Below are 139984 nucleotides of genomic sequence, written 5' to 3'. Positions count from 1 at the left end.
GAACAGAAAATCATTGGAGATGTTCTAATAAGTTATAATCCCTTATATTCTTGTACTATCTCTAACTGTTGTATTATTTTAGCTTAGCTTGTATAGTTATTGTTTATATATCTTCTGTAATAACACCTTCTATATGTAATGTTTTACCAATCAATGCAAAGTGAGTTCTTTTGCTAATTCTTACTGTTCCATTATCTTATAATCTTTATGGTGTCAGAGCATTAATACTCCAGCGAGTTGTTTTTTTTTTTTTTTTTTTTTTTTTTCCTCCTCTGTTTTTCCCTCATGGCTCAGAAACATTCTGATGACTCTTCCTCTGTCATTAAGTCTCATCTCATTCCTACTATTATGGTTCAGAATGAACCATCTGGTTATGGACAAACTCTTGTTGTTCTTAATGATACCTATTTTCCCTGGAGAGCTCAATTTGATTCTCTCCTAACTGCATATGATTTATATGGCTTCATCAATGGTACGAATCCGTGTCCATTGCCGACTATCACCGAAGTTTCTGATTCTAACACCATTGTCAAACCCAATCCACAATACTCCTTTTAGACACGGCAAGATAATTCTTTCTCAATGCTAATCAAGCCTCTCTCACGCGGGAAGTCGTAGTTAGTCTCTGGTGCTGAAACTTCTTATGAGGAGTGGATGAAATTAGCGACTCATTTTGCCAAGCCTTCTAGATCTCATATCATGCGACTAAGGGGATGCCTCATCAAAGCTCAAGGGAATCTGTCAATAATTGAATATATCTTGATATTAGAATAGCTGCTAATGAATTAGCATTATTATGGCTGCCTGTTACAGATAAGGACCTTTGGTTTATCATATGAATTTAAAGATATATTTCCTGCCTCTCCTTACGTACAAGGGATTCCACTATTTCGTTTGATGACCTTCATGACTCTGATCTAAAACGGCTTGCACTCCTGTCCGAAACTTCCTCCATCATGCACATGTGGCAAGTTGTTTCTCCAATGGGACAAATTTGTCATGGAAAGGGCCAAAAACGTCATCTAGTTCTGCTTATAGGCTTCGTTTAATAAGCCTTATAACCATGGACATCCAAGTAATTACAAAGGCAAATGCCAATTATGTGACCAGTTTGGTCACTTTGCAAAATTTTGTGCCTCTCTCAAGCAACAGTGGACATATTCTCCCTCTCGCTCTACTTTACCAGGTTTCCATCCACATCCACCACCTCATGCCTATCATATTAATCCCACTGATCAAGGAGTTCTTAGGCATCGACCAGCTTCTCCTTATCCGTCCAATCCAACCTGGCTTTTTGATTCTGGTGCTTTTCATCATATGGCAACAGACTTACAAAACTTGGTAATTCATTCAGAATAATATGCAACTATGAAATTTAGGTTGGTAATGGTAACAAACTCTCTATAACTCACATTGGTTCCACTTTTCTCAAAACTTCACAATAATCCTTTGTGTTTGATGTTCTATGTGTTCCTAAAATTAAAGGCAATCTTTTATCGGTTTCTAAATTTTGTCAAACAGATAATGCTTCTTTGACTTTATGCCAAACTGTTTCTTATCAAGGATACGCAAACGGGGTCAGTTTTGCTTGGGGGACCATACTGTAATGGTGTCTATAAATGGCCTTTCATTTCTCTCCATTTTTTTGCATTTTTAGCCAATAAAGTCTCTCTTCATGACTGGCACTCTTGCTTAGGACATCCTTCCTCCAGGGTCCTTCGGCATATGGTGTCTCTGTTTTCCCTTCTTGTGTCAAGTTCTAAGATTTTTAATTGTAATGCATGTGACTGTAATAAAGCATACAAATTACCATTTGGCATGTCTTCTATATCTAGTTGTAAACCTATTCAATTAATTTATTTTGATGCTTGGGGCCTTCTAAAATAAAATCTCATGATGATTATCATTATAATGTCATCTTTGTTGATCACTTTATTAAGTACATATGGTTGTTCCTTATAAAGCATAAGTTAGATGTTTTTCAAGTTTTTATTAATTTGAAAAGGTTGTGGAAAATTATTTTCAAACAAAAATAATTTCTTTTTATTCTGACAATAAAGGTTAAATTAAAAACTTTTTTTGCTAATCATGGGATTTCATATTTTTAATAAAATGGATATGTAGAAAGACGTCACAGGCACATTCATGAAACAGGCCTGACCTTATATCACATCCCAACTTACCTTTAAAAGTTTGGACTTATGCTATCACAACTGTCGTTTTTCTCAATAATAGGTTAATATCTCCAACATTACAAAATCTATCTCCTTTCCAAAAATTATTTAATAAACCACCCAATTACAATTTTCTAAGAACTCGTGGCTGTCTGTGTTTCCAAAAATTATAATTTTCATGAATTAGAGTCCTCCTCAAAACCTTGCATCTTTTAGGATATCTACCATCACAAAGTGGGTATCTTTGCTTTTCTCCAAACTCAAGGTGTTATCTATATCTCTAGGCATGTTAAACTTGTAGAAAATCAGAAATCTGTCTCAAGATCATCTACCAAGGCGGAATATAGGGCCATTGCTAATGTCTCGGGTGAATTATGCTAGCTTCAATCTCTGTTAACGGAACATGGCATCCACATCAAGGATCCACCTGTTGTATTGTGATAATCTTGGTGCAACTTATTTATGTTCAAATCCTTTATTCCACCCCAAAATGAAGCACGTTGGAGCTGACTTTCATCTTGTCCGTGAACAGGTCGCTGCTAGCTCATTACGTGTTGTTCATGTTGCAAGTGGTGATTAGTTAGATGATGTGCTTACTAAACCCTTGTCTAGACAGCCTTTTCTTTCTAATTGGTCCAAGATTAGTGTTCGAAAACGACCTCTAATCTTGAGCGGGCGTTATAAGTCATAATCCCATATATTATTACACTCATCTCTAAGTGTTGTATTATATTAGATAAGAGTTTGTATAGTTATTGTTTAGTATATCATCTGTAACAATATCTTCTATATATACCATTTTACCAATCAATGCAAAGTGAGTTCTTTTGCTAATTCTTACTGTTCCATTTTCTTATACTCTTTAGTTGCAGCCTGGATTGGAATAAAAATTGCTATGAAAATTCTAGAAGAAAGCGGCTGCTCTCTGGACTAAAGTGTTGTCTGGTGGAAGATATATCAAGAATATGCTTGTGGCATTTGGTTCTTTTAAATGCGTTTTTTCCAATCGAGTAGCTCACAAGCTTACTTGCTATGCTTTAACATTAGAATTTTATGAATCTTGGATGGAGTAAAGACCTGCATGGTTAATTCCTTCTATCCTCCGAGACATGTATATTTTGATATTAATTAATAAATTTCTTTTTCTTCTATTATATAAAATAAAAAAATTAAAATAAAAAATAAAAAAATAAAATAAAAAATAAAAAAGAAAAAAGAAAAGAAAGAAAGAAAGAAAAACCCACAATTCGAATTTCAAAGTGCTTTTCCGAGCATTTATCTCAACCTTTATGTCAAGCATCATGTTATTAAACAAAGCCCAAATGAGATGGCATGTTTCGTATGAACTTGGGCTTGTCATTTTTATAAGGAACTATAGTTTAACAAAATATGTACATCAATTCAAATGGATCGTGTGGCAGCAACCTCATTGCCTACCAAGTATGACCACTAAAACAAAGTAAAGAAAGAAAAAAGAAAAGGAAAAAAGAAAAAAAAATAGTGAAAAGAAAAAAAAAAATTTGGCTTATTATGGAAATTGTTCTAAAGCTGAATCAACTCAGGAATGAGCTTCAACAAAAAGGCAAGCTCTTGCTGAGAGAACCGTGGTTTTGATTTCACTTCCACCTTTTCATCACACAAACTCTCCTCCTTTGATGGCTTAATGATCATATCAGATACTGCCTCTGTAATCTCTTGGACCAGATCCATTATCACTCCTTCAATCCCCATCAAGTATTGCAAGTAAACAGCTTCAGGGACATTACTGTAAAAAGACATACGATCTCCATGAGTCAAATTTAACACTAAAAAGTCAACTTGGTACTCTACGAATTACAACATAATTACAATTTAGACCCTTTAATTTGACCATTCCAGCTTATGTTGGCCGGCTAGCTGTCTAAAATTTAACTCTTTTTCTAACCAAACAAGCTCAGACTTAGAAACTTCCATAACAAGAAAATACAGAACCACTCAGCATATTTTGGATTGAGAGACTTACTTCAATTTTCCGTAGGTTATAAGTGAAAGATTGGATTCTTTGATCTTGGAAACTGCCCCTGGATTTCTGAAAACACCTTTAACTTCAGATACAATTCCTTGCAGACCTCCCTCCAAGCACACCTTTATGGCCTCCTCTAATGAATTCCTTCTAACATCATCGTAAATCTCAGTCCCACCATTTGTCAAGAAATATACCTGTCCATCATTCCAACAAAAGTGAAATTATCAGTACTAATAAAACAAAATAACAAAACCCCATTATCAGATTGCTTAAAAACTTAGAAAACCAAATAAAATTTTCAGATTGCTTACAGGATAAGTGTCCTGCAATTTTCTAACAACAAGGGCCGCATCTGGTTGGAAGCTTGAGAAGATGATGGGCCTCTCTTTGGCACACCCAACAATCACCTATTATTACCCACAAAATTCTATCACAATCAATAACCCTTTGACAAAAAGAATCAAAGAAGCTAAAGAAGAAACTAAAACTAAATTCAATTCATAATTTTCTATATACCTGCAAGACTGCTTGGAGTACACGGATGAGATAGTCTTGGTGGTAAACAATATGGTCATCGAATTTCAATTCGATGTTGAATCCCATAGTGGGTTCGACTTTCTCGAACGCTTCTCGGAGAGTACATAGGGAATCATCAGTTTCAACATCCCACCCAAGAATTTTCCCATCTTTGGTTTTTCTGAGCAAGGTTTTCCCTTGCTTCCCTGGTTCTCTTTGTGGACCATAGCTGAGGAACTCTGTGAGGCTCAGCTCGGTTATTCTCTTCTCAACTACAGTATCCTGATTTCCAAAATTCAGAAACCAATTCACGATTTCAGTAAAGAAATTAACTTTTTTTCAGTATTAAAAGGACTATGAAAATATATGAGAAATAATAGAGATAGAAAAAGAAAAAGCTTACGTTTTCTCCGGAGACGATGAAGTCGTCGTGGAAAATGACAGGGCAGTAATCTTTCGTCACCTACAAAAAACCATCATATTTGGTTTCACTTTTCCCGTTCATGCTTTTTGTTTTTGTTTTTCTTTTTTTTTCATTCACAGCTATTGTTCTAAATTTTTAAAAGCAAAAACAAAATCCGCCATCGAGTAAAAAAGAAAAAAAAAATAAAATCAGTATGGCTTCAAAGGAAAATTAATGTTAAAAATGAAAATAGACGAAGAAGATGATCATGTTCGCTGAATATTAAGGTGGAGTTGGATCAAAAATGCAAAGCCGAGGAGCTACTCAAAACCAATCGATAACAGAGTAAATTTACTGAAATACCCCAAAACAAAAAGAGGAGATCAAGGGGCTGAAAATTGATGGGTATTTCCGACTTTCCAAAGAAGCAGGAAAAAGACCCCAAAAAAAGAATAATTATAATAAAATGCAAGAGTACGTACGCGGCGGTCGTACATAAAAGCCGACATTAAATTAAACCACATGCACTCAATCAATCAAAGTTCTGAGAAGAAATCAAAAAAAGCAGAAAGATTTGGATGAACGGACCTGAACGTCGAATTCGATGAAATCAAGAGGGAAGTTGGCGGCAGAGTTGAAGGAGGCGATGGAGTTCTCTTTGATGGCTCTCATCCTTCTATCACTCGACTGCAACTGGTTCATCCCTTTCCCTCTGTGCCCTATCATTAAAAACTTTGGCCTCCTCGATGCTTTTGGTGAGCATTTGGAACTGAACGTCAGAGACGCATTTTCAGTTACTTGATCGAGGTTAGGAACATCGGAGACATGGACGGCTTTCAGAGCCATATATATATATATATTTTTTTTGAATTTGAAGAAATTAAAGAAGAAAGGGATACGGGGAGGTAATATGAGAGATTTATTGGAGGTATGTGGAATGCAAACAAGCAGAGGGTTTGTATTTAAACGCAAAAACCAAACGCGAACTGGATCTACCTCAGAATATTCCCTTCTTCTCCTTTCTTCTGGGCTTCCAGTCATAATATACTCTTGGATATTCTTCGTTTCTTCACGCCGTCATTGATTCCTTTCGTAATAAATTCCTGTTCCGTCCCAAAAAAAAAAAAAAAACGTGTTTTAACGGTGCTCGTTGCTATTTCTTGTTGGCGTGTGCGATGATGATGTTGATCCGATGCTTCCAGGACTAGATAGAATAATTGCTTTTGTTTGTACAGATTGGAAACTTCATCTTACACGTGGCCCTTGCTGACTTTTTCCCCAAGTCTTACCGTTGATGTTTCCTCCTCTTATCTTGCTTGCTTCTTATCAGATTTTTATCTCTTGGTAAAAAAAAGGAAATAGTTGCTTCTCAAAAAAACACAAGAAGTAAATATTGGTCTGGCAAATGAATCCGTGACCAACGCGCTAATGGAGATGTGGATGACACGGACGGCTAGCAGTTGAATGGGAAAGAGGTATGGGGGCAAATGAGCTGGCGCTTGGGTAGACGTGCTGAGTGTGAAAGCGTGGGGGTGGTCTTGGGAATACTTTGAATTGAAGAAGGAGGGAATATCCGAAGGAATATGTGTGAAAAAGTTTGATTTACCGAAAGAAAAAAGAAAAAAAAATGTGTGAAAAGGAAGAAGAAGATGGAATTTAACAACTGTAGTCAACGCGGGGTAAAGGAAAGCCACCTCGTGCCTGTCGCGAATTTGTCGGGTACGTCACAGTTCGAGCACGTGAGGCAGCTTTTTCGTATTTGACAAAATAAATTTAATTAATTATGACAAGCTGGCACGGCAAAGCCATTTATTTATTTTTCCGCCACTGATAAATCGATTTTTATTTAAAAAAGATAAAAAAAAAAAAAAAAAAGATAAAGTCATTTACTGGCACTCATGTTATACGGTGATTATCAGTAAATTTATGTTTATATTTGCATTATTTTAAAAGTTTATTTTTTTCAAATAAAAATTCAATTTTTTAAAAAATTAAAATTAATTTAAATATAATTAATTATTAATTAAAATACAAACAACGATTCTATTAAAATATCATTAATGGTGATAAATAATAATAGGAATTTGAACATTTATTTTATTGTATTACTTTTGAATTTTTTTAATCATTATCTTTGAATATATGTGTATATGTTTATTACGTTGTGGGGAAGGAAGATTTATTTTTTTATTTTTTTAACTCAAATCAAAAATTGAACTTTAGATTGGGAGATAGACCGTCAATGATAAAACCATTAACCAAGTACTTATTTTTGGATACTTAAAAAGGCCATGGTTTATCATCCAAAATTTTTGTAAAACAATAAAAATGCCATAATAACATTTTCTATTTGCCTCTATGAGCAGCAGCATGTAAAGATTTTCTTGTTTAATTGTTTTTTTTTTTGCCAATGATCCCCTTTTAAACTATTCTTACTTTTTAGAATTAATTTTAATTAACTTCATAAGTAATAAAAATATTGTCCTCTTATCAAATAATAATAATAATAATAATAATAATACAAATATAGTCTCTAACATTTATTTAAAAAAAAAAAAAGTTATTTTTGTAATCTCAATTAGTACATGATTTGAGTTGTGTTTACTGTTTTAGTAAACGGACAACTAGAAACAAATTTTCGATATTATCCTAGTGACAGTGTATATGTGTAATTTCTGATAATAAATAACATATTTATCTTTTTGTTTTTGGCTGGAAAAACAAAAAGATAGAATTGGTTGATAACAAATTAGAAAGTAAAATTAAAAGCAAACGTCATGTTACAAAATTAGAAAGCAAATTATAGATGTGGGAATGGAAAAATGGACCCGTATATTGATGATATATGTATTATATTAGGGGAAGCAGTAGTTGGAGATGAGCCAAGAAGGATGTGCCAGCAGAAGAAGCACCGAAAATCAATAAATTAAAATGTGCAAATAAAAAAATTAAAAAAAAAAAGAGAAAATATGGGAATGGAGTGTGTGTGTGGATCTAAAAAGGGGGATTGGTTGTGGGTGGAGATGAAGATGTGTAACCACGGCAGACTTACGTGTCTCCAAGTCTAAATCTGGTGGGGTTTGACCATTCATTATCTACTTTTTAAAGTTTTATTTTAATTATTGGATCAGTAGTCAGATGCGTTTTCAGACGATCTCACTTGGATCCACCCACTCTGTGCCTGGATAGATACTTTTCGATCACCAATTTGCTTACATGCCTGCCAACTTCTTCCAAAATAATAAATAAATAAGACACAGCATATTTAGATGGAACATGGAAGGTATTGGATGTTAATCCGGCTGTATCTCTATAATTTATATGTATATATGTGGAGAGAGAGAGAGATAGAGAGATTGATTGCTGGGATTGTCATTACCTAGCCTCATTTTACCATAAGGTTCAACATTTTTCTTTTCTGTTTTTGTTTGCTGGGTTAGCAAATTCATTATTTGATCAACATGTGTAATATGTTTTTAACATTTTTGATGTTGAAGAATAAGTTAGGCCATCTGTGTCACTGACATATTACTTTTACATAACAAAAAAAAAAAAAAAAAATGAGAGAGAGAGAGAGAGATTTCTTAAGCTAAGAAGCAATCTCAGAGATGCAGAGTGGTGGAGGAATAGGAATGGTGCAAATACACTTAAAAGGGAATGATTTGTAAACTAAAATAATAATTCTCATGACATGTCATGCTGTTCTTATGACACAATCACATGGCCATTTTATCATGATTATATATATCTATTCTCAGATTATGTTTGATATGATTCATTCAAGACGTGTGTCTTCAACAATTTGTTTACGAAAATGGAAATTTTCATTTTAGAACAAAAGCTTGGATCCAAATATAACTATAACAAAATCAAAAAGATTCAAATGAAATTTGCCATTATTAAAAAAATAATATTAATTAATTAATTAATAAATAATTTTGAAACTCGCAACTTGTATGTCATGCCTACATCAGCATTCCATATGAAGCTAAATAATTTTCATCAACAAAATTAATTAAAAAACCTTTAATTCATTTGATTTTTATATTGAAAATGAAAGATTTAAACTTGGACTTCTGTTCAAAAAAGTAGACTGTCATTGGGCCATTTCCAAACAAACAAAGGCCTTAATTATTTGATCTCTTTATTCTAAACATCAAACCTTTGTGTCACTTATCCAACACGATAGAAGGTTAATGATCCAAAAGTCTTGTCCAAATAAATTTCTCAGCAACCTTACTCGATATGTTGGCCAGATTAAGGAGTAAATTATCAATTTATTAATTAAAATTATTATGAAGCTAATTCTTTGCTTTATTTTAAAGCTTAATTCCAAATTATGTTGTGGGGACGGGAGTGGGGACTAAGGGGTCACTCTCAGGAGTTTGTCCATTAAACAAAAGCACAAAGCTACCAAAAAAATTCTTGGGAGAGAGCATTTGAGAAGAACAAAGACAAATATGAAACCAGAATAGACCAGGTGTAGAAAAAGACTCTTAACTCTAGGTAGAGAAAGAAATTTAGAAAGAGAACAAAAACGAAGAAGATGATGAAAAGAATTTGGAATAAGATATTGTGGCCAATAAGAGTTTGTTAGCAAAGTGTCATCATTTAACTCAGTGTCAACACTACCAAACATTCAGCAAAACTCACTAAACCAAACACAGAATCCAGCGCCACTTGTAAGCGAGAAGAATGCTTTCTTGTATACGACAATTTACTTTTTCTTAATTCAGACTTTTCTCTTTTTCTTTTTTTATTTTTATGTCAATACACAAAGAGAAAAAAAATAGTTACACCAGCAATGCAATAAGGCACAAATAGAGTTACCCTGAAGAGTGTCTTGTGTTTTTATGTAAAGCCTCACTTAAAACAGATGCTCTGATCCTCTTTTTTTTTTTTTTAATTTTGATTTTGGAAATCTAATTTCACTCTTTTATCTTAATGTAATTAATTGTCTTACTTTTCCTTTTTTTTTTTTTTTTTCTCCCCTCTTTTTTCAAAACGAGAGAGATGGTCAATTTGCAATACAATTAGATGCTAACTAATTCCACAAGAAGCAAATAAAAAAATCAAAGGCCAGAAGAAAGCTCATTCATACAACAAACACCATTCCACATTCCATCCTAAAAAGCAGTGGCCAAATCCAGGCTTACACACACGCTGCCAAATCAAAGCTAACCACCCCATATTGCACAGAAACATATTCGTGTGGGAATTGAACGACCAAGCACAAATAATGGCCAACCCCAAAACCACTCCACAGCCGCCTACGTAAATGCTTTTTTCCATCACATCAGCCACTCTTCGTCATCTTGGTTATGAATTTCGATTCTCATTCGTCAAACTGCCACTGGTGCTCCCGCCCACACGGTTTGGTTCTCCCACCCTAGCTGCCAAAGCAAGTACTTCCGGCGACATTTCCCAGCTTCCACTTTTTCTTCCCCAGCTGGATCGCCTAGGATGCATTCCAGCACGGTCCCCTATCTCATCAACTGTAGTCCTTATATCCGGGGACACCTCACCCAGTTCACCATCCTTAATGTTCAAACGATCATTGTTGTTCAGTTGCCCTTCAAAATTATCAACCCCAGCACCCATGTCTCCCCATACTGTTTTCCTCCCCATTTCTATGTCCTCCACAGCTTTTCCCATATTCGGACTCATAAAACCTCCACCCCCCGATCGTGCAGGAGCCATTCCAGGTTCCCTTGGAACCATAGCCCTGAAATTGTTTTTGGATGGAGGAATGCTTGTGCAAAATATTTCTTTGAAGTTCTGAAGCACTCCTTTGTTATAGGGGTTGGCTCGCCCGTCATATCGATATCGGAAATTCTCATATGTCGTCTGCAAAAGCAATGCATATAAGTAGAAATTTTGAACTGCTTCTAATAAAAAAGATTCACTCAGATAAAACACCGTGATCCAGAGTTGAACATGGTGATAATTGGTCTCTTACCTGATTTGTGCCAATTAGATATAAATGGAAAGCAGTGAGGCCACCAACAAACCACATTGCTATGAAGGTGTACACTATCAGCACAATGGAGGCTGGAGTTTTAATCATTGCTTTCCAAATATTTATATGCTCTGATCCCATTATCCTCCTTATGTAAACCCAGCAGAATGCAAAAACATATATACAGAGAAGGGTTGTTGAGAACACGAACATGAAGAAGAATCTATAATTTCGCTGCAACAACATTAGTTCATATTCAGATACATGACCATAAATCCAGGAATTTGTATGTCAGAACATTCTATTAATGTAAGCAACAGCTGATAACAGGAAAATTCAATGCCCACTATATATTAAATGAAGCCAACATGTAGGATTTATGCATTTCAATTATAATGGCTTTAAAATTCTAGTTTTATAATATTTTTTTACTTTACAATTATGCTTAATCTTTAGTTCAGAATGGTGACTAGGACAATAGATTACATGACCCCCTGCATAACCATGGCGTACACCCTATAGGACAAATGGAATATGCAAATAAATTTTGAAAAAATCTTTAAAAATAAGCAAATCCAAGACCTGTATACAGTTACATATCAATATTCCGACCTAAGTCCATGTAACATATGAGCCTTGTCTCCTCGGTGACAGTGAGCATACTGCTCTAAATTGCAGTTTACTATGAAATCTACTAATTAGGAAGGTAACCACTTATGAATATTTCTTTCAAGCTCATCAAGCTTGAGCCAGCCAATATAATTATCTTCCAAATGAAAACAAATGATGGTTATACAAGAAAATGACCAGAACCAGCCATTTGCCAGAATATTGAATCCATCCACCCATGAATATATATTAAATATGCCACTGTTGAACATCTCTCTATTACTACAAGTACATGGATACAGACATACTCTGTATGTATATATAAGATACTCAAAACATAAATACATACAGTATGGATGTGTAATACAGAAAACATATGACATCATTCTATAGAAAGGATCACTTACCAGCCCAATACACTGCCCAACCCACGGGCAGTGGTGGTCAAATCGTTCTACACAGTTATTGCATATTGAACAGTGGGAGCAGCGAGGAGGTCTATATAGCATACAAGTGTCACAATACTTGATCTTGACAATGATTCCATTGACCTCTACTTCCTTGATACGAGGCAAGCGCTGTTGAGGAGTTTGTCTATCCCCTACATCTATACTCCCATCATAGCCTTCTGGCTCTGGAGGGTGTGCATTGCGAGGAATTATACCAGGATCTCTTCCAGAGGTTAGAAGGAGAAGAACTAAATCCTGAAAAGTAACATTAAGGACCAAATTATAAAAGTTGTTATGACATTGATTTCAAGCATTCATTTGTGTTCAGAAGGCAGCTAAAGTCCAAAACAATAAATCGACAATGTGCAAGTGAGAGATGGCAACATATATAACAAACATCTCCTCTAAGAAAAATTTGGCATGGTTCATTGCCATTGCCACCCATATGGAGTTACCATATAATTCCTTCTAGAGCAAAATTTGCATCACTAAAGCTAATAATATGGTGAGCACAATGATGTTACTATCATCCACACATAAATATTGATGAAAGGCGCTGATGTATAGATTCCATAAATTTATTGATTTAAGAAAAGTCAATAACTACCATTCGGCAAAGTATGGCAGCAATATCCTTACTCTGCAATCTTATTATGCAAGCATGCCAAACAGTCTTAGATCCTTTCACTCTTCATCTTCGATGATATAAATTATTAGAAAAATGGAATTTAGAATACAAACTAATTTCTCCATGAAGCATCATAATAACAAAGAACAATGTAGCCAAGGCAATTCAAAAATTTATGAGGTAGGAAAATATACAAGAGGAATAAGCAATCGGAAAACAATGGAAAAGGCTTACATAAATTGTGAATACAACTACAGCAACCATTATTGATATTCCCCAATGATGAGAAAAATCATCCATTAGTTTTCTGGCTACAAAGATGCAGAAGACTGTGACAGGAGCAACAATAAGGAATATCGTCAGGCCCAGCGATCTCACATCTGGGCCAAATATAAACATTCCATCAAAGAAAAATATCTGCAAAAGAGAAACAAGACATATAAGAGTTCCGAAAAATCACAAGAGTGTCATATGTACAATCTTTGAAGAAGTATAATTAAAGTCTATGGTTCCACATTTCAACAAATGTTTGAGAGAGAGAAAGAGTCTGACAGAGACAGAGAGAGAAGAGAAATAAGAAGAAGAAAATCAACAAGTGAAGAAAAGTAAGTGACATGTGAGGTTGGGCGGTTGTAGATGAAGTTAGTTTGATATATGGCATCCACAAAATCACTTCCTTTATTTTTTTTCATTTTTTTATTTACGTATTATTATTATTATTATTATTATTATTATTATTTTATTGGTTTGTTTTATATCATGACAGAGGGGTTGAAATTCAATACATCCACTGGGACAATTTTCAACAATCTTCCTTATAAGAAAGCACTTGTAACTTTTATTTGGTGGTTGGCTTAAACACGTACAAGGAAACATTCCAACATACATATGGATAGTACAAGCGGTTCAACAAAATAAAAGATTAATTCTTGCGCAACCAGACGCAGAACACACACACACACACACATAAACTTGTCAATGCTTGGTAAAAGATACCGATTTGCCAAAAATCTAACAAATTCCTTCATACGGGATGAAATAAGAACCACCAATACGTGGATTCCTAATACTTTTCATTAATTGAACATACTCTCATACATATCATATTCAAAACTTTCTACAGGAGCTAAATAAATCTCAATGATTTGACTATGACTAAAGTTTCACAGAGTCTGAATAATTCAAATCATAGGCAACTACATTAACCAGAATGGGAGCTCAGCTATTCAAATTCTTCGTAAATACTAATCAAAACAACAACAACAACCAAAAAAAAAAAAAAAAAATCGTAATTATGGCATGGAAACCTTAAACCCTGAATACATCCAAAAAAGTTTCAAAATTTACATAACAATGCCAAAATGACACCAAAAATGTTTCAAACTTTTAAACATGATGCGCTCAAATATTTAACTAATTACGGGGAAAAAAGCCAAAAAAACCCAAGAAGTGAAAAATCCAGACTCACATTGCTTCCTTTCCATGCTTGGTAAACCCGCAAATCCTTAGAACCGGCACCGGATCCCGAAGCCGGATCGGATCGCTGAGGTGGAGGAACCACATACATCTCTTATCCGTGTATTTCTCTCTCAGAAACACAAAAACCCCTCCGAATCTACCACTCCAAGCTCAAATTTAAACCCTTAGATTCAAAGAAATTCTAAAAATGACCCCTAATCATATCTGGGGGTGAAAAAACATTAAAAGAAAATTAAGAAACAAAAAGTACGAGCTGAAACTCAAAGCCACTCTCTTTTTTCTCTGTTCTTCTGGTTTCTCAGCTAGGGTTTGGTGTTTGGAACCCGAGAAGAATATTGGGTCGGAATCGGATAACCCAACTGGTTCGGCGGTGGTTGGGGCGGAGGGCAAAAGGGTTTTCTTCTTTGAAGCTTTGGCTTTGGCTTTGGCTTTGGCTTTGGTTTTTTGAGAAAGAGATACAAAGGTGTTACTGTTTGGTGTCTGTGCTTTACAGGGAGGATGAGGTGATGTGGCAGAATTTGATTGGATATATAGAGTGAGACGGACCGGTTAGTGTGGGGATGAGCTCACAGAGTAGCCCAACAGATGGATGTGTAAGTCTGTATTTGTCTACGTGGCCCACCACATCCCAGTCCTCGAGTCCATCTCTTCATTCTTCATTTCATTCTTCAAAATTACCACAATATCCTCCTCTTCTATTTATCTCATGCTTCAAAATGTTTTCTTCTTTTCTTGCATCATAAATCACTTTCTGATACTTTTCTGCAGATTGAAAATTGTGAAAAATAAATAAATAAATGAGGGAAATCGTTGAACTTTAATTTATGATTCTTCATCAAAACATCCAAAACAAACAAATTCCAAACTTTCCAAGTTCTAACTAAATCTTGTAGCACTATAGAATATCTGGCCATATATGGGATTTTTTTTTTTATGGTTTTGTTGAATTATGTTAGAAAAGATATGGGTATATGATATTTTGTTACAACATTTCTTTGCGCATATTTAGAAAATTTTCTCTTTCCTTTATATAGAGAATGTTAAGTTAGGCAGATGTACCACAACAACAAATGAAAATATAGCAAGGAATTAAATGGCATCCAATAAAAAAGTTGTGTAAGTTAATTAGATTGGTTAAGGAATTTTCCTTTTTTTTTTTTTTTTTTTTTTTTTTAGGGGTGTTGAAAAAGGATTAGTAAAAATAAACAATCCCAATATTCCAAAATGTGAGAGCCAAAAGCATACAAAAGTGAACAGCTATGATGACGCCCTCTACCTTATACTTTTTATTTTTTTACAAGAAAACTCCCATGATGCCATATACTTTTTTTTTAACAGAAAACTCCCATGATGCCATCTATATAACTTAATACATTTTTTGGACATTGGGCTTTGTGGTGTCCATGTGTATGTATGCCCACCTATCCTTTTTTTTTTTTTTTTTTTTTTTCACTAAAGTTGGTAACCAATTTACGGACAAAATCCGAGACAGGTAAATCAGATTATTCTATCGTATTTGTAGAACTTTGTAAAACAATTTATTAGTATATAACCTCAGATTATAAAGAATTTATAGAATCCAGCACAGGGTTCCATGGTGTAGTGGTTAGCACTCTGGACTTTGAATCCAGCGACCTGGGTTCGACTCCCGGTGGGACCTTTTAAAATATGTTTTTCATATTACATTTCTATTTTTCGAAAAAACGAACTTTCCATTGCCGGGAATCGAACCCGGGTCTCCTGGGTGAAAGCCAGACATCCTAACCGCTGGACGACAATGGATGATTTTGTTAGGTTTTTGACACAGCATTATGTTTTAAGTTATACAGATTCGAGAGGCTCAATCTCCCACTCACGTGGATCTCTCTAAGTAATTCTCCCCCCGAGACCATTTGTTAAATCATCCATATGTGGCTAGAAAAAAGGGCCAATTGGCTTTGGTACTCCCAAAATTACAATCATCATAAAGGGGGTATCTCTTGGCTTCGTATACACAAGAAGTAACACAACTCACATATATGCAATAAAGAAATGGTACTTAAAAAATCCTTTCAACTATTTGTTATTGTTTTGGGTATAAGATGGTTGAGGGTTCAGTGAATTTTACCATATACTTTGGAGTTGGGATGGTGAGTTTAATCTTGTAGAACCATGTGCATTTGTGAGAAGAACAAGAGCATTGCTTTAAGGCTACATTCATCTTTGCCAATTTTTCTTAATTTTGGTATAAAATTGAAATTTATCTGTTACATAGATGAATTGCTTCAAATCAATTTCAATTGTGACTTTCATTTCTTCAAGATGCTTCCCTGCCATTTCCATAAAACAATCATTTCATGTAATTCTTTCATCAAAACTATACATCCACAATGAATGAATCTATGCTCAAAACCATTTATCCACAATGAATGAACCTGCCATTGGCGGACAATATTTACAATATGAGCTAAACCCAATTGCCATTTGTTCTTCTAAAGGCAAAGGACAGGATTCCATGGACGGACTATACAGCTCTCTCTTATCCCCCTAAGGAACAAAAAAGTGTTAACACATCAAAAACTATATATCCACAATGAATGAACCTGCTATTGGAGCACAATATCTACAATATGGCTAAGCCCATTTGCCATTTGTTCTTCTTAAGGCAAAGGATAGGATTCCATGGACGAGACAACTTTCTGTTATCCCCCTTAGGAACTAAAGTGTTACAAATCATTTTTAACTGCAAAATTTTCTGTACATTGACAATATCAACATGGTGTAAAGAAACAAGTCAGGCATTGTTCTGCTGTACTGTTAGTCATCTATTCATTCAAGTCATCTAAATTCAGGGAGTATCATCTGCAGTCTGTTTACGTTTTTCTCTCCAACTCTCTCCCCACTTCATTGCCTCAGCCACAGCTCGCTCTCTGTTTAAGTCCTTGTTTAACATCCTTGTCGTCTCTTTCGGGGAGTTATCTGCTGAATCTCTTGTATCTTCCATTTTGGCTTCATCATGGTTGTATGGACGAGATGTGATGAAATCCATAGCAGGAATCACTTCGAGCATAGTAGGACGGGATTTGGCATCTTCTCGAAGGCACATGAAAGCCAATTCTATGACCTTCTTCAACATAGATTTTGGGAACTGACCTCTCAAATGTGGATCAGCCATCTGCACCCATCTCTTTCGGTCTTTTACAAAGGAAATTGCCTACAAAGACAGGCAATAAAGATATAATCAGATTAACTTCAATTCAGAAAAAGAACAATGGTCGATGTCAAAATTTTTAGCTAAATCCCTTCCCATGTTAAGCTATACATATGGACAACCTCCAAGGTAGTTTCTGTCAAAACCATTTTTTTTACACATTTTTTCATTTAATTTGATAAAGTTCTCTATGACATACTAGGTACAATGATGCAGGAAGATCATAAAACAGTTCCTCAAAGTACAAAGATCAACTAGCAACTGAATATGATGGTCACAGCCAAAAATTGACAAAACTAGAAGCTTATTCATCATATGCCGGATAGATTCTACCAAGATATTTACTTAAAAAAAAAAAAAAAAATCTTACTTTGGAAAAAGACATTTTCTTTGAGAACCTATTTAGAAATAACATACTGGCACACTAATGAGAGAACTAAGATGGTGTGAAGAGAATTACCCACTCAACAAGCCGCCTTTCTTGACCATCAATATCATCGATTGCTCTGCGTCCAGTAACCAACTCCAGCAAGACTACTCCATAACTGTAAATGTCAGACTTTATTGTCAATCTTCCACTTATAGCATATTCAGGTGCACAGTAACCGTAGGTACCCATGACCCTGGTTGTGACATGCGAACTATCTCCTGTAGGACCAAATTTAGCAAGCCCAAAGTCAGAAAGTTTTGGGTGGAAACCATCACCCAATAGTATGTTTGATGATTTCAAATCTCTGTATATGACAGCCGGTTCTGCTTCGTGGTGGAGATATGCCAATCCTCTGGCTGCACCTGCTGCTATCTTCATCCTAGTGTTCCAATCAAGTGGCTCCATATCACGTTTACGCTCTGCACAACAAAACGACAAAGATAAGATCATCACTAGGAACTTATTTATGGTTAAGAAGATCAGCAACCAAATACACATAATGGAATACAAATTATATAACGGTTGGGCTAGCTTCATCATAGCTTAAGTTTTTGGCATTTATGGTAACTTAAAATGGTAACAAAGCTTAGGTTGCATCTTTGTGTGCTTTAGGTATATCTTATCCACTAAGTGAAACAATATTCTTATCTTTGCTTAGACAATGATACAAATGTAAAACATTCCATGCAGAGCTAAAGTTAGCAAATTCAACTTTTCCAGACATTTAGAAGGTAGATTTACTACACATAGTGGAGCCAAGTCCCAGTAATTATATTCTTTTGAGTCACTAGAACAGCCAAGAAAATAATGTACACTACCAAACAAATTTGAACTTCATTCTGGTCAATCATCTCTGACTTAGAAAACTCGTACCTTTCCTAATTAAAATCTCATGAGAAGATTATCCGCTGCAAAATAACCAAGCCAAAAAAAAAAAAAATTGCAATCCATTTTCACTACAAGAATAGGCTAAGTTCCTCTCCCTTAACCATAACTTCCCTTGGCGCATGGTAAACAAAAACAATACTATGGACTTTGAAAGTTCTAAATGAGAAATTCCATTTTCTTGTTATGATTATAACCAAAAGGCACAATAAAGTTCTTGAAAACTCTGTTTTAAAATTTTATGGCTAACTTTGTAGTGATCAAAAGGAATTATATGTCTGAAAAAAGTAAACAAAGGATACATATGAAGAAACAAGTCATGTGAGGAATTATATATCAAAAAAAAAGAAAAAAGAAAAAAGAAAAAGAGTTAATGCAATTAAGAATATTACGATGGAGACGATCTGACAAGGAGCCGAGGGACATGTATTCATAAACAAGAAGACGTTGATCCCCTTCAGCACAGTAACCAATCAATTGGACAAGGTTAGGATGGTGCAGAAGACAAAGCATGAGAACCTCCACCAGAAACTCCTTTTCTCCTTGGAGTCCTGTCTTATCAAGTTGTTTAACAGCTACTACCTGCTAAGAGGCCACCGTTTTTACTTATGAAAGTAAAATTGATACGAGAAATATGTAGCCAATTTGTTTAAGAATAAGGTGAAAAGAAGTCTGTATTTTATAATTACCTGACCAGTGCTTTCCAATTTCCCTTTGTGTACAACTCCAAATCCACCTTCCCCAATAAAGGAGTCTTGCCTAAAGTTATTGGTTGCAATTGCAAGCTCACGATAAGTGAATGTTTGAGCATTGTTACCAGGCTGAACTTGTGGAGCTGATGATTGAACAAAGTTCATTATCTACTGAAGATTTGATTAAACAAGCCGAAGTATTAAAGTATAGGTAAACAGCTAGCTATATCGTGTCGAGTTGAGTTTACATGTTCAGAACATCTAAATCCAAAAACAATGAAGTGTGTGGTTGTCAAATAAACAGATTCTCATTCAAAATGCCCAGCAAAGAAGAAATTAAAATCCATTGTTTCAAAATTAAATATTTAAGCCATTTGATTTTCACATTTAAGAAACAACTTTAGGCCAAAGTCAAAAGAAATGACCGCTTTTGTAGCTATCTTCATTATAGATATATTTTCCATAATAATATCAACAAATTTTCCATAAACATAAACATATTTGCTGAACAAGTATCACCAATGAAAGGAAATAATTAATCACATGACATTTTCTTTATAAGAAGTTCAATAGACATGCTTCTGAAAAGCCCAATAAGTTCTAGAATTCACCTGATTCTGTAGGCACATGAGCCACAATTCTCTGTGATAAATTTTAATGGATAATGCCTAATCCATGTAATATAGGAGCCAGATGACAGAGCAAATATTCCATTATATTTGAATTAGTTAATATTAGTTCAAGCAGAATATTAAAAAGGATTTTCATATCCATTATGATGGTTTATCTTCCTAACAACAATTGCAACGATTATATAATTGAGCTTTTGATCAACTCGGAGAGAAATATCATAAGAAAAGATATTTCTTAAGTAAAGACGGCCTAATTAAAAATGGAAAACTCAAAAGCGTCAATTTCAAGAATTTACTTTTCACCCAATTATGCCATTCCATTTTTTATGGTGTTCTTAACCGAAACTACAGAGCAGAAGCCAAATTTTTCAAGATTTTCACCCAAAGTGTTTTGTTTTTTGTGGTTTCATGTATAAAACGAGAACACCCTATTTATAGTTATGATCGCTACTGCGAGCTCAATACTCAAAAACTATCAAAACTCCAAAAATAGAAAGAAATTCGTTAAATTATAAGAAACATCCAGTGGCAATACAAAGCGCCAAGAAATAGAATACAATGCAATATTTGAAAGTATATAATCTCAACCGGGAAATTAAAAACGAACATTGAAGAGAATTCATCATAACATTGACAAAAGAAGCAAAACCCCACGTAAAATAAATTCAAGAACCCAACAAAAAATTATACAAGAAATGCAAAAGAAACATAGAGAAGAAGAACATGTACATACATACATATATATTTATATATCAATATCAGGATAGAAAGGAAGAAAGAAAGAAGGAAATGCAATGCAGATTAGACTGACCAGCAGAAGAAGATGATGGAGATGTTGATGGATGATGAGGATGAGCAGGAACAATTGGACGCTGCTGTTGTTGTTGTTGTAATTCCAAAGAAGCCATGCATTTGTTCCGGCTATCTCCTTCTTCATCAGAGTCGCTCTTCAGCTTCTTCTTCTCTTTCCTTGGACCGAAACATGGACAACAAAAGCCCATTTTCTCTTTTTCGGTTTCTTTTTTTTTGCATGCAAAATCAATTTTCAATTTTAACCGAAAAAAAGAAAAGAAAAAAGATACGGTTTATTTATGTAATTTTTTTTTTTCCTAGAAAACTTATTAACAAAGAAAGAGAAAAAGAAAAAAGAAAAAAAAGAAAATTGTTTTCAGTGTGGGGGTTCAGTGGGTACCCACACCAAACACCAGCTCATGAAAAAATGAATTTCAACGCGGAATTTCTCAACAAACAAACAAACAAATTAAAAACATAATGACCCAAACTCACACTGTGAGACTGCTTTATAGTTATACAATTATAACTACTCCAAATATTTTTATTATGACGTCATACGTAAATAATAATTATAATTCTTTATTATTATTATTTTATTTGTATTATTAATAATTAATTTTTTTTATTTCCCAATAAATATATATATTTTTAATTTAACCCACCAGCTCTACTCCGCCTTCAGCGCAGTCCTTCAGGGACGTAAAATATCATAATACTGTGCATTTTTTTTTGAAAAATAAAATAAAAAAATAATAATAATTTTTTATGTTAATTATTTTTCTAAAAAAAATTGCGAAACAAAATGAAAAAAAGTTATAAATGCCAAGATGTAACTAAATTGACTTGACTTGTAAGTAAATAAATAATTATAAGATATTTTAGTCAAACAAATAATTGTTATTAGATGAAGCAGATTAACTATAACATATTACTATGTCCCAAAATAATGATTAAAAAAAATATATTTACAATTTTTTTTCTTTTTTTCTTTTTCTTTTTTTTTTTTGTTTTGTTTTCTTTGCAGCAGAAAAAAGATTTCCAGTCATTATAGACAAAATGTACAAAACTCCTTTGGAATTATACCCTAAAAACTTACGAGGAATTTTATATATCTGTAGCTGCATTAATTAATTAAATTACTAACACGTTGGTCCAAAAGGAAAATTTGGAATAACATATAGTTATTAAATTTTCTAAGCCATTTCTTTTTTATTTAATTTTGTAACTATTTACTAAATACTTTTAATGAACTTTTAATAATTTATTCTTTATATATATATATATATATAGATTCCTCATATAGTGGTATCATTCGTATTTTGTAGATTGGAGGTTACTTAACTCATTGATTTTCTTTGAGGTTATACGTTTTCCCCTACTATGTGACAAATTATTGTAAAATATAACTATTTTCCTTTCAAAAAAGAAAAAAAGAAATGTTTCCCGCATTAACCACATTTTTTTTTTTTTTGATTAACCACATTATTAAAATATGCTCACATTTCATACAAATTATTCATATCAAAAAAGAAATTTTAATAAAAGCAGCTTATTCATGGCTAAGCAAATCTGTGGCGATCGAGAGAAGATAAATTGCACTCTGCTTCAATATCATAATATTAAGCACTTGGATTCGCTGAAGAGGAACAGAGGGAAACTTGACAATTCTATCAAAGCATATACGGTCATTATGGCAACAAAAAATGAATGAAATGCAGTTACTATGCAAAACTGTTATAACTGGTATTCTATGTCCCAAAAAATCAAAGAGAAAACTTATATTATAATGGTATTGGAATAGTTTTCACAATATATTTCCTCGAACTACAGAAAGACTGAAGATGAATTTCATCAGTTGTACCAAAACCAGTTAGTTGAACCCCATACTGTTCCAACCGATTAATGTCGCGTTGAAGCGGAGATTGCCAGAGTCCATCCCACCAAGCTGGAGGTAGAAGTGGTGTGAAGGCACATTGGTTACGTTGGTTATGGCAACTCAAGGGACCTGCAAATCTGTTCCAGACATGTCCCCAACCAATTTGAAATCTTAAACCTTCTCTCAACAAATTATTTTGGAAGCTGCTTAAAAAAGTGAAACTAGAACCAGCTGAATTATCCCCTGAGAGATATAAGAAATTTGTAAGATTCTGTGCAAAATTTTTAACAAGTAATTTGGACTTGATACAAGAATTAAATCCTTAAAATGTCAATATTGGATGGCCCAGAAGTACCTAGATTGCGTGCAGCAGCCAGGGCAGCAATTAACTGAGCATAGGTAGTTCCAACACGTCTATGAGCCCCAGAGACAACAGCATGTTTTGCCCGCGATGCAAGAAAGAAGTCCACGAAGGCAACCCATCTAGGTGCTGGCCCCCAGTCCTTAGCTCTAAATTCTAGACTCTTTAATCCATTAACAGTAGTTATATTTCCTTCAAACATTCCATAATCAAAATGAATAACCTGAAACCAAGCCAATTAGAACCAAAGGTCACACAGTTTAATAGTTGTACAATGCACAGTAGAACTCTACTAGCTCAAATCAACAAAGATCAAAGGAAACATTTAGTCCTAAGAGTATGGAAACAAAAAATAGTTAGTGAGATTATATCAAGTTCTGTGGTAAGCATCCTCTAAAGAGGACATATATTAGGTGTATGACTGTCAAAGAGTGATAATTTCTATTGAGTATTGATTAGCACTTCACTTTGATTTACCTCAGCAAATTTACTGATATTATGTGTAATGCTTTTTACAAGAGAAGGAGTATCCGAAACTAAGACCACCCTAGGTTTAGAGGCTTTGTTAAGATCATGTGTGGCTTTCCTGATACAGCTCAATGCTGCCTGTACAGCTCTCACAGACCTGAAATATAGAAGGCAACAACCTCAATCATTAATTGCTTCAAGTCATACCATTCAAGTAAATACCAGACATTTTGTATTATCTTTCGCACATGTGGCATGTGTTGAAGCTCTATATATACAAGCTCATATTCAAAAATAGGTGTGATTTGTGAATCAACTTTGATGCTTTGCTCTCCATCAATGACCGTGGAAGCATCTGTACTCCTCCCCTAACTTTTTAAGGAAACTACAATATACTCATACCCTTCCTTGAGCATCATAATAGAATATATAACTAAAAAAATATAATTTTATTTCCTTGGACCTCATTGAAAATCAACAGAAGGAAAATTTACCAGAGACTAATAATAATAATAAAAACAATACTTTCACTTCATAAAATATAAGCTACAATTACCTCATAACGTCTCTGCTAAAACATTATATTAATCCCGCTAGTTAAATTAATTGAATGGAATATAATATATTACCATAAAGCAATAAGTCCATTATATCGCCAATCCTAACTGGCCTTAATAAACGTCTTCCTAAGCAAGATTATATGTAACAAAAAAGAAAATAAATATATTTTCACAATACTTGTTCATAAGCATCCGCATATGCAATGTTATATCAGGATCATCTCCACTGCCAAGAACCCAATTAACAGCTTCTTCCACATCTTTTGAAGGAGAAATGAGAACCCTCATCAATTCCCCAAATATATTTGGTCGAGATTTAAGAAACTCTGGCTTTCCAAATAAATCAAAAGCAGCATTCCTCATCTCAGAATGTATATTTTTCAAAAAAAATTGAACCGCCACAGCATCATTCGTACCTTGGAACCTGCAGTAGAGTGGTTATTGCCATGCAATGAAGCTTGTTAATGAGTAAAAGCTTAAATCAAAATTTTCCTTTACCATATAATGGGTTGCTTCCATACTCTCCAGTTGCTACAAAGGACATTTGTTTTGACTGGCTTCTCAAAATCATCAGTCCTTATAAGAAGATGCCTCCCATACATCTTCTCACATTTATTGTGTCTCCATAGATGCTTAATTTCTTTCAAGGTAAATGCCTCATTCGAATAAGAAATATAATCGCCAAAGGGAAATTTGCCTCTGGAATAAGTTAGAAGCAAAAATCAGCACAGGAGAAAAAATCCAACAGTTTGAAAGTTCATGCAATGTTCATGTCTCTAATCTACATGGTTCTATCAGGCTAAACCAAAAAATTTTTAGACAATATATGCAAGTGCCTTTTCAGGCATCCTTGCCTTCCTGTCCATACAAACCACATAAAGTGCAACGTAAACAAGTATCTTAGGTGCTTAGACTGCATTAATGTATATGTCAAAAAACTTTAAAATGAGACATTGTTTAACTTCATTTTCATGGCAGAGCTAATAGTTCGGGTACTTTACTGGATGTAAATAATTATAAACATAAAAGAGAAATGATTGAGAAAGAACCAATATGCCTGGTTTGCCCAATGATCAGGGACCGGTTTAACATTATACTCAATGCTGCAGCACTTAAAATCTTGTACATTTCATTCCCGAAACCTGCCTCTGATGCTTTTCCCAAGACAAAGCCATGCCAACAGAACTGCTCCGGAGGGAGATCTCGGATTCTTGAAGCACCTAAAGAAAAATCAAGAATTATCTAACTGCAAAGGTGCTGCCTAAATGTACAACGTCCAAACATTTATAGATAACAATATAATCAGCTTAATTCCAGCACGACTAGCCATGTTATGAATGCATGGTAACAAACTAAAACACATACATTGAATTAAACACTAAATACGTGTTACTGGGTCAGTAACAATCGGAAGTGTTTTGTATAAAAGCATGCGTACAGAGAAAGACATGAAAATGAGTAGGTGGTTAATCAGTATCAAGGCCTTCTATGTTCTCAACCCAAAGCAATCAACATATCCCTAGAAAGAAATATGTGCCCCCTTATATATGCTGATTGCTAAAGGTTTGAAACCTATATAAGCCCATTAAAAATACATCAACAAGATAATATCAGTTGGTGTAAGAGAAGCAATCTCTGCTTTGAGATACTTGAATTCCCTCTTAGGATATATGAGTTGGTCCTAACACGAAGTTTCAAACAACCCATTAGAAACTCCAACTCATAGACAACTTTTCAAGCTTTACACACTCTAAAGTCTAAAGCAAGATCAAACATTCAGTTACAAGTTTTTGAGAACGCTTCCAATTTTTTCACTTATCAAATTCAAGCTTTACCTAGAATTTTCAGAACTTTCATTGGTAGTACGACTATACCAAAAACACGGACATGTAAATTTGACCAACCTTTGAAAAAGAAAACACTAAACGGCCTACAATTACCAAATGCTTTTATTCTCATCAGAGTTGCATATATTATTCACTACCATTACAGCTAAGAAACATTGTTTTTCTCAAGCAGAAATGGAGAAAAAAAAAAAAATTACCATTCAAAGCGAAATGCTGGCGAATGATCTCTCTCACTCTAAGACTTTCGTTCCAAAACGTTGACTTGAAATCTTCTCCCATCTGCTCCACCGTTGCACACAAACGCGACCCTTTCTTCGTTGTCCCACTTCCACTTCCACTTCCACTTCCACTTCCAGCCTTGGCCTCATTCCTCTTCCCAATCTCAGAGCCGTCATCGAAATTATCGTTTTCAACGCTGGAATCCGATTCTTGTATGTGGATTTGCTTCAGAGGAATAGTAGGAATTGTCGGTGAATCAACATCTCTTACACTGAGAATTAACAATCCCATTGTTCCAAACACCGCGCAACCCACCAAGATCGTCGCGGGTATCGAAATCCGTCTCCGTCTTGATCCGCCATGTTTCATTTTCCTTGGTCTCAGACTCTCCCAGTGCTAAAATACTATCCACCTCTATACTGTATTAGATCCCAACCCAGTACTCCAAACCAGCTCCTCCAAGCTTCAGAGCTCAGACGTAGATACTGACAAAAGAATAAAGCAATACGTGGAGGTGAATTCGGGTTGTCCTTGTTATCCATTTGATCCGACCCGATTTACAAAAACCCGTGCGGTCATGACTCATGGTGGCGCATATTTACAGATGGCACCCCCGACAAAATTGGAAATCAAAGTAAGGTCGTGGAAAGCATACAAGCGACGGTTCTTAAGCCGGTCAACAGTCAACCATTCCAAACCAACAAAATTTATAATTTTAAACAAATTAAAAAAAAAAAAAAATCAACCATGATTTCCTATCCGTACATTCTTAACTCCTCTTTCGCTTGGCGCGCCCTCGCAAGCAGCATAGACCGTTTCAAAACCTCACAAAAATCAAATCTCAAAAAATTTTAAAAAATTAGAACATTTGAAAAAAAATAGAGAAAAAAAAAAAAAAAACAATAACTAACGGATAATTCTCATGCTTCGTTGAATTTGTCTTTCCTTCAAGCTCTCATATTCATTTTGTTAAATTTTTTTTTTTTTTGTTTTTTTGACAATCTCTAAAAGAAGCCTAAAACAGAATAATAATATTTGCAGAACTCCTAAGCTCCAATGGGGAAAGAACTTCCAGTTCCAGAGAAAACTACTAGTTTTATCCGCAGAGAAGAACACCATCCCAACACCGGCGTCGATTCCGCCGATAATCCACAGCCACCGGAACCCATTCCCGAGGACGAGGACGGTCTTGAACCGTCCGATGACAAAAACGACGACGTCAAGGACAAGGAAGATCATGACCATCAGGAGGACGAGAATAAAGAGAAAAATGACGTCGGAGAAGATCATCAGGAAACCAAGAACGATGACGAGGAGAAGGAAGAGAATAAGAACTCTAATGATGAAGAAACCGCTCCTGCTGATGCCGCAGATCAAGTTGTTGTTGATGAAGAAGAAGATCCTCTCATCACTCTCCACAAGGTCAACGAAGAAATCGACCGTTTCGTTTCTTCATCGTCTTCGTCGTCGTTCCACGATGGCCCAGACGACCCCGATGAAAATGCCGTAAAGACGGAGGTCGTTCCTGAATTCGTCGGCATGTTCTTAGATCTCGTCGAGGATAAAGCAGCGAAGCATGATTCAATCGAAGGGAGAGTCAAGTGGAATCAACTCCCCGAGAACGGTTCGCTGTTTTTGCAAACTGTGGATCGGTTATCCAAGCTGAACAAAACTCTCTGTCATATGAAATTGGAGGAAGAAACTCGGAGTTCTTTGATCAATCGCGTTGGAAGCATCCAACAGCGAGCCATGGCGTATCTGGAAGAGGAATTCAGATCGTTAATGGAGGAATCGAAGACAGATCATCACCACCATGATTCAGATCCGAGCGGCGGCGATAATAACAACAATTCGAAAGATCGGTGCCAATTATCGGCATCGGAATCGGAAACCACCGGAGGGGATGAGGAGGAGGATGATAATTTTCCCGGATACTCAAATGACGTCGTATTGAATCTGAATGGGATAGCGAAGGAGATGATTTCTGGAGGATACGAATCGGAGTGCTTGGAGGTTTACATGAACGCGAGGAGGATCGCATTCGAGGAAAGTTTGCACAGACTAGGATTCGAGAAACACAGCATAGACGACGTTCACAAAATGCATTGGGAACATTTGGAGAGAGAGATTTCATCGTGGATCACAACCTTCAAGCACTGCGCCACCGTCCATTTCTCATCCGAACGCAAGCTCGCCGAGGCGGTTTTCGTCGATTTTCCATCAATCTCGGCTCTCATCTTCAGCAATCTGTTTAAGTTAGTGTTCGTCGACCTACTCAGTTTCGCCGAAGGTGTTTCGATGTCGAAGCGATCCACAGAGAAGCTTTTCAAAACGCTCGACATGTACGAGACCTTGCGAGATATGGGCCCCAAAATGTACGAATTGTTTCCCGAAGAATGCGCGAACGAGCTCAAGAAAGAAACCACATCGACTCGTTGCCGAGTCGGCGAGGCGGCGATCTTCCTCTTCTGCGATCTGGAAAACTCGATCAAGTCCGACACCGGAAAAACTCCGGTTCCTGGTGGTGCGGTTCATCCACTGAGCCGGTATACCATGAATTACCTCAAATACACCTGCGAGTACAAAGACACATTGGAACAGGTCTTCAGAGAGCATTCGAAGATCGAACGCCACGATTCCACAAGCAGACCTCACAACTACGAAGGAGGAGAGACGACGAACCAGAACAACGATGGCGACGAAAAGCAATCACCGTTTTCGGCTCAATTGCTGAGGGTTATGGATTTGTTGGACAGCAATCTGGAGGCCAAATCGAAGCTGTACAAAGACGTGGCGTTGAGTTCGATATTCATGATGAACAACGGACGGTATATCCTACAGAAAATCAAAGGCTCAGCTGAGATCCACGAATTGATGGGCGACACGTGGTGCCGGAAGAGGTCATCGGAGCTGAGACAGTACCACAAGAACTATCAGAGAGAGACTTGGAGCAAACTGCTGCAGTGCCTGAACCATGAGGGATTGAACGTGAACGGGAAGGTGGTGAAGCCGGTACTCAAAGAGAGGTTCAAGAGCTTCAACGCGTTGTTTGAAGAGATCCACAAGACGCAGTCCACGTGGATTGTGAGCGACGAGCAGCTTCAGTCGGAGCTTCGGGTTTCGATATCGGCGGTGGTGATTCCGGCCTACAGGTCGTTCTTGGGGAGGTTTTCGCAGTACTTGGATCCAGGGAGACAAACAGAGAAGTATATCAAATTCCAATCTGAAGATATAGAGACTTATATTGATGACCTTTTTGATGGAAACCCAGGCATGTCCATGGCAAGAAGGAAACAATGAGTCCATATGGCTTTTTTTGCATGCATGCAATGTATGCATATTCTTCATCGTGTTTGTTTAGGAGGTGCAGAATTAATCCAGGAGCGAAATTCAATCAATTTTTTTCTGAGGGCTGATTTTGTCATTTTGATTGGTGTCGAGTGGAATGGCCAAAGCACTCTTTCAAAATATAGAGCAATTTAATTTTATACAAGGAGTTCATCGGCTAGAGTGACTTTAATTCATGTATTTTTTGTTTTTTGTATTTTTTTTCTTTTTTAAATATTTATTTTTTATTTTTTAAAATTGTTATAATTGGCACCCTGCATCATCATGTGAAACAGATGTGATTCTAAATGTAAACCTAATTTTTGTGATAAATTAATGATTATTGGTGACATTTTTGGCCACCATAATATGCCATTAAATCATTTTTAAAATTGTAAGTTACTGAATTGTGTATATGATTTATGATTGTCCAGTTGCTCTTGCTAGCTAAAAGTTTTGGTCTTTTATAAACTATTTTCAGCTCAAGTTTAATGTCTTAACAATGAACTTGTTTGATTTGGTGAAAAACTTGATTAAAATAAAATAATGCTTTTGCGACATGATTCAATATGACGAAATAGTTTTCTTTCATCTTTTATATACTGAATTTGCACCCTCATATATATATATATATATATATATATATATATTGATAGGAATTTGTTAATTTGTTTTATTTATTTTAAAATAGCTTTCAATTATTAATATTCCTTGCAGTGATTTATGGGTGAAAGATGGATGGAAAGGTAATGAAAAATTATGTTGGCAAAACCACTGTTCTTCACGACAAAAGTATGAAAAAAGAAAAAGAAAAGGAAAACCAATAAATAAACTTGTGGTTTTGATAAGACCTTTTAAAACTTCAAATTCTAACAATTATGTTAATAATAACGCATGCCTTTTATGGGTCGTTTAAGGATGCAAACTTTAATTAACACAAAAAAATATAATATTCTAAATATACATTGGATATTTGTAAATATAATTTTTTTTTTCTAAAATAAATGAATATAAAAATCGACATTTATAGTCATCGCGGTCAACTACCAAATTTAGTTTTGGAAACTCACTAAATTGGTCAGGGGTACAAGATGTCCAAATTAGAAATAAAAAACGACGACGTAACAAGTCTGGGGGAAGGATATTTCTACAGGGACTCGCTAGATTCTGTCTCTGCCGGGCGGTGTACTTATCTGGCTTAGCCTTTTATGACGAACCCCAGAGGGGTAATTTCGGAAATGTGCATTATCTTCCACCGTACTGTGTAAAATCTAAGCTAAAATTCCCTTTCCCTCTCTGTTTCTCTCTCTCTCTGTGCAAGACCGAGAGAAAGACTTTAAGAGTTGTCAGTCCGGTTCGACGACCTCCGGAGTGTTTTTACCTCCGGTTCCCAAATTCCAGAGCGTACAGTTTGACGTCTTTATCTTCTGTATTTCAACTCCACTAACAAACTCTCTGTTCGTTCAAAAACCCTCCCTCCACCTAATCCCTTCAATTCCCTCCATGGCCGAAAAATCCAAGCTTCACTAGCTTCTGATTCTTTTCTTCCTCCTTCCGCATTCTTCTCAACAGGTTCGTATCCTAAGCCCAGGGCTTCCGATTATTATTTTTCTGGTTTTGAATTTTCTTTATTTTATTTTTCCATTTTTTGGTTTAATTTTAGTTCTTGCTTCTTTTTGGTTATGCTTTATTTATGATTTGTGTTTCTTTTTGCTTAATTCTATGCTTTATGTTGTCGTTGTTTGCACCGGTGTGTTTCGAGCGTGGCGTTTGAAGGTAAAAATTGGGTTTCCAGTTGAATGAAGAGGCAAACGTTGGTAGTGTTTTGTTTGAACTGTGAAGAAGAAAGCTCTTTTAGGGTTTGAATTTAATGCTGTTTTGCTTATTCTGTGGGCTCTGTAATATTGAGAAATTGAATCGGTTTTTTTGGACAGTTTATACTATGTTTAGTGCTAATTCGATGTAAAAAGGAAATTGGATTTTGGATTTTTTTTTTTTTTTTTTGAAAATGTCACCAGCAACTCTTATGAGTAAGAGAGTTGGTTCTTTGATAATATAAAGGCACGGGGTTGTTGTTTGCATGTGTTTCCGAGTTACAAGAGGCTTGTAACTCCACTTTGCCTTTTGGTTACATGAGGGCACTGTTTATCACTTGAAGGGGTTACAGATAAATGATTTTGACAGCCTAGGAAATGGTTCCTTGGATGTTATTTAGTGCATTCATTTTCAATTTGCGATATTGTCTTGTTTTGTGGAACATTTATTTCAGATATGCAAATACTTACACTATCACCTGGCCTCTGATAGGAAGAATGAAGATAAAATTTTTGGGTTGATTAGGCATAAAAAGTTGTGTTATAGTTGTGTTATACTCACTGATAGCTACTTTCTTGTTTCTGCTTAATATCCATTCTGGTATAGAATTTCAAGCTTTAGTCATTACAACATTATTAACAATTCGACACCTTGTTTTGTTTAGCTGTTTCTAATGAGCTTTGTGTTTTCTGCTACATGCCCAGGAAGCATTCTGCCTTCCAATCATGTTCAAGATGAAATCACATTCTTTAGTGTAATTGTGATGTGAGATTCATGCTTATTTTAATCAAGTCATGAGAAGTTAGAGCAGTAAAATCCTTTGTGTTTATGGCATCTCTTGATGCTGCAATGTCTTTTTTACAGTGCTCTAATTTAGGAGTCAAAGAAATTGGCAAATCAAAAATGCAAAGTTTAGGTTGACATCGTTTATCGTACCCTGATTAACGTTATTATTATTGTATTCAACTAAACTATTCTGAACTTTCGGCATTGACACAGAGCTAAGTCTTTTCAATACTAAGATATTCAAATGCTAAACAATTCAAAGTGATAAAGAATGTCATATGATTTTTCATTTTGTACAAACATATACATATATTATATTGCAAACACACAGACATAGGCGCGCGCGCGCGCAGACGCGCACACACACACACACACACACATTTATAAATATATAAATGCACTTTTTTTTTTTTTTCTTTTCTTTCTTTTTCTTTTTTTTTTTTTTTTTTTTTTTTTTTGTGTGTGTCTGGTAGAAAAAGAATGAAAGGAATTACGGATTAACAAAAATTACATAGATAAGCATAGTTGCCAAAATGTGTGTTGAAAATGTATCTTTTTGTAAAAAAAGTTATCATGTATAGTAACATATTGTATATCCTATGATATGCGTATCAACTATAATATGCTATAAGTATATATTTTTGTGTATGTAGTTGTTATGTATAGTTAATTTGTTTACGATATTATTAAAAGATTATTTTCCTAGTCCCTGTATGGTATACCTTTTAAACGTAAATAAAAGGACCAATCTTTTAGGTAAGCTATGAACATCACTGTTAGATCATAGAAGTCTTAAAAACTCCCTAAACAACTAAATGTTCATTTTTCAGTCATTAATTCCATTTTAATGGCAACACAATCTTTCTCCTTTAATGTTAAATTTCATTTAATTCTGTCAAAACAATATAAAATTTCACTATATTTAGTGTGTTTTATACAAACGACGTTGTTTTGATAATTTTTTTGTCTATCATACATATCATTGTGAAACATATCGTGTATTGGATGATTTATTGCAATTTCTGATACAGGTATGATACATAATGTTTTCTTTCTGTAACGAAACATATCATATGTATCTTATCATGTATTATCATATGTTACTAAAAACTATGTGAATGAGAGTGTTCCATTCTGCTATTGGAAAGTAATGTTTACTATGTTACATTATAATATAATCTTGAAGAGGATTTTTTTAAGCATATTTATTATAAGGTATTTGTCTTTTTATTATACAGGTACATCTTTAGGCACCTGCGTGAAAGCACACACATTAAGAAGAAAATTGATTGTCCAGAATAGAGTCATTTAATTCAAGTTTAAAGCCCAAAATCCACGAGGATGTTGAGTCCAATGTTGTGAATTTTGCAGTTGTTTTATATTGGTCGTAAGTGCAATCATAGGGTGCATGTCTTTTTCTGTACTTTGATTGCCTTGTTCCTGGTGCTCTGTGTAGGTCCTGCAATATCCATGACTGGTATTACTCCAAGTATGGAGCATAAACTTCCGGCCTAGATTGATTACAATACAATATTAAGTTGCTTATACTATTTTACTATTTCCTATATTTAGAGTCTTTAATTATTGTCATGTTGTATTACTGCTTTCATTTCATGTTGCCTATTTTTAAGTGTGAAACTATGTAAGGTTTTCTTTATGTTTTGGGTTGGAGCTGGTGTCTTTTTAATGTATCATGTAGTTTTTGGACAGAATAGGTTTGTTTCCCATAAATGCAAAAACTATGATATTTATCACAAAATAAGTCGAAATTAGTTTATAGGTATTCTAGTTCAACGAGATGATACATGGAGAGGGTGATAAGCATGAAGTTCCTCTTAGTAACACTAACATTGAAAAGAAGCTTATATAGTTTTATTCTGTTTATATATTTGCAAAGACAGTGGTTTCTCGCTAAAGGTCCATCAACAATTAATGACCACTAATACTATTATATTTTTTTCTCACATTAAGCACAGTAGTTCTGATGCTTTTCAGAATGACTTTGCCTTTCTTGCCCTTTATGTAATGGAAACTTGTATGAATTATTGAGGTGCCTCTCCTCTTCCTTGATTTGAGTTCCTATTTTATATTTTGCCGGGAGTGGAATCTAATAACTTTTTTGATAAACCTTTTCTTGTCGTGTGAAGGTTTGTTTCTTCTAAAGGTCAGCATTGTTCTTCAATAGTTGGGCCAGCTCCTATAAGAATCATGGGGAGTGCATTCAATCCACAAATTTTGGTGGAAAAGCTGGCCAAGCTCAACAATTCTCAGGCCAGCATAGAAAGTATCCTCATCATATATTGGTTTGGATTGGACTTTTTAGCTGTTTCTTCCTTTTGATGCTTGAATTTTAGACAGCAAATGACTTTTTCCACGTATATCGAGTTCTTTGCTTTCTCTTCTTGTATCTTGATGAGTAATAATGAATGGGTAGCTTCTGGTTGGAATGTTCAATGTAAATTAATACTGTTGGTAAATTCACATTTTAGGTAGTCTATAGTTCAAAAACTCAATAGGTTTAGATAATCCATTGTCAAGCAATACCATAGGTGGGTTCATGAGGTTTTAATGTGAGCTTTTCATTTACTTTGCTTTCTTTGCTCATTTCATATTTGTTGCCAAGAACTGGTGTTTCTTTTCTTGCTTTTGTTTAATTGTCATCCTTAATGTTATTAGCTTTATCACATTGGTGTATTTTCCATATGAATAAAGCAAGACAAGTTGTTGAAACATGGGATAGGCAATTTCATTGCTCAGCGCGTGATCAAAGATTGGCTTTCTTGTATCTTGCAAATGATATTTTGCAGAATAGTAGACGAAAGGGTTCCGAATTTGTTGGTGAATTTTGGAAAGTTCTTCCTGATGCTCTTCGTGATGTCATTGAAAATGGAGATGACTTTGGTAGAAATGCAGCACTCCGACTGGTATGTTTACCTAAATCTGTTTACATGTCTTCTACACAAATAGTTGTCCACATTGAGTGAAATTTATTTTGTTCACCAAGAATTTTGAAAATTTTCACGGTATGAATGCTGTTTGCTTTTTCTTATAGCAACATTTCACCACCATTTGGACTGGACCCTTTTAATTTTTAACATGGAAAAATAAATTTGCACTAACTTCACTATACTTCTTCTATGGGGCGGATATATGCAAGTTATTAACTTCCAAGTTCAGACCTAACCATATGTGATAAGGCATATATACCAATATTGGTGGGGTGTGAATTTGCAAGTTAATAACCTGCAGATATTGACATCTTAGAATTATTAAACTTCCCTAATAGTAAATCTGATGACTTCAAGTTAACAGTTGGGGATGCCATGTACTTCGGAGCAAGCTTGTTAAATCGTGAAACGTGTATTATTTCTTTAAAATATAGAATCCTGTATCATAAGATACATTTAGTTTTTAATTTTTCATTATATATTTTTTAATAAACTACAATATCATTAATATGTTATATTTTTTATATTTATAAAATGTAATTGTATATTGGCACTGGTGCCTCTTATTTTATATATTTTTAAACAACAGTTTTATACTGATTAACTTGTTTAACTAAATGTTAATATAAATAGGAAAAGGAGAAGCAAATAAAAAAATTGATTGTTGATGATTAATACCATTGTTATTTCATTTTAAATCTAGGTCTAAGATTGTAAATGCTCATTCATCTCTAGCCACAAAACATTGCATTTAGTAAAGTCAACAATCTCAAGCACAATCCTTTGAACAGTTTACTACAAAACGCTGCATTTGTGTCCTTTTTTATGCTAAACGGTGCAACTTGGGTTAGGGCTTCCTTAGTTTCAAGTCGCCTGTGTCTCCTCTCTTCTGTGGCCTTTCCCCTTGTCTCTGTCAAGAGTTTCAGCCACCATTTTTTGTGATGAAGAAACTTTAAATCTGGACATGTATAGATCAGTTTCTTCTTTCTTTAAGCTTTAATATCCCTGAAGAATATATTATTTTGATTTTCAGAAGGTGCTTTTTCTATCTCTCTCATTCAGTAGTTTTGATGGAAGTATCGGAGAAACAGTGTTACATTGATATCATCCAATTCTTGCAAGTGTATCACATGATACACTGAACTTTTGATTCAACCATACAAGTTGAATCAATCTTGCACATTCCAATTTGAATTGTGTGATTTGACTTGTTGACGTACGTTTTCAGTAACATTGCTTTGAAGAACTTTTATGCTTTTAGGGATGCTTATTTTTTAGTTGGAAAAATTTTTATTTTAAGTTGTATGATATCTATAAAATTTTGATGCTGGATTCATTTTATAGTTCCAATCAAACCCGATGATGAAGTTGTGACTTATCTTTGGAAATTTTGGGAGTTGACTTTATCATTTCAATGTTATTGCATGCTTTATTAAAGTTCTGTACTATCAATGGAAAACTTATATCTGGTAATTTTGTTCTAGTTTGAACCAGTTCTATATGTTATTGGAAACTTATGATTGGTAAGTTTGGGAAGGATTTCGCTATTATGTATTATAAGTTATCAATTTTTGTGTGTAGGCTTTTGGTCATTGATTATAAAAAGTATTGTGCATTCTCAATTTTTAGAGCTGTTGTTATGCTAAAATGTTTTTGCCAAATGTGCCTTTAAGAGACAATGCTTGCCTTTTTCATCTTTTGTTTTTTAATATTTTTGTTTGGTCATTTCCTTAATTTTTGGCACTTTCTTTGCTTGGTCATTTCCTCCTTTATTACTACTATATCAAACACCCTAAAATTTTATTCTGGAAACTAGAATGAAATGTTACTAATTATTGTTTGATCCTTCTCACGTAGATTGGCATTTGGGAAGAGAGGAAAGTTTTTGGGTCTCGGGGGCAAATTCTTAAGGAAGAGCTTATGGGAAGGCATCTGGAAAACAATAATAGAAACGGAAAGCATTTGAATGTTAAACTGGTAATGCAAATTATATGAGCTGACTGTAACATGAAGATTGTACTTTTGTATAGTATTTGAGACTAATGATATCATTATTTTCATATCTTTGAATAGAAACATTCCTCTGGGGCTATATTGGACAAAATAGTTTCAGGTTACCAGGTTGTTTACAGCCAAATGGATGAAGAAAGTATATTGAGCAAATGTAGAAATGCTATTAGCTGTCTTGAGAAAATGGATAAGGAAGTTGGTAGTGAAATCAATCCAGGTACATTCATATGTTAATATCTTCTTGAAATTGTTTCACAAACATAAATTTGCAAATTATTCTAGTCTGTATGTTGGTATTCATATTTTTACTCCTTTTATTGCTCAACTTATATCTATTGGATGAACACAAGTCCTATTGCAAGGTCATGCTCGTGTGTTAAATGTGAACATAAAATTAAATTAGTTTAATTAAAGTTATCTTCAATAATTTTATTTATTTTTTTTAAGTTTAAAACAAGATTATAACAGTAAGGCCATAAGTTTTACTTCTTCCTCTATATATTTAATTGGTTTCTTGTATCGTTGAATTCTGGTAATTAATTTACTTTTATAAGCCTTCCATATTATTCTTACTTTTGGAATTTGGAATTGATCAGATCTTATGGACGCTTCTTAAATCTTAATTTTAATTTGGGATAGGACAATTTCATGGATCCACATTTGTGGAGGAGGTGCAGGGCCAGCATGCTATACTGAGGGACTGTATTGAACAACTCACAGCAGTTGAAGCGTCAAGGGCTACTCTCGTGTCTCATCTAAGGGAGGCTCTTAGGGAGCAGGTTGGTTGACAGTAGGGCTATTAATAGGCATGATCCACTTTGAATTCGGTTTGAGATCATTTTTTTTTTTTATTTTAATTTTTTGGTTGAACTCGGTTTAGGACATAATCTGTACAATTAATCTTGAACAGTTGAAATCTTTTAAGCTTGGGAAAATTTTCTCTTTTGTGCAAGCATAGATTAAGCTTCAAGCTCAAACTTGAATTCAAGTCAAGTTGAGCTAACCTTGAACTTGATTAATATGCCATGAACCAAGACTGTTTAAAAAGGATCTTTAGTTTTATTCAAAGCTTAAGCAGAGTTTTGTTTCTTAAAAAATCATTTGATTGAGCCTGCGTATCTTCATACTTGGCTCCTTTGTCCCTACTTGGCATGTTACCCCTTTGTTATTTATTGTTATAAGTACAACCTATTGTATAAGAAATGATTGTCTGCATTATCTGATGTGATTTTGTTGTCAGGAATTCAAGCTGGATCAAGTCCGTAACCAACTTCAGGTTTGGTGCTCTAGTAACTCTACTTTGCAAGGATAAGTCACATTCTGGATGTCTTGGTATTTTAATTCATTTATTGAATGATGTTGTTTTGCAAACCAGCTAATGACGTAGATTATCAGGCACACAATCTTACTTTTAGATACCCTTAAAATGGTCACCAGTTTATGCTTTATTAAAGGTCAGTAAATGTTCTCCCATTTTTGTTGGGAAGCAGTTGATGATCTGCTTTGATGAGGGAATATGGTCCTCAAATTCAGCCCACCCCTCTACCTTCCCCGATTCCTTTCAAAGCATAACCGATGGATTTGGCACTTCATTTGCTTGATTTACTGTTTTATCTAAAGTCACTTGGACGGGCCTTCGAAACACCAATCTACCCCCTTGATTTGGCATTTTGTGCATATAAAAGTCCTATGAGAGACTGACAGCTGATGGATAATTCAAGACACCAATTACCTTGTTAAGTCTGTTTTTCTTAAGAAGTTACATATTTTGTTTTTTGTGTTTTTTACCAGCAGAGGTGAAACTAAATGGTGTTGTTTTAATGGTGTACTTAAAAACTTTCTGAGCCAACAACAGAATTTCTTATAAACATAGGACTGTAAAGAACAATTTCTTTTTCTGGAGGTGGGGCCGTGAAAAGTTCACTAGTATAGTTTTTATGTTGCCTTAATTTTCTGTGTTTAAGTTGAAATTATGGCAGTTTTGGTTTGACAGTAAGCTTGAAAAAGCCTTACTTGGGGCTGCATAATATATTTCCCATCTCTAACACTGCACCAAAATGAAAAATGCCTTTTTCACTTACATGTTGTGAACATTGTTTTTTTGCCTTCGGAAATATATTAATCCTGATGCATATTTAGATTTTGCATTGATAAAAAGTCCCATTCCCATAATTGCTGTACTTTTTCGTTTTGCATCTTCATGCTACCCTTAATATGTTTTGTTTTTCAGGCTGCACAATCTCGGTCAGAGCAGTCGGGTAATATCGCCCATCCATTTGTAAATCATGAGAGTCTGCAGTCACGAGCCGACCAGGGTCAGAAGGAAGTTAACACCTCTGTAGCACCACACAGCTTCATGGCAGGAGATAGGGAACAATCAGCACCAGTAATGTATACTAAGACATCATCTTTTTCTGAAAAATCTGGGCATACAGAGGAAGACCCCCGCAAATCAGCAGCTGCAGCAGTGGCAGCAAAGCTAACTGCATCGACATCCTCTGCTCAAATGCTCTCATATGTCCTGTCTTCCCTAGCATCAGAGGGTGTCATAGGCAATCCAATGAAAGAATCTCCCAGTGACTATCAATCTGAAAAGAGGCCTAAGCTTGAGAACGACCAATCATCATACACGCTGCCTCAGAATTCTCAACCGCCTCCGGTTCCTCCTTTTCCTCACCCGGACTCTCTGCCACACAATCTCTCAACCAACCAGCAATTTAATCAAGAAGTGCCACCTCCTCCCCCATCATCATCTCCTCCTCCACTGCCACCACTACCACCAATGCCGCAGTACCCCGTGCCCCAATTTATGCAGACTGCTGGATCAATAACAAATGCGCCATTCAGCTACAGCATGACCCAACAACCACCTGGCTCGATTCCTGGTTACCCAACAGTCGGAGGAGCTTCTTTGAATGGGATTGCGCCTTATGCACCACCGCCGACTTCTTACCAGAGTTTCCAGGGTCCAGATGGTAATTTCTACAGTCAGCCACCATCCATGCCAATGGCACCAATCTCTCGGCAATAAAACTGTGTTTCATCATAGTTTGGAAGAAGATGACTTCCTGCTGGGGCAAAATTAAGTCTTAGGGGATTCAAACAAGATTCTTTCGTTATCTCCCTGCACTGGGTCCTTGATTGCCTATGTACCTTTTCTTAACACCTGATTAGATTTGCACATAGCTAGTGAAAGTTTGTAACTTATAGTTTTTCAACTTTAAAATTTATGAATTCCAAAAATTATTTCATTGTACTGTTAAATCTTTAATTAGGATTTGGCCATCATCTTTTACTTTAGCTGTTAAAATCAATTTTTCTTCTCAAGAAAAATTATCGATTCATGATTTCTTAGCTAATAATGCTCATTTCTCGTGTTCTTAGCATGAGTGCCATCTTGTTATTTCTTCTCGGAACATTTTAAGTTCATATGAAGCTTGAAATGGTCGACTTTATGTGTGTTTTAAGCTCGGAGACCCATATATCACAAATGACGCATAAAAGTTAAGGCGTTTATCATATTTAATCGGAATACAAATTTTGCACATCCTTTTAGTTTTGTTAAAGCACCAATTTTCTTGATAAGCTCAAACTTACAGGATTTGACCTTTTATATACTCCGATAGGTTTATCACTTATTGTTTGTCATCGGTTTTAGATTATTCTTATAAGCATTTTTTTCACAACAGAATATCTCATGTGGATCATCAAGTGGTCAAAGCATTAATTACAATAAAAAAGGGATTTTGGGAAAAATAAAAATGGTGCAAATGGAGAAGTATATAGAGCTAGTGGTAATTAGAGGAAGGGAAAAGCTCTTCCTTTCTCACAAAAACAGAGTAAAAAAAAAAAAAAAAGAAACGAAAATAGAGGTGGACGGTGGAGATGAAACGGTCACGTGCGTATTAATAGGTGTGCGAGTGAGGAAGTGCTCTAAAAAACATAAAAAAGAGTATATTTGGTTCCACGCTTCCAAAGTGCAACTCAAAAATAAAAAATAAAAAATAAAAATAATTTCTAGTTCAAAACAGAGAGAATAGTGGGGAATTGGTGCACAACTTTTATCTCCGTGTCTAGAGACTCGAGAGAGTTATAGCATGGGCAGCACAAACCTCATCATTCATGCCTATTTTGACTGCATGTGGAGCTTTCTTCTTCTTCTTTTGGTTTTGTTTTCCCTAGTCAAAGAGGAGTTTCCCTGGTTTTGGGATTATAAACCCAATTCTGATTCATCAAAATCCCAATATTTCATCAATCTTACAACTTTAGTGTGGTCTTTTTCACCTCAGTTAAATTGATGGTCCTATATTTTGCTTTTCAAAAATTTATCAAATAACTAATCTTTACAGACAAATTTGAGTCTCCGACGAATGCCAAATGGCAAAACCATTACTTTTTCAGCAAAGTTCGAATTCTAATTCACTCACCTTGGATATCAATATCAGGGAAAAGAAAATTGAAAAACCATGGGATTGAAAATATGTATATATATATATATATATACATATATTGTAAATAACCAAAGATAAGCTGCCATTATTTGAATAAGCTGGGTTAATTTTTAAATTTTGTGATCTTTACCCTGTAATTATTCTGTACATTTCCCAAAAGATTAAATTACTTGCCAACCAAAAGAAAATAAATAAAAAAAGGGTTGGGAAGACAAAAAGTAGTTTAGACACATAACATATAGCATTTGTCAAGGACACATGGTCATCTTTTGTACCCTCATGAGTCAGCACCCACTAACTGGATCTGTCGCTCTCTTATGTTTGCTTAAATGATGTAAGAATTCTTAACTTATTTGGTAAAGGGGAACCCAAAAGAACATGTTAAAACTTAGAACTTAATTCTTCCTAGTTTGCATCAATTATTAAGCATTATTAATATAAGCATGTTAACACTTATGATATAAGCATTTACTTATTGGGTTCTGTTTAATAAATCATCTTAAACAAATATTCTTTTTCTTCTCTAGAATTCCTTTTTTTCCTAGAAAAACAAATGCTTTTGATTTGTATCTCTTTTGATAGTACTATGTCAACTTTTTTTTTTTTTTTTTTGGGGTGAATTAGTACTATGTGAACTTAAGTCATATTAGAAAAATACTTAAAATTCAATATTCCTAGCAAATTGATGAAAGCATGTAATGTGGACTTGTGTTTCTTTTTTTGGTAATATCGTGTAGACTTTGTGTTATATCATTATAATTATGTTGCATAGCATTGTTGGACATATTGTCATTAGTGTGACATACAATTATTTACAATCAATCAGTTGTTTATCAGGTTAACCATATGGTTTTCAACCTAAGAACTATTAATCACAGTTTTGAGATTTACCTCAAAAAAAAAAAAATCTAAATAGTTGATACAATAATCCTTAGTTTAGAATTGGGTACCAAGTGAAACTAATTAGTAAAACTGTATACATACTATTACATCAGGATATCCATACTGATAATACCAGTTTCTTTATGTCGAAAAATTAGCCAGCTTATTGGTGTAACGTGCATCATGATGTGATGAGGAGTCCATATATATATACACACACATATATATATAAAGATGAATAGTTGTTTATTTTCAAAAGAAAATCCAGGCCAAGTTAAGATTTAATAAGTTAATCGAGGTACCCAATGAGGAACCAAGAAAGAACAAGAGACATTCCTGTTGTGACAGTGTTTGGAACGAAAGGTGAGACAAAAGCACCGACAGATCCCAACACCGATACACTATTTCCTCCCCCAAACAATACTTACCTTCATTTTAACTGGCCTGCACTGCATGCAATTTATACTTTCCTTTTTCTGTTTTTGTTTTTTTCTCAAACCCTGTGCTTAAAATTATTTCCTAAAACTAAGAGGAACATATAGTCCTTGAAAGTTGAAGCCCCCTTTAGGGCTTTAGCCAATTCCATATATACATGTATAACAATTTCATAGATACATATAGATATATAAAAATTTATATAATATAAACTGAGTCTAAAATATATAGATACAACCTAGAAAGCATCGATCTTCTGCTGTTTGGCTGGTTGGGTTTTGAAAGTGAAAGCGACAAACAAAAAAAGTGAAATATTAAAAATGGGAAAAAAAGAAAAAGAAAAAGTAGTCAACCCATGAGAGATAACGTCAGCCAAGCAAGCTTGGGCTGAGAAATTGTGAGGAACAAAAGCTGGGAAAAGCCGTCATGTCGTTTTTTCTTTTAACGGCTTAACACCAAAAAAATAAAAAATAAAAATATAAAAAGTCAGTAACAAAAGCATCAAGTTTTGGTCCTGTTTTCTTTTTAAAAGCAGTGTCATAGCGTCAGACTTTGCTACTAAGAAAAAAATATATATATATATATATATATGTATATTTCATATTTTATACATCATATTCATCGTCATCCATCAATGTTGGTCATCTTCCTTCAGGAATTAGGAGGTCTATTATTATTAGTTATGTGATGCTCTCATTGTCCAAACACCAAAAAAATAATATTAATGGTCTTTTAGCAAAAAATAATAATAATAATATTAATGGTCAAAGTGGGAGACCAAGAGACAGCACTATCCCACTCCTCCTTTGCATGTTATGCTTCACTTGCTGACCTAATTTTTCCCTACTTTTTCATCTCTTCTTATTCTTTCATGCTTCGGACCCACATATATATATATATATATATATTCAAATTTTATTTTATTATTATTATTTTTGTATTATATTGACGCTTGCTAGTCTTTTGTGATTGATAGAGGGAAAATACACTTCATGAAAATAACATGACATTCCTGATGTATGTTGTTAGTTTTGTGACATATAAAATTGGATCCACTATCTTTTTTTTATTTGATCTAATTTCTATATGTAATTTGGGATAAGATATTTAAAAGAAAACTTAATATGGTATGCAAGGTTTTAATGTTCAACTTCCACTTTTTTGTTATATCTTGATATAGATAATTAAAACTATATACTTTCTAACAGCTTAATTTTTTTGGGATTGACATGAATTTGAAACTTCTTTAACTGTGGAGAAAGGAGTGTCATGAAAAAAAATGGAAAAGAAAAAAGAGACAAATTTAATTAGGTGGTGACTATTGTGACTATAAGAATTTACAAGAAATTTCGAAATTTAATGCTATAAATGTTTGTAGAAGCAATCTTCATATAGTATGAGTATAAATATAAAGAATGTAAGACCAAAATTTTCATCCACATGCATATGATTCAAATTAATTATGACATGCATGTCTTATTTATTAGTTGACTAAAACCATTCAAAAATTTGATTGTTAGGTCATGAAATTTAGAAAAAAGAAAAAAATCTCATGAGTACTGGACTTTGATTTGTCTTGTGACTACCAGCAGATCACGAACTAATTATAAGGTGGAAAATTGGAAAAAGTTAAATATACCCATCAAACCTAACTAAATATCTAAATTAATTGAAATAATGAACCATGTAAAAATTATGATTTTCTTGGCATGTCGGCAGACATATTGAAATTCTAAATATCAAACATATATATATATATATATACACACACAATTGATAACAAATTCATTAGTCTTTGCACAACCATAATGTTTTTAAGACATATATATTGGTCTGCCACTATCAAAGTAAAAATATCGGGCAGATATTTTTACCCCAACTTAATTTACTGCAGAACCAAATATTTAACTCAAAACCCATGTCATAAACAAGGATACAAAGCCAAAAAAAAAAAATTTAAATAAATAGAAAAATAAAGTGTCCGACATGCAATGCATCGGCTTATGATTTTATGGGTGTTGAAGATGAGACCATTAGTAACAGTGTCACCGGCTTTTCGCCGCGACATGTCGTTCTGTGCCTTGCTCTTCTCCAACACCATTATCACTAATTCCATTTTCCAATATTCCATACTCATATCCACGTGCTCACTCTTTCAATCTAATCCAATTAAAACCATCTATTTCTTTAATCCTTATTCGTAACTTTACACTACAAATTGTCTCCCTTGTGTCCATACCTGGCCTTTTCTTCATCCATTTCGGACCGTGAAAATTAATTTACAAACTGCAGTTGAATTAGCCGGATATTAACCATATTTTAGCATAGCATGTAAAATTTGGCCATGTGAATGGTTAAACAATTATATATGTTATCTACTATACATCAACCATGAAATTTACAAATCATGAAATTTCACGAAAAGGAGATCGAACCTCTCAATTATACAAAATGAGGAAGTATAAGAGGGTACGATCTTAATGCACTAAAAAAAAAAGAAAAAAAAAAAGAAAAAAGAAAACTATCCCTTTATCACAAAACTGCATCATTTTGCACCCAATTGAGATGTTCATTGTAAAAAGCTACCTCTTTCTTCATATACAAACGCTGTGCTGGTGCATTCTGCAGTACTATTTGCTTTCACCTTGTTTCCTTATACATAGTAAAGAAAACAGAAAATAATAATAGTGAGGAAATAAATTGTGACACATAAAAAAGCTGAGTATATTGGTCATGCTTATGCTAGCCAAAAGTTCCATAAAGAAACGTACCTCGATATTGAAATGCCTCACCACCAACATTAATATTTTAACAATTTTTAACCATTCAAAATGGGGTAAATATTGGGAATACCGAGAATCAAACTAATAATTATAGTAGACTCTCCACCCCCACCGTCTGATTTCATATGGAACTGCAAAACATCTAGCGGTCACGATTCATCCACTTGGACATATTATCATAGGATCTTTGTGGTTTGGTAGCCGTTTGATTTGCTTTTGACCACAAGGGTTAAAGTTCTGATTGGTTAGAAAAATATTGTACTGTTTAGCTACATGCATTTTTTGGCTTTTCAACCCTCTTTTAAGCCTTTCAGACGAAAAAGTGCGCAGTGCAAAATGGTCGTTGCTAAATCCAGTGTGTTTTACAGTCCAGGCTCTGTGATTGTGAACAACTGGAACCAATATTCCCAAAATACCCTTGTTCTGAATCATATTTCACCATACTGGTACCATGAAAATGAAGATCCCCCCGACAAAGCAATATCGAATAATATCGTTTTATTTTCATTTTTTATTTTTATTTTTTGTTTTCTTTTTTACTTTCCCATCACCCAAACATAACATAGCCTTGGCTGTACCATCTCATCCACCTGCAAAAAGCCAGAGGCCCCAAATACCAAAAGCAGCAATCTTCTTTTTCTGTTAAAAGGAACATCCTGAATGTACGGATACATCTTTGGCCATTTTAAGCTCATTTATTTCTTTGGTTATTTTTGTAAATAAATAATATTAGAATTGTATTTTGTTTTATATATATATATATATATATATAAACAAATTAAATAAAAAAGGTATTGTTTTTGAAATGGACATGCTGCATATGCATGTCTAAGCAAAGCAAAGATGAGGCATGCGTGGTGAGAGAGAGCCAAAGCCAAGCAGAGAAGCAGGGTGTGTCCCACAACTCAGTAAAATTCCCCATTTACATATAAAAAGCTATTGGAAGATGATGTTTAAACAGGCCATTTTCCAGGAACCCAAACGCCAATCCCAGTACTAAACCTATGTATATACACACACATATATACTTATAATATATATAACTACCCATGTGAACCAAAAGCTAGCTACACCTCACAAACTTGCTTAATTTTGCTTCAACCTTGACCCACCATCTGAAATTTAATTTCCTTCATATATATATATATATATATATGTATATAAATATTCTCCTTTTTGCACGCCAAGCCAAGGAATTTAACTCTAATGAAAAAAATTGAAGAAAAAAGGTACCCTTTATTCGCATATATATATGTATGTATATATATGGAGATAGATTGAAGATCTGTAGTAAATATTCTAGAGAATGATCAACAGGCATCTGAATATGAATGCATGTCAAAGGGATAAAAATAAATTATTGTGAGAAATCTTATGGGGAAAAAAAAAAAAAATCTTTGTTTTGTTTGCTTGGGAATAACTTGGATTTTATAGAACAATGGAAAAAGAAACCGCCCAAATCCAAAATCTGATAACAAAGGGACATATAGAATGTGGGATGTTGAGAATATTCATTCATTTATTTATCCCCTCCAATCAAACCAGTCCACATGCAAAGGCCAAACATAAAATAATCTATATTAGTATATACGAAATTCGAGCTGATCATCTATTCTAGTTTATCTTACATATATAGAAAAAATAAATAAATAAATAAATAAATAAAAGATTGAATCGAAAAGGAAAAGAAAGAAGCGGGCTGGGTTTGAGAGAGAATATGGAGATGTAGTAATAGTATGGGCAAAGGGAATAGATGAGGGCAAGAGTGGCCAATTCGTGTAAAAGCGCATCAATGTCACATCAAACAAAAGGATATCCAAAGCCAGCCCCCCCCCCTCTTGTGATGCCCTCCACCACCCCTCCTTGATCTCTTCTTGATCCACAAACAATGGCCAACTCATATTCTCATAACCCAACCAATTCACTCTATCTCCTTCCAAAACCCCTCTGCTTTTCCTTCTCATATGATCATTAATTATTTTTCTTAAATTTAAAGTTTTCCCTATAAATTCCACAGTAATCATTTTTTTTAAATTATTTTTTACCCCATTACCTTGTAACGTATCAACCATATTTTTCACAAACTATATGACAACAATTGGTGGTTTATGTATCTATATAGGATCAGAAATTAAAGATGTTAATGTGTCTCTTCTCTCTCTCTCTCTCTCTTTGGTTTCTTTTTTCTCTCTCTTGCATGCGCTGCTGACAACTCAAGCAGACCAACTTTAATATTCCAAGACTACCCTTGGAATAAAATAAATAAAACAAAACACAAAAACATGAACCCCACAAGACATTCCAAACTTGGATTCCCTCGGTCCCTCTCATCTCTCCTCCTTCAATTCAAACCCTCTCTCTATAAATACCATTCCTCGCCAACCTCTTTTCATTCATTCACTCACTCACTCACTCACTTACTCGCTCATTACATTTTCTCAAACACCATTTTCGCATTTCTATCTCTACCTTTGGTTAATAATATTTTGTGAATTAGCTCTGAAAAAGAAAGAGAATGCATTACCAAACAGAGTCATGGGGGTCATACATTCCGGCAACGACAATGACGGTGGGGGGAGACCCACTGGAGAGAATAGAGAGGCTGGCGTCGGAGAGCGCGGTGGTGATATTCAGCATGAGCACGTGCTGCATGTGCCACGCCATAAAGAGGCTGTTCTGTGGGATGGGTGTGAACCCAACAGTCCATGAGCTGGATGAGGACCCAATCAGAGGCAAAGACATGGAAAAGGCTCTTATGAGGCTTTTGGGGAACTCTTCGACCGCTGCTGTTCTCCCTGTTGTGTTCATCGGTGGCAAACTTGTTGGTTCTATGGATAGAGTTATGGCTTCTCATATCAGTGGCACCCTTGTTCCTCTTCTCAAAGATGCTGGTGCTCTCTGGCTCTAAGTGCTCTTTTTCTCTTTCTTTCTTCTTTTTTTTTTTTTTTCCTTGAAAACTGGAAATGGAATAGTTTTCCAAGAAAAAAAATGACTTTTCTTTTCTTCTTTTTTTTCTCTCTTTTTTTTTTTTTTTTGTTTCGGTTTTTATAAATATATATAGCAAAGGAATTGATCTTGAACATGATCATCAGAATGGCAAAGGAAGAGGAGTTTGTTTGTTGTTTTCCCATTGTTATCCTCCATTTTGAACACACTATATAATGCTACTCCTAATATCCCTGTTTTACTGCCTACCTAGTTTATTTCTACTTTCTAGTTGTTTTGTGTTCCCCAACCCCCAACCCCCCCCCCCCCCCCCCCCCCCCCCCCCCCGCGCCCTTTTTTTTTTTTTTTTTTCGGGTGTGGTTGATGCTTTTATTGATATGCTTTATTAGATATATGTCATTGCTCCCTCCTCTGTATAGCAAGGAACAACCAAAAAAAAAAAAAAAAAAAAAAGTGAAAAAAGAGAGGCTCTACATGGTCTCTTTAATTCCTTGGTTATAATTTTTTATTTCATCTCAGCTTAATTTGTCCTACATTTGTTTGGATATGGTTTTAGAGCCTTCAAATTGTCTCTCTCATCCAACTCTCTTTATATTTTGTCTAATATCATATAATATTAATTAAACATTTATCCAACACTTTTTTTATATTATTATTATTGGGTAATTGGTGTATTTTGTACATGTTTTGATATTTTAATTCTTCGTTTTTTTAAACACTTTAAAGATAATATTTAAAAAACAAAATTGACTTCAAAAGTTGAAATGTCAAAAAAATAATTAAGAGATTAAAATGTCCAAAATATATTCGAGAATTAATGCATCGATACCTTTTTATAAAGTAGTCTAATCGAATTAGACATTTTATATGTAAGAAAGAAGAACATTAAACATGACAGTTTTCCAAATAATGAAATAAAGAAACTTTTTTCTTCTAAAAGAGAGAGAGAGAGAGAGAGAAGGTGTGCCAATTTTTTAAAATGGAAAATTGATAAATGAGAAAGACCAACAAGAACGGTGTCTCACTTCTGATAAACATAGTCGTAATTAGTTAATTATATTATATATGCATAGAATCCATTTATGGCGGGGCAGTTCGTATGTTATGGCAGTTAATATGTTATGATTTTTGAAAAAATTATTATTAATAATATTATATAAAAAAAATATAAATAATAATTTTTATAAAAATTATTAATTATATCGTAATCTATATGCAAACGGTGCACAAGGTAAAATTTTATTTTATATATATATATATATATACACATAGACATATAGGGAGTTCAATAGCCTGGGAGGCATTCCTTGAGTTTGACCGTGGGCTGTCAACTTTTGAACACGTTTGATTCTGAATTTTTAATTTTATAAATAATAATAATAATTTTTTTTGTTTTACCCAAACGAAAACACAATCACCACCACATACCATAAATCTGGTGTTGCGCCGGAAAACTTGGCAGTTTAAGGCTACACCACAAGATTAAAAAAAATAATAATAAAAAAACAAAAGGTTGAATATTTGGGTGGGCTCCATCTATACTGTGGTACCTACCTATCATAGACGGTCTATAATAAACTTTGACCGGACATTACGTCGGATTGGATAAAATAGCTTTTGAACGGTGATGGTGGGCTTCTGTCTTTTCAAGTTAACGGTCAGACTTAGTCACCGTATGGTGGGTCCTACTCAAACTTGTTTTTTAGGTTCCCTTATCCCACGTAAGACCACTTTGCACTGGTGTGTCGTCACATCTCTTATCTTAAAAAATAATAAATAAATAAACAGTGAATGACTTGTAATTAATTTACCAATTGATATTGACTAATGCTACCGAATTTGTTCATCAAATTATTGATTAGATTTGTGATATCAGTTCGTATGTATGACTGTATGCTCATATTGTAGCTGATAGGAGGGATATGAAGCTGTATATTGTTAGTTTCGAAAACAAACAAAATTATAAAGACACGTTGATGGTTTGCTGATCTAAATAATCGATTATAACAATCAAAAAAATGCATTTTCTTTCCAAAAAATATATATATATATATATATATGTAAAATAAGTATGTGATATACCAATAAAATAATATAGATAAAGTTGTTTTATGTTTTGGTATCCCTAGCTATGGCTAGTATTTATTTATTACTAACTAAAAATAAAATCCCATTGGAAGTGTTAAACGATTACAAAAATATTATGCATACCAATTTTCTGCTTACCCTTGACCTTCTTCAAAAGGAAGCTTCTAAGCCTTTTGCCAACGAAATTGTTTTCCATATGTATTGCGAAAATAGCAATTTAGCGATATCAAATTTGCGGCATCAAATTTGTGATGTAACAAAAAAACACACGATAAAACGTCGCTTGATAATTCTACGGCATCGCTAAATACAAGAAAATTGAGATCTAGTGACATACAATTAACGACGCTAAGAAACAAAATAAATTGAAGATCGCTAAAAACAAAAATAAAGGATCCTGATTTTCAGCGTTGCTGAATATATGACTCAACAGCTTCGGTTTTTGTTATTTTATTCATTGTTTTTGTTATTTTATTAGTTAATTGATTATGTTTCAATAATAATTTATTTGATATTGCAAGTTGTAATCCTAATAAAGTATTTTTTTCTTTTATTTTGAGGGAACAGGCGATGCATTAATAGAATAAAGAGTCGCTGGATATTTCAGGTGATGCATTTATTGAAAAAGAGTCGTCATATCTTTACTTTACATTACCAATCTCATAAACATTTTTTGTTAACGGCAATGCATTTAATCAAAACAATATCGCTTGTTACATCATTTCCATTTGTCATTTAATTATTTTATATATTTAATTTATTTACAAATAAATACTGAAAATATTTCTTAATATGTGAAAGAATATTATTTTTTCTTAAATAATTTGCAAGTCTTTAAATTGTATTTTTGTTTTTTTCAAAAAAAGGGAATAAATTAAAAAAAAATGGGAATAGGCTACGCAATCACCCCTGATTGTGTCGCCGGTTGACTTTTATAAATATTTTTATTGTTGTTCTCTAATTATTTTGTTTCTTAAGTACAGTTTATTTTCTATTTAAATTTGTAAGTCTTTAAATTGTATTTTTGTTTTTTAAAAAAAGGAAACAAATTAAAAAAAAAAAACGGAACAGGTGACGCAATTACCCTTGATTGTGTCTCATGTTCCCTTTTATAAATTATTTTTATTGTCGCTCTCTAATGTTTTTTGTTTCTAAAGTAAAGTTTATTTTCTTTGTAAATTTGTAAATTTTTAAATTGTATTTTTTTTTTAAAAAAAGGAACAAATTAAAAAAAAATGGGAACAGGCGATGCAATTCCCATTGATTGCGTCGCATATTGCGTTTTATGATTATTTTTATTATTGTTTTCTAATTATTTTGTTTGTCAAGTACAGTTTATTTTCTGTTTAAATTTGCAAGCCTTTAAATTGTATTTTTGTTTTTAAAAAAAAGAGGAACAAATTAAAAAAAAAAAATTGGAACAAGCAATGCCATTCCCCCTGATTGTGTCGCCTGTTGCCTGATATGATTATTTTTATTGTTGTTCTCTAATTATTTTGTTTTTCAAGTACAGTTTATTTTCTATTTAAATTTGCAAATCTTTAAATTGTATTTAAAAAAAAAAAATAGGGGAACAAATTAAAAAAAAATGGAACAGGCGACGCAATTCCTCTTGATTGAGTCGCCTGTTCCCTTTTATAATTATTTTTATTGTCGCTCTCTAATTTTTTTGTTTCCCAAGTAAAGTTTATTTTCTATGTAAATTTGTAAGTCTTTAAATTCTATTTTTTTTTTTGAAAAAGAAAAAAAATTAACAAAAAACTGGAACAGATGAAGCAATTCCCATTGATTACGTCGCCCATTGACTTTTATAATTATTTTTATTGTTATTCCCTATTTTCTCAAGTACATTTTATTTTTTGTTTAAATTTGTATTTGTTAAATTTTATTTTTTTATAAAAAAAGGGAACAAATTAAAAAAAAAATTTGGAACAGGCGACGCCATTTTCTTTGATTGCGTCGCCTATTACTTAATATGATTATTTTTATTGTTGTTCTCTAATTATTTGTTTCTCAAGTGTAGTTTATTTTCTATTTAAATTTTCAATTCTTTAAATTGTAATTTTTTTTAAAAAAAAAAGGGGAACAAATTAAAAAAAAAAAATTAGAACAGATGACGCAATTCCCCTTGATTGCATCTCCTGTTTCCTTATATAATAATTTTATTATTTTAAAATTAATAATTTCATAAATAGTTAATACATATTTAATAGATAGGAAATAAAAATGTGATAAATTTAATTATTTTGAAAATTTTAATAGATAGAAATATGAGACAAAATTATTAAGCAATTCCTTTAATTTATTTGTATTTTTATGATAAGTTACTTATTATACTTCTACGACATAATATATAAATTAATAATATATCAATTATATTTGCTTATAAAAATTATTTTTAAGAGATTTCTTCTCAATAATTATGTCATTCAAGTCTTCAAAAATTATTTAAAAAGCTTTTTTATGTTAAAAAGGTAATGAAAAATTATTTAATTTTTTTTTTTTTTTTGGTTTGAAAACTAATAAGAGACATTTTTAACAATGTGTCGCCTTTTATCGAATTTAGCGACTTTTTTTTCAAAACATATCGACTATTCCTACATTTAGCAACGAATCTGTAAATTATCATCTCAGAAAAGCGTCGCCTATTCTAGCCTTTAGCGACATTTTGTTTTTTTCAATTTTACTTTTTAGTTTTGTCAAATTAGGATTATTTGATAGATAAATTCATATAAAATAATTTACAGACAATAAAATTCAAATAACTATTGGCATAAGAATCTAATATTTCAAGTAAATGAAATATTAACTCATATAATAATTTTATTATTTTAAAATTAATAATTTCATAAATAGTTAATACATATTTAATAGATAGAAAGTAAAAATGTAATAAATTTAATTATTTTGAAAATTTTAATAGATAGAAATATGAGGCAAAATTATTAAGCAATTCCTTTAATTTATTTGTGTTTCTATGATAAGTTACTTGTTATACTTCTATAACATAATGTATAAATTAATAATATATCAATTATTTATGCTTATAAAAATAATTTTACAAATAAAAATTATTTTTAAAAGATTTATTGTCAATAATTATGTCATTCAAGACTTCAAAAAATTATTTAAAAAGCTTTTTTTATGTTAAAAAGGTAATGAAAAATTATTTAAAAAACATTTTTTATGTTTAAAAACTAATAAAAAACTTTTTTTAACAATGCATCGCCTTTTATTGCATTTAGCGACTCTTTCAAGATGCATCATCTATTCTTACATTTAGCGACGCATCTAAAAATTATAACCTCATAAAAGTATCATCTATTCTAGCGTTTAGCGACGTTTTTTTTTTTTTTGGTCAATTTGAAAGTTACTTTTTAATTTTATCAAATTAAAATTATTTGATAGATAAATTCATACAAAATAATTTATAGACAATAAAATTTAAATAAATATTAACATAAGAACCTAATATTTTAAATAAATAAAATATTAACTCATATAATAATTTTATTATTTTAAAATTAATAATTTCATAAATAGTTAATACATATTTAATAGATATGAAATGAAAATATTGTGATAAATTTAATTATTTTGAAAATTTTAATAGAGAGTTAATAAAAATATAAACCAAATATAATAAAATATTAATTAAATATATTAATTATTTTTGTTTAATTTTTTTTTCAAGTACAGATTATTTTCTTATTAAATTTCCAAGTATTTTAAGTAGTATTTTTGTTATTTAAAAAAGAGAACATGAGACGCAATGTTTTACGAATGCGTTGCCTATTCCATTTTTTTTTCTGACTTTTATTCTTTAACTATTTTCAATGTTTATTTGTAGATGAAAAATAAAAAAATAACCGGAGAAAAAAAATGAAATTGAGAGAAAAGGCATCGCTTTTAATTGTAAATGCGTCGCTTGTTCTCTTAATTAAAAAAAAATATATTTTTCTACTTGCAACTTTTAAAAGCAAATAAACTATACTTCAAAAGCAAATTAATAACTATTAAAAAACGAAAAAGTAAAAAGTATCTGGTGACTCTTTTTGCTTTTTATGCATCGACTGTTCTATCAAATGAAGGAACAAAAAATAAAACTTAGAACATGATTTTAAAGTAAACAAACTGTACCTCGAAAACAAAATAATTAAACTACCACTTCGATAATTTTGTTTCACATATATAAGAAATATTTTCAGTTTTTATTTTTAGATAAAGAATAAAAAACTAATTAAAAAAAAAATAATGACATTGATGCAACAAGCAACGCTTTAAGATGTAAATACGTCGCCTATTCTCTTAATTTAAAAAAAAAAAAAAAGCATCTTAAAAAGGGTTTTAAAATTTTACGCGTTTGTTCTGAAAATTTTTGGTGCCTTTTAAAATTTTTATGCGCTCCTTTAAATCTATTTTCTTTTCTAAAACTACATCAAGTACACTACCTAATAGATGTTATATTTGGAAGCAATCTAAGAGAGACATGAAGAGTGGGATATTTCGGGTTTCATTTTTCATTTGCCTACGTTTCCGTCGGGAAGCTGGGTTTCTCTGTGTCACCCTTGTGGTTAGCTGGGCTTCTTGTTTCTTCGTCTCCATCGTTGAGATGAGTTTTTTTTTTTTTTTTTTGTGGTTGGCGGTGACATGTGGTGGGTTGGGTTTTTTTTTTTTTTTTTTTTTTTTTCCTTCATTTTAACCATAGGTTAGGTTCGTTGAGTTTTCTTAATCTTGCTTGTGTAGATATTTTGTTTATGATATTGCTTGACATTGTTTTGTTAAGTTCAACAAATATTTTATGTTGAAGATCTTCAAGATGGTCTGTTGTTTCAACTCCATCACAGCATCATACTTTTGTTGAAGAAGATGTTCTTGACGATACTACAATGACTCACAATTCATTTGTCATACAGTTGCCAAGTGTTGATGAAAATGATAATGAGGATGAATGTAAGAGTGGCTATGTTCGTAACGATTATGAGGGGATATGGATAACAAATACCTTTTAAATAAATTGGTACGTAGATTTATTTATATGTTTTAAGTAATATTTATGACATTTATTATTATCCATTTAATTAATTTTTTTATTTGCTTTCATAAGAACAACGATAATATTTTTTAAATTTTCATCTACTAAATTATTACTTTTTAATAATTAATATATATTTATTTTGCATAAGTGTTTATAAATGTATTAATTTTTTCATATACAGTATGAGGATGTGTAATATCATCAACAAGGGAATGACAACTTTTATCTCAATGAATATGCAATTCATGGAGATTTAGTTAATATTGCTTTTGCTTTTGCATATACAATAGTTTACCGAATTATAAAAATATTTCATGAGATACTATTTAATTTATTTAATAATTATTTTGTTATGAAAATATTTACTTTCAATTTTTGTATTCTAATTACTTTGAATGAAGCTAATTTTAATTTTTTTGTATTTATTATTTTTTAATAAATTTTAACAATTAAAAAAAAGCAACGACAACGTACAAGAAGAAAATTGAAGCTAAAAAGACTTGTAGCGATGCATAATAACAACATGGTCACCATTTTCAACCTTTAGCGACGCTCTAGACTTGCGTCCTTGTTTTTAGTGACGCTTTTATTTAAATATATAGCGACGCAAAACAACGAGTCGCTAAAGGTTAAACATATATGAAATTAGTGACACGTAGCTGTAAGTAAACAGCGACGTATAACTACACAAATCGCTAAAAATTCTACAATTTAGCGACGCATATGTTTACATAAAACAACGACGAATTACAATAAGTCGCTAAAATTTCTAACAATTAGCGACGCATAAAATGTAAAGTCGCTGTTTCTTCCAAATTAGCGACATATGAATTTACATAAAGCAGTAATGCAGTATAATCGTAAAAATTAACGACGTAGAGAGTTAAAGTCGCAGATTCCTCTATGTTTAGTGTCGCAAGTCTCTTTATATTTAGCGACTTGTTTTTGTACTGCGTTGCTGTTTAATCTACATTAGGTGACTTTTATTTCTGCGTCGCTGTTGGTATAATGTTTTTAGCGACTGGACATTTGGCAACTTTGTGAAATGCGTCTGTGTTTATTGCATTTTATGCATTTAATTGCGTCGCTAATTAGCGAATTTCGCGTAGTGCAACAACTAAAACTGACAAAAAAAAAGTATATATTTTAACTCTTGGACTTGCTTTAAAAGCTCTTAATTTGATCAAAACTTAACTAAACTCTAAATTTTCATTTTAGTAATAGTTAGAATTAAAAATTTACGACTCTTATAGAGGACAACTTTAATTGATCATGATATACGAAAGATATATTTAGTTTACTTAAAACCAATTAGCCAATATTACACCACACTAGAAGCACCGATTTTTTACAATTTGTTATGGTGTTGGAAATTGTAATTGACATCTCTTCAAGATAAAGAATTATTTAACAAAACTCTATAAATCTTTGTGATTTCGTGCAACTTAATATATTTAATGAAATTCAAATAAAAAAAAAACAAAAAAATACTGCATTGTTATACCTATATTATATTAATATATAATTTTAATCCAACAAAAACACAGTTTCCATTTTATATTAAAACTTATTTATTAAAAAATTGTTATTTGTCTAACTAAATTTTTACTTTTAAATAATTAACTGAAACACATATTTAGTACTTTTTTTTTTCTAATCATTACAGGAGTCAATAATACTTGATTATATATTTAGTACTTAACATGTTAATATAATATGTATTTTATATGGAAGAGGTGATGAGGATGAGGAGAATGATAACATTAATGGTTGTGACAATGATAAATGTATTACAAGCAATAATATTCCATGTATCTTTAAGCTACGGAGTTCCTCCTCCACATTTACCAAATTCTCCTATTAATTCTCCATAATATTCAGCTGATCCAATGTCATTAGATATAAATTATTTTATGCAGAACCCATGAAATTCAGACAATTCTATTTGGAAAAATGATATTTATCACCGTTCATGAATATTACTAGTGGTGATAAATATAATTTTTCTAAGAGAAAATATTAAACCTTTGTCGGAATGCTTGGAACGTGCTAGCGAAAAATGCATAAAGAAGCTCTTAGCTCTGCTCTATCACTGCACATTGGGTTATACAAACTACAACATTATCTTCAATTTCAAATGATCTGGTATTATACATTCTGATCCCTCATCATCTCTCTATTATCTCTCTCTCTCTCTCTCTCTCTCTCTCTATATATATATATATATATATATATATATATATATATGTATATATATATATACGGAAATTCTATGGTGAAGACGGTCCGCATGAGAACCGCAGTATTAGTGAAAATCGTCACTAATATTATGAAAAATCGTCACCAATACTGTGGTCTGCATGAAGACCGTCCGCACCATAACCAGATCGTATATATATATATATATATATATTATATTTTCCATTGAATTTGAGATTTCTTCTATTTTTGTTTCATTGTTGAACTTTTGTAAATTGATTAAGCTCATGCATATGATGAAGAACGACAACTGTACATATTATTTGTTTCTTCTACATATTTAGAAACTTATTGTTAATCTATTCATTTGTGAATTTATTGTTAATATATTCATTTGTGAATATATATCTATATATATATATATATAAGAAACAAATAATATATTTTTCATTTCTTTAATTCATATATAAATACTGATAATGATTTCCATTAATTTGTAACAGATTTGGATCAAGCAAACGATTATATGGAAGCCTGTTATGAGGGATGCAAGAAAACTATTTATTTATTATTATAATAAAGATAACAATATTACTCATTGAAACAAAATAGGAATTTCTTTTTTGTAGTAATTATAATTTATAAACAGAAAACAAGGTCCATAAATGGAATTGGAATTTCATAGGAAAATAAATCCAATTTTAAAAATTCAATGAAATAAAAGGATATTAATACGTATTCTTTTTCAACATTTAATTTATAAACCAAACATATTATAAAGTTACCACCATTTAATCCATAAACCAAAAATACCATTAAGTTTCTACAAATTAAAGACTCCTCGATAGAAACGTCCATATCTTCCACAATTTATGCACAATTAAATATTATATCTATGTACTATTGACTAACAAAAAAAAAAAAAAATTGATTTGAAAAATTGTTAAAAAATTTGCATATATGACTTCATATATATTGGTGTTAAAAATATTGTAAGGGTTTAATAATAAACTGAGGAAGATGAGGATGATGATGATGATGGTTGGGAAATGGGATGATTGTTTTGCAAGCATCTGCACATAATCTTCCTCCATTTTCATCTTCTTTTGATAGTATTTCTGCTTCTTATTCTTCTGATTTTAGATATATACTTCCAAATCCCATAAAATCCCAAGACTTTTATTTGTGCACGGAATATTATATAAATTATTGTCATTCAAGATACAAGGGAGGCCGTTTTCATACATTCTGATCCTCATCATCCCAATAACACCCCGTTATTAAGGATGCTAAGTGTTTAGAATTGGAGTCGAAGAAATGCACACAAATATTATCAAGTTAAAAACATGATTGAAACATTTTGATTTTGCCAAGTTATACCATCAACCATGATGATCAGCAAAATTATGGGAATTTGGTTGTTAACGTTTGTGTGAGCATTCTTACTTGACGCCTTTTCTTTATTTTCTCACTTTGCATATGTTCCAATAATTCCTACATATATTAAAGCAAATTTAATAAGCTCAACAATCTTTTATAATTTTAATAATCTTTATTCCTAGATTGTGTAACAATTTAATAATGTTTATTCCGAATGTTCATAAGAAAATTTAATTACATAAATGGAAGGATGTTCAATGATATTGATCATCGGTGATAAACTACAAATCTTGGGTTCAAAGTCTAAAATCTCTTCCCTAATTTATCCAATAAAAAAAAAAAGAAAAGAAAAAGAGAAAAGAGAAAGACTATTACAAATATGTCTTTTTCATTAAATCAAAAGGATGCATAAATTACTCTAAATATTATTTTAATTATATAATAATATAATTATGTATATATACCATCTAACCAGGACAAAATTTAAACCGGACGTGATAAGTATTTTTTCAATGATTTCATTATCATTTTTCAGGTTAAATCTTCAAATATATATAAGTAATAGTCCCAATACTAAGATATGTGAGAAATATGTTATCGACTAAAAAAAAAAATATTTGATAAATCATTTTTGCCTTTGTTATACTTATGCTTGTGGGAGGAGTTCATACAATTACAATTGTTAATTTGAATTACGTGCGTATTTTTAGCAAATAAATAAATAAACAAATACCTGTACATTTGTTTATAAGTGCAATAATTTTTTTTTTCTTTATTGAATTCGTTTTTAAAAACTAAATATTTATTACCTTCCCTTTTTTCTTTTTTTTCTTTTTACTCTTTCATCAAAAAACTTTTGCAAAAGGAAAGATTTGCCCTGGATAAATTTTTCTATATGAGATTTAACAGAGATAGGGAAAATATCCATAAATATTTATCAATAATTTAACAAATTTTTAATAGAGACACATAAATTATATGTTTTTTTTTTACGGTTAAAAGACAAAACTTCTCTCTCTCAAAAAAAAAGAAAAAAAAAGAAGACAAAACTTCAAGAAATTTTAACGAAAAGTTCGATTTTTTTTTTATTCTTTACTCCCGACATAAATATATCAAAAGAAAAAAAGAGCTAATTATCGGTTTAATTATGATAATAATAAATTAAGACGCTTTGCATATATAAATATATATATATATATATATATATAGAATTTTGTGAAAATTAGACGGACAGCACCACAAAAGTTATTTCTACTACTATTTCTAGTCCACTGACAAGATTCGAAATCCCATATCTTTCCTACTTTCTTCCCTGTTCTAATTTTTTTTTAAAAATTATTTTCGAACAAAAATTTATATAATCATAAATTTTAAAAAAAACAAGGACAGAAATCTTCAAGATCGGGTCTAGGGTTTCTCTGAGTTTCACATTGTAAACATTCTCTTTCGAATCTCTCAGGTCTTCCTCAAAAACCCTAATAATACACTCTCAGAAAAAGCTCGCAGATTCTTTCCCTCAATCTGTATCTTCTTTCAGGTAGTCTTTTCCTTATTTTCTGTTTTTTTCACTTTTTTTTTTCTTCATCATCTGTTTTTTGGCATAATATTTTTTTGAGCTGTTTATTTGTTAATTATTTAATTTGTTAACCAATTTATTCTTTTATACTTCAACTTTTTTTTTTTTTAGCTTTATAAATCAGTGTGTTTGGTTGCCGAGAAAGTTGAGGAAACAGAAAAATAATAATAATAATAATTTTAATGGTCTTATTTGCTTCTTTTTTTCTTTTTTGTTTTTTTGTTCCTAAGAAATTTAGAGCGAAGTGTTCATTTTACTGAGCCAATTGGTTTAATATTCAGTACTGTTTCTGTTTTAACTAATTTGGGGATAATGGGCTTTGATTTGTATTTTTGTGCTTTAATTTTTCTCGGGAACCAAGCTGAGCAATTGACAAATTTGTTTCGATTGTTTTGTATAGGGATTTTCGTTTAGTGAAGGAAGAAGGTGTTGAAACGTTTTGTTGTCAAGGTTTGAATTGGTGGGGGAGTTCAAATGCCGGAGGAGGACCTTATTGAGCTCAAGTTCCGACTCTATGATGGTTCGGATATTGGTCCATTCCGATACTCACCGGCCGCAACTGTCTCAATGCTCAAAGAGAGAATTGTGGCTGAGTGGCCGAAAGGTGGTCAGACTGTTCAACTCCATGTACCTCACCTTGTTTTCAATTTTGACAATGAAATTAGTTCTTTCATATGCTTTTTTGAATGTTTTTATTTACTTATGAATTTTTGTATGTAACATGGTATGGTGACTTCATCTCTTTTCTTTTTTTTTTTTTTTTTTTTTGGGTCATATGGCATGGCACTGGGTTCCTAATTAGAAATTTCTTATGTTAGTACAGTTTATAATTATTTAAAGATATATGTGATTGATGAGTCTCATTCTCACAATGCATTCCATATTGAGTTAGCAATCTTATGGAATTATGATGCTCTGTTTTATGCGGCTTTCAATGTGTCCATTCCGTCATGATGCTAGGAATCTTATGATCAGTGATGCTATGTTTTGCTGCAAGTTTGTTGAAACTGATTTTTGGTAAAAGGGGTAGGCTTAAGGAATTTTAGATCCATGAAGTGTGCATGTAGGTTCATTCTTTTATTTTGCCATGACTTGTAAAGTTTCTTGAAGAGTTATTTGCTTGTCAGCGAATCATTCATCATCTCTTGTTCTTTCGTGTCAGATAGAGATGTTGAGTTATTTAAACTTTGATGGTCAGTACTTTAGTTTAGCTTATTGACTTACTTGAAGATGCCTTGGCAGACATTTATTGGCTAACCCATATAAAACACCATAGGAAAGAATGCAAAAAAGAACCCAAAAAAAAAAAAAAAAAAAAAAAAAAGAGGGAAAAAATTTATAGATCGAATGGTAAGGATAGTTAAAGCTGAAAAGCCAATGTAGAAGCGATTTCAAGAGTAGGGAATGGCAACTGTGTTGAGGTTCAAAATTTAAAGTGGATTTGGCCCTGTTTCTACTGAAAGGAAAAATACAAGAAAAAGAAATGCAATAAATAATAAATCCAACTTTCTGACACTTGCTAAAGTGCATGCATGCTACTTTCTTTCAGCAAAATCTAGTTTTAATTATCACAAGCATGTCTATCAGTTTCTTTTCTTAGCTTTAATATGCAAAACCTGTGAGGGGAAAGGTGGTTTTATTCAGAGTTTATGTTCCATTGAAAGGATACCACCCTGGGTTCTAATCTATTTCTCAAACTGATCCTATTTTGTGGAGCCTAATGTTGTCCCATGTTGGAGTAGTTCTAATGGGTTCTATGATGGTTTCAGAACATGTGAGTTAAATCGATTTTTTGTTCTGGGATATGATTTTCTCCTGGTAGATATTTGATTTAATATGCCAGAAATGGTTCCTTTTTGTTAAGGGCATTGTGTGTTTTAAAAATTGAGTGTTTTCATAAATTATATTGGCATTTTTGTAGTTGCCAACATGAAGTGAAGATTTCAGTGGAGCTCCCTTTACTATTTTTGTTTGCCACAAAATTTTGTAGCCAATCATTACAGGTGTGTGACAGGTAGAGTTTTTTCTTTTTTCTTTTCTTTTTGTTGGTTCAGAGACATGTAGGAGTTATAATATAGTTCCCCAATAATGGGCCTTTCTAAGCTTTATACCTCCATTTAGTTTGAGAATCTCCTGAAAAAGAGTAATATTGGGCTATCTTTATATTCTTCCTGTTTACATAGGTATTTTGTTTGGAAGTATGGTACTTTGAGCAGTATAGATAGAGCAACTGATAGTTGCATTTGCTGACGAGTGACAATCATTTATGAGAGATTATATTGTATTTTTGTGGTATCCAATCTTTAAATCTGAACCCTATTTTATGGTGGACCTGGACCATGTTGTGATATTCTGTTTCCAGAATTTTTAATGAAAAGGACGCTCAATTAAAGTATGACCATGTAAAAGATTAGTCTTTCTGCATTTGTTTCTCTAGTAATTTCTTTTTCCATTTAAATTTATTGGTTTGGACTCCAACAACTCAATGATCTCTATTTCAAGCGGTTACAGTATGCTGCTGAAAGAGTTTTAATGTAATATGATCTGCTAATATTATCATTGACAACATCGATGAGAATGAATTCACCCAAAAAACCATTGATGAGAATGAATTTCTCTCTGCGTAAATCAATGTTCTTTTTGTTTTTCAGGTCCTAGTTTGAAAAGTATGTTTTGTTACTAATGCTTTGTTCAGTTGTATGTCCTCTTTCTTGTTACTAATGCTTTGTTCAGTTGTATGTCCTCTGCTCTTCTACCTGCTTTTTTTTGCATTTGAATTCATCATGTAATTGGTTTAGAGTGCTGGAGTGCTATGTATTTTGAAGTATAATGAGACCTAGGTCCTTGTTAGTGTTTTGACTTTTAATTAGGATATGGCTAATAAGCTACTCACTCTTTTTCAAGTTTCACTTTATCATATTGGTATTAAGAGGATGGAGTGGCAAGTGGCATTGGATATGAAACACTTAATTTGTGCAATTATCAATGTTTATGGCTATAAGAGGAAAAGGTGGGTTGCTTGGTTTTCAGTCAATGGCTACTTTAAATGTCCGAGGTGGGACCATTGCTAAAATGTGGTGTTATAGATTTCCTACTCTTTGTGCTTCACATCCTTAAACTGATAAAGAGTATGATTTTGTTCTCTGTACTAGTTATCTTGGATCAAAATCAAAGTATGAGAGGGATTCTTTATTTTCTGTTGTCTACAGTAGTTTGTTGCCATGACACCATGAAGTAGCATACTCCTGTTATTCAACAGAAAACCGTAATAGGGTCCTTGGATACTTGTTGTTTCGTTTTTACACTATGTTCGAATTTAATTAACACTCAATTGTATTTCCTGTTTTGTCCTACTACTTTTAAGAAAAGAAAAATAGTAAAAATTAATTGTATGTATGTCAGGGCATTTCTATCTTGCCTTGTTATGGTGCTGACTTGCTGTAGTTTGTCAGTTGAGAAAGAAATGTTGGGGAATTTTTATGTGGTACATGTCCCTTTGTGTTATTGTCTGTACTGCATATTGTACTTAATTATATTTTCCCTCCAACGTTTGACCTGATTGTTCTACCATGTCTCAGATAAAAAGATCGCACCCAAAGTTGCAAATGACATAAAACTGATTAATGCTGGAAAGATTTTGGAAAACAGCAAGACTGTTGGCCAATGTAGAGCACCGTTTGGAGAGCTTCCAAGAGGAGTAATCACCATGCATGTTGTGGTGCAGCCATCTTTGGCAAAAGCAAAAACAGGTAGTTTTAATCCTAGATTGGTTATTTGGCTACATGTTGAACTTTTGTTGTTCGTAAACTTGCCAAAAATAGTTTAAAGTTGCATTGCCTGCTTATCATATATCCTTTATGGACTGGTTTGTTTTAAGACACATTCATTTTCATGTGCCAGCGCCGGTCATATTCCTTTGTTTTTTTTTTTTGGGTTAATTTTTTAACAATGTTCCAAAATAACTTTATTGATGAAGTGATATGCTGACTCCATTTTATTATTCTGGCGTGCTAATTTATGATTGCTTTCTTAACAGAAAAGAAGGTTGATGAAGTCCCAAGGAAAAGCATTTGTTCGTGTACCATATTGTAATTTGGTTAGTGGTGGCGGAGGGTGTTAAGCATGGTTTGGTAAGAAGCTTTGTGAGGCTGCATTGGGGGGTTTCCATGGGCCCATTTGGACCACGAAAAATGAGTATCTGCAGGGAGAAGAAACGAAAAATAATTTGTCAAGAAAACAGTCCCATCCGTCTCCTTGTTACATGTTTTCAAGAGGGCAATCCTGTGTAAAAGTCCATGTTAGTCCTTGATGATATATGTATTACTTTACGTTCTATTAAACAAAAAAAAAAAAAAAAAAAAAAAAAAAAAAAAAAGAAAACGAAAAAAAGGGTCGCTTGATATTATGTATTTTGATTAGCTCCAAATTCAGCATCTATTCCAAAAATTTTATTTATACAACCAATGGTTATGGTGGTCTACTTGCATTGTCTCTTTTTCGAATTGGGGCCTTATTTTGTTTTTGATTCCCAACGGCATTGTTGAGCTTGTTTATTTGTTTTTGGAAGCGTCTCTCAGAACTTTTTTAATATGAATTTTGAATTAGAGAAGGTAGATTACTTACTTTTTTACCTCAACCATACCCCTTCCTTCACTGGAGAGTAAAGAATAAAGATTTTTTACAGTTGTTGTTGGCAAAATGGCGGGCTTTATACCACTTCTTCTTTAGAGTATCAGAAAGAAACCTGCATTAACTTATTAAAAATTTAAGAGGTGGAAGATAAATACTAAACAAACTAAAAACAAACATTATTATCAAACTTTATCCGGCTAATTTATATCGATTATAATTATACATCATTTTGTTATTCTGGATTGAAGATATCCATGTCAAAACTTATCAATAGTCAGTATCACCAATTGAATATCAGCCAAAAAAAAAAAAAAAAAAAGGAGCTTCCTTATATATATCATACTAAATATTGTTTGACTTGCGGGGCCTGTAGGTCCAGTGGTAACGACATGAAAGATGGACGAAAATCAGGAGAGTAATGGGCAACAAGACAATTTCTCAATCATCTCTTCATTGCTGATTCAACACAATCAGTAGAAATATATAAAAATAAATAAATCAAGATATTTAACCTCCAATTTCTGAAAATGTCATTTTCTACAAAAGAAATGGATCATCTATATATGAAAAAATATATCATCCGTATTTTTTCCATAGTTTCTTATTATTTTTCTTCTTCCTCCTTCGCTGTATCCATCTTCTGCGTTTTTCTGCATGGGTTTTCACAACTTTGACAAAAATGATAACAAATTCTGATTGTAAAATATTAAAAAAAAAACGTACATGTTAAAAAAAAAAAAAAAAAAAAAACACAACAAAAAACAAAAAGCATAAACATGGTGATGATCATCATCATCATCATCACGAACATGAACATGAAGTAACTAATTAACATCTCCATGCAGAAGCAGCAATAAGAGGCCTATCTTGCCAACCCAAAAGCAAGCAACCTTTATCCTCCGTCAACCTATAACCTTCACATGAATACAATCCCAACAATATCTTCGACTGTGTCACCGCATTCGCACTCAATGCCACTCCTTTAAAGCCCTTCCCCTCCATCACCTTCCTCCATTTCTCCAACCTCTCATGCCTCTGTATCCTCTCCGCTCCCTCACAAGCCACGATGTTCCGAATCTCCGGCGCGAATATGTACTGCTCCACCTTTGCTCTCTGAGCCGAATCCGGCGGAAACGTCGCGTCCAGCGAGTCGAAAATGGCCGAGTAGTAGTGCAACGCTTCTAGAAACCTACCCAGGAAGTAGGGTCCGTTATGGCTTGCCTCTTGCTCAACTAGGGTTACTATATTAGGGGCTTGGTCCCGAATCATCGTCAGTAAGTTCCCCAGGCAGTTCCCCGGAACACGGTGGAGGCGGTTGACCGAATTCACCGCCAGAGCTTCGCCGACGCGGCGGTAGAACATGTGGGGTTTGAGATCTTCGAGCTCTTCACCAACCGCATGGAATTCGAAGGGGACGTGGAGAGAGTGAGCGAGCTCAGTCAAACACCGGCCAGTCTCTCTCACCGTATCGATGGAGGGACCCACACCGGTTATCCGGAGGAACGGGGCTCCGCTGGGACGGGCGGCCAAGGCCTGCATGAAAGCAGGCCATTGATAGCCTTGGAGGATGTCGAGATCGATGACGTGGACGCGGTCTTCGGCTTCAAAAGCTTCGAAGATGGCTTGGTTAGCAGTGAAATGGGCGAATTTGACATATGGACAAGCTTGGTAGACGATTTGGTAGATTTTGAGGACTTCTAGGGAGGAGCTAGGGAAAGACGGTGTAGAAGCGGTGACTGGGTTGGTGGTGAGTGTGGCGGTGAGACGTGCACTGAGGGCGTCCGCGAAGCAGGCAGCCACCCTTTGCATGGAATCGCCGATGGGTGTGACGACTCGGTTGAGGTGGTGGAGATACCTTCTGGCCAGCATGTAGTCTTCTTTTGCAACAGCTTCCGCACAAGCAAGAAGAAGGTGCACCAGTTGAAGTCCACTGTCTTGTTCCTGCATTATTGCATATATATATATATATATATATGCATGAATGATCACTCTAAGGGCAATTAACATGTATATAAAAAAATATTGGCTGTTTTGATCACAGTGATTTGTAATAAATTAATAGTTATTAAAATTTAATTACAATCTTATTTTTGTGACTAGTTGACTATATTGAATATTGGAGGAAAGGAAATTTTTTTGTTTTCATTTTTCCTATTATCATCCACATTTGATTTGATTGGTGGTGATAGAATTTTATATCTTATTTTAAAAACCAATAATTTTTGTTTTACTTAATTTATCTTATTTCTTTAATAATAATGATTTTAAATAAAGTGATATCATATTAAGTATGGATAAAAAGATGAAAGAAAAAAAAAGAAAAAAAAAAAAGAATAGAAGATCTAATGGTTTCCAATCAAATTTGACAAGGTTCTCTACTAAAATGTTTATTTTTATTTAAAAGGGGAAAGAGTAGGTCAAATGCTTATAAATTTTATACAACAAAATTTTATTCTCTATTATGAAAAAAATTTCTAAATACGTATGTCTATATACGTGTACAAAAAGACCCTTTATGCTATTAAGTTAAAACAGTCACAAAATTAAAAAAAAATACGGTGAAGGAAATAGAGTAATAATTTTTCACCTGGTCAGAGGCAATAGGAAGAGGCGCCATTAAACTATGGTTAAGGTTATGATGGAGCTGTACTGGTGGCTGGGATTGTTGCTGTTGTGGACGATGAATATTAACATTAATATTATTATTATTATTATTATTGCTAATGTTATTGTTATTATTATTATCTTCCCGCCTTTCTTGTCGCAATTGTTCTGATAATGGAGCACCTGGTCCAATAGTCCCCATTTGATAACCACCACTCTCTTGTGTCACCTGAGACCCTCCAGGACCGGAAGATGTTTCACTTGCCGACCCACAAAACCTAGAAGAAGAAGAGGAATTTGGGATCGCCAAGCAATCCAACGTCGGGGGAGTCGGAATATCGTAAGATTGCTCTGATGAAGAATTCCCACCACCACCAGCCATCCCTGTCATCTTGTTAAAACCTCCAACAACGAAGCCATCTCTCTGATAATCATCCAAGAAATCTTCAATTGCCTGCAGGGCAAAAGTGTCTGTATGCTGCATATACTGATTACTACTACTACCATTATTGTTGTTTGGAGAGTTAAAGACCCTGTGAAGTGGACTGAGTCCCTTCCCTCTGCTGCTAAAAGCAGCTCCAACCTGTGAACCAAACCGCGGTGGAGAACATCCCAAGAGACTCTGCCCCTGCATTGACTGAGCATAATTGTAATTGTAATTGTAATTGTAATTCGATGTTTGCCGCGGCGACGGCAAGTTTCTAACCGGAGATAAGATCATGAAGTCGGAATCGAACTGGTCGGAGAACAATGATTCCCAGAGTGATGAATTGTCCGGTGATTGGACTTCCAAATCACCATCCAGATCGAATTTCAGAGTTGGGAAGTTTAGGCTTGGTGGGGTTAAGCTGCTTTGCTGCTGATCCATTATATCAGAGCATTGAGAGGAGGAAAACTTTTTCTTTGGTTCTGAAATTGAATTGGATTCGTTAGTTGAAGTTTCTGGCTGGATTTTGTTAGTGCATGAGCTCTCACTTTTGATTGACATGCTTCCACAAAGTGAGTTAATCATAATTTTCTACAATTTTTCTCCAACCCAAAAAAAATAAAGATAGAGAAAATGATTAAAAAAAAAAAAAAAAAAAAAAAAACCAGAAACTTAAAATCAAAGAATTATCTGTTTATCACTATAGTTTGTAGATAATGGAAATAGGAATTTTTTTTTTTGGTTTTTTGGGGGGTGTGTTTTTTGTGTTTTGAGTAATACTATTATTACTCTCTCATATCAATATCATTGTAAGGCTCAAACCTAGAGTTAGTTTTCTAAAAGTTGGTATTTTGGGTTTGAGAAGGGAACTGAGGACTCTGTTTTGAGGCTTTTTATGAAGTGAGAATTAGAGATGGACAAAATAGAAAATGGAATGAATGTGGTTGGAGTTTTGTGATTGAATTGCCTTCTTTTTTATCACCCAACTACTAAGTTTTGCATAGCTGTTTCCTAGAGGCATAAATTTTGTCATTATTTTTAATATTTTGCTACCTGTTTTAACTGTATTTGCTGCTGAGAGTTTTGGAGGGATTTTGAGAAGTTTGGAAGTTTTTTGGGTCAATAAGACAGTTTTAGTTGTTTTTTTTTTTTTCGGCCCCACATATTCCTTAGGCCGGCCCAGCTGCTGAGAGACAATGTCATTGTAATAGTAGGACATTTTCTTGTTAATTAAGAATAAATATTTGTTATTTTTTTAACTAGATGTGAATCTTAGATTGGTTTTGGTTTCGGTTTAAGGGATCTGGGAATCAGGGGGGAAATCTAAGGAAAATATATATTTTTTAAATTTTGGAAAATAAAAGGGACAGTTTAGCAAATTAAATATTTCAATTGAGAAAAGGACTTAAATTATAGGTAATGGCAAATAGGAGCTAAGTGTTATCTAGGTGATTCTATAACTGATGCCCTGCGCATTGGTTCTATCTGTTAAGCCATACTTTGAAAAAAAGAAAAAAAAAAAAGAAAAAAAAATTACACATATATTTCTATACCTGAAATTGATTATAATTCGTGAGTTTCTTTTTTCTTCTTTTTCTTACTAATGAGAGCTAACAGAGTTCAGCTCAAAAAACAAAAAAAAATTTGTGCTTTTGTGTCAAAATTTACTTAGTTTATTATGAGTTAGTTAAAATGTGGTAATCGTTTACCAAGTTAATTTAATTGATTTATAAAGTAGTAGGATGAAACTTTTTATGTTGAATTAGCAAGGAAGTTGTGAAATGTATAAACTAGCTAATTTTCCATGCATATGTGCATGCAAGATGGACATACTCCCCAGTAATTTATGGTTACCTTCATTTTTTTTTTATCCTTTTCTTTTGTACATGTTTGTAATTACGTGTTCAATATATATACTTTTTTATTACAAAAAAAATTTGGACGGCGTTACTTTATACATACTTTAATAGGTACGTAGTATAAACTAAGGTACATATATATATATATATATATATATATTAATAACTTATAATCTTTATATGGATCAATATATAATAGCAAACTGTGGTAATTAAGAAAATGTAGAAATGATAGGAGTTATTAAGAGAAAAACGGAGAAAAAGAAAAGAGAAAGAAGACAAGAGAAGAAGGCATAGGCACAGTCGTCGGATATGCGGTCGGTGAGGCCGCCTAAGCCTTGGATTTGCCAAAGGACCCAAGTGATTTGTCTCCACCTATTCTCCCTTCCTTTGCCTCTCTCTCTCTCTCTCTCTCTCTCTCTCTCTGTTACCCTTACCCTTAACCTTAGCCCTTAGGCGGCTTTTTCATATTCTTTTTATTTTTTATTTTTTATTACTCACTGCACTCCTATTACTATTATTTATATAGTTTATATAAATATAATATGGTTGCTTTTTGCTGCATGAAATGGCAATCACAAAAGTTTCTTGTATTTATCAGCACCTACCTACGTTAGCCATTAATCTTCTGCTTTCAATTATAACATTAATCATACCAAAATTTAGCGTTTAGTTTGTCAAACTGGCTGGCTACATTATAAAGTCCATTCTATGCGTACAAAAACCCATGGTTTAGAGACAGTTTATATATATATATATATATGGTATTCTACGGCTGATTTATGCATATGTATACGTGTGAGAGCTAGGCTGGACTAGTCTTACAACTAATACTGAAAATATTAATAATGCTAATTGCATTTATTAGCCTTTCGGTATTAATTGGCATTCGATAGCTAACTGGTGTGCCGCAAGCCATTAATTTTTTCTTCATTTTTCGAAGTGTTTATTGCCTATTATCTATCCAGTATACATAATCTCTAATGTAAATTTTCAATAGCAATGTATATATATATATATATTGGGAAAAAAGTATTTTCTATTGCAATATCTTGTCAATTACTTAATATTGTGAATATATTATGCATCGAAGGAAATAATTTAAAGATGGATAAGGTTTTTTTTTTTTTTTTTTTTGGGATGAAAATAAAAGATAGATGAATTGACTTTGTATTTTGTGTTTTTATTTTTATTTTTTTTTACATGTATTATTATTGTGTTAACTTATATATATATATATATATATCTTTCTATCTTTTGTCATTTATATATGTTTTTCATGAGGATGATTCATCTTGAATGAACCATAACACAGGTTTCATGTCCTTACTTCTAAACTTACCAAGAAAAAGAAAACTAAAACAAGTAACAAAGGAATTGATCAGCATATGAGACAGTGGTGGAGTTTACATGGCATTGCTTGTGAAAATCAATTTCTATTTTAAATGACGCTAACTTTGTCTTATTTCTTGTTAATAAACTCCAAAAACAAATCATGCTAGCCAATTAATGGTTGACTTTATTAAGAAATTAGAATCACCATGAAAATGTACTTAAACATTTAATTATATCGGCCAGGTGGAAAAGCACTCTATTTACCAAAAACAATAAATAAATAAATAAATAAATAAAATAATATGTCACGAAGCACTCCATGAAATTAATTGGGGAAAAAAAAAAAAACCATGAATTTTTAGATCTGATATGCATATAACTATTACAACATGTCAAGTTTACTAAAACATGGGCCCGAAGTTATGAGAAAGGCCCATAAAGATGGAATGAAAATGTGGACTTGTATGGACATCCCTTTGGGCTTGATACAAACCCTTGCAACCAGGCTTGGCTCCAAAGCATTTGAAAGTTTGATGTGGATTTTTTTTTCTTCTTTTTTTTTTAGGTGGCAGCGACAAATTTTGTCCTTACAAGTAAAGCACTTAAGAGATCAGATTAGTATTTCGTAATTAAACATTGTATTATGCATTTCATATTGAGACGGGTTCTCATAATTTAGTAGTCACCCTCTCAAATAATGATGTGGGTTTGTGCTTGATAATTTTAAAACCGAGAAATAAGAGCTTTTGTGTGATTTCAAAGGTCTAAAAACCCAAGAAAAAAGGGTTCCTGAAGTTGGGGAAAAGATAAAAAAGAAATCTCTATTATATATATATATATATATGTATATATTACTATTATTGCTTTATTTGTGATGTTTAGCAATGGGAAAACAAATAAGCTGTATACCCGTGACTCCAACGGAATATTTATGATGATACATAAAGTGCACGTCCCACTTCACAGATTCTTTTGTGCACAAAACGTTCAATCATAAGCTTGTGTAAATATAGAGAGGAGATCTTATTTTCTATTCACCTTTTTGGTAACTACATCATGAGCTTAAAAAGCTTCTGATTTCTCAGATAACCTCGTTTAAAAATAATAACAGCCTCGCTTAATTATTGTCAAGTACTAATTTGTTTCTTACTTTTCGATTACCAAGTAATATATATGATATTGACAATGATAATATCAATATAATGTATCTAATAGTTGAAAAAGAAAAATCAGTATTAATGGTAATGAATAGTTTGATAACCAAAATATAATAGTAAAGAAGTTAGCTAAACTAGTCTATTTTATTATTTATCCCCTCACATGGACCTTCTCTCTTTTCCTTATCTCTCTCTCTATATATATAAGAAAATCAAATTGCAATAGGAAAGAGTATATACTTCTTTCTCCATAGCTTAGCTATCAACATGGTGTCTTCTGGTTTTCATCCATAACCAGACCAGAATTGCCTGCTGGTATGGTTTTTTTTTCTGCATTATTTATATTAGCTTGATATGTTTTGTTCTATAGGAGATTTTTTGTTTTCTTGATAATTATTGTTATATAGGTTATGATGCATGAAAAAGAAGCATATACAAACACAGCCTCATTCAGTCTGCAGATTGATCCTTAAAGATGACCTTTTTTCCCCCTCTAGCCAAGAATTGGTGACGGTGTGTCAAAAATTTATGCTCAAGTTGGACAGTTCTTACACTTCCATCTATGCATTGGGGGTGTCCTCCAATGCATGGTTGTCTATCTGCTAGAACAATTAAGTTGCATGACTCGAGACGAACAGTGTTTTCTCTTTTTCTTTTTTCTTTTTTTCCTTTTTTTTCTCTATAAATTTGGTCTGAAATTATTATTATTATTATTTATATGGAAGTCGAGTTAATGGTTTTTGAAAATGCACGTGATCAAACAACTTGACATTCCCTTTTCTTTATCAGTCTATATCCAGAGGGATCCACAAAATGTTTGCAATAAATTTCACCAAACAAAACGTCATAAATTGGATTTAATTCTTTCATGAAAAATTGAATGCCTTTTAGGTAATTTGCCTTGGCTTGCCTCCCCTTGCTATCAAGTTCCTTACATAACACATATATAAAAGCCAGAGTTGAACAAGTCTATCAAACCCACATTTTTGTAAAGAAATGAGTTTCTATTATAGGATCTCTCAGAAAAACCAGTTCTAAACATTAACATCCCTTAGATTTCCCAAAAACAATCTCTTTTTTTCTTTTTTGTTCTTGTTTTTTAAAAAAATATATTTTTTTTCACTCTTCTCTCTCCTAGGCATCAATTTCCACATCTTGACAAAGGAAGTTCACATGTCTTTGTTTGTTTTGTAAGAGATAAGTATCCTCTACTGCATTTTTTTTTTTTTTTTTGGCTTACAGTTGTTTTCTCCACTAGCTACTATACTGCCTTTTGTTATCCACATAGAAAGCTAAAAGCTAATCTTCAAACTATAGAGCTCTGTGATTATAATGCTCTGAAACCTGTTTACAGAAGAAGAAGTATAAGAAGAAACTACTACATTTCAAAGAGAAGGCCTGGGTGGAAGTTAGTTTTCCACTTCTTTCTGAAACTTCTCCATGAATTCACTCATTCTCTTTACTATTTTGTGTTTGGTTTTCAAGTCAGTAGTTTTAGAGGTTTTGGCAGCAAAAAGAATCAGCTCTCAGATCATTGTGATGGGTTTTGTTTATTGTGATATTTGCTCCAACAACACCTTCACTAAGCACAGCTACTTTTTACCAGGTGACACATCTCAAACTCTCAATATACTATTTTCAGCTTGTCTTGGATGTGAAATGGGTGTTCTTCGTCTTCTTTTTCACTTTAATTAATTTTATATTGCCAATTTCTTCACCAGATGCTGAAGTGAAAATAGACTGTAAGTTCAAAGCAGTCTCACCAAGAACCACAGAACAGATATCATTGTCAGTGAATAGAACTACAAACAAATTTGGAGTTTACAAGTTGGAAATACCATCTATTGAGGGAATTAAATGTGCAGAAGATTCAGCAATAGTCTCTTCGTGCCAGGCAAGCTTAATTAGGAGTTCATCTTCTTCTTGCAATATTCCTGGTTACAAAGCCACATCAGATGAAATAGCTATCAAATCAAAAAGAGCCAATCTCTGCTTTTACAGCTTAACCGCTTTGAATTTCAGACCATCAACGAAAAAAAGTAGTTTCTGTGGAAAATAAAAAAGCTAAAACTTCTTAGCTACCATACTGCCCCATTTTCTTCTTCCTGTCAAGTACCATGTTTTTCCACTTCAGTTTCTTTTCCTCTACTCTTCAAGTACCTCCCAACATTCACAATCCCATTTCTTTTCTTTCCATTAGCTTATCCAGACATAATCCAAGAAACCCAATATCTTGGATACCCTATTCCTTCTAGCCCATAAATGGGATTATTGTGATATCTTCTTTGCTGTACTAAGTCTGTGGTTTTTGAGCTATACTAATATTGTTCCAAAATATTTAAACAAATATGTACAGTTTGTGTACAAGAGGATATAATTGATTTACCACTCTACTCAGATTACTTCCTTTATTACAATGCTAATTACCAAATCTATATGCATGTTACTTCCTATGTAGGAAAAACAGCTTAACATTGCAAAGATTTGCACAAATTTCAGATCAATGCACACACTAAGAGGGTAAAAGTAATTCAAAAAATCCAAAATGTTGAAAGATCAACACCACATATAATTTTGATAACAAAGACAATTTGGCTTCAGATATCATCCTCAAGGTAAAATCATAAGCATGTTTTTAAGCTCTCCTCTGCTATCAAACCCACCATTAATAACCCAATAAATGTCAAGAGATTATAGAAAACTATAAGTATTAAAGTCATGAATATCTCAAGAATTTGAGCCCTCTAGAACATGTGCCCCACATAAATTTATTCTCTTATATATAGACCAATCAAGCACAATCAGCAGTAAAATAATTAGCGACTTGAAATTTGACAGCTGACAAAGCAAAAAACAGATTTAGACCAGACACAGATAGACCATCTCAATAGATTTCAAAGCTAAGCAAAGAACCTAGTCCACCTCCAATTCATAGGGCTTAATTTATATATAATGATATATAAATATGCAACGTTCAGCATCCCAATGTCTAATCTATTTGAAATGCCAAGCGCCCATAAGCCATTGGAAAAATAAAAGAATGCTCATACTTTTTGGTAAGAGCAAACTCAACCATGCTTATTTTTTCTTTGATATACTAACCCACAAGGATATCGTACAAGAAATTAATAAGAGCACCACACAATATATTCTCAAGCATTTTAGACAATTTTCATAAGTTCTTGAAAGATGTTCATGGCAGGAGCAGGAAGACCCAAAAGCACATTGATACCCTTCCTCTCTTTCCCATGTAACAAAAACAAGATCACCTCCTTCTCTGGCAATGCCACTGGTCCTGTCAAAACAGGCTCTCCCCATCCAAAATCTGTGCTGTAAAACGACAACCTAGACCAGGTCGTTATCAGAAGCGTGGAAACCAAAGATGGCCTCGCTCTTGTCACTTCGAAGTAATCAATGGCCGATCTCATGTAATCATCGTTCACCATCTTGATTGCCTCCTGAACCTTTCCTGCAGCAAACGACAATGGCTTTTCCAGCAGTTCTTTTGCTTGGCATATGGAATTTGTCAACACAATGCCATTTCCAAAGTACCCTTTTGGCAATGGAGGACTAAACTTGTGTCTCCCATTAACAGCAAAAAGGAGCTTTGTGTCTTGTTCAGGATCCAATCCGAGAGCCTTTGTTCTAGCCCTCCAAACAAACGCAGAGAGAGCTTCAAATGTTGTACAACATTTTCCTAGGCCGGCATTGTTTCCCTTGGCTTTTATCTTTAGCTTCTCGAGCTTTTCTGGGTTGAAACAGAAGGACTCATAGACAAATTTATCATCTTCTTCATAATGGCCAATGTTGGTGGTTATGGAAATGTCTTTGATCTCAGAGAATTCTTGGTGTAGGAATTCTATCTTTGGTGGGTTTCTAGCTTTGAGTATTGTCCTGTCTAGAGATGGAGGGACAGTTAAGGGCAAGCCTCTAGCTGTTTCTCCCCATGAGTTCACAAACTCCATAGCACCAATGCCATCAAACATGCAATGATTCATGCATAGCCCAAGAACAAAGCCTCCGCATTTGAATTTTGTCACCTGGGAAGATTAAAAAAATAAGAAGAAGAAGAAAAGTATAAGCTTTTATAGTGCTTCCTTAAAAAATATCTACTGTTCTAGGGAATCAATCATGTTGAAACTATCTACTATTGGTTAGCTCGATATACCAGATTGTAGGTATAGTGTTAATTTAACATACTTAAAAAGTTAACCTTTTATGTGGTGAATTTACTCTACAATTTTCATTGCTTTTCGAACCTGTGCAACCATAGGAGGCATCTCTAGTATGTTCTTTGCACCAGGAATGTCATAAACCAGCTTCCTAAGGTTGTCCGGATCAGGTTTTGTTATGTCTCCAACCTCTTCAAGTTCACAATATGCTTCAGACTCAACAAAAACAACTCCTTGTAATTGGGAACAGTTTATGACAAGCTTTCCCTCCTCGCTGATTGCTAGCCGCCCAGCGAGCGGATAATAATGAACAAGAACCTTCTTCAATGCATTTCTGATCACTTCACCAGCATTTTCATTTGGTTTCTGATCTTCTGATGATTTGAAGCAGTAAATAGTACGAACAATCACAGCAATGTTCTGGTCCAGATTTGAAAGAAAGTAGAGACCTTTATAATTGTTGTTGCTTTGCTCCTCTGGAAGAACCAGTGTTGGCTCTCCTCTCTTCACTTTAAGCTCAAGCACATTGCAGCCATTTGAGTTCTCCATCATTGCAGACTCTCCCATCTCCAGAACCTGAATCAAATTCAACAAGTTAATAAGTTGGCAAACATGGGTATGTTGAAAATGATTGATAATGGGAAAACAGACCATGTGATCAGTAGTAGATGAATAATTACAAAATTGCTCAGAACACACAGGTTGTTTATGTTTCAAATTTTTGATACTAATATACTATATGATTCTTTTCCTGTGGGAATATCCCTATTTATATGTTGAAAAAGATAAGATTTGGGTCCCAGATTAAAGATCAAAATTACTTGTGAATATAAGAAATTGAAAATTATAGTGAGAAAGGTATAGGTAATTGTAGCTGATTGGAAAAAGGTATTCCCTTTCCCTACTTCTTATGAGAGAGTTATTTTTTGTTTTTATTTATTATTTATTTTTAGTTTTAATATGGACACAGTCTTCTACAGCAGTTAATGTAATAGATGTTCAATGGATTTGGTTAGGCCACAGGACGTGGGACCTAATATAATTTCTAATACCAGACTAAGAAAATTTTATAAGCCAGATACATATATATATATATATATATATAGAGAGAGAGAGAGAGAGAGAGAGGGAGAGAGAGATAATGGGAGTCATTTGGTGAGGTTGGCATCCCAAATTCTCATTTAAAAGGCTGAGTGTAGTGGTTCAGTTCAACAGCTCTAGCAGAGGCTCACAGCAGTGCATGTGGGTCTGTTTGAACCAATATTTTTTAGGCATTCAAGATTAGGAATTATGAAGATTGAAAATAGATTTATCTCACATGGATCAACATCTCTTTACATTAGAATTGTCCTTTTTTTATTTTTTTCTTTTTTTTTTTTAATTTTTTATTTCCTTTATTGTTGTACAACCGGCTTGTGATTTAAATGATATTTAGGTTGAAAAAGCAAAAACACCAAATCAAAGACAATTCCTGATTTTGATATTGCAAAAAATTAACTAAAAATTGAAAGGCAGAAATTAATATTTTTGAAAAAAATTAATTAGTCAAAACAAAACAGGTTTTTGGATATTGGACACTCTTTTCAGTTTTGTTTTTCTTTGGTCAAATTTTTACAATTTTATTTCAGTCAAGAACACCTTCTCTAGAGTTTATTTGGAGAGTAATGAATTCTATTACAGAGTAAACCAAAGTCTCTAAACTTATTTACACATATATATTTTGTTTATAATGAATTCTATTACAGAGTAAACCAAAGCCTCTAAGCTTATTTACATCAACGGAAAACTTTGTAAGAAACCAATTACACTAAGACACATGTAATAATGGTTAGACTAACTACACTGATAATACGGCACCGGACTCAGCTCGGTTGGAATGTTAATTATAGTCAAGACAAGTGAGAAGAGAAACACAGCACATGACCTGACCACTTATTCAGTTCAAGTTACTTACTCTTGTACCTTTGTAAACTTAAATTAGTTTAAATGTCCTGGATTAATTTTATTTTTTTTACTATTTTATAAAAATTTATTTTAAAGATCTTTTGTTGTTTATACCCAATACGATTAGAAATAGGACCCGACCCTTTTGTAGTTGCAATCTTACATTAAAATTCCAAAAAGGGATATACTCTTATGTTCCCATAATGGAAAGAGTGAATGGAAGATATGGTAAAGGTAAAGAATATAATAATTCATAAACATGTTATCCCAATCCATTGGCAATTTTTAGAGAATATATTCTAATGATTACAACTTACAAGAATGACTAATGGAGATAATTAAAAAAAAAAAATCAACAGTGAAAATTTTTATACCATTAATTTGCCTTTTATCTTGTTAAATAATTCAAATCCCTGACACTGTAATTAAATTTAAATGATTGGAAGAGATTAGAAACATGGGTATGTTAAATGATTGATAATGGATTTTATTCTATATATGGGGAAAAACAGACCATGTGATCAATATTTAGCTGAATAGAAATGCTCAAAAGTCAGAACAAACAGATTGTTTTGCAACTTTTGGTATTATATGATTCTTTTTCCAGTCGGACATCCATTTTTATATATTTGAAAGAGAAGAGACCCAGATTGAAAATTATGAAGTGAGAAATGAAAGTGATATCTGGTAGTTGTGGCTGACTGGAAAAGGTGTTCCATAATTTTCATGGCACAGTCTTGCACACTAGTTAATGTAAACAGATGTTGAATGGATATGGTGAGGCCACTGGTCGTGGGACCTAATATAATTTCTAACACCAGACTAACAAGAAAATCTTGAGTCAGATAGAGAGAGAAAGTGGGAGATTATTTTTGTGAGGCTGGCATCCCATACTCTCCATAAGAAGGCTGAGGGGAGAGTTCAGTTCAACAGCTTTAGCAGAGGATCACGCATGGCAGGGCATGTGGGTCCCATGAGCTTCGTTGGTCGAGCTAGCTAGCTACACTCTTTGAGGCAAGGTTCAAAAGCTGTCAAGCTTTTTTCATAATTTTACAACATGATGCTTGGAACAAGTCTCAACAGCATGACGTTGGAAAGAGATACATTTTTTGACTAAATACTTCTGGTGTATCTTAGAGGAGTTCAAAAGTGGTGAGAAAGTCTCAATTAACTTGTAATGATGATTTTCATGGTGGAATTGTTCGTCAATGGAAAACCCCTTTGATTCTTGGTTTTTTGATTATTCTCTGGTTGTTGGAGTTTTCAAAATGATAAACTAGAGAAACAAGATTTGGGTTGCTTTATTTAATTCATTCTGTCACTAGTTGGCACGAAGAACAGTTTGTCTACTCCATTTGTATATTTGAAAAGCAGATCACAAGGAAACAAAAATAATAGTAATTCAAGTTTCAGCACACCAAATCTGTTATTTGTCACCCTTTTATTTGTTCACATTGAATTTCACTCTACGAAATTCGCATAACCATTATAGCTTTAAAACGGAGTTACTAGGAGAAGAAGCCAAACAGCTACGTGTGATAAGGAGCCAGAACAGCTATGTTTGGTTCTACTTTAGGCAAATATGATTCTTTAGGATGTTGCTTAATTTGGTGTCTTCTTGGCCCACAACAAAATAAAAAAATAATAAAAAAATTTTAAAAAAAAATGTGAACCAAACCTAACAGCTTCCTCCAAAATAAAACGGCAAAACAAAACCCTGACAGGAAACAGCTTTCACATATATACGTATTTCAAGATGAATGATATTTTATGTATATATCTATTCATAAGATATAGAGGATATAGAGGGTTTTATAATTTTATAACAGATTTTATAATTTTCTAATGATGGATTGAGATATAAAGGATTTTATAACCATAGGGGTTTCAGTAATTACCGATGAAAACTATGGTAATTTTTCCAGTAACTACAAATTGATTGTCATAGGTTTTATCGGTAATTACCGAAGGTCTTACGGTAATCAAATTTTTATACCCATTTGATAACTTTTTCATAACTTTTGGGATTTTTCCTTTTTAGGATCATTGAAGAAAGTATATTTTGCATATTGTTGCATTTAACACACGTTAAGGGACTTGTGGGCGCTAAAAAATTGGTAAAATGTGATTACCACAGGGATTTCGATAATTACCGATGAAACCTACGGTAATATTTTCAGCAAGAACAAATTGATTACCATAGGTTGTATCGGTAATTACTGAAGATCCTACGGTAATAATTTTTTTTGGGCAATTTGAGAACTTTTTTCGAACTTTTGAAATTTTTTCTCCTTAGGATCATTGAAGAATGTATATTTTGCATGTTGTTGCATTTAACACACATTAGGGGACTTGTGGAGGCAAAAAAATGGGTAAAATATGATTACCACAAGGGTTTCGGTAATTACTGATGAAACCTATGGTAATTTTTCTAGCAAAGACAAATTGATTACCGTAGGTTTCATTGGTAATTACCGAAGACCCTACAATAATCAAATTTTTTTGCCAATTTGATAACGTTTTCAGAATTTTTGGTGATTCCATTCACGGCTTCTCCGGCCTCCTTGACGCTGATTTTTCAAAAGAAACCTTGGCGAGCAACGTTAGAAACTTAAAAACACCCACAAATCCTAGTAGAATAGGAACAAAACCACCATTTGCTAATGATCCAGATTCTTTCGATCCATCATTCAAGTATTTTTGAAGCAGCAGAGAAGAAACAACCACAAGTGAGAAGGTAAAAGCATTTCGATACTTGTAGAAATAAAAGCGGGATTGAAGATGGGCATCGTTGAGCATTAGCCTGAAGATCTGAGCATTGCTTTCTTTGAACTCAAACTTGTTGTCTTTAGATTTGGTCCTCTTTCTAATCTCAGCATTGGTTTTTTATGAGAACCCAGAAGCCAAATCGGAAGAACCATAAAAGGTTTTCTTATATTAAATCTAAAATAAAGGACATACAGGTTTTTTAAATTTTTTTTAAAAATGTAATGGATATTAAAGGGCAAAAAAGAAAAAGTTGAGTTGACTGACGAAGGAGTATATATCATCATAGCCCTTCTAAAAAGGATATTGGGTCAAATTCCCAAAAAAACCTAAGGACACCAAAAGTAGAGATATTGCTAGATCTCCCCATCCACGCCCCGGCCCCTTTCTTGAGGTGCAATTGCATGTTACAAAGGATTTTTCTTCTTTTTTTTTTTTTTTTCAATGGCAATCAGTACAGAGCTATAAATATAATGTGTCCAGATTATGTTCCTAGAGTCCAATCTTATGCCTAATCAAGGGCTCCTAGTACTTTGTTTTGTTTTTGGTGAAGGAAATAGATTATTAAAGCAGTGTTTATTTCCGATTCAAATTGATGTAAAGTAAAAAAATCTGGCAAACCAGTTGTGAAGCTCTAAATCTAACTAAATTAAGGTTCAATCTGCTAATGGAGCCTTAGTCATTTGACAAATAGAAAATAAACCAAAAAAAAATCTATACATATATGTATATATATATATTGCTCTTCTAAAAAAATTGGAGTTCAAAGAAGGAAGAGCATCAATTTTCTTTTGTTAAAAACCAGCAGAAATATGCAGGTAAACGAGGTGATTTGCAAGTAGACCAAAAACAATGTTTGCTAATACCAGACAGGTCACATTGTAGATACAACTCTTTCTCGAATTGTAATAACGTCTAACTTGAACGAACACAAAACCTGTTGAAAGAGAAAGAGAGAGAAATTGGCTTTTGGATTTTGCAGTTCAAATTGGTCCCAAATTAAGGCGTGATATGACGTACGGATTGAAGACGAAGTCAATTTGGATCCATTTGTATATACCATACAAGACCTCCACACCCCAACCATGCATTATTATATGAGAATTAAGGACGTTTAATTTCCTTCGAACCCCACATCATAAAATCAAGCCAAGGGATCGAAGTTATAAATCATGAATCTCTTGACCCAAAAAATATCAAAAATTCATTCTCCATATTATCCTGTTTTCATTGCTTTTAATAATGAAGAGGCCCATTATATATATATATATATATATATATAACATATAATATAAAACTATGCAATCTTCGGCAGCACGCATGCTTGATTGCTTGATACTCAATCGCGATATCACTCGTACATAATATCATAATGTAAAACTCGTACATTTCCCATTTATCCAAACGAAGAGAAGTACATTGCAATTCTTCCAGCAATATATATATATATATATATATTTGTATATTACTATTCATGCATTTGTTCATTATCTATATGATTGGACTCTCTATAGTTTATAGCATGCTTCCGCAATCACATTTTGACTTCTTGTGGTTTTTAAAGGCAAAAAGTAGAGCCTATATGAACCCATCAACCTTGAGGTTTTGCTCTTTCACTGGCCTATAATTACATGTATGCCTGGAAGCCCTGAAACATGAGCATGAGTCCATGACTAATGACTTCCATTGAGGATTTTTTTTTTTTTTTTTTTTTTGATAAAAGACTAATGGCTTCCATGGAAATCTCTGTTTCTGTCCATTTCTCAATTGGTTTTGCTTAATATACTCGCAAACAAGATAATTCATATCATTGTTTGCATGGGGTAAATGTTTTTGTGGGCTGCACCAAAAAAAAAAAAAAAGAAAAAAAAAAGGGCTTTTAAGGTCTAATTCATCATGTAGCTTTCAACTCCTTTAAGGGACTACCTAAATATGCAGGCCAAAATTAGGCAAAAATAAATTCATAATTTAAAAGGAAATCCAGAAAATAAAAAGCCGTACTATGATATGATTTTAGTTAATTAGAATAAAAAACCATGCTACTGCATCTACATGTGCCAAGAAAAAACATAATCAATTGGTAAATGAATGTAGTGAAGGCTGTTATTAAACGTAATTAAGAATTATGATTCCACATGATGCTCGCTTTCCACTGCTGGCTTTACTTTCTAGTCTGGACTCGGTAGGAGTTGGACCCCGTATTCCTTTTCATATGATGCCTGCCGAGCTCGAAATAACTTTGGAATGTTTGTTCCATGGTGTGATAAGCTACCCTAATTTCTATACGTGAAGCCTAGGAGGCGCCTGCTGTTTCACACATTTTAATCATAATAACATGATGATGATCATGATGGTGATGGTGATCAAGTCAGAGTGTGTGTGTGTGTGTGTGTGTTATTGGCAATTTTTTATTTTTTATTTTTTATTTTTAGCTCATTTTATACATGGAGGACTACTTTTGAAATTTTTAGGGAGGTTTTGATGGGGTTCAAACTTTTATGACTTCTAATTCCGCCAATAATAATAATAATCTAAACGAACCAAACTCAACCAAACGTAGAAAAAATTTACATATTGCTTTTTGTACATACATATATATATATATATATATATCTGTATATATGGAGTTCCTGGGTCGATGCAAACGAAAGGTTTTTGAATATATATGTTTTTTAAAATTTTGTAATTATACTTTAGAAAATAAATATATATATATATATATATTGAAATAGGCGGCACTGTAGATATATATTTATATTTTTTAATAAAAAAGACATCTACTATAATATTATAGGCATCAAGTCAAAATTTTATGATAGGCATATTATAAATATAATAGGATTTATCACTTTATTACAACATTTAACCTCACAGATATAATAGTTGAATGAATTTTTTGAGGTTAAAAATTTTGTTTAATGCTAATAGTTACCTAAATATGAGATGACAAAGTGAATGTTAGTTGGGATGTAAGAAGGGAGAAGCAGAAGAATCTCTCAGGGCTGAAGAGACACATTCCCAAAAACCCTCTAAACTGTAATTTTTCAAAGCAGGAGATCCCATGCCATGCCTTGGAGTTGGATCTTTCTACAAATTAACACTTTGTGTTCATTACTCACTCTTCTCATGCCGCAGCCTACTGCCTGCTTAATATTTTATATCCAAAAGGACCACTCTCTTCCTCTCCCAAAAACTCTCCAATATTAATTAATTTATAGGATACATTTTCAGGTCCCCGAAGCTTATATCATGTGTAAAAAATTCTTATACACACTAATAAGTCATTCAATAATCGAATATGTACCATATTTTGTGAGAATCACATTCTATGTTCATATTAATTAAACCTTATGTTGAGTGTACGGCTTCTCTAATTTGAATAGGAGCCAGAACAGCTATGTATATGATTCTTTAGGATGTTGCTTCATTTGGTCTCTTCTTGGCCAACAACAAAATGAAAAAAAATGTCAACCAAACCTAACAGCTTCCTCCAAAATAAAATGGCAAAATAAAGCCCTGACAAGAAAACAGCTTTCATATATATACGTATTTCAATATGAATGACATTTTATGTATATCTATTCATATGTCTATAAATGTGTCAATATAAACACCACTCATAAAATCAAACTGAAAGTTGGAAACCTCACTATGCCCTAATAACATAATTTCAATAAGGAATATATAGTATAATTTCCACTTTTGTCGCATTTTTCAACTAGCATCATAAACATCCACCAGTGTCCTCATAAACTAAAACGATGGTAGATATCTCCGTAACTTTGCCCCTCACGCTTGTGCTTGAAAGTTACAGTTGAAACAACCAAGTGGAAGACAACCTATGTAGAATTTATGCCTGGCCACACTTGCTTAGACAAGCAACTCCTTCTTCTAGATAATCTTCCCTGCTAATCCAGAACTCAGGTGCATCCTGCATGTATAAACCACAATATCAAATTTCTTAAATGATTTCCAAATATAGACATCGGATGTAGGAAGAATATAGAGAGATTAAATGAACATCTCAAGAGTATTAATTGTGTTGAATCCGGTGATATACCATATTCATTATACAGAATATGAGCCTCTAAACTGGAGAGAATTAATAATTACATGTACCTTCATAATTCCAGCAAGTACTGCACCACCTAGATAAACCATGTGCTTTCTACGAGGTGGATCTTCGATGCGCAGTCTCAATTTCTGTTCAGTACAAGAAACATATGTAAAGATTTGAAGACAGACAGATCCCAGTTCTTTTTTATTTGATCAGCAGATTGAGTTCAACCTAAATTGAGATTTCAAACTCAGGATGGCCCTGTTTCCTAACCATCTCCTATTTTCCCGAACAGATTGTCACTAAAGGATTTGGAGAGCTAGATAACTTTCTCTTCGTTTAAAATTAAGGATTAGTCCAACCCCCAATTTTTCAGAAATAGGATGCAAAAAAGAAATATAGTAATTTAGTAATATCCTACAAATAAATATACCAGTCTATAATCTAGACAGATACATGCCTACGTACGTTTATAGTATAATGTTTCATGAACCCACCATATTCAATAATTGTTCATAACCAAAATAGAATTCTGTAAAAATGTTCACAACCTATGACCTAATATTTCATATTTTCCCAAAGCTTTTACTTCTCTTTCCAATCTACGAGACTACAACAAACAAACTAAGATCTTACCTTCAAACCATCTTTGTTGCCCTTCAAAACAACGTCAAGATAGCGATCCAGTATCTCTTTCTCCAATCTGAAGAAACATAGATAATTTTTTATCAGACTTATAAGAGTGCAAGCATAATTACTATAAAACAAGAATAGCCACAAAAAATAACACGCCCATAGGATAACAAGTACTTTATGCCAAGCATAACAGAAACTTGACATACACATCTACAATAAAACTAGATAAAACTACTTCACATAAGAAAAACCCGATCTGATTTTATGCCAATAGAGGTTAAAAAAATTTACCGACTAGGTAGTCCAGGATACATTGTGCTCCCTCCACTTAAAACTATATGCTGGTAAAGCTGTAAAATATCATTTTCATTAAAACTTCGAAACAGATTAATACAAAAACGTATAGTTCCACAGAATACCATATTGATGCATTAGTATAATTGTATAATCAAGTTGCACCTCCTTGCTAGTCTTTTTATACAACATCAATATTACTAAAACAAACACATATAAAATTACCATCATCCGATTGTCAATATCCATTTCTTGAATGCAACGAAACACCATATCAGCCATTCCATCACCTTCAACATCTATGAGTTCCTGTGCAAGGGAAGCAGCAGTGAGTATTAAGAAACTATCAACCATCATTGTTTAAAACTTATATGAAGACCAAAATTTTCTTCAAAACCAGCAATATAGGTCCTCAAATTACTCTTCTAAGATGATAGTTGCATTTCATTAGAGACTTCAACATGAATTCATTTGTTTAAAGGAAAAACCAGAGTCAAATTTACTTGAGATAATGTAATTGGAATTCAACGACAGAGTATAGCTACATGCATAATTAATAGGACAAACCAATGAGTTTACATAAAAGTAACCACTTGCATACCAACCAGTATCTAGATTGTTGCACCGAAAAAACAGAGATTAGGAAACAGAAGGAAAAAAAGAACAGGCTTACTGGAGTAAAAAGAGCCTCAGGAGCCTGGAATCGTTCAGTGCCAACTTTAATGACCCTTCCATCTGGCAGCTGATTAAAAGAACCCATCTTAATGAATTATTTTGCAAGTGTATGGTACTTGATCTAGGAAAATAGTGTGATAAACAGGAACCAAAAGGAAAACAACAGAAATCATATCCTTAACGACAAAAATACCCAACACGTACAATTGGACATGATAAATAGATAATGGCTACCCCTAACTGTGGGGTCTTATTCAGGCAATGTTTAACTGAAAATTGGATACCAAACATTCAGAAATGGCAGAGTGGAAATTAACAAAGAAATTACTTACAGTGTAATTCTTCACAAGGATAGTGGTCTCAAGTCCCAATTGATACTCCCTCTTGTAATCATAACTGCACAAAAATGGACATCATAATCCAAGCAGTGCTACAAGCTCCAGAGCATTTTAATATAGTACAAGATTGTTTGTTTACCTAATATAGCAGAGCTTCTCCTTGATTTCCCTTACAGTCTCAAAATCAGCTGTCCTATTCATTGCATACCTTCAGGAAAAAGAATCATAATTTTTAGTACGAAAGCAGTTTCAGTTAAAAAACCAAACACCGTACCATCACATTTGTTTTACCAATGAGTTTTAGAAATAGTTCCTCACCCTCTCCGAGAAAGCAAATCAACAAGATATGAGGTTATATGCCGACCAGCTACATTCATTCGCTTTGTAAGATGAGGGAATGAGTAGCCATCAACAACTGGAACCTGAAATGTTTGAGTAAATATGTCAGAATTACATAGGTCCTAATTTGTAGCTTCTCAATACTATAACTCTTTTAACTTCAAAATTCTATACTGCATTACTACTAACTGACCATTTTATAAAGCAAATTATAACATAACCAAGCTGTTTACTGTATATCAAAACTTTAAGCAAAAGGCCACATAGAATATACAAAACTCATGCTTAGGGCCACATCTGAAGTTTCTATTTGAAAAAGCTACCTATCATTAAGAGAATGCTACATAAAACAAGTCCTACTTTAAGTTCCTCTAAATAAATAAAAAGATTTAGGAAGACAGAAAGCACAGACGGCGAAATCAACTTTTTCAGTGCCTAAGGAAAATGCACTAGTCAATCGTATAACCAATAATAGTAGTGAAAATTGAAATACTCCTCATCAGTTTCAAGAAGACAGTTCAAGAGGTAGAGAAGAATGAAAAGAAGAGAGATTTTATTCAAAATTCTACATAACTGCACTTAATATGGTGATTTCAATTCAGCACAACATCCAAAGAACAAATTAGCCAGAGTTAATAAATGCAATAATTAGTTTTAATACCATACAAGTTACTGACTCTGCACATTTAAAGTCATATAGAAATAGTTCTAAGAACTTTACCACATGAGTTACACCATCACCAGAGTCGATAACTAATCCAGTCAACAAACCTGTGAGAAGTCGAGAAATGTTAAAGACAGGATACATGTATATGAGAGAGTGTGTTGTGTGATTATCTGCATGTATAAAGGTTATGGTAGCAATAATAATAGTTGTAGCAGGCTCTCTAACGGTATCAATACGTACAGTTACAAACAGGCAAGTTTGGCAAGCCACAACAAGTGGTTTCATTCTTCATTTCTATTATTTTGTGAGACTCAGGAGAGGAAAAGAAGATTGAGGGGGAAGGGTATTTGAATAAGTACAAAAAATACAAGGAGAAAAATATATAATAAATAACCTTTAATCATCTTTTTAAGCACCTTGAGCATACAATGTCAAAACAGCTTGGATTTGTATGAACACACCCGCAAAATTGTATTTCTCAAACATTGTCTCAACCTGCAAAGTCAATCATGGCTAATCATGAGGTTTCAAATATGTTATTATTCAGCACATCAACACCGCACAAAATTAATAATGGTACAAAATTCTAAAAAGCAGAATCACCATTTTTTCTCGGTTCTTTGAAGGATTGAGAGGTGGGTCCGTGAGTAAAATCTTACATTCTGTTGGATCAATCTGATTTAAAAAAAAAAAAAAAAAAAAAAAAAAAAAAAAAAAAACCCATTACCATTATGGTAGAATTATATTGAGAAACAAATAAGATTGAAATTACAGACTGCAATATAATTGGAAGCACTAGAAAGTTTACTTTTAGTTCATTGAAAAATGCATGGTCCCACACATGACCCATGTCATCCCAGTTTTGCACAATACCATTGTTAACAGGATAAGATATATCTAGTTGATGTCGCAGTTCTGCACAACCTTCTCCAACAACAATATCCTAAATGAACCAAAGACCCATTAGAAATCAATAAACAACAGAAAAGGTAATTAATTCATAAATTATATGGTCATGCTAATAACAAGAAGCTTAATATTAAAATTTATACATGTATTAGTAAGAACAAGAATACATTAAAAGACCAAATATTGATCATATTTCAAAAACATGCGTCTTAATTACGACTTAGTTATTGCAATAAACAAAATATGAAACCATAAATTTCACCTTGAGTTCCTGTTCCATGAGTGATTCTTCATACCGCAGCATAGGCCTTCCAACCACACAAGGAAACACTGACGTGGGGAAGTTTTCTCCAGCAAACCCACATTTCACATACTGCATTTCGGTAAATCGCAATTTTACAAAGTCCCAAAATATACCAAACTATTATGAAAAAGAAGAGGCATGGAGAAAATTGGATTTCCTCATGTGGGCTGTGCAAAATTTATGTGGCAAATTCATATAAACCAAGGCTCAGTTTCAACAAAGAGGGGGTGATCATTTGGTGAATCTATTGAACCACCACAAGTAATAACAAGAGGAAAAATGTTTTACACCAAAAAAAAAAAAAAAAAAAATTGAGACTTGAAGAGACAAAAAGAATTACCCCGGTGCCATTATCGCAGACTACAACTTTTCTGTTGTCCATGTTGTGCTTCTACCGTAGCTAACGGTAACTGCTTTATTCTTCCTAATGCTGCTTCATCTACCAGTTCTCATTTCTTTCAACCCCAGAAGTGCGTCCGAATGCAGGAAAATAATGGGCCTTTTTTTTTTTTTGTTGTTTGGTTGCTGCTGAATTTGACCAATTTAGACAGATAATAAGGGGAAAAAAAAAAAATCTCAAAAACCAAAATGGAAAAATCACCCGAAAGCATGTTTTCCAACAGTGCATAGATCCAGATTCAAACAAAAGTAAAATTAAAATAAATAAAATAAAATAAAAAACCTTTCAATAACCCTTCATTCAGAAGCACAACTTAAACACTCATTCACCAGTTTTCCATCGGTTCACATATCCAGATTCAGACCCAAATGAATACCACCCTTCCCTTTCCTGCTAATATGCCTTTATTCACAAGCAAAATCATCACAAAACGATTCAAATTAAACAAATACTAAAATCAAATATATATATATATATATATACGTACCTCAATGCAGTGCGATACTAGGAAAAGAAGAAGACCGGAGTAAGAGCCCAAGAGCAGAGAAAGGGATGACTTATGCTTTCATAAATTGCACTTGCACCATCTTCTTTCGGAAAAGTATTAACAATATTAAAAATAATGTTAAATTAATTAATCATTCCCATTTGATTCAAAAAGTTGATGAAAAATATACATTTTGTTTTTAATGTTATTAGAAGTATTAAAATTTTATTAACTATTTTTATTTTAAATATCTTATAATTTCGTTTTTATATTAAAAAAATACTTTTTATTTTCTTTTTTTTCGGGAGACAACAGAAATACTTTTATTTATTTATTTACGAAAAAAAAAAAAAACACTACTTTTTAGTTGCATAAAAAACCTACTTTTTTGTTATTACATTATTTATTTCTGTTACTTCAATCATAATCCTGGACCTATAATTAATGATTTATTTATTTTATTATATTCCGTTTGGGTAATTAGTAAGCAATATATCTTCTTATGATCAAAAAATAAATAGATATGTACTCCTTACGATTACTAGTCTACTCTATTCTCCTATGAATCCATGAAAATTATTAAAGAAAAAAGAAAAAAATCAAAAAACAAATTGAAATAAAGTAATTCTTAAATGTGAATCAAGTAACCCAAGTGATCATTCACCAAAAGGGGAAAAAAAAAAATGTAACTTAAGTGATCAATTGAACCTTTTTTAGATGAACAAAGAATAGTGCTTATATATATTTATGAATATATGTTTTTCATTTTATTTTATTTCTGGTAATGATCTATGTTTTTCAAATAATTTACTCTCTAGTGTCATGTTAGCAAACCTACTTTTATGTTTTTTATTTTTTTTTTTATTATTTTTTTTGTTTGTAATATTGCTAAAATCACTTTGATCCTGTTGCAAAAGGCAAATTTCTCAATGATAAAATTTTAAAAGTTTTAAATTGTCATTGAAAGTAAAGGTGCTCATGGTAGAAACCAATCTATTTTGTCACTGATTAATCCAATTTAACTACTAATTGATTTAGTAATTTTTAATCAAATTCAAGTTGTTTTCAACATTAAATCTCATCTAATCTAATTTGATAGTATTTGAGTTGGTTTAAATTGAATGGTTAATTTATAATTGTATTTGAACTTGGTTAGTAAACTTTTGGTTTCTGAATTTTAGATATTATATAGTTGAAATTTTAAATTTTGGACATTTTTTTCTTGTACAAAATAGATAAATTTCTTTGTTAAAATCTCTTAACATTTAAAAAAATGAAAAGTATTATTTTTAGAATAAAATAAATAAAACAAAATTGATTAATATGATATATCAATAACAACTAATTTTTTTTAACTGAATAATGAAAATCAATATAAATAACACAAAAAGAACATAATTTATTAATTATTTTTTAAATATATTTTATTAATTGTTTACATTTTAATCGAGTTGGTTTGAATTAATTTAATTGATTATTGTTTTTGAAATCAATCCAAATAGAAATGATTATTGGTTTTCAAATTTTGAAAAAAGAAACTTTAGTTACATTTAAAATTAACTTTATTCAGTTCCTATTAAATTATTTTAACAAAATACTCTTCTTCTTCATAAATTTTATTTTTTTCCAACATTTGGGCAACGATACAATGAAAAAATATACTGAGATACAAGGTTTGTCCTTGGCCTTATGTTGGTGCCTCTAGTGGCTAATTGTTCAACTACTTTATTGATTTTATTTTTTTCTAAGGAAATGGAATTAAAAAAACAAGAACAACAATTGCAAAATTCTACCAGTGGAGGAATGCAGCTGGTGCTAGAGTCACTTGCAGATTCGAGGACTGATTGTGATGATTCTAATCATCGCTCATTGTGATGGAGCAGAGAATTTAGAATAATAATAATAATAATAATAATAATAATATAAAATAAACAAAATGAAGTAAAGAATGAGAGGATATTTTGGTAAATATATTAACAAGGGAACTATGTATGGTTGGTTTGGAATTGTAAAAAGAAATATTTTTTTAAATCAAATAATCCAATTAGCATGAAGTAACCAATTCAAATAAGCTGGATTAAAGTGAACTGGTTAATTTGCTCAGTTTTAATTTTATTTTTTTTTTGCAAACCCATACTTGAAAGATGGGTTAGATGTTGACTTATAATTGTTTTGTCTCCTTGGTTACTAAAAACACAGTTTAAATTCATGGGAGATTAAAACTCCATCAACTTTTAAAAAATATATTAAAAATATATGAATTTGTAGATATATTACATACTTAGCCACAAAAAGTAAATAGATATAACACACAAAATAATGTGTAATTTTTAAATATTTTTTGTAAAAAAAAAAAAAAGTTAAAAATGTTTATGTGAACATTTAGAATCTGGTTCAATAATAGAAATTAGAAAGTCCAAATTTGTAACAATTCTGGCAATTAGGCGGGCCTAATAATTGGGCTCAACAATCAGGCCAATTTCGGGCCCTTGGACTGATCTATCTAACCAATCGGGTCGTCTTATAGATCCAAAACTTCAATGCCTAGGACGAACTATATAACAAGTTTAGGGTTTTTGCCCCTGCCGTTGCTAGGGTTAGAGGGAACTCCATTACAGGTTCAACCACAGTCTGCGAAAAATGGTGAGCTCAGCTCTACGGCTTCTCTTCTTCATCTTCTTAATCAGAGCTTCGTCTTTCATCATTTTGCATGTGCTTCTGTTATGTTGTTCATTTTGTTCTGTTCTCAATCGAATCCACTTAGGGTCTTTTCCATTGTTTATCGTTCGTGATTTCATTGGGTTCTTATTTTTTTTTATGATTTGTTTGAAAACTCTGTAGGCTCCAAAAAGAGGCGTAAAAGCTCCAGTTGCAGCGGCGAAGAAGAAGCCGGTAACTATTTTTTAAAAAAGATTACTCTTTTTTTTTTTTTTGGCCCTTTTATGTTATTTATTTTTACTATATTCGAAATGGTTTGTGATTTGCGTATTTTCGCTGTTTTCTTTCTATCTTTAGGAGAAGGTGGTGAACCCTCTGTTCGAGAAGCGTCCGAAGCAGTTTGGGATTGGAGGTGCATTGCCTCCGAAAAGGGATCTGACCCGATTCGTGAAGTGGCCCAAGACTGTTCAAATTCAGAGGAAGAGGAGGATCCTCAAGCAGAGATTGAAGGTCCCACCGGCTTTGAACCAGTTCACCAAGACCCTTGACAAGAACCTCGGTATGAGACATACTTCTAGGTGGTTTTTTTTTTTTTTTTTTCCCCCTCACTTTACTTTTAATCCTCCTCTATATAGTAAAAATTGGTCCTTGTATTATATATAACCAACATCTTAGCCATTAAAGTTTATTTGGTTATCATGTGGAGCTTATTTTAATGAAAAGTTCACACAACGTTGTTCATGGATATGAAATGATGCTTAGTTTGTATTCTGTCTGAATAAAATTCTAGATGGGGAAGTAAGATTTATGTTCGGACTTATTCTAAGACCATGTTTATATTTCGGTTTGTTTGTTTTATGCACATCTTAATAGAGCGAGTGAGAATCTCGTCTATTGCTTAGAGATAATGGAATGCAATATGATGCGTGATGCAATACCTTCAACTTGATAAATCATTACCAATTAGTTGACAGCATTTTGCTGATGTTATGGTTTCCCTTGTGCTGTCTGTTGCCTGAAGTTGTTCTCTCTTAGGATGTTTGTTACCTATTCAGAGTATTGGAGATGAAGGCTGCCAAAGTTCTTATAGGGTACTTGAACAGAATCCCTGATGTCATTCTTTTGAAGGATAGTACGAAGAAAACCTATGCCAATTAGTTTTCTGCATTTTTGTGATGTGATGGTTTCCCCTGTGCTATCTGTTGCCTGAAGTTGTTCTCTGTTTGGATTTTTTTAGTATATTATGCATAAATGCATCTATTTTCAGTTATTTCTTAAGCTATATTTGTTTCGACTTGTATAAAAATACCTGATTTGTAATGTTCTTTTTTTAAATCCATGCGTAGCAACGAGCCTGTTCAAGATGCTTCTCAAGTACAGGCCTGAGGACAAAGCTGAAAAGAAAGAGCGTCTCCTAAAGAGGGCTCAGGCTGAGGCTGACGGAAAATCTGTTGAAGCTAAGAAGCCCATTGTCGTAAAATATGGTCTCAACCATGTGACTTACCTTATCGAGCAGGTCTTTTAATTGCTTTGTCATGCATTGATGTCCCCTCTGACCTATTTCTCTCAGCAATTGAACATTTTTTTGAGCCTTTTGAAATGCATTTTTTCCCACAGAACAAGGCCCAGCTGGTGGTTATTGCACATGATGTTGACCCAATAGAGCTGGTTGTCTGGCTTCCAACCTTGTGCAGGAAGATGGAAATCCCATACTGCATTGTGAAGGGAAAGTCACGCTTGGGATCGGTAATTACTGAAACACTCTGGATTCATGGGGTCTTTTTCTTCTGTAGTTAGATTTATGGACTGAACACCAAGTAAACATACTTTTTATATTCCCAGATTGTCCATAAGAAAACTGCATCAGTGTTGTGCTTGACAACAGTCAAGAATGAGGATAAGATGGAGTTCAGCAAGATCTTAGAGGCTATTAAGGTGACTAACTGTTTCGTAACAGTTTACTTTGGGTCTGATGTTTCTATTTATACTATTATTGGTAGCTTTATCTCATTTCTAATGTTTCTTTGTGGTGGTTTCAGGCCAACTTCAACGACAAGTATGACGAGTACAGGAAAAAGTGGGGCGGTGGAATCATGGGTTCCAAGTCTCAGGCCAAAAGTAGGGCGAAAGAAAAGGTCCTTGCTAAAGAAGCTGCTCAGAGGATGACTTAAATTTTGGTTGTTTTAAACTTTTTGTTAACTTAGAATGGTACCAGCTGAGCTTTGTTACACATTTATTGTTTTTCGGATAAACAGCGGAAATTTTTTATTTCCTTTCAAATATATCCAGTGTTTGAACTCAAAGCTACCTTGCCGGTCTAGTTGATTTTGTGTTTTTAGACTTCAAATGTTGTGCATTTTTCCTGTAGAAGTTGCATGACCACCATTTTGTAGTTCTTATTGCCCTTTACTTAGCAATTCAGTTTGAGCTTGACCTTCAGATGGAATGTAGCATTCGGTCGGCACATACATTTTTATTTTTTTATTTGGCAATTCTAATGTGCTATGTTTTGCAAAATTTCCACCGTTAAGAGGAAGTGGATACCTTTGGAATGGGTCTCGTATTATGTATTTTTTTAACAAAAGTAATTTTCAGTGAAAAAAAAAAAAAAAGTGAAAGAAGGTACTGACTCATCATCTTGAAAGGCTTTTTAAGTGCAGATGGGTTAATGATTCTCGCACACGTGCCTTTTACAGTTTTCTTTTAGTATTAATATGAATGGAAGAATATATGTATCTTATTGTGAGTGCCAAATACATCAGCAAAGGGATACAGCTTACGTCTTGTTTCAACGTCATCCTGGTTGGGCCATTTGGGTCCCTAATTATTCAGGCAAACTCCACGTTTTAACTACCAAATACCCGGCAATATTACTCATAAAGCCAAGTATCTCGCCCCATTTTCTTACCATCGTTTCCTTTCTCTTTCCTTTTTGGATTTGCTTAAAATATATATATGCCTTATTCTTATACTTTTATAAATACTTTAGATTTCAATTTATTTGGCAATATGTGTATGGTTGGGTAATCAATTGATGGTTTAATCTAAATGTATTGATTAATTATGTCGGATAAATTGGTATCTACAAAATTAATGTAGAACCGTCTCTTTTAGTAGTTGTGTTTGAGCAAAAAGAGAACTTGCTATCTCTCTCTCTCTCTCTCTTCTTTAATTGATTTATTATTTGATGAAATAAAATAAAATAGAATAATAAAATAGAATTTTTAGCATGACAAGCTATCTCAAAAACCAGTTATATTAAATAGGGACTAAGGACTTATTCATAAAATTAAAAAAAAAAAAAAAAGGGACTAAGGACTTTGTTTGTCTTCCATTTATTGAAAATGCTCTACTCAAAAAACCAGTTTTGCAAAATAAACATGAGGACCTCCATGCAATTGAACGAGTCACATGAACATTAGTATCACGACCATTTTTATACTGAAGTCAAGTAGATATTATAATATATATTATCTCCAATACTGCTTATGTTATTTCTTTGACATATTATTACATTTCCCATCACAATCAATATCAATAAACTAATTAACCCCCCCAAAAAAAAAAAAATCATTATCCATAGACTATTAATACTTTATCATTATTATAGTCGGTACAATTCGTCAATATTTCATTTGTTTAACTTTTATCACCGGTTTTTGTTTTTGTTAATTTTACAAATAAATCTGTAATGATTTAACTGCAATAGTAGAACAATATAATTTGGTTTAATTAATTCTATAAATTTGTGTTTGCATATACTAAATTATGGAAAGTTGATTATTATAGTTAAAGGAATAAAATTTATAAGTTACCATAAACTACATTCGATATACAATTTGAAAATTGTTTTTCTGTCTTAAATGTAGCAAATATTTATTAGGTCGGTATAAGAAAAAGAGCTCATAAAGAAAAAGAGCTCATAAATTATGAAATATATTTTTAAACTATATATATATTTCTATATATATTTATATTACTCAATAAAAAAAAAAGAAGGCAAAAATAATTTTATTTTAACAATTCATTCATCCATCCCTTTTTCTATAATTACTATATTTTTTCCCCCCATAAATAAAAAATCCCAATATATATGTATATATATATATTTTCGTGCTTTTAAAGTTAAGGGCCTGGAAAATCATAGCGGAATTCGGTAGAGTTTTTCACAAGCTCTTTAAAAAAAACATTATTTAAAAATAAAAGAAAGAAAATCACACTTCGCTTTGGCTGTTCTGATCAATACACAACCCAAACCCTCACCCTCTCTCTCTCTCTCTCTCTGTTTTCTCTTCCCTCTCCTTTTCCAACGCTTGCATTCCCTTGAAAACCTAGAAATCTCTTTCTCTCTCTCTCTCTCTCTCTCTCTTGCTCGTTCGCTCTCTCGCTCATCAATCGCGCAATCCAATTTCTCTCTCTAGCTATTTTCGCTGATTCCGAAGCTCAATCGGCTTCGTTTCCGTTTCTCCGATCTCTCTTTGGTCACGAAATCCCTTTGCAAGTTGAAGCCTTTTTGACGACCACCATGGCCGATAGGAAACTCAGTCTGCCCGACGATCCCCTTCTCTCCAAGATGGCTGATGGACACTACTCTGTCAAAAGTACGACCTTTTTAGGGCTTTCCTTTTCTTTTCTTTTTTTTTTTTTGAATTAATTTTTTAAGTTTAGTTATTGGCATTTTTAATCGTTTATATATATGTGTGTGTGTGTGTGTGTATATATATATACACTTTTTTTCTCTCCCTGTTTTTTTTTTTATCTGTTTACATTTTTTTCCCTTTTCGATCTGTTCTTATTTTCAATCTGTTGTGCTTGAGTGATTGTAACGTTATGTATGTATTTGTGTGTTTGGTCATGCTTATTAGGGTTTTGAAGATCATTCTCTATTCTTGTTGATTTTCTAATTCGACTAATTATTTTGGATTTGTTTTTGTTTTTAATTATTATTATTATCATTATTATTTTCTTAGCTATCTTTTTTTCTTGATACGTGAGATCAAGAGGGTTAGTAGGACGTTCATAATGCTTTTAATGTTTTACTTGGGATTCAAATTTGATGGCAAATTAAGGATTATACTTTCAAGCGTTAGTTTTTAATCCGTTATGGGTTGTACTTGAGCATTTCATATGTTATCTTGTACACAATGAAATACTCTCTTACCTCATTTTTGGATAGAAATGTGCTTATATTTGATTTCTGGGATTAATGCCATCCTTCATTTACCAATGAATGAAGAGATTTTTCTCCTTTACTTGTTGTCCCTGCGGATATTAATGGTGTGATAGAGAGTTAGGATTACAATGATATTTAGATCAATTGATCTGATTGTTTGTTATTTAAAATAGTCAAACTAGTGCAACTTGTGAAGAGTCGAATACTAAATTTCCTTCTATTTATGTATTTATTTTTTAAGAAACTAATATTTTTCTTGAGTGGGGTGATAGGGATGTGGACATGTTCTTAGATCCTGTTTTCTTTCCAACCAAATTGTTGTAGCGTTATTATTATTCCTTTACTTCGTACTTGTTTGTTTTTGTGTGTTCATAGCATATTTTACTTTTATTGATTGTTGGATTTTTGTGCCTTGTTAGATGAAGCCATGGAAGGGAATGGCGAGGAAAAGGTGCAAACGGGGTTACTTGATGAGGCAAAAGGTGGTCGTGCTTCATTTTATAAGATTTTGTCTGGACTATGCAAAGCTTTTTGTTTTCTCCTGTATCTCTTATTGCATTTCACTTTCCTGTCTTGTTTTCCTTGCTCAATTCAGTAGTCATTTATAATTATATTTTTGTTGTAAATGCAGATCAAGTGGCATCCGAAAGCAGCATTCCTCTTTCTCCTCAGTGGCTTTATGCTAAACCAGTTGATGCAAAGTCATTTACTACTGGCACATCAGGAGTACGATATTCCCTAACTTACGCAAATTAAGATATGTAGATTAATGGATTTATCATTTGATTTGGGTGTTTAGTTCTGTTTACTTCTAATTAATTAAATGAATTCTGAAATAGAATCTTAAGGCGTAGGTTGGGTGTACTAAGAAGCTTTTATTGCAATTTGTAAACTTTTTTTTGTGTTCCATATGTATTTCTGTGCAATGTGTGGTAATCTTTGGGTCTGTGGTCCTATTGCATTCCAGCTTGATTGTTCTGGCTTCATTCAGACGTTTGATTGTACTATTTTTATTTTTTATGATTTCCGTGAGGAATTACTTGCCTTATATATTGATATAACAGGATTGTTGTTACCAGTTTGCTAAGTCTATATTTCTGCAATGGTTGGAACTTGGAGTATGATTGGCAATTGAGACCCACCCCAATATTCATAATCAATGTCTTTGAATTAATTTTTACATTATTATAGAAGAACATAAATTGATTTGTTATAGTTAATATAATGTTTAACCCTTCTTTTTTTTTTTTGGTGGAATGAACATTTTCATAGCTTTGTCCAATTTATTAAACTTTTTTTTCTGGAAAAAAAATTTCCTGTGCCATAAAGTATACTTACATTAAATAGTAGCAATTTTATATGTGTGATGCTTTCTGCCTTTCTGTTTTTTTCATGAATTTTCCTTCTATTATCATGTTGTCACATTCTTGATTTGTTTTGTTAAACTATGCTTTATGCTTGTATTTAAAAATAAAAATAAATAAATAACAGGAAATGCGTGCACCTGCTTCTTTGCCCCATGGCAATTCTGCTGATCCCAATCAGAGGGAAAGTTGGCGATTAGATGGATCTCAGGACAAAAAAGATTGGCGGAGGACTACACCTGATGTGGAGATTAACCGTCGCTGGCGTGAAGAGGAGAGAGAAACAAGTCTACTTGGTAGGCGAGATCGCAAGAAAGATGATCGTCGTGTAGATGTCACTTCAACGAGGGATGTTACTGAAAGTAGAGCATTGTCTTCTGACCGCTGGCATGATAGCCGCAGTTCTGGTCATGATTCCCGGAGAGACAACAAATGGTCATCAAGGTGGGGTCCTGAAGATAAAGAGAAGGACGCTCGAGTTGAGAAAAGGACAGATGCTGAGAAAGAAGATACTCACATTGACAAGCAATCTTTTGTTAATAACAGTCGTGCTGGTTCGGAGCGTGACAGTGATTCTCGTGATAAATGGAGGCCAAGGCATCGCCAAGAAGGACACTCAGGTGTAGCTCCATATCGTGCTGCACCTGGATTTGGTTTGGAGAGAGGACAGGTGGAAAGCTCAAAACCTCGATTTTCTTTGGGACGAGGAAGGCCAACTAGTGGGTCTGTTACTCTGGATAAGAGTACCAGTATATTGGGAAAAGGTGGTTCCTCTTCTGTAAAATGTAGCTATCCCCGAGGAAAACTTCTTGATATTTATCGTAAGCAAAAGACTACTGCACCTTTTGAAACCCTGCCTGATGGGATGGAGATTATTTCGTCAATTATGCAAGTTGGTCCTATTGAGCCATTAGCATTTGTTGCACCTGATGCTGAGGAAGAGGTATATGAACTGTATTCTTATTTATGTGTGTGTGCATGATATATATGTGGCATATGTGGCTCCATTTTGTCACAGCATTATTGCTTGTTACACTAATTGTCGCTAAATTTTTTCTAGTACTAAATGAAATTGGCTTCTCTGCTTTCTTGCAGGCTGTTATAGGAGATATATGGAAAGGAAAAATCACTAGCAGTGGAGTTGCATACAACTCATTTAGGGACAAGGATGCAGGATCTTTACATGATTGTGATGGTAATAATTTCATCCTAGCTGATTTTTTCTTATCAATCTGTTAACTTTCTTTCTGATTGGATGTTTACATTTCTTTAGGAATTGATAATGTGACTTTAAGTGAGGGGAAACAGAAACTCTCAATTAACATTGACCAAGCTGATGACTCTGTTGGAGAGGCGGCTTTGAAAAATTCTTTTCAAATTACTACTGCTGAGCGTCAGATGGATATGTTTGAGGGTAAGCAAAGTCTGTCTTGAACTTATATCATTTTGTGTTCTTTGAGTTGCAAGTAATGTTGTCTTGCATTTATTATACATTAACTTCTCTTAAGCTTTGTAGAAAATGATGTTACCAGAGAAAAATGGGAATAAATTTTTGAAATGATGATTACAGGTGTAACTGATGGGTTGGTCCCAGCAGTATCAAAGAGCTATCATAACACTGCTGTGGATGTTGCTGGCTTGGGCAACGATGTTGATGAGCTTAGAGGTTTTGAAGATCATCGGGTGGGAGATTTTGATCTTCTGAAGCATCCCAAGTTGGAAGGTGTCCAGTTTACTACCGAAATTGGTAGCCAACTTCCTGATGATTCGAGTTCTCTATTTGATTTTTCATCATTACAGCAAGACTGGATCGGTGATCAGCACCATGTAAAGAGCAATGAGGATGCACATGTACTGGAAAGAGTTATCCCACCTGAGGAATTAAGTTTGTGCTATCTTGATCCTCAAGGCAACATTCAGGGACCATTTTTGGGGATTGACATTATTGCATGGTTTGAGCAAGGCTTTTTTGGGACTGACCTACAAGTTCGTTTGTCTGATGTCCCTGATGGCTCTCCATTCAAAGAACTTGGTGATGTCATGCCACATTTGAAAAGTAAATGTGATCCTGCCTCAAGAAATAATTTAAGTGATGTTGTTGGCAGTTTGGAAGAGGATATATCTGCTCCTGCTTCTGCTCGTGAATACGAGGGATCTGCTATTCTGAATAATCAACATTGGGTTTCATGTGGTTCAGAGGCTGCTTCAAGTGTCGGTGTGCAGTCAAGAATACCTGACCATGGTTATAATTCTGGGGTCCAGTATCAGGAAAACCAAAGTTTTCAAGATTTTGTTGCAGAAGATGAAGGTATATTTATGTGGATTTATTTTATTGTTAGCGCTATTGGTTATTCACCTATATTGCCATTTTATTTTCTTTTCTCTGTTTTATTCAGAAATTGTCTTTCCTGGAAGGCCTCAAAGTAGCAAGAGTAACATGACGGGATCTTCAACTGACATTCAGGGATCATTTTCAAACCCTTCCAACCATCAATCCCTTGCAAATGAATTTTCAGAGACTGGCTTACCTAATAATCAGGATGATAAGTTGCATCCATTTGGCCTAATGATGTCTGAACTTAGAGGAAGCTCTCATTTGAAGCGTGCTCAATCATCCAATATGTCTTTAAACACTGGTGACCAGGGGCACTTTATGGATCCTTTGCTTGGACGAGATGCATCCGTTGCCGGTCAGAGTTTGTTTAGGTCTATGACTGATCAACATTCTTTTGGAGAGAATATAACTATGGATCCGAATGTTAATCGAGGTCCTGTAAATCGTAAACAGTTGCCTCACATAGGGCAAGAATACAATGGTTTTGACCTGGCTGAGCATGTGCTATCACAGAAATTGCTGAAGGAACAACTTGAACAGCAGAATAATCTTTCACATCATTCCTTTGCACATATTTCAGGGATGAGTGGAGAGCAATTTCCAAGTTATGGTCTTTCTCGGAGCAAGAGCTCTAATATCCAGCAATCCATACATCATATGGTGCCTGATATGGAACATATTTTAGAACTTCAGTTTCAGCAGCAGCAGCAACATCAGTTGGAGCTTCAGCGGCGTCATCAATTGCAGCAGCAGCAACAGCATCAACAGCAATTGCAGCAGCAGCTTCAGCTTCAGCAGCAACAAATGAAATTACAGCAGATACAGCAGTCTCAAGCTCAGCAGTTGCTTCTTGAGCAATTGCTGCAGCATCAGATGTCTGATCCTGGTTATAGACAGCTTAAGGTAGATTCTACAGTAGATAGCCTGTTTGATCAAGTTCAATTAAGAAAGCACCTTCGTCATGAACTACAGCCAAAATCTCATTCTTCAAGACACCTTGATCCATCACTAGAGCATATTTTTCAAGCAAATGCTGCCCAACGAGCCCTTGGAGGACGGGAGACTGATTTTTTGGACCTTCTATCACATGTAAAATATGGGAATACGCTCCCTCTAGAACAGCAGCATCGCTTTCAGCAAGAAGAGTTGCAGGCACAGCAGTTATCTATGGCATTGAGACAGCAGTTGGGGATGGAGGGCGAGAGGCGTGTTGATGGACCTTGGTTGGTAGATGAAGCAGGTCAATTTGTCAGGAATCCTGCTGGTCATCACCAGGCTCAGATGTTAGGATTTAATCCTTCAGAAAATTATCAGCATCTGCAGAGGCTGGCCTCCCATGAACAGCAACTAAACCATCTCAACTGGAATCATACACTGCAGGAGCGACATGAGCAGGGATTTTATGAACCTAACATGGCATTTGAGAGGTCGTCAGTTCCAGTTGGTTCTCCTGGGATGAAGTTGGATGCAGTAAATTCTCATGTCCAGGGTCTAGGCTTGCAGCAGCAAAACGTTTATGCACCTTCTTTTGATAAATTGGGTTCAATTTCCTCTGGTGTTTCCCCTCACCTTCAACAAATGTCAGATGCATTTTATGGTTCTCATCCAGTTGCTTTTGAGAGCTCCAGGTCTGGCAACAATGGGCAGCTAGAAAATAGCTCTATTGAAGCAAGGATACAACAATTGCAGCTTGATGCTGAGCGAAAGCGGATGGAGTCAGAAGCTACTTTGACTTTTGCAGATACAAATAATTGGGCATCAACTGAAGGTGATAAAAAACGAGTTTTAATGGATATTCTTCACCAAAAACTGGGTCATCAACGTGCGCAGTCATCAGAAGTTGATTATCAACATTCTCTATCATCTACCAGAAGCCGGGAAACCTTTTTTCCAGTTTCTGAGTCAAGCTCCTCACATCTTCCTTTTAATCTCCTCCCAGATCAGCAGGTTGGTATGATGGAGGGTCATCAGAATTCCAATATAAGTGTCTTGTTGCAAGGTTATTCTGGCAACATTGGCATGAATGAACAATTTAACAAGATGGTGAGCAATGAGAAATCGCTTCTTAGATCTAATACAGGAGCATTGGTGGAGGACCAGTCATTTGTGTCTGGTATTAGGGATGCTTCTCATACTAGTTTTATGGAGACTGCCTTGATGGGTAAATCAGCTGGTGATGAAGACTATTTGAAGTTGGAAGGAAGTAAGGAAAAGAGACAGGGGATGAAAGGCATGCTCTCGGTGGGCAGATTAGTTTCAGAGATGGAAGGCAATGTAGCTGACCAAGAAGAAAAATCCTTTGATTATGGGGAACTACCTAGCAATGCTCATAGCAGGCACAGCTCAATGAGCAGTACTGGTAAGCAGTCAGATACTCTTTGTTTTTTGATTAATCTCATATTTTTCTAAAAGCATCTATGAAGCACTGTGAAATACTACAGGTGGCAGTGGAGGCTTTTATGGCTATGAGACGGGATTACATAAATCGCTTGGAGAAGAGGTTTCTAACGGGCGGTAGGTGACCATTCTCTATTTTTGGTTCTACTTTCTCCTTCTGTTTTGCTGTGTGCTGTTAATTATGATGGTGACCTTGTTGATCGGAACTTGGAACTGGCTGCTGCCTTTTTGTTGAGACTAGTTACTTGAGATTGTTGGCAGAGGTTGATGCGAGTAGAATTTGCTGTGACCTGCTGTAGTCAATTGAAAATCTCTAATAATTTTGATGGGGAATACTTTTTGTCTAGATTTGGTTAATTGCATCTGCATCACATTTTTGTGATTATATGTGTTGTTTCTCACATGTTGGTTCCATAGAGTGGTAGGTGATAAGTTGGATGTGTGTGCCATCCCATTGATGTTGACATTTTTTCTTGATGAAGTTTCCTCACTTTTTTTCTGTTTTCTATCTCCTTTTTGCCCCTAAATGCTTTGTTGTGTCTAGTTACTCTTTTTGCATTTCTAATGGTTTGACTATACGCAAGGAAGCACTTCATCACACTGTAAAAGTACTTGTTGCTTTTGGTGGAGCAGCAAATTAGTGCTTTTGGAGAAAGCTCTGCATGTCAGCCAGGAAGTTCACTTAGTGCATTAAGCATGAGTATAGGATTTTCCACGTTGCTGATGTTCAACTTAGTATAGAAACAATTTTAATGTACCTAACAAAAATCTCGCTCCCACAAAAATGGTGTAGTTTCCTGCTTTAGTATAAGCTGATTAGGTAATGTTGGAGTTGGAAAATCCTTTATTTTGTAGCATGCATAATTTTTTCGGAGGTTTCACATCTGTTTCCTTTTATTGGCAGATTGCCTTCTTCTCTACCAAGAGGGTTTGACAATGCTTCACACAAATCCTTGCCTGTGTCTCGGGTGCTATCTTCCCAGGATGTCTCTGAAACAGCATCAGCTCTGCCCGTCAAGCAGACAAACTCTATGAGCCTTGCTTCTGATGGTATGTTTTCATTTTACTTTTTTGTTCTGTTTTGCACTGTCTGTCTATACTCAAGGCTATGGTTCATTTACCTTGCATGAACTACAATTGCTTTCAGAAGGGAGGCGGGGTGCTGAAGGGAATGCAGCTGCAAATGTCTCTGAAACTAGGGCATCGGGCAAAAAGGATGTGCGTTTTAGGAGGACCTCGTCTTGCACTGATGCTGCTGTGCCTGAGACATCATTCATAGACATGCTGAAAAAACCAGTAGTTTCAGAGGCTGATGCAGCAGCCAGTGCAGGTTCTCTGGAGGCATCTGATGGCGGTGCCCAATCAGGACGAGGTGGCAAAAAGAAAGGGAAGAAAGGAAGACAGATTGATCCTGCTCTCCTTGGTTTTAAGGTCTCAAGTAACCGGATCATGATGGGTGAAATTCATCGACTAGAAGAATGACATGTGTTGAATTTCTTGCAAAAAATTTTGTTTCATCTATTTATTTTTTTTTCCCAGATAGAAGCTGTACAGTCAATTTAAGTTCCATAGTTATCTTCCTCACCTCTGACCTCACTACTTGATTTTTATGAGCTCATTTTCTTTTTGGAAATACTGCCGTCGATTGACTGGCTTGTATAGTGTAAAGGTGGAAGTGAAATTTTGTATCTGTACATTGAATAACCATTTTTGTAGGAAGAAATTTTATCAATAAAAAGACGTACTTCCCACTTAATCTTGATGCCTGGTTTCCCACCCTTATCTTGATTTTTAGGTGCATCATTCTGTTCTCTTCCTAGAATTCCTTCTTGAGTTACTTTTCCACAACTAGAACATTTCTTTACACGATCAGAAATTGTTCTGTTTCATTGGCTGAACAATTTCAAGTTGTTTTGAATCATATCACAGATTATTTTAAGAATGTTGAGGGCCATAGGCTACGGAATATGCCATTTTACAATTAAATGTCATTGAAGCAAGAAATTAGATAATCTGTAATGAGTGAATCCTTTCTACGACGAGATATTATCAGGATTTGAACTGCATATCTTTGTTAATGAATATTTATAATTTGAGCTAGAAAGTTTTTGAGAGACTGGAGAAAAAAAAGGGAAAATATTTCATTAAATCATAAAATTATAAAGTGCAACATGACCTATTATTGGCTTGAGTGTAACGTGGGATGTTTTTATTGGTTTTTGGCAGCTAGTATCGGTTGCCAAAGACTGAACAAGGACGTTAGCTTCCCCTATTATTGGAGAGGGCTTATTATTAACAAAAGGTAGCCCTTGTTTTCATAAATAAGTTTTGATTGTTTTCCTTGTTTCTTGCTACCCTCATTGCCTGGGCCTATCTTTTGCGAAAGACTGGCCGGGGAACAGAGATCGGAGACCAGAGACTGGATAAGGGGAGAGGCTTATAGGAGGCATGGGAACATATGCAGTGGATGCTGATGACCTTACAATTTATGGGGAAGAGGAATGGGGTGATGGGGTGAAAAACATGTCCTCCATCTGCATGTCTTTTTCAATGATTCATTCAGATGGCTTTTTCTCACACTCCAACCCTCTCCATTACTCGGTTCCTCTTCTTCTTCTTCAATTTGCTCTTGCTTCCTCTGCCATTCTCTTAACTTCCCAGCTTCTCAAGCCTCTCTCCCAACCCATCTTTGTCTCCCAAATCTTGGTAAGTAATAATTATTTATTTATTTATTTTTTTTATTTTACATACACTATATATATATATGTATATATAAACAAGGGATGTCTCATGTATAATATAGTTTAAAACGTTGCATGCATGCAAATGTTTCTTTGTATTATGTTGATGGTTATGATTTATCAGGGTGGTATAATACTAGGTCCATCGGTTCTCAGCCGGAGTTCTGCATTTCTAAAGAATTTCTTCCCGCTCAGAGGCTTTGTGGTGCTGGATATCCTCTCTTCAATTGGATACATGTTATGCTTCTTCCTCATTGGAGTACAAACCGATCCATGGATACTAATGAAAATCAACAAGACATCGTCTACCATTGGATTTTTCACAGTTGCTGTTCCAATGTTCATAACACAGGCCTATTCTTATATCATACCAAAAATCCTACCAGTAGAAACCACCATAGCCAACTTCCTCCCAGCAATAGCTCAAGCAGAATCCGTGCTCTCCTTCCCAACCATTGCTTTCTTCCTCTCCGAGCTCAGGATCTTAAATTCCGACTTTGGCAAATTGGCAATGTCTTCGTCTGTGGTCAGTGGGCTGTTCAGTTTCCTTCTTACAACGTTAGCCGTTTTGTCACATCAATCTATAGGTGACAATTTCAAGATGCTAGCAACCATTTCTACTGGTGTTCTTGTTGCGGTTGTCATTGTTTTTGCTGTTCGCCCTGCAGTTTTATGGATGATAAAGAAGAATCCACCTGGGGAAATATTGAAGGAGAGCCACATCATTGCATTGCTGGTGGGGGTGTTGGTTACTGGGTTTTGCTGTCAAGCAACTGGCTTACACATTTACTACGGGCCTCTCATTCTCGGCATTACCATTCCAGCAGGGCCACCGCTAGGCTCTGCTCTAATGGAGAAGCTTGAATTTTCAACATCCTGGATTTTAATGCCCATCTTCTTTGTCAAAAATGGGATGATGATAGACATCTTTGATATCAAATTCGGTAACTTCATGATTGTGCTATCCCTGGCCCTCCTCGGTGCTTTGGGGAAGTTCATTGGAGCCTTTATCACTTCACTTCTTTCTGGTATGCCATTAATGGATGCCATCACGCTTAGCCTTGTCCTGATTGCCCAAGGCCTTATGGAGCTTGGCTTGTTTAAGATGTCAAAGTATAACAAGGTACGTTTCAAAAAATCATCAGAATTTTAAAATGCATTTGGTGATGAATGATTGATTTCCAAATGTTTTTGTGTATGTGCAGGCTGAAGACAAGGAAACATTTACGATAATGTGCATATCCATGTTGATTATAACAGGAATTCTCTCACCACTGGTTAAACAGCTTTATGATCCTTCAAGGAGGTATGCAGCTTACGGGAGAAGAAGTGTTATGCAATCAAAGTGGGAACCGGAGCTCCGGGTACTAGTCTGCTTACATGATCACCATGATGTCCCTACTGCAATTGACCTCCTTGAGGCCTTACATCCCATCAAAAGATGCCCTCTTGCTATCTACCTTCTCCATCAAATAGAGCTTGTTGGTCGTGCAACTCCACTTTTCATCTCCCACAAACTCTCCAAGAGGCCATCTTCAATTGCAGGTCCCTCAGAACAAGTTATCAATGCCTTCAGATGCTATGAGGAAAGCAGAAATGGCATTGTCTCAGTTCACCCCTTTACTGCAATGTCTCCGGGTGTCACAATGCATGATGATATATGCTTCCTTGCACTTGACAAAAGGACTTCCCTTGCCATAATTCCTTTCTACAAGCTAGTCCGGTCTGATGGTACAATAGATTCTTATAGGAATGCAGGCAAGATCATGAACAAAAATGTTATCAATCAGGCACCCTGCTCTGTTGCAATCCTTGTCAACCGTGGGTTCTTGAAGACTCCAAGGCTAAGCTTGCCAAGTTGGTCTTTATACCGAGTTGCTATTCTCTTCCTTGGTGGAGATGATGACCGTGAGGCACTGGCTATAGCAGAACGGATGTGTGGGCATTCAAAGATCAGGTTAACGTTGATTCGCCTTGTAAGCGGAAATTATATGAATGAAAATGCAGAGAGGAGGGCTGATAACGAGTCACTGAGCGAGTTTAGACACTGCATGGAGGGAAACTATAGGGTTATGTACATAGAAGAAGTAGTGATGGATGGTTCAGGGACAATAGCTGTGATTCGTTCCATGGAAAACAGTTATGACCTAGTCTTAGTGGGAAAAAATCATGACCCAGAGTCGCCACTTGTATCCGGGCTTAAAGATTGGAATGAGCAACCAGAGCTGGGAGAAATTGGAGATATTCTTATTTCAGCAGATTTTATGGGCAACACCACAATTTTAGTAGTGCAGCAACAACCAAGCAAAGTAGAGAAGCAAGGCAATGAGAAGTGCAAGAACTTACTCGAAGAATGTTTGGTTGGGGATGACAAGATACCATTTTGAAGTATCTATATAGTGTCCACCACATTGTCATTAATGTAATGCTCAATGTAGGTGTTTTGTAGAAAATATAAAACCAAACATTTTTCTACCATATACACTCCTTGATTCAAACACCTGAAATTCCCAAGATCAAATCCCAAAAAATACTATCTAGGGTGCAGTTAGTTTGCTATATGAACATCATCAGCCATACTGGTTGTATAGTAATTAACAGGTTTTGACCTTGCATAGAGTAAATCAGTAACTGAAATTGTGGGGGATCAGGGGACTAGAATCGGTATTCAGATTATGTCCGGTCAAAAACAAAACAAAAGAGGACATCTAAAGTTAAAAAAAGAGGAATCTCCAACAGATGATGAAATATGAAATACAAGAAAGAAAGTTCAATCCTGAACCTTAAGTCCTCAATGTGGTTCAATTCTGGGTTCGTATTTGGACTAATTATTACCCATCTGATTCTAGTGGGCATAAACCTTAATCAGATACCACTCGTTATGGAAACTTCCTTGGAAATAATTAAAGCTCATCCAAGACATTACCAACTTAAAATGCATAAAAATTAAAATGTTGCGTTAAATTAATGAGCGAAACAAATGTGGTAAACTTGTATTTCATCATTTCTCATTAACATACCAGGGAGTTAACATACATTTCAAATTTCCTAGTATATTGTAACTCAAAAAATCTCGTATGATATGATGTGAATGATATGATACACAGATTCTTTCAAGTGTTATTGGTTGAGAATGGATATTTCTTGCACCTTCTGTAGTAGCTGAAGAATTGGCTCTGGTTTTGAGGAAGACGAAAGTGATGCTGAAAGTTCGGTACGTATCATTTGCAACATGGAGGGCGAAGTTTCTCGAACCCAATTTACATGTTCAATAGCAATTGGAACTTCTCCAGCATCAGCTAAATATTTTAGCAATATTACATGAGAGCTTGAATGTGCTACGTCAAAAGTGAGGCCACAGAGTAAGTTAGACGCAGCAGGGAAAAGACCTGCACATATATGTACAATATAAACCCTCAGATAGGAAAATATAACATAAAATCGATGAACAAAAACACTGGAAATCACCAAATGTGCCAAACTCAAATCACAAAGTCGTACTAATAAAACTGTGGAAACTGAATACCTTCTTTGCATAAATACAAAATAAATGCACCCAACACAGTTCGTGCAAGCATTATATCCTGTCTGAAAGACCCCTTTATGACTTCAAAAGCATCATTTAGCTTTTCTTCTTGACAAAGCCCTTCTAGCAGAGATGAGTAAGTTGTAGCATCAGGAGCAACTCCTCTGTCCAACATGTGGTGAAACAGCCTCTGAGCCTCATCAACTTGACCTACTTCTGAGAACTTCCGAATAAGGATGTTATAAGTCCTCAGATTTCCGCTGCATCCATTGGCAAACATCTCATCCCACAGCCTTCTAGCAGGCCGTAGTAGATCTTCTCTACAGCATGCTTCCATGAGGGAATTATAGGATGAGACATCTGGGCCCAACCCTTGCTTTTTCATATCCTTGAGAACACCATATGCCTCTTTTATTCTCCCAGCCTTGCACAAGAATGATACCATCACATTGTAGCTCTCCAAATCTTTAAAGTAGTCGTGAAAGGACAAAAGTTGGAAAATTTCCCATAGTTCATCAGTCTTGTCATGCTTGCAGAGACTCCTACTCAAGTTGCTCAAAGTTAGAAGGGTAGGAAATCTCTCTTTCCCAACCATGAATTTGAAAAACATTAATGCAGAATCAGGATCAATGGCCGAAACTGATCCTATCAACACATTGAGAACATCGTCCTCAATCGGGAAATTTCCACTAATGATCACTTCACCCAATTCTTTTGCTTCACATATTCGTCTCTCTAAAATTAATTCTAATATGAACTCTCTATAATCATTACTCCTTGGAGCTACCCCTAACTTTCTCTTCTTCTTCAGGATATTCTCTGTGTCAACCACACTCCCTGTCGATCGAAATGCTTCAGCAACAATCCTATACGCCATGAAATCTGGCTTGCAGTTCCTACTCCTCAGCTCATCTATTACAGAGAAAGCCTCTGACACTCTTGTAGCCTGACAAAGCCCATGAAGGATCAAGACAGCTATAACAGACCCATTAATCTTCGAACCGCACCCCATAACCCCATGTATCATACTTAGAACAAGACCCAATTCAGCATTAGTGCAAAACCTCCATATAAACACACCAAAACCAAGAGTGGTCAAAGGGACACCTTTACTAGTCATTTCCTCATAAACTTTCTGAGCATGCTCGAGATAACCATCAGAAGCTAATGCAGCCAATAGAGAGTTACAAATCTCAGGCCCAATCTCTTGCATAGACAAGCTAGCCTGGCTAAAAACAAAAAAAGCGTTCTGGGTTTTCTTTCCCATGATCATAGAAGCAATCACGGAGCGATAAACCGAAGAATCGAGCAAAATTTTCTGGGACTTGACTTGACGCAGGAGAGCATCAATGGCGCTAAACTGGCGGGAAAAGGAGAGAGCTTTGAGGATGGATTGGTAGGTTAAGGCAGTATGAGCGAACCCAGGTTGTTGGGAAGCCCAGTTGAAGAAGCCGAAAGCGAGCGAGTGGTGAGTCATGAGGAACGGGTCGATGACTCGGGCGACGAGTGATGGGGTGAGCGAGTCGCGGCAACGGAGGCGGTGGAGAGTCTGCTCGAGTGAAGGGTTCCATGATCGAGTTGGCCTTGTGTGGTTCGAAGCAGAGATTAGAGCTCGGCTTATTCGAGTAGCTAACTCAATGGCCGAACCCGAACCGACTTTCATGAAAGAAAAGAAGGCAAACTGAGGAAGAAGAAGAAGAAGACTGGCCAAAAACGCACCGTCTTAAGCATCGCCCTTTTACTACCATTTATTTAACCAAAAAAAAATAAAAACTAAAAAATCTTGTGGGTCATTTTTATTTTTATCTTGAATATAAAATTTTATATGAACCATTACGTCTTCTTTTTTTTTTTTTCCTTCTTTTCTTTCTGGGTTTTTAGTCCCACAGACAAAAAATTGAAAGCAAAATTTGCCTTTAGTATTATTATTATTATTATTATTTTTTGCTTACTAGTTTAGCTATCATACTCCTTCAAAGCCTGAATAGATGCCCTTGGTAGAGTATGCTTTTGCTTTCTCTGTTTTTATCTTTCTTGGAAGTCTAGGTAAAATTGTACCGGCCATTTGCACATGCGATGTTGAAAATGTAATGCTAAACTGGTTCATGGAGTATGATAGGTCTTCTATAGTGTTGAGTCTATGAGAATAGTTGTTCTTTGTTGGATTCACAGAGTATGCTCCTTCAACAGATTCAATAACCTAGCATCATGCTTAATTCAGTCATTCATGTATCAAAATTACAATCTTAATGTGGTATCGATGGAGCTGGGCCTAAAAATGAGATAAGGAGCATAAAGAATGAGAAATAGAAGGAAAACAGTACACTAATTTTCATTAAGACAATTATCTACACAATCTTCTATCTTCTGTACAACCCATTACATACATCATACGGTACAATATTGCTGCAGAACTCAAAGATACACAAACCCAACACCAGTAACTTTTACAGTCTAAAGTGGCTTATGGGTTTTCTTCTATACAGTATCAGCAAGCATAACACTGAACCCTCAGAGCAGTGGAGGGTAGTGGATACCTATTTACAGTGTGTCTATGTTCGTGTATGTTTTCTTTTACCTTTTTTATTTACTTGGAACATCTAATATTTATGTACAGACTTTTCACTTCTGAGTAGTAAATAGGATTAAGAATAGGATCTGATCAGTTTGAAATTTTGGAAAGTTCGAGCTTTAAAGAAGCCCCCAAAGAGGAATCCCATTGTTGTCTCTTGAGGTGGTTTTGGTGCAAGACTTGAGTCATATTTCACCTGAAGTGCACTCTGGCCAATTTGTCGTCGAACTGAATCGATAATCTTGGGGTCAACTGGGTTTCCAGTCACATCTGTGACATAGAAAGTGTCCTTAGCTTTTCCACCTTTCGTAGAAATTTCTGCTCTTTTGATACACAGACTATTCTCCCGAAATATCCTCGTAATATCAGAGAGAAGTCCAATTCGATCATCTGTACACAACTGAAGTTCTAGTCCCTGCATAAGAAAGCAACATATCTCAGGATGATCATATATGCATGCATTACTGTGATACCATTTCTCATTTGAGTAAATTTACGTTTGCAGTCTGTACCTCAGATGCCCGCCTTTCAATGGCTGCTTCAAGACACTGTATAACACGTTCTCGCTCAGCTTCCGAGCTTACAGGCAGCCCATCAACATGTCGAATATAGAATTCCTGCAGTAACAAGACTGTCCTTTAGTTGCAAACAAGATGGTAAAAATTCAACCGGACAGACCAAGAGTGCAATAATTCAAGTAAATTAACTAAAACCTGCTCCGAAAGTGAGAAGGCAATTAATCGGTTATTACCTGATAAGCTTCCATCCTCCCTGTGTTGACCATTCCATGAAAGACAACATACTGCATATCTGTTAAAGTGCAAATGATGTCAAACAACAGCTTAGGTCGATCCTTTGATCTCATAGTAATCACAGTGTAATCTTTCTGAATGCAATCTAATATAGTTACATAGGGTCTTGAGCCCTTAGCCTCAATTCTCCCAATATCGGCTCTTCCTACCCTCTCATAATCCCTATCTGCAAACATTATCTGATGCAATCTTCTATCCCTATTTGTAACTCCGGGTGGTGAAACTGTCATTTTTGCTTCTTTTGGATCGTTATTTCCTTTGAGGACAGTGCAAAGCAACTCCTTGATAATTGAGAGTTGTTTTGGATCTTTGATGGCACATCCAGTGGAATCATCTGTCACATGCACTACAGCTGCAGCTCTTGCATTGTGTGTCCATATCTCAGCATTTACAACGTTACAATGAAGGTCCGCAAGAACTGCACATACTTCAGATAATAAACCGGGCCTGTCAGTACCAGATAGTTCAATTGAGGTGTGCTCTTCTGAGGGCATCACGCCAACAGAGTCTCTCATCGAGGGTACAAAGCTGGCATTACTTTCAAGTCTCTGCAAAATTTTTTGGATTAAAAAAGATGAACATTTTTGGTTTTATAAGAAGACAAGGTCTATAACTGACTGCAAAAAAGAGCAAGAAGAGCAGTAAAAAATATTTCACATTCAATATAAAGTGCACACTAGATGAGATTGAAGAATGGCAAAACGAATAAAATGCTAAATATGATGGGGTATAGTCATGGACAACCTAATAAATATTTTAGCAAAAACTTGAGTGTTATATGAGCGCTACCAAATTGATTTAAATGTTGCAAAGGAAAATAGGTCCTGATCAAATTCAATCCAAACACAGAGTTAACCTCTGTAATTCAATAATTTTATTCAAAATATATAGTTACAATGAGGTATACTACCTTCATATTAAAGATGGATTGGGTCCAAAAAGAAGAAATCGGTAATAGAAAATCTAATTGGCTGAGTTTGAAGAAAGAGTACGAGCTCATAGTGCCTTAAATATAGAAAGAAGACTCATGCAGCCAATCCTAATTAGTTGGAAAAAGAATTAGTCATAAACCACCATTTGCTAAAGCTAAGCTATGAATATTTAGAACGAAAGCATCAATTTTTTAGTTTCGACAGCTCTCTCACTTTCCTGTGAGTGTGGGACCAGTGAACATATGCAAGCATGAGGCATGCAGCAAAATGCGCACATGCACTTTTCTTTTACTTGTACAAAAGTCTAACTTGCAATACTCAAACAACCTCCAAGCAAAGTAACGAACAGCTTTCATCATAAATATTTATCTCAAAAACAAAGTTTATTTACAAAATCTATAATATTTAGAGCCTGAGAAGAATAAAGAAAATAAACCATCAAATTGAGCCTAATAAGGATTGGCTTAGCTGGCTAGTGATTGTCAATTGCATGAACAAAACAAAAGGAAACATCTTGACTGATATTATTTCCTATTCGTTTCCTCCAACTCCTTAGCAGCCAGAGAATTAGCAGTAGAATTTAAACACTTACTCTTTGGATATAATTTAATAATTCCTTATCTCTGATTTTGTTCCCATCTTGGTCGATCACGTTAAAGACTGAAACAGAAAATCAGAAGAAAATCTTATCTGAAAAGTACAAAAAAGAAAGGGGGGAAAAAGAAAAAACAGAAAAGAAAAGAGTATCAGAAACAAAGTAGCAAGCTCAGAGATTTTATTTTCCTTTGTATGATAGAAACCTTACCATCCATGAACCAGCCACCGTCGGATGATATATATGCTTTCTTGATTACTAGGTTCACATCTGTGAGCACTTGAACAACTTCCAAAAGAATACCATGTTTGTTGACACTGTCAACCTAAACAGAAATATTCCAAAACTCAGAAATCTTACATCTTTAAACATTTTAATAAAATATAAGGAAATAACTTTCAACCCAATTCCAATGTAATATGCTAGTTTTCAACCAATTTCTAACAAACAATGATTTAAAGCTCTATTTCATCAGAGAACAAAAGATAGTTAAGGCAATCTGATCTAGTTTTCGGATAACCAAGAATCAAATAAGGAGGAAGACACAAAGCCTTACCTGGATAACAGTGGCATCCCCACAAGCATCATTGTCAATCACAACTCTGAAAAAAAAAAAAAAAAAAAAAAAAAAAAAAAAGAAGAAGAAGCAAATTTAGATGTAGCTTCACCTATTTTCTTTTCTTCCCTCACAAACAAACACCTCAGAGAAAAGGAAAAAATTCATATGGGAATAACTAATAAGTTCCGTGCAGAAAGAAATTCCAAAGAAACTTCTTTATGCTGGAGAGACTAAATTCAACACCTTGAAATGTTTAGCAAGAGTGATAAAAGGTAAAAAAAAATTTTAAAAATTAAAAATTAAAAAAATAAGTTAAAGAAAAAAAGGCAAATAAAAAAAAAAAAAAAAGAAGGAAATTTTTTTTTATGGTACTAAATTTCCCTATATGACCAGAATTTATTTATGGTTCCTTAATTCAAAACCAGAAGGCTCGCTAAACTGGGGAGGGAAGCATCAAGGGATGTTAAATGCTGTGAAAACTTAAAAAGCAAGACATTCTCTGATGTGAAGTACTCTTAGAAAACGGGAAAAAAACCCATCTTACTAAACTTGCATAACAATTCTAAAACTAAGTTGCTTTTTAAATTCAACGAACATGGACGCAAATTAGAAAGACAAGCAGTCAAACCAGAAACCAGAGGAAAAACATTTCTGATGGTTCCAAATGGTAACTTCAAACAAAGTTGAAAACTAGAACCAAAAGCAAAAAAATCCTTACAATACCCTTTTCGATATTCAATCATAAATTTAAAAAACATAACAAATCAAAACAAACACCAAAACCAGTATCATTCAAAAGCAGAAATCCAGAAACCCAAAAAGGACAAATTTTTCTATATTTGCAGAAAGATTAGCTAGAGTACCTTGGGGGGTTCATCCTCCTGATGAGCTTAGCATATTCATCATCCATCTTCTTCCCGAATTTTGTTTATCCCCACTAAATTTTTTCTCTTCTAAAAAGCAGAAAATAAAGATTACCCACAACCTCAGAAGTAGAAAGATCTTAAGAATCACTCAAACCCTTTATATACAAAGAAAAAAAAAAATTTACAACTTTTATCAGAAACACTGTACAAAAAAATATATGCCTCCTCCAATATCCAAGGAAAAACAAGGGAGAGAGAGAGAGAGAGAGAGAGAGAGAGAGAGTAAAGAAGGGAATGATAAAAAGATAATACAATGTTCAACAAAGACAAAAGTGAAAAGTAGGGCCATTAAGCCAGATTTCTTCCATGAGAGAGAGAGAGAGAGAGAGAGAGAGAGAGAGAGAGAGAACTTTTTAGTTGTCAAGTAGTTTTACCTTTTACCCTGGGGTTTCAAACTTACGCTGCTCGTTTCCTGATGAGGTGGCAAGTGGTGATTGGATCAGATAACCGTTAGATGCATGACTCAATCACCGCCACGTGTACTGGTGGAAGTGTTGACTGTTTATTTATTTATTTTTTTTAACTTTTCACCAGGTTCACGGGTAGAGAGTACGGAGAGCACGTGAGGTTTGGAGGGGAGGTGGCACGTGTAGGGTACAGTTTGGTCGGAGGTTTGCTGGTATTTTTGGCAGCAATTCCAGCGTGCTTCACTGGTTTTCTGCCCACGTTAATCAAATGCGTAACTTAAATTCCTCTTAAATTTTTCAATGACAAAATGAAAACTAATAGATTTGATAAAGAAAAACTAAACCAATTGCTGCTGCTTTTTTTCTTCGCCTACCCAAAATGCCAACTTCACTAATATATAATTTTTTATTTTTTTATTTTTTTAGTATTATGAGTTTTTAACTTTTAACAAGTGGGATTTTTTTTTCTTTTTTTTTTTTAAATCTTGAAATTAATTATTTTATGGCATGGATAGTATAATTAGCTTCTTAGGCATATTGCATTATTTGGTTTTTAAGTTTTTGGCTTGAGAATTAATATTGAAATTCTTGTACAATGTATGAATCCATTTTTTTTTTTTTTGATAAATTAATGTATGAATCAAATGCATCTTAATCGTATCACTAATAGGAAATTTCAATTTAGAAATTAAAACTATATATAGCATGTAGGGTGTTGAGAGACAGCTAACTGGCTCAATAATGGATGAAAATCAATCCAAGTAGAAGTGGGACAGGTTATGAAGTGGTACCATCACTTTTGTTTGAAATATGAATACGCAAAAGCTGCTGCTATATATGTAGAGAGAGAGAGAGAGAGAGAGAGAGAGAGAGAGAGAGAGAGAATCAATTTGTATATATATGCAAGAAACATGCACATAATATTTGTATATAAATTGGTTTTTATTGCTGAATATTTGTATAGAAATTGTTGATGGAGATAGAGAGTGGTAGCTACATATATTATATCTTCTTATCTTTATATATTTGGACTCTAAGCAGACAAGCTGATGGCAACAAGAGTGACAAAGAAGCCATAAACGTGGAGTTTCCCAAACAACAAAAAACCTGAAGGAACATACTAGTCTCTATATATTTATATAATTTTCTTCTTTTATCTGAAAATTTCTCAATAAATTTTTATTTTGAAATTTCATCCAATTAGATATAACGCATGGTTCTTATTACCAATTAAATTTTCGAATGATAAAATCATTATATATTTAATTTTAATTCATTTAGAATGTATTTTTATTTGATAAAAACATCATACTATAAATGTTAAGAGTTGTCATTTTTTCAATTAAATTTTAAAATTCAAATAACTAAGAGTTAACTGTATTATAATATTTTTGGATTTCACAATTTAAATTTTTAATTTTTTGATTTGCTGTAATTATTTTTAAAAAAATAAAAAAGTACCGAACTGCAAAATTTTTAAATAAATTTAATATTTTTTAATTAAAAAACTGATACAATTTAATATCAATCATATAAAATAATAATTAAATTTTATATTTAATAAAATCTAAATTATAATAAATTAAAATATTAAAAATCTAAATTACTGAATGAAAAAGTTGAAAATCTAAACTATAAAATTTAAAAATTTAAAAAAAAAATCAGAACACATGTAACTTAACAATTAACTGAGATAAGAAGAGATGATATACATTATTGCGAAAGTACTTTTGGTTTGAGGGGCTTTCTCCTGTGATTTCACCTCAAAAACAAGGGGGGAAAATAGTGCAAATGGATTGAAGCCTAAGTCATTATTATTATTATTATTATTGTTTTGGTGAAAGTTTAAGTCTATGTCATGTGTAATCGGTAAGCAAAGATGACATCATGGAATAATATCCATTGAAGACATTTTTTAGGTCCATATATCTGACTGCAAATAAAATAATAATAATTATTATAATATTCTAAATAAGTATATATATATATATATATATATTAGTCATTTTGAACTGGGTATATACCCAGTCTTACCAATATTATCAAGTTTCCTTGTATAAAAACTATACAAATATATCTTTAATTGCTGCCCAGCCTGTAAAGAGAATTAAACAGTTAAAATAGTAAGAAGTAATATTGGATAATAACCTCGACAAAAAGACATGCATATATTGGTGGTTGTGAATGGGTGATAATATATTCACAGGTCACAGCCACATAGAGAGAGAGAGAGAGAGCACAAATATATCAAGGTCCATGCTTTCCTCCAAAGAGTGTGGATTGGTTCTCTGTGCATGAGGCTCAACTCATAAAGACAATTAGTAGTAAAGAATAGGTAGAATCTTGGGTTCATGCCACACATGAGAATATGATATGTATATTCCATGTTAAATTAGTTAATTTATATTTCATTTATTTTGGGACAATATTATTATTTTTCAGTTAATAAAGAAAAACTAAAAAAAATTCAATATATATGTATATATATATATAGGAAAACGAATCAATAACACCATTTATTATCATCTATCAATGATTAAATTTTTTTCATCTCTTACTCCTATATTTCATGATGTATATACATTATATTATATTATCCCTAAATCTTATCCAATGCCTGGAAGAATTAAAAAAATTAATCAAAACAAAAATATTAAACTTTCTATTTTTAGAAAGTTATAACAATAGAGTTATGTAATTCATTTTTTTAACAAAAAGAATTATATAATTTATTTGATTATTAATATATATATATATAGGAGATACCACTCAAGCATTCACTTTTCGCATTCATTGATGATCAAATCACACTAGGAATATTATTCACCAAAAAAAATCAGCACTAGGAATATTCTTCCTTCACAAAATATAAATATATTTTAATATACATATCAGCACTAGAATTTAGTACCAAAAAATCAACGCTAGGATTTATTTACCCAAAAAGCAACACTAGGATTGGAACACGTGGCAATAATCCATATAAAGCATCATCCAGCTGTCTTATTTCGTTATTTTTTGTCATGTAATTTAATCCCTGTAAGAAACCTATATTAAATAATAATACTGAAAAAAAGAAATTAAGACAAAGACAATATAAAGACGGGATTTTTTTTTTTTTAATTTTTTTTTGAAAAAAAGAAAGACTTTTAAGAGATATTGGAAAGAGCCGCCCAAGAGGGTCCCCATATATTTAAATAAAAACTTGAACACTTGTAGTGCAGTTCGCAAGGTAGGCCAGTGATGGAACAAAATTTGTGGGTCCCAAAATCGTAAGTCCGAATATCATCATAGAGACTCATTTGCACTTTTGTTTTCATAGATATTTTTAAGCTGTTAAAAAAAAAAAAAAAAAAACTTGGTTCAGATTATTATGATTCCACCAAACTCCTCTTTATTGTTCTGTTCAATTAAAAAGGCTTATCTTATAAGCTGAATTGAGAGGTGGAATTGAGAATTTGAATCCCAAGCCAGCTTTTATTTCAATAGTGATCATATATATGGCTGAAATATCAAGGTCGGTTTGAGAATATATGTACATATGAAAAAAGCCTTTTTTTTTTTCTTTTTTTTTTTGAAAATAAGAATCTTACCCACGACATATTTAACACGTTAAAACAATTTAACATTTATAATCAAATATAAAAAGAAAAGTTAACTTTGTGTTTTTTTTTTTTGGTATCAAATTAATTTAGTTAGTTTTGGAACTTATCTGTTTGATATTAGTCGTTATAAGTGTGCTTTCCAATCTTAGGTTGGATCAGATAAGGCTGTAGGCAACTGAATATTAATTAGTTTAAAGGTAGGGATTATTGATGTTGACACAGATTCAAAGATCAATTTATTAATTTTAGAGCTGGTTCACCTAGAATCTGCCCAAATCTAATCTATTAATTAAGTTTTTATATATGTCAAAAAAAAAAAAAAAAAAAAAGTAATTGAGAGCCCTCTTCCTATATATTAAGGTCATATTCTAATTGACAATTACAAGAAAACAACCATATCATGGGTTGGTGTTGGTATTCTGGCCCCTTGAAAGCTTACCCACTTGGATAAATTCATTAACATGTCTAATTATATAAGTTATATAGCATTGATTTCAGAAGGAAAAAAATAAAAATAAATAAAAAATTGCATGCATCTGGCTGTTTTTAACACTTTTTTTTTTTTCCTAAAAAAAAATTGACTTGTTCTTCTTTCCTTTAAGGAATCCAAACCATCTTTAAAATTAGATGAAAATGGAGACAACCCCAAGAATTCTAAGTTTTGGAGTGATGCAGATTTGGCTTTGGAAAAAGTACAGGTTATGTGCAATACTGGGTATTGGCTAGCTGGTTGGGTCCCAAAGAGATATCTGCTTATACAAGCAACTCATGTTGGGGGATCGAGGACAGGCCTTCGGAGCCACCCTTTTAAATTACAAATGTTTTTTTTTCAAAGACACTGTCATTATAATTTATATGTTATAGTATTTAAAGCCATCAACAGTTTTATATTTAGCTGTTCGGAGATACTTTTTTGTATGTGAATAATTAAGACTCGGTTAAACACATAGGCTACAAGCATTGGTGGTGTACAAATCTTTTGAATCTATATGTGAGTTATTTATTTTATTTGCATGAATCTGGGACTCACACATAGATGAATGTTTTGAAGTTTTGAAAATTGATATTAATGCGTACTTTTAAATATGGAGTATGCACTATGCATGGTCTGCATTCCATTACTTTTGTTAGGCCACAATCAGATGAAAAAAAAAAAAAAAAAAAAAAACTCGTCAACTCGTTATACTATACATATATTCATACATATGTATAAATATATGTTATATTTGCATGGCAATATATAGCATGTGAAGGAAAATAAGCGCATTTTCAATACAACAATATGTCAAAGTCATGGTAATTGATGGAGCCAGGAAATATTATTGCCAATTCTTTGATGATTAATCTGAAGCAAGAGTGTGGTAGGTATGCATTTTGTGTAGCCATACCAGATAATCTAAATGAATATTCCCATGGGTTCAAAATGCATGGTTATAGCTAGTTAATTACAAGTCCAAATTAATTAAACTACTTGTATACAAATGCAAAAAAAATAAAAAATAAAAAATGTTGTTTACTTCACCGGTTAATTAGAACCGTTCAGTCACAAAACACTAATTATATTTGTGATGTTGTGGGGGGGCACAACGAAGTACTTGTGTGTGAAAAACGTTGAAAGTTGGATGGTGCTATATGTATGAGTTATCATACATATATATAATTTAGAGTTTAATTGGATATAATAACATATATGTGGTTTATATGAAACAGAGTAATGTTAATTGTTATTATATTTATGATAGAGTCAACGATATTTGGATGAAGGAATAATACAGTTGCTATAAGATTGAACAGCATTTCATGTGGTTGCTACATCAACACCACACCACCCCCCCACCAAAGTTGGTGTTTTGTTGGATGTTTGGGAAGGTGATGAGGGTGGACTATAGCTAGCTAACACTCCCAATTCCCAAACAAAGTTGGTGCCTTTATTTGCCTTTTCTGTTTTACTGCTTCCAAACACAACCCAATTATTTCCACTGGCAAAATCACTAACCAAGTCAATCAAATCTGAAGAACAAATTAAAATAGTGCAAAACTTCGTACTATTATAAATATTACTCCACCTACTTCAAAAATTACAAAGCAGTCATATTTAAAATAAATTTATAATGGCCTGGTTTGGGTAGAACCATTCATTATATCTCTATTGATACTCCTCTGTTCATATAATATATATATATATATATTCAAAGTTTATCATTGCTTTGTTGAATTCTAGACATAAGTCATATGTATATTATAAAGGTACTGTTTTACTTGGATTTTAGTCAGTGGCATATTAAACAACCATGCACATTAGTTTTTACAAAGGTTTGCAATTCATTTTTAACATAAGAGAACTTTGTAGATTTCAAAGTTGATAAAAAAGAGAGATACATAGAACACCATAAACATGCTTGGGAATATTTAATTGTAAAATGGATGGTTGTAAATGTACCTCCTCAACTACTTAGTTGACCATATATATATATGATCATCATCATCACCTCAAACCAGCTGTCCCCAATGGATAAAGAGATTTTATTTTATTTTTTAATTGACTTTTTATTGGTTATAATTCCAATTCAAATTGAATTAGGATTACCCTATATGCATGTGACAGGAATAATACCAAAAAATCTTTAACCTCATCATCAAATGATTATGCCAAGAAATTTGATATATAGCACAATATTCAACATGTTTTATTTTTTTATTATAATCCATCAAATTACAGAGTCTTTTGCACTATGATCACAACTTTGCGGAAAAAGCAAATTAAAAAATTAAAATCACTGCCTTTTACGGTAATCCATTAGTAAATCACATAGTCATTTTCATGGTTAATTTTTTTTGTTATTTTCCTTAATAACAAAATCTTTTTTTATCAATATTGTAACTCATGGAGAGGGGATTTCACCGAAGTGAAGGTTTGAATATGAACTTGGAAATGTATTGTCAGTGGTTTCTATCAAACCTACACATGCCTGACGAGGCATGCACCATAGTCTTTGACACTTAAAATTATATGAAAAAAAAAAATTGAGGCATGCATCATGAAAGAAATGCAAAAGTTTTGAACAGACCAGGTTGGTAGAGATGATGGGCTGGGCTAGCTCATAAAGTAGCAGCAAGCACAGGACTTGGGCCTAAGTTTGTAAATATTCATAAAACCAAACCAAACCAGACCTTTCCTTTTGTTTCCTTAGAATCATATGGACAGTGATTATAGTCAATAACAATTATATATAATATACATCTACTACGCATACTCTGAATACCCTATATATATATATATATATATATAAATATTACATAAGATCATGAAAATCTAGATTGAAAAAGCCAAAAAAAAAAAAAAAAAAAAACTAAATAGTATATAAAAATACTCCCTCACACACACACACATAGTGGATCGTCCTTGCTTGTTTTGCTACCCTTGGGGTGTCTGCTGGTAATCTACTGATGTAACAGATACTAATTACATCTTAAACAATTAATTGAAATATCACTATTTCTTACTTTTCACATCGGCACCGTTGTAAACATATTTCTAACATAACATAACTCTCTCTATATTTATATAATTATCATATTATATACTGAAGAGTTACGAAAAGAAAAAAAAGAAAAAAAAAAGAAAAAAAGAAAAATCCAACCCAATTTGTCTGAGGCCACAACAATATTATTCTGTTCATGCTTTTACATTTACTTTTTATTCGCATGTATGCTGTGAACTTCTTGAATGTTCCATGCATGCATATCATGGTTTTATGCTTCAAAACTTCTTCAAACAATTTTCGTGATAACACTTTTTATTCTCTCTCTCACCCATGCTTGTGAAGCGTGGAATGTTAATGTCCATACATATATATTTAATGATTTTTCTTCATATATTGTCTTCGCCAAGAACTGAATGCATCTTACAAAGACCTTGGAGAAGAAAACATGGGTCTTTACCCTCACACCATATTTTCTTATCTTGTTTTCCATTTTGTGATCACGGCTTCCACCAAAAATACTAAAACAAGCCATGCCTGTCCAAAAGTAGTACCGCATCTATTACTTTCCGCTATATATTATGGCTTTCGATCGCATCTTCTTTCAATTTTTCTTTTTCATATGTTTTAGGAAACGGACAGCACTTAACAAACTTAGATTATTGGATCTGGTGCTGAACAAATGACATTTTAGAGGAGTTACTCTGTTATGGCAGGAATTGAATTTTCAATTAATTGTCCGTGCATTTTGTGTTTGATGAGTTCCCAAAGATCAAGAACATGGATGATTGTTAAGTGCAAACGTTTATGGAAACTATCAAAAAACTCTCTCTGCAAGTTACTAGCTGGGGATTGATGGTGTACTCAGCCAAGGACAAAAGGAACATCATCATTCAGACCTTACATACCAGTAAATGCACATTCAAAAAAAACCAACATGGGTTGGACCCCACTTTACATATATATTAGGCAAAAAATAAAAGTTTTCCACCAACAAAATATTTGAAAACCAATAATTTGAGAGAGAGAGATGCAAAATACCAAAAGTAAGATGGAGATGGGTAAGTAAAGCAATATTCTCATGTGATATTTTAGCATACTCTTAAACTTTTTTTTTTTTTTTTTTTCATGATCATGGTCAGAACTGTGTAGCTTGTGAAAATGAAGCACATGAAGAGTAAATGTGAAGGCAAAATAAGAGAGAAGGCAAAATGAGAGAGGTGACATTGTTAAATGATGTAAAGGAAAAAAAGTTTTATGACATATGGAGTTTTCAATCAGATTATTATCTTTCAGGAAGAGAGACAAAAACTAAATAAAAGTAATGGTCGAATAGTTGATTTGGAGGCAAAAACTCCACAAGCAAGATTTGTATTAGCAAATATTTATGAAATTTTGTCTTCTTAACAGTGATGAAGATGATCAACTAGGTGTACCAAAAACTATTTAAGGAATATGACATTATGCATATAAGAATCCAAAGTTTTTTGACTGTTAGCTGAAACTGAAGAATCAAATATTGTCCTGTTGTTGAGCATATAGACATGTGAAATGACAAAGGAAGATAACAAAATCTAGAAGCTAGTATAAGATCAAATGATTCGCAAATCATCTTGAATTATTCAACATTACAATGAAAATGGTTATCATGAATTGAAAGATTTTCAAAAAAAATAAATAAATAACTAAGTGAAAAAAGGAATTCATGGGTGAGTTAATTCAGGTAGGCTGATCAGAAAGATTTCTTATTACTTTGTTTTTAAAAAAGATTTGAATCCATGAAATTGAAACAAAGGACGAGGGTAACAAAAATGATGATAGTATTGAATCCAACTGACTATGACAGCTAGAGTCATCTTTCTTGGAAAAGCAGACAGCAATAATATATAAGGGGTAGGGGCTGCCACAATAAGGGCAAGCAATGGAAAAACAAGGAGAAAAAAGCAGAACCAGAAGAGGCTCCAATGCAAGGAATAAAGGAGGACAGACACTACATTGTTGACTCGAAAAACAAGAAAATATTACAACTAAGAAAAGCCCAGAGCCTTAAATGTCAATTTCAGACAAAATAAATCTCTGGAGAGATATATATGAATTCAATGCAATATTTTAATCAGAAAAATTTTCTCATATCATTGCCAAACTTAGAGAAATATGGCTACTTTCCAATTAGATCTGCCATTTCCTTTTTCTCTTTTAAATTCTCAATATCATGCATTGTTTTCTATTTGCCTAGCTCTGTTTTTGCCAAAATTTAAGAGAATTGGTTAAGCAAGAATGATTTGATCCTGGAAAGTGACTGTGAATTGCTACAATCTGATGGTAATATCTTATTGCTTCATATGGTCTAAGAAGATGACTACTAAATTAGAAAGAGGAGAAGAGAGAAAAAGTAGATGAGCTTAAAGTAGATGAAGCTAAAATGGAATACATCTTGAGTTAAACGAACATCTAATTCATCTATTCTCTGCGGACACTGAAGAATAACATATATTAGCACCTAAATCGATCTAATAATAAAAGAGGGATATAAGCAATGATGAAAAAGTCACGTAGTTGAACATGGAGGATGCAGTTACGAGAATTAAGATCTCAAAATATTTGACAGAAAATTTCTTACCAATATATTTTACAATGCACTTAAGGCAGTTCAAGTTATGTTTATAAGAAGGTTTATTCCACTTGATTTTCCAATAAAAAGTGTCAGATCAGGTATATGATTTTTTCAATGAATGCAAATTCTGCATGTTTTGTTTTCTCTAATTGCGTTTACTCAAAATTGACAACCTTGAGTTCTGGAACAAGATGTACTCCTATTACTCTTAACAACAGGCTCTTAAGCTATCTAGCAATGCAACATCAATTGAAAAGCAGAAGACAACAGTCACCACGTTTAAAGGTGGATAGATCATCATGCAAAGTCAGGAACAATAGGAAAATTAAAGATTTTGATACTTCTCAAACCTCAAGTAGCTTAAGGAGAATACTTATCTAATGTGCTCAACAAATCTGCTAAATTTCGTTGTTACAAAGTTAAATCATTTATGGAACTAACATGGATGAAGCTCATTTTACGGATCTAACTTGGATGAATCATAATGAATTTCTAGGCCACACAATAAGATGTAGTTTTGGGAATGAAAATTTGAGAATGTATGTACCAGATAGTCAGGTGTATTAGATAATTACTCTTTTTCCATTGAAATGCATAAAAAATATCTTAGTGAATTTACCATGTCTAGATCTTATAAGAAGAAATTGAAGTATGACTACTATGGAACTCTATGTTTAAAATTTCACAAACAAACTGAGCACCACTCAATCAGACCTAGCGAAGCACAAAATAATAAAGATGCCTTACATTATAATCAACACACCTCTGAATTAAAGAAGTTAAGCCCAAACCGATGCGATATGGCAGTGCACAATTCCACCTGCAGAAGCAAAAAACTTCAACTTTTAATTATTCTTTTGTACACAGAAACCAGTGTAAGATGAAAAAAACAGACTTGGGAGGGGAACCTGTATATGGAGACATGAACCATGCAATGGAGAAAGAGGAAGGGGCAAACAATTCCAGTCCCTATTGAATTCTCTGAAGTATCTCTTTTTTTCTCACAATTTTTTTTTTTTGGGCCAATTATACAATACAAAAAAACCATTACAAGGGGAAAAAAAATCATTAAAAAAAAAAAAAAAAAAAAAAAAAAAAAGGAAACTCAGCCTCCCAATAATGCCACCTTTTCCATGTTCCTCCCAAATTTTTATGAAATCTAAAAAGTCTCCATATCTAGTACAACTACTGCCCTGAGCCTTGAGAATCATCCTTAGCAGGAGGTTGCTGATGCTGATGCTGCTGCTGATGCTGATGTTGCTGTTGCTGTTGCTGCTGGTGCTGCTGGTGCACTCTAGCCTGCTGCCCCATCTGCTGATAAATCTGGGTCAAAGCAGGGTTCAAAACCCCAATATGACCATCCTGAGACAACCCAAGCTCCAACCCAGGTAGCTGCTGGTTATTCCCACCCAAAATTGAGGTAAAACTCATAGGACCCATGTTGGTAACTGGCAAGTCAAACCCAGGGAAACCGATTTTTTGCAGGTAATTAGAATTTTCACTCCCCAAATTTGTTGTTGAAGGACCAGATGATGACTGAAATCCAAACCCACTGACAGTAGGGGGCCATAACCCTGTGGCCACATGGGGTCTCCCCAAATTTCCACCTACCATTGCCCAACTGGTCCTACTACTCCCTGACCCAATACTGGACCCCCCTAATTCATCAATCTTTTGGTGTAATCCAGCTGATAGAGAGTTTCCCTGCTGCTGTGATACAGAGGACCCCGCTGCTGCCATAGCTGATGCTGGAATTGTTCCTGTTCCGGTGGCCGCAATTATTGATGGCTCTGCTTGCTGCAACAGCCACTGTATGGTTTCCCCATCAGATTTGTGACCCAATTCTCTGGTTAATTGGAAAATCCTTGCTGCACATAGAGCTGGCATCCTTATCCTCCTCCCTCTGCCTTCAACTTTTGTGTGCCTGTCCTTGTTTGAGCTCCTCTTTGGTGCCAACTGCTTTTTGCCTTCTTCTTTGTCTGCAATCACAATCTGAAAATCTTTGATTTCTGCAGGTTTGTTTTCACCCATGTTAGGCTGTTGTTGTTGTTGTTGTTGTTGCTGTTGCTGCTGATTCTGCTGGTGTTGGTGTTGGTGCTGTGGGAGGCTCAAGAAGTTTGGCACCTCCTGTGGTTGCTTTGAGCCCTTGGGATCCATGAACAGGGGCCAAAAAAAAATAGAAAAAATAGAAAAATAGAAAAAATAAATAAATAAAAAAGGGTCTTCTTTGATTTGAAGAAGGTGACCTGAAAAGTCCTATACTTTCATGAGTTTTCACTGTTTTTGGCAAAGGAATGAAAGACAAAACCCATCAAAATATTAAAATCCAAAATGTGCCCCCATGTCAAAATATTAACTCATTGCCTTGATGTTTTTTAACTCTCTCTCTCTTCTCTCTCTGTCTTTCTCTCTCTAGCTTCGTATGTCCTTACAGTCCTTTCTTTCTTACCCCTTTTACACTGTAGTGGGTTTTGACTAGCCATGTTTGAAAGCAACTTTAACTGCCAATTTCCACCACCTCATTTGCACATAAAAGCCCACCCCCTCCCATTCCCTTCCCTTTCCTTTTCCCACTTTCCTTTCCCCCTTTCATTATTCCCTCTTTCATTGTTTTCTTTCTTCTTCTCTCCCCCCTCTCTCTCTCTCTCTCCTTCCCTGTGTGCTATAATTGCAACACCAATATCTGGTGCCATCTCTTGTAAGGGACTCAACTGTCCAGGTGGGTCATCTCAGTGTTGACATCTGGCACCTTGTGAATGGCTGCTGAGGTTGCTTCTAACCCACTCTATGCAAAAGACACATCTTTTAGATATGTTTATAAAAGATTGCAAAATCAAAAAAGATTGAAATTTTTTATAATAATGGAGATCAGCAAACCATAAGTTATGGGAGTTTAATATTCTCATAGACCACAAAGTATGTTCTTCTTGTTGTTGCTCATAAAAACGAAGATGGGGGTTTTTGATATTTGAGTTTTAAGAGATTTTTAGATGGATACTTATCCATGTGGGGCCTTTGGAAACCTTATAAATAGGTATATATACTACAAATTTTCTGACAAATTCATGGGCCACATACAAAATCTCACTTCACCTTGGATTCATGTGTTAGATTTGCACAGCTATTACCCTACTTTCCAAACTCAAAAAAAGAAAATAAAAAACAAAACTTGTTTATTGTCTCACAAAGAGAGAAAAAAAATAATAATAAAATTAAAAATAAAATATTTACATTTCAAAAATAAAGAACCTTCTTCTAATCGATTATATCATTTCTTGGTGGAAAAACTATAATTTTTCACTTTTAAGTTAATGTAGTTGCAAGTTACAATCTTTTCCCTCCTAAGATTTAATAATCTTGTAAAAATGATTTTTTTTTTTTTAATTTGGAAATGTTTACTGTATTTTAATACATATAAGAACATTTCTAAAAGATTTGTTAAAATAAAGAATATCTTTTTTATGATAAAGATCATTTGCAAATATAAAAAGTGAAGCTTAAAAATTCTACGATACTACTTTTTATATTATCCTTTTTATTTATATTTTTTTCAATAATAATTTGTTGCGATGTTTATTTCTCTCCCTTTCACTTGAATTCTCTGCCTCTCTCTTTTGGTTTTTAAGGAGGCGGAGGTAATAACTTGAATTTCCTTTCAATTATTAATAATTGAAAGATAATTGAAAGGGGTGCCAACAGATAGAGCAATACAAATTAATAATTAAAATATGAAATAGATTAGAAATTTGTTCAATATCAATTAAATTTATATAATATTTAATATATTAAGTGAATTTAATTCTCTACGAAACATAAAAAGTTAAAATAAATAGTAAATTAGAACATGTTTTCAAAATTTAATTCTTTAAAATAAAAAGTAAGGGATAGATAAAGGTCTCTATAAGCATAAGCACTAGAACTTTCTATAGCTACTATTTCTTATCTTGCAACTCTCATCCCAAGATAATATATGTATATACACATATATTAAATAATGAAGAGTAATTATAGTCTATTACTGACTTTGGCATAAGGATATTATAGTAAGCGAGAGAGGAGAGAGAAGGAAAGAGGACATCTTTCGTTTTATGTAAAGGAAATGACTAGAAATGGACACTTGTCAACATAATTAAACTCATAATAGTTTATATTGAGTGGATACCAACAACAACTTAAGAAAATGACAAGGAGTTCCCTTGAATTTCTCCAATGATAAAGATACCCATTTTCTTAAATAGCGTAACCCATTTTCATTTCTACCTTGAAAGCGATATTCTCTGTTATGTAAAATAAAAAAAGAAATTTAATGTTTTGTTTGCCTAATACGTAAAATATGTATATGCCTAGCTTGTTAACCCTAAACAAGGGAATTATATATACAGGGACCAGTTCCATGTTCTAAAATATTTGATAAAAACCATTTTGTTTATTAAATGTTTAAATTTAATGGTATATAAATAATGAGAATAACTATTTATTCATTTTTCAATGCTTATAATTTGTCCAAAGATATTTTTCAAACATTTTAATATGTTGAGCGCTCATATATATATATATATATATATATAACAAGTTTAATTTGCCGATGTGGGCGCATTTACTTATGTGGTGTGTGCATGAATTGGAACGTTTCTTAATTGAATGATGTTTATATAAATCAAAAGGTGGCCACACAAATATATATCAAATGTCACAAGAAACGTTGAAAGATGGCTCCTTCGGTGCCTCTTGTTTTGCTTCAACTAACAACATATATATATATATATATATGTAAGCTTAATTATTTGTATTCTCTTGGCTTAACCTTATCCAGTTTCTTTTTCATAACAAATAAGACAGATGGTGGATGAAAATGAAAGCATATCATAACCATTCAAAGTGAAAGCAAAGAAATATATGAGGAAGTCTATCGATACAAAGTTCTGTCATCAGATTGGTAATACATATATATATATATATATATATAGTTCATCTATAACAAGTGAAGATGTTCACCAAATAGTGAAATGGGCATTTAAAAATATATTTAGGGTGCTCACCATCCTTACCATAATAATTCTATATATTGTTTTTATAGAAATTACATGAGTTCGCTATATATACTAAATTTATCATATTTTTTTAAGTTAGCTTGAAAGGTTAATTATATTTAGAGGATAAAATAATATATGGATAAAATTAACAAACCCTTTTTCAATTGTTGCTGTTGTTGTCATGCTCATCTCCCCCCCCCCCCCCCTTTTTTGTTTTTTTTGGGTGACAATTAATTAAAGCCGTGATATTGACCCCAAAAAAAAAAAAGACCTTGGATTAGTATATGTATTGCAACATCTGCATATGCCACTACTGCAAATTAACCTACAACATACAATGTATACCTTTTATGCACATACATACGTACATACATATATACATATGTGTGTGTGTGTATATATATATATATATATAATGGGAGTTATCCAGGCTATAATGATACATGTGCAACCTCCACAGACACCATTATGACTCAATTTCATGAAGCAAAAGGGGAAAAAAAATCCATTTTTTTTTTCTTATATTCTTTAATTATGTCATACTGTTTTATGACTCATCATTATGTCTAGCAAGATTTCGAATCCAAGTATGACTGTCTAATTAAATATACATACATATGTGTGTGTGTGTGTAGAATTTTTTGTATTAACTATGGTCATGGCCAGGTTTCGTACTTGTTATAATTCCGTGTTCTCGGCTTATAGGTTATAATGACAGCAACCCAAAGTTTTGTATCCTAGATATTATATATGTACAGATCAAGATGGTCTATATATGTATTTTTACTATAATATCTTTGTTCTTACTTATAAACTAATTGTCAAGAATGGAGTAGTTGGTTTAGAGAGTGGTCCAAAGTTGCCTTTTTTTTTTTTTTTTTTATATTTGAAAAATTCAAAAGTTGCAACTTCGTATGATTATCTGCCCACTTTTTACTAGTTGGCAAAATAACGACATATAATATGATCTTAGATTTCAAGTGAGCTAGGCAAATTATATAATTATCACTTCCATACCACATGCTTGATTCAAGATTAATAAAGCAAGTAGATCAATTTTTTATTTTTTTTTATTTTTCAGTTTCATTAAACTGTACTTTTTTATGATGATTCTCTTCAACTTGGTTACCAAACGAACTTTTGGCTAGAATTTATGTGGTATTAGGTGTATATATATATATATATATATATATATATGTGTGTGTGAAAGATATGGATTGTATAAGAAGCGAGAGAGAGAGAGAGAGAGAGAGCATGCTTTTTTTTTTTTTTTTTCCTTCTAAATTAAGATTCTTATCTTTTGAAAAATTGTTATAGTTTAGGTTTTTTGGTATTGATGTGGAGAAGAGCAATTGGTTGGTTGATGTTTTGGTGGGATTGAATTGGTAATCACATGTGCTTCCCATCGAGGAGACAAGAAGGTCCCTCTTTCAAAGCTAGCTGTTGAAATATCATCACATGAATTCAAAGCTTGAATGGGAAAACATCTTTGCTTTCATATATATATATATATATATATGTATATGTATATGTATATATATAAGAGATAAGCTTTGAATATATTTATGTTTGTCTTAATCATTTAACCCCTCCAACTTATGTCTTTTTCAATAAATAAATATATTGATTAATGTCTAGTTTAATTGACGTCCATCAATCTACATATACACCAAAATAGGAAGAAAAAGAAAGCAACAAAAACATGCATCCTCGATCGGTACATTTTGTTTTATTTTTTTGCAATATCAATAGTGAATTTTATATCAATTAAAAAAACATACATGGTGTTTTTTTTTTATTTTTTTATCTATATATAGTGTACTTTGTTGAAGACGTGAGAGACATGGAGGGTCATGAAAATATTAAGACAGTTGAAACTATATTCAGTTTGTATGAATATGCATAGCATATAAATGACATGAATTGTAAATGAACATTTCAAACGTATTCTATATAACCTGTCGCAACTCAGAAACATTCATTCATATTTATATTAGTATTCATTTAGATTGAGGCACCCAGCAGTATAACTAAATACTAATTAATTTAACCAAAATGAAAAAAATGAAAATCTTTGCATATGTATATAATCTATCTATATATATATGTGTGTGTGTCTCTATCAATCCTAAATAGACATCCATGATAAACATATGAGGTTAGGGATTAATGTTAATATTCTCTAAGTACTATGACAGTATGAAGATATTATTTCAAATTTTTGAGTGATATAAATATTTTTCTACAACAAAAATATTATTTGTCAACATTAGTGATCATTATTAATAAGACTCATATGTCATTTGACAAGTTAAATGGCTGTTCAAATGGATTTACTTTCCTTAATTAGGTTTTCAAAATAAAAAAAAATTAATACATAATTAAATGCAATCAATGAGTTATTGCCATGTTAGTAATGGTTCCCCTAGTAATCACCACCATTGGTAACAAATAACATGTAATTAATATAATAAGTATTAAAAGAATCTTCAATAGGCTCTTAAGCCTTGATTTTTCTATGTTAAAGAGCTACATTTATCTTTTACTCTCTAACATATCCCAAAAGTAAAAAAAAAAAGAAAAAAAAAATGAAATAGTTAAAATACAAACTAGGGCCTGGCTCTCCAAATAAAGAGAGCTAGACCCCTTCTATGTGTAAAGCCAATAATTTTCAATGCACGATTGATAATTTGTAATGATAAAGAATAATTATTTATTGAAAAATAAAAAAATAAAAATTAATGATATAGAGTACTGTTGGGAGTGGACAAAAAAATTACGTGTGGACAAAAAAAACATACCTATTAATTTATTAGATTTTTCAAAGTACTTTTTGTTTTGAAGATTATACTTTTTAAATAAAAATAAAGTGCAATGTTGAAGATGCTCTTATATGTTATTATTTGATAAATTAAATATATAATCTTGCTCAAATAAGAATATTCTCAATTTAAAAATAAATAGATTCAGTTATTTAAAATTATTGGATTATATGTCACAATCAAATGTATATTAATTCAACAACTCTAAACACTTATCCTTAATTTAAAAAGTTGATTTAGTGTTGAGTTATCTATTCAAATGATAGCTCATGATTTATAGAGTAAAGACTTGGGAGTCCAAATTTTGTCCATATATAAATCCAAAATTATCAAGCTCTTGTATTTCAATACTCTACGATGCTATTTGCTAGAGGTCTTACGGTCAATCTAAGGGTGATTAATTCTATATAGCCCGACATACTTGCGGCGGTAATAAGGTTTTGGAATCACTAGAAATTAGTTGCATTTTTTTTTTTTTATATTATTGATAGTTAATTGCAAATTAAATACCAAGTAAAAGTGATGCTAACATATTTTTAGAATCCTTAATTTACTGGGGTTTGGATTTCATGAAGATGCTAACACATTTTGAGGCTCTAATAACATAATCTATACCATAATTATATATATATAGATGAATTTGGATTTCTAATATAGATATAATAATTCTATAATACGGATATCTATATCATAAAATTATATGATAATAATTTTTATTAGTTTCTATTTTAATTATTTAGTAGAAACTAAATCAACTAGAAATTACAAAAAAAATTGATATTATAAAATACTCAATGATATATGATTTACCTATTTAATATGGGATTTAAAAATAATTAAAACTGTAGATTATATTGAATATACAAGAAAATTGGAATTCATCTTGTATGACGTAGTGTTTTTTATTTTTTATTTTTTTTGATTTCTTTTTTTAAGTAACTTATATGATGTAGTTGGCATGAATTAATTGAAGAAATACATTGAGAGTATTGAAAATAGGGAAAAAAAAAAAAGAAAAAGAAAAAAAAAGAAAAGGGTAGTTCCATGCTATTGAATTAGAACCACAGGCAGAGGTTCCAATTGCTGAGCTCCAATAAAAGCCAGAATCTCTAACCGAATGCCTTCTTTGATAAGATGGACCTCTCCATTATCCTTATGTCGCATCCTCTATGTGCCATCCTTTTCTTTTACTTCTTTTTCCTTTCTTATTCCTTTATATATTTCTAGCTATTTTTGCAATTTTCATGAATATTCTTCTTCTTCTTCCTTCTCTTTTCTATATTGTATATATATCATTTTTAAAAAAGTGTTACCAAACAATGCTCAAGAAAATGATTTTAAAAATCCTACAAATCGAGATCCTTTTTTTGTTTTATTTGTTCTTTCTTTATTTTATTGCTAATTGAGCATCCTACAATCACGCTAGAAAGGCAAAAATTACTTGATGAATTCACGGAAATAATATAAAAAAAAAGAAAAAAAAAAAAGGGGAAAGAAGGAAAAAAGAGGAAAAAAAAAAAAAAAAAACCAATAAATAGGTGGTTGAGATGCATCAATCCATTGAAACTGGTGATAAAAAAGATTCCCCATGGAGCTAAGTGGGTTTGCAATACAAAAAGTCACAATCTTAGCCATGTGCCTGATTGGCTGAATTCTGAGTACCATCTCTTAGAGTCAGCTTTGAAAGAATTAGATTTCTCTTTCACAAATCCACAAAGAGAATCTGAAAAATATTTCTAAATAGTCTCAAAACCACTGATTTCTCAATTATTTGAAAAAACAAAAATGTCACACTTTTAGGTTGTCTTCTAACTTGTCAATAAATTGCAAAGTGAAAGACCCTTGATGCAATAGCCCCTGTACTCTTAACCCTCCAACTCCAAAAGCAAAATTTTTCACATTTTCTTTAATAAGAAAAAAAGAATAATTTATTTGCCTGAAGTTCATCAAGTTGAAGAACATTTAAGAATAAAATACCATTAAAATATATATCTAAAGGCTTTCTTATGAAGGGTATCTTCTTTGGCCACCTTTCTACGTGCACATAAGGGAGATTCCACGACAAAAAACTACTACATACTCCATGTTGATGGATCCTAGGCAATGGCATGCTTTGATTTAAACTTTTAATTTTAATAAAATATCCCAAGAGGGGTTCTGTTTTATAGCTTTTTCTCTTTTTATTTTAATTTTTATTCATTTTTCTTATATTTCTAATAGGTACCTATGCTGCTAATTGTTTTCCATCGACCATTTGGCACCAAAATATAATATAAAAGATATAGGACAATGATTGACTAGTCTTCATTCCATTGGTTGTTACAAAGTATGACAATTATAAATAAAAGTCCACCAATCAGCTTAAGCCACCACGTGTCTCATCTATGACTCTTTTGGCAATAAAGCTAACCCATTTTGGATATGGAACATTTGATGATAATTCACGAATAATAATAAATATAAAAATAAATTTTGCTTAGTTAACAACAGTGATTTAAAAAAAAAAAAAAAAAGTGTAGCTAGAAGACATTATTATTATGCCTAATGATGTTCCACGAGAAAGCATTAAAAACAAAAGTAACCCCAAAATTCTCACATAAGCTTTTACAAAAGCAAGCTCCAAGCCGCTTGAATGCTTTTTATGGGTTGCTTTGTTTACCAGATTTGAAGATAACACAGCTTATTCAGTAGGTGAAAAAACATGTCCTAATGCATTTAGGGAGAACTTTGTTTTGAGCTATATGAGCAGAACACTTTTGGCTACTTGATTCTTTAAAGAGTTATAATTATTTCTTCAGTGATAGGTAAGAGAGATTAGTCGTGTTTTGACCACTTATGGAGTAGATGATACAGATTCCACTTTATTTGGATTATATTAGTTTTTACTCTCTTTTCTTGTTTTTGTTTTGTTTTCCTTGTATGCTCTTAACGAGTTATAAATTGGGTTAAAGAGGTTTTATCGCTCCATTGACAAAATGTGTTATTAGTGATCATATTATGGAAGAAAGAAAATATAAATATTAAAACTGAATAACAGCAGAGGCAGACGAAGATATATGGCTCAGAAATAATGTGTGAGAGACAAGAGTTCAATAAATCAAACAGAAGACAAATATTTACAGTCCAACAATCCTTCAACTAACATAGAAAATATATACAACAAATCTAGTGGATTTTCCCATTTAGCTGTCCAAAGAAGGCCCAAAGTACATGCAGATCGGTGGATTGATCCTGAAGATGGAAAGAATTGCTGATGGAACTGTCCAAATTCCATCACCACATATTAAACCAGAAGCAACTGCTCCTGCATAATCTTCTGCATCCTTCCTATTAATTCTTTCCCATATAAAGAGTATTACCGTTCCAACAAACATGTCAATGGCAAAGTACGCTCCAATATAAAATGGCACTGCCATGGCCATTGGGATGGGAATAAATTGAGAAACCTTCTCAGAAGTTACATCCCTTAGGAGGTTTATAACCAGTGCGGCCACAAAAAACCCACAACATATGGCTAAGCAATGCTTGGGAAGCTCAGAGAAGCCCTCTATACCGAGAATGGCCATTTCCCTGAATATTACAGCATAAGGTGCTTTGTATGGTCCGTCGGGTGACCCAATATCAAAAGCAGTCCAAAACAACCAGAATGTGAGTGGAGCAATCACACAGCCCATGGCTGTACCCACCAACTGGCTCACAAACATAGACTTAGCCGAGGAAAGTGTGAGGTAACCTGTCTTGAAATCTTGCATGAGATCAGCAGCAGTGGAGACAATGGACATCATCACCCCGCAAGCTGCTAACCCAGCTACCACCCCACCATTACTTCCAACCAGCGAAGCAATGATGAAAAGACCAATTTTACCATAGGTTGAAGCTAAATTCCAGTCTGTGAGGCCGGTGCCATAAGAGTTGCAGAAGGCTAGGACAGGAGCAATTATATAGGAACAGAGAACCAGATACCACTTAAGGGGAGGAAAGATAATTGGTATCGTTGCTGTTGATATTGCAGCCAGTCCCACATATCCAGAAGCTGCAATCCAAGAGGGTATCCTATCTTTCAGAAATACCTCATCCCTTCTTTTCTGCTCCAGCTTTAGTCTAGAGCTCTCACTATCTGCCAGAGCATAAATGAGAACAATTAATTTATGCCCAAAAAAAAAAAAAAAAAAAAAAAACAGTTTACAAACAGAGGTCCTCTTTCAAAAAAAACACCCAAGAGACAGTTAAGTAGGCAAGCTAATGATACGAAAAGAATCAATTTAAGAATAATCAAAGACTAGATGTCAAACCATATGTCATATTGAACATGTTTCAACCATTAACAGCTTTGGCTTTAATTGGTTAAGAGCTTCCGATATAAAGATAAAATTTGAAACTTCTTATAAAATCTACATAAATAACCTATCAACAATACTTAATGCTTTAGTCACAATCTTATCCTTAATTTCTAATTTGCATCCATTTATGCCTGTGGCTTAAAAGACTTAGCTTTTTCCATTAAAAGCCAATAAAGGATTTTTAATTTTTTGACGCCATCAGAGTAAAAAAGATACAGAATTTCCTGCTACATTCAATTATTTCTTCT

At 33.4% G+C, this 139984-nt stretch overlaps 19 protein-coding genes and 2 non-coding genes across 28 annotated transcripts in view; 9 read left to right on the top strand and 12 right to left on the bottom strand.

Annotated features, from left to right (window-relative positions):
• Window positions 1-3399: 3399 nt before the first annotated feature.
• LOC107428042 (glycerophosphodiester phosphodiesterase GDPD1, chloroplastic) lies at window positions 3400-6091 on the bottom strand. The gene is made up of 6 exons (XM_025077713.3): window positions 5687-6091; window positions 5099-5158; window positions 4696-4977; window positions 4491-4586; window positions 4177-4373; window positions 3400-3939 (listed from the first exon to the last, which is right to left on the bottom strand). Exons 1-6 carry the CDS (start codon window positions 5942-5944, stop codon window positions 3717-3719), a joined length of 1116 nt encoding a protein of 371 aa, XP_024933481.3. The 5' UTR covers window positions 5945-6091; the 3' UTR covers window positions 3400-3716.
• A 4071-nt stretch (window positions 6092-10162) lies between these two features.
• Window positions 10163-14704, bottom strand: LOC107428041 (probable protein S-acyltransferase 7). The gene is made up of 5 exons (XM_016038494.4): window positions 14212-14704; window positions 12978-13160; window positions 12074-12370; window positions 11058-11291; window positions 10163-10945 (listed from the first exon to the last, which is right to left on the bottom strand). Exons 1-5 carry the CDS (start codon window positions 14308-14310, stop codon window positions 10418-10420), a joined length of 1341 nt encoding a protein of 446 aa, XP_015893980.2. The 5' UTR covers window positions 14311-14704; the 3' UTR covers window positions 10163-10417.
• Window positions 14705-15810: 1106 nt separating this feature from the next.
• Window positions 15811-15882, top strand: TRNAQ-UUG (transfer RNA glutamine (anticodon UUG)). Its single transcript has one exon. It is a non-coding gene; the product is annotated as a tRNA-Gln (tRNA).
• A 50-nt stretch (window positions 15883-15932) lies between these two features.
• Window positions 15933-16004, bottom strand: TRNAE-UUC (transfer RNA glutamic acid (anticodon UUC)). Its single transcript has one exon. It is a non-coding gene; the product is annotated as a tRNA-Glu (tRNA).
• Window positions 16005-16766: 762 nt separating this feature from the next.
• Window positions 16767-21155, bottom strand: LOC107428019 (serine/threonine-protein kinase PBS1). The gene is made up of 5 exons (XM_048481105.2): window positions 20863-21155; window positions 19417-19562; window positions 19120-19312; window positions 17873-18261; window positions 16767-17415 (listed from the first exon to the last, which is right to left on the bottom strand). Exons 1-5 carry the CDS (start codon window positions 21050-21052, stop codon window positions 17050-17052), a joined length of 1284 nt encoding a protein of 427 aa, XP_048337062.2. The 5' UTR covers window positions 21053-21155; the 3' UTR covers window positions 16767-17049.
• Window positions 21156-22592: 1437 nt separating this feature from the next.
• On the bottom strand, window positions 22593-26561 carry LOC107428044 (uncharacterized). Its single transcript, XM_016038498.4, has 7 exons — window positions 26156-26561; window positions 25169-25331; window positions 24610-24810; window positions 24290-24535; window positions 23561-23708; window positions 23078-23306; window positions 22593-22965 (listed from the first exon to the last, which is right to left on the bottom strand). Exons 1-7 carry the CDS (start codon window positions 26544-26546, stop codon window positions 22628-22630), a joined length of 1716 nt encoding a protein of 571 aa, XP_015893984.3. The 5' UTR covers window positions 26547-26561; the 3' UTR covers window positions 22593-22627.
• A 318-nt stretch (window positions 26562-26879) lies between these two features.
• On the top strand, window positions 26880-29835 carry LOC107428043 (exocyst complex component EXO70C2). Its single transcript, XM_016038497.4, has one exon. The coding sequence runs from the start codon at window positions 27234-27236 to the stop codon at window positions 29475-29477; it is 2244 nt and encodes a 747-aa protein (XP_015893983.3). The 5' UTR covers window positions 26880-27233; the 3' UTR covers window positions 29478-29835.
• An 881-nt stretch (window positions 29836-30716) lies between these two features.
• On the top strand, window positions 30717-40319 carry LOC107428039 (uncharacterized). 3 transcript variants are annotated; one of them, XM_025077357.3, is made up of 9 exons: window positions 30717-31076; window positions 33344-33492; window positions 34253-34389; window positions 34782-35029; window positions 36911-37030; window positions 37127-37280; window positions 37703-37842; window positions 38304-38339; window positions 39294-40319. In XM_025077357.3, exons 3-9 carry the CDS (start codon window positions 34314-34316, stop codon window positions 40092-40094), a joined length of 1575 nt encoding a protein of 524 aa, XP_024933125.1. In that variant the 5' UTR covers window positions 30717-31076; window positions 33344-33492; window positions 34253-34313; the 3' UTR covers window positions 40095-40319. The 3 variants fall into 3 exon arrangements, with proteins under 3 accessions (XP_024933125.1, XP_015893976.1, XP_048336811.1); XM_016038490.4 differs by lacking the exon at window positions 33344-33492 and having other exon boundaries at window positions 30718-31076; XM_048480854.2 differs by lacking the exons at window positions 30717-31076; window positions 33344-33492 and adding an exon at window positions 33562-33594.
• Window positions 40320-47995: 7676 nt separating this feature from the next.
• Window positions 47996-48742, top strand: LOC107428031 (glutaredoxin-C1). Its single transcript, XM_016038478.4, has one exon. The coding sequence runs from the start codon at window positions 48130-48132 to the stop codon at window positions 48520-48522; it is 393 nt and encodes a 130-aa protein (XP_015893964.2). The 5' UTR covers window positions 47996-48129; the 3' UTR covers window positions 48523-48742.
• An 11739-nt stretch (window positions 48743-60481) lies between these two features.
• LOC107428012 (membrane-anchored ubiquitin-fold protein 4) lies at window positions 60482-65321 on the top strand. 2 transcript variants are annotated; one of them, XM_016038452.4, is made up of 4 exons: window positions 60482-60802; window positions 61242-61448; window positions 64420-64590; window positions 64878-65321. In XM_016038452.4, exons 2-4 carry the CDS (start codon window positions 61316-61318, stop codon window positions 64931-64933), a joined length of 360 nt encoding a protein of 119 aa, XP_015893938.2. In that variant the 5' UTR covers window positions 60482-60802; window positions 61242-61315; the 3' UTR covers window positions 64934-65321. The 2 variants fall into 2 exon arrangements, with proteins under 2 accessions (XP_015893938.2, XP_015893939.2); XM_016038453.4 differs by having other exon boundaries at window positions 60487-60802; window positions 61242-61445.
• A 980-nt stretch (window positions 65322-66301) lies between these two features.
• On the bottom strand, window positions 66302-69109 carry LOC107428032 (GRAS family protein RAM1). The gene is made up of 2 exons (XM_048480299.2): window positions 68061-69109; window positions 66302-67414 (listed from the first exon to the last, which is right to left on the bottom strand). Exons 1-2 carry the CDS (start codon window positions 69087-69089, stop codon window positions 66302-66304), a joined length of 2142 nt encoding a protein of 713 aa, XP_048336256.2. The 5' UTR covers window positions 69090-69109.
• Window positions 69110-73036: 3927 nt separating this feature from the next.
• Window positions 73037-75264, top strand: LOC107403498 (pollen-specific protein-like At4g18596). Of its 2 annotated transcripts, XM_048480300.2 has the most exons (3): window positions 73037-73170; window positions 73263-74461; window positions 74577-75264. In XM_048480300.2, exons 2-3 carry the CDS (start codon window positions 74296-74298, stop codon window positions 74912-74914), a joined length of 504 nt encoding a protein of 167 aa, XP_048336257.2. In that variant the 5' UTR covers window positions 73037-73170; window positions 73263-74295; the 3' UTR covers window positions 74915-75264. The 2 variants fall into 2 exon arrangements, with proteins under 2 accessions (XP_048336257.2, XP_015865874.3); XM_016010388.4 differs by having other exon boundaries at window positions 73103-74461.
• A 100-nt stretch (window positions 75265-75364) lies between these two features.
• On the bottom strand, window positions 75365-77598 carry LOC107403493 (omega-hydroxypalmitate O-feruloyl transferase). The gene is made up of 2 exons (XM_016010380.4): window positions 77115-77598; window positions 75365-76895 (listed from the first exon to the last, which is right to left on the bottom strand). The coding sequence occupies exons 1-2, from the start codon at window positions 77592-77594 to the stop codon at window positions 76017-76019; spliced, it is 1359 nt and encodes a 452-aa protein (XP_015865866.3). The 5' UTR covers window positions 77595-77598; the 3' UTR covers window positions 75365-76016.
• Window positions 77599-85254: 7656 nt separating this feature from the next.
• Window positions 85255-90999, bottom strand: LOC107403497 (actin-related protein 2). Of its 2 annotated transcripts, none has more exons than XM_016010386.4 (17): window positions 90844-90999; window positions 90639-90758; window positions 90297-90484; window positions 89915-90025; window positions 89552-89686; window positions 89347-89418; window positions 89160-89238; window positions 88798-88847; window positions 88056-88159; window positions 87877-87945; window positions 87732-87795; window positions 87398-87466; window positions 86950-87033; window positions 86722-86780; window positions 86431-86497; window positions 85857-85940; window positions 85255-85668 (listed from the first exon to the last, which is right to left on the bottom strand). In XM_016010386.4, the coding sequence occupies exons 3-17, from the start codon at window positions 90336-90338 to the stop codon at window positions 85588-85590; spliced, it is 1170 nt and encodes a 389-aa protein (XP_015865872.1). In that variant the 5' UTR covers window positions 90339-90484; window positions 90639-90758; window positions 90844-90999; the 3' UTR covers window positions 85255-85587. The 2 variants fall into 2 exon arrangements, with proteins under 2 accessions (XP_015865872.1, XP_015865873.1); XM_016010387.4 differs by having other exon boundaries at window positions 90297-90481.
• Window positions 91000-93373: 2374 nt separating this feature from the next.
• LOC107403496 (large ribosomal subunit protein eL8y) lies at window positions 93374-95804 on the top strand. Its single transcript, XM_016010383.4, has 7 exons — window positions 93374-93486; window positions 93685-93735; window positions 93859-94060; window positions 94848-95017; window positions 95119-95247; window positions 95344-95436; window positions 95541-95804. The coding sequence occupies exons 1-7, from the start codon at window positions 93484-93486 to the stop codon at window positions 95670-95672; spliced, it is 780 nt and encodes a 259-aa protein (XP_015865869.2). The 5' UTR covers window positions 93374-93483; the 3' UTR covers window positions 95673-95804.
• Window positions 95805-97639: 1835 nt separating this feature from the next.
• On the top strand, window positions 97640-106526 carry LOC107403501 (uncharacterized). 2 transcript variants are annotated; one of them, XM_016010392.4, is made up of 11 exons: window positions 97640-98102; window positions 99094-99156; window positions 99306-99400; window positions 100166-100981; window positions 101134-101233; window positions 101312-101452; window positions 101609-102346; window positions 102435-104732; window positions 104815-104887; window positions 105675-105820; window positions 105921-106526. In XM_016010392.4, exons 1-11 carry the CDS (start codon window positions 98027-98029, stop codon window positions 106250-106252), a joined length of 4878 nt encoding a protein of 1625 aa, XP_015865878.2. In that variant the 5' UTR covers window positions 97640-98026; the 3' UTR covers window positions 106253-106526. The 2 variants fall into 2 exon arrangements, with proteins under 2 accessions (XP_015865878.2, XP_015865877.2); XM_016010391.4 differs by having other exon boundaries at window positions 97641-98102; window positions 105918-106526.
• Window positions 106527-106717: 191 nt separating this feature from the next.
• Window positions 106718-109989, top strand: LOC107403494 (cation/H(+) antiporter 15). Of its 2 annotated transcripts, none has more exons than XM_060820348.1 (3): window positions 106718-107072; window positions 107636-108634; window positions 108717-109989. In XM_060820348.1, exons 2-3 carry the CDS (start codon window positions 107747-107749, stop codon window positions 109896-109898), a joined length of 2070 nt encoding a protein of 689 aa, XP_060676331.1. In that variant the 5' UTR covers window positions 106718-107072; window positions 107636-107746; the 3' UTR covers window positions 109899-109989. The 2 variants fall into 2 exon arrangements, with proteins under 2 accessions (XP_060676331.1, XP_015865867.3); XM_016010381.4 differs by lacking the exon at window positions 106718-107072 and adding an exon at window positions 107087-107476.
• Window positions 109990-110494: 505 nt separating this feature from the next.
• LOC107403508 (pentatricopeptide repeat-containing protein At5g14080) lies at window positions 110495-112872 on the bottom strand. The gene is made up of 2 exons (XM_016010408.4): window positions 111038-112872; window positions 110495-110900 (listed from the first exon to the last, which is right to left on the bottom strand). The coding sequence occupies exons 1-2, from the start codon at window positions 112698-112700 to the stop codon at window positions 110632-110634; spliced, it is 1932 nt and encodes a 643-aa protein (XP_015865894.1). The 5' UTR covers window positions 112701-112872; the 3' UTR covers window positions 110495-110631.
• A 472-nt stretch (window positions 112873-113344) lies between these two features.
• Window positions 113345-117675, bottom strand: LOC107428023 (ACT domain-containing protein ACR6). Its single transcript, XM_016038468.4, has 7 exons — window positions 117371-117675; window positions 116505-116550; window positions 116159-116273; window positions 115946-116013; window positions 114361-114969; window positions 114122-114226; window positions 113345-114024 (listed from the first exon to the last, which is right to left on the bottom strand). Exons 1-7 carry the CDS (start codon window positions 117415-117417, stop codon window positions 113683-113685), a joined length of 1332 nt encoding a protein of 443 aa, XP_015893954.2. The 5' UTR covers window positions 117418-117675; the 3' UTR covers window positions 113345-113682.
• Window positions 117676-128102: 10427 nt separating this feature from the next.
• LOC107403500 (transcription factor TCP20) lies at window positions 128103-130102 on the bottom strand. The gene is made up of 2 exons (XM_016010390.4): window positions 128450-130102; window positions 128103-128361 (listed from the first exon to the last, which is right to left on the bottom strand). Exon 1 carries the CDS (start codon window positions 129696-129698, stop codon window positions 128727-128729), a length of 972 nt encoding a protein of 323 aa, XP_015865876.3. The 5' UTR covers window positions 129699-130102; the 3' UTR covers window positions 128103-128361; window positions 128450-128726.
• An 8349-nt stretch (window positions 130103-138451) lies between these two features.
• Window positions 138452-139984, bottom strand: part of LOC107406121 (probable metal-nicotianamine transporter YSL6) — a 4658-nt gene continuing 3125 nt past the window's right edge. The window contains exon 7 of the mRNA XM_016013218.4: window positions 138452-139513. Within this exon, the coding sequence (XP_015868704.1) occupies window positions 138579-139513 (935 nt within the window). The 3' untranslated portion in view covers window positions 138452-138578. The remainder of the gene's footprint in view (window positions 139514-139984) is intronic.

The sequence above is a fragment of the Ziziphus jujuba genome, chromosome 9 (assembly GCF_031755915.1).
Source record: "Ziziphus jujuba cultivar Dongzao chromosome 9, ASM3175591v1".
Lineage (NCBI taxonomy): Eukaryota > Viridiplantae > Streptophyta > Magnoliopsida > Rosales > Rhamnaceae > Ziziphus > Ziziphus jujuba.
This window is presented reverse-complemented; position numbering and strand designations above follow the sequence as displayed.

Coding starts and splice junctions, on each gene's coding strand:
- LOC107428042 (XM_025077713.3), bottom strand. CDS start 5,944: ATGGCTCTGAAAGCCGTCCATGTCTCCGATGTTCCTAACCTCGATCAA. Junction 5,159..5,686: donor TCATCGAATTCGACGTTCAG/GTCCGTTCATCC, acceptor GGTTTTTTGTAG/GTGACGAAAGATTACTGCCC. Junction 4,978..5,098: donor TCATCGTCTCCGGAGAAAAC/GTAAGCTTTTTC, acceptor TTTGGAAATCAG/GATACTGTAGTTGAGAAGAG.
- LOC107428041 (XM_016038494.4), bottom strand. CDS start 14,310: ATGTATGTGGTTCCTCCACCTCAGCGATCCGATCCGGCTTCGGGATCC. Junction 13,161..14,211: donor AAGCATGGAAAGGAAGCAAT/GTGAGTCTGGAT, acceptor TCTCTTTTGCAG/ATATTTTTCTTTGATGGAAT. Junction 11,292..12,073: donor TTGGGCAGTGTATTGGGCTG/GTAAGTGATCCT, acceptor ATGTTGTTGCAG/CGAAATTATAGATTCTTCTT.
- LOC107428019 (XM_048481105.2), bottom strand. CDS start 21,052: ATGGGCTTTTGTTGTCCATGTTTCGGTCCAAGGAAAGAGAAGAAGAAG. Junction 19,563..20,862: donor TCCATCATCTTCTTCTGCTG/GTCAGTCTAATC, acceptor TTCAATCATCAG/CTCCACAAGTTCAGCCTGGT. Junction 18,262..19,119: donor CTTGTCAGATCGTCTCCATC/GTAATATTCTTA, acceptor TTTGTTGTGCAG/AGCGTAAACGTGATATGGAG.
- LOC107428044 (XM_016038498.4), bottom strand. CDS start 26,546: ATGAAACATGGCGGATCAAGACGGAGACGGATTTCGATACCCGCGACG. Junction 24,811..25,168: donor CTGATCATTGGGCAAACCAG/GCATATTGGTTC, acceptor AACTTATTCCAG/AGGCAAATTTCCCTTTGGCG. Junction 23,709..24,289: donor ATGCGGATGCTTATGAACAA/GTATTGTGAAAA, acceptor TCTATATTTCAG/GTCTGTGAGAGCTGTACAGG.
- LOC107428043 (XM_016038497.4), top strand. CDS start 27,234: ATGGGGAAAGAACTTCCAGTTCCAGAGAAAACTACTAGTTTTATCCGC.
- LOC107428039 (XM_025077357.3), top strand. CDS start 34,314: ATGGGGAGTGCATTCAATCCACAAATTTTGGTGGAAAAGCTGGCCAAG. Junction 34,390..34,781: donor TTCTCAGGCCAGCATAGAAA/GTATCCTCATCA, acceptor TAATGTTATTAG/CTTTATCACATTGGTGTATT. Junction 37,843..38,303: donor GGGAGGCTCTTAGGGAGCAG/GTTGGTTGACAG, acceptor TTTTGTTGTCAG/GAATTCAAGCTGGATCAAGT.
- LOC107428031 (XM_016038478.4), top strand. CDS start 48,130: ATGCATTACCAAACAGAGTCATGGGGGTCATACATTCCGGCAACGACA.
- LOC107428012 (XM_016038452.4), top strand. CDS start 61,316: ATGCCGGAGGAGGACCTTATTGAGCTCAAGTTCCGACTCTATGATGGT. Junction 61,449..64,419: donor GGCTGAGTGGCCGAAAGGTG/GTCAGACTGTTC, acceptor ACCATGTCTCAG/ATAAAAAGATCGCACCCAAA. Junction 64,591..64,877: donor TTTGGCAAAAGCAAAAACAG/GTAGTTTTAATC, acceptor CTTTCTTAACAG/AAAAGAAGGTTGATGAAGTC.
- LOC107428032 (XM_048480299.2), bottom strand. CDS start 69,089: ATGATTAACTCACTTTGTGGAAGCATGTCAATCAAAAGTGAGAGCTCA. Junction 67,415..68,060: donor TTCCTATTGCCTCTGACCAG/GTGAAAAATTAT, acceptor GCAATAATGCAG/GAACAAGACAGTGGACTTCA.
- LOC107403498 (XM_048480300.2), top strand. CDS start 74,296: ATGAATTCACTCATTCTCTTTACTATTTTGTGTTTGGTTTTCAAGTCA. Junction 74,462..74,576: donor GCACAGCTACTTTTTACCAG/GTGACACATCTC, acceptor TTTCTTCACCAG/ATGCTGAAGTGAAAATAGAC.
- LOC107403493 (XM_016010380.4), bottom strand. CDS start 77,594: ATGGGAGAGTCTGCAATGATGGAGAACTCAAATGGCTGCAATGTGCTT. Junction 76,896..77,114: donor TGCCTCCTATGGTTGCACAG/GTTCGAAAAGCA, acceptor TAATCTTCCCAG/GTGACAAAATTCAAATGCGG.
- LOC107403497 (XM_016010386.4), bottom strand. CDS start 90,338: ATGGACAACAGAAAAGTTGTAGTCTGCGATAATGGCACCGGG. Junction 89,239..89,346: donor CAAAGAACCGAGAAAAAATG/GTGATTCTGCTT, acceptor TTGACTTTGCAG/GTTGAGACAATGTTTGAGAA. Junction 86,781..86,949: donor ATATTGACAATCGGATGATG/GTAATTTTATAT, acceptor GATATTTTACAG/CTTTACCAGCATATAGTTTT.
- LOC107403496 (XM_016010383.4), top strand. Junction 93,736..93,858: donor CAGCGGCGAAGAAGAAGCCG/GTAACTATTTTT, acceptor TTCTATCTTTAG/GAGAAGGTGGTGAACCCTCT. Junction 94,061..94,847: donor GACCCTTGACAAGAACCTCG/GTATGAGACATA, acceptor ATCCATGCGTAG/CAACGAGCCTGTTCAAGATG.
- LOC107403501 (XM_016010391.4), top strand. CDS start 98,027: ATGGCCGATAGGAAACTCAGTCTGCCCGACGATCCCCTTCTCTCCAAG. Junction 98,103..99,093: donor TGGACACTACTCTGTCAAAA/GTACGACCTTTT, acceptor GTGCCTTGTTAG/ATGAAGCCATGGAAGGGAAT. Junction 101,453..101,608: donor TCAGATGGATATGTTTGAGG/GTAAGCAAAGTC, acceptor TGATGATTACAG/GTGTAACTGATGGGTTGGTC.
- LOC107403494 (XM_016010381.4), top strand. CDS start 107,219: ATGGGAACATATGCAGTGGATGCTGATGACCTTACAATTTATGGGGAA. Junction 107,477..107,635: donor TCTTTGTCTCCCAAATCTTG/GTAAGTAATAAT, acceptor ATGATTTATCAG/GGTGGTATAATACTAGGTCC. Junction 108,635..108,716: donor AGATGTCAAAGTATAACAAG/GTACGTTTCAAA, acceptor GTGTATGTGCAG/GCTGAAGACAAGGAAACATT.
- LOC107403508 (XM_016010408.4), bottom strand. CDS start 112,700: ATGAAAGTCGGTTCGGGTTCGGCCATTGAGTTAGCTACTCGAATAAGC. Junction 110,901..111,037: donor TTTGTATTTATGCAAAGAAG/GTATTCAGTTTC, acceptor ATATATGTGCAG/GTCTTTTCCCTGCTGCGTCT.
- LOC107428023 (XM_016038468.4), bottom strand. CDS start 117,417: ATGGATGATGAATATGCTAAGCTCATCAGGAGGATGAACCCCCCAAG. Junction 114,970..115,945: donor TATTAAATTATATCCAAAGA/GTAAGTGTTTAA, acceptor AAAATTTTGCAG/AGACTTGAAAGTAATGCCAG. Junction 114,227..114,360: donor GGAGGATGGAAGCTTATCAG/GTAATAACCGAT, acceptor TTGTTACTGCAG/GAATTCTATATTCGACATGT.
- LOC107403500 (XM_016010390.4), bottom strand. CDS start 129,698: ATGGATCCCAAGGGCTCAAAGCAACCACAGGAGGTGCCAAACTTCTTG.